Source organism: Myotis nattereri, assembly GCF_964212035.1.
Source record: "Myotis nattereri genome assembly, chromosome: 2".
NCBI lineage: Eukaryota > Metazoa > Chordata > Mammalia > Chiroptera > Vespertilionidae > Myotis > Myotis nattereri.
The window spans coordinates 43,385,837-43,493,165 of record NC_138076.1 but is presented as its reverse complement, the minus strand read 5'-3'; the positions used below and the strand labels follow the sequence as shown (position 1 = coordinate 43,493,165).

At 41.5% G+C, this 107,329-nt stretch overlaps 2 protein-coding genes and 1 pseudogene across 5 annotated transcripts; 1 reads left to right on the top strand and 2 right to left on the bottom strand.

The window, feature by feature from the left end:
- The first annotated feature begins 3,420 nt into the window (after positions 1 to 3,420).
- On the top strand, positions 3,421 to 29,189 carry CLDN10 (claudin 10). The gene is made up of 5 exons (XM_081083216.1): positions 3,421 to 3,673; positions 10,701 to 10,862; positions 10,956 to 11,037; positions 28,026 to 28,133; positions 28,736 to 29,189. The coding sequence occupies exons 1-5, from the start codon at positions 3,454 to 3,456 to the stop codon at positions 28,854 to 28,856; spliced, it is 693 nt and encodes a 230-aa protein (XP_080939342.1). The 5' UTR covers positions 3,421 to 3,453; the 3' UTR covers positions 28,857 to 29,189.
- Positions 22,324 to 23,409, bottom strand: LOC308514439 (small ribosomal subunit protein eS1-like; annotated as a pseudogene). The gene is made up of 2 exons: positions 23,272 to 23,409; positions 22,324 to 22,988 (listed from the first exon to the last, which is right to left on the bottom strand). The product of its transcript is annotated as a small ribosomal subunit protein eS1-like (transcript).
- A 5,544-nt stretch (positions 29,190 to 34,733) lies between the features above and the next one.
- On the bottom strand, positions 34,734 to 91,232 carry DZIP1 (DAZ interacting zinc finger protein 1). Of its 3 annotated transcripts, XM_081083213.1 has the most exons (24): positions 90,918 to 91,055; positions 90,194 to 90,291; positions 89,624 to 89,837; positions 88,619 to 88,879; positions 87,960 to 88,517; positions 80,527 to 80,547; positions 79,496 to 79,580; positions 76,538 to 76,662; positions 73,336 to 73,497; positions 70,078 to 70,215; positions 67,199 to 67,261; positions 59,847 to 59,987; positions 59,362 to 59,410; positions 58,126 to 58,182; positions 56,701 to 56,757; positions 51,960 to 52,019; positions 47,003 to 47,145; positions 45,509 to 45,671; positions 45,085 to 45,214; positions 44,446 to 44,499; positions 42,412 to 42,605; positions 38,617 to 38,747; positions 37,356 to 37,530; positions 34,734 to 35,569 (listed from the first exon to the last, which is right to left on the bottom strand). In XM_081083213.1, the coding sequence occupies exons 4-24, from the start codon at positions 88,619 to 88,621 to the stop codon at positions 35,493 to 35,495; spliced, it is 2,586 nt and encodes an 861-aa protein (XP_080939339.1). In that variant the 5' UTR covers positions 88,622 to 88,879; positions 89,624 to 89,837; positions 90,194 to 90,291; positions 90,918 to 91,055; the 3' UTR covers positions 34,734 to 35,492. The 3 variants fall into 3 exon arrangements, with proteins under 3 accessions (XP_080939339.1, XP_080939340.1, XP_080939341.1); XM_081083214.1 differs by lacking the exon at positions 80,527 to 80,547 and having other exon boundaries at positions 90,918 to 91,232; XM_081083215.1 differs by lacking the exons at positions 51,960 to 52,019; positions 56,701 to 56,757 and having other exon boundaries at positions 90,918 to 91,166.
- Between the last annotated feature and the right edge of the window lie 16,097 nt (positions 91,233 to 107,329).

Genomic DNA, 107,329 nt, shown 5'->3' with positions numbered 1-107,329 from the left:
ACTTTCTAGCTGCATTCACTTTTATATTGAAGTTAAGAATAGTTTGTTATGAATGGTTAAATAAAAAATTAATTGAACTGAATCCTAAAGAAAATAAAGAAGCATTTATCCGATGAAATGTACTCTGTAAATCAGTTTGCAGATTAACTGCAAAGGTTATTTGGAACTCTATAATCTTAAAGTGAAATGGGCCGTTTAGCCATTACTTCTTTTAAAAATCTTTATTTGGTTCATTCATTTCCTGGACATTCTTACATTAAATTATGTGGTAGTCTGTACTATCTTTAGGTTTCTTCTGACTAAACTGGTTTTGAAGAGCTCAAGATATAAGACATTGTAAATTAAATGGCTGATTCATTACATAATATTCTTTAGGTATTAGAGAAAGTTAATGTTTTTTGTCATTTGGTTAGGCACTTGTTGAGTATAAAGTATAACTCTTTAAAATAAATATGCAGTACATGCCAGGGAAGAAAAAGTGTTTAGGGTTGTCCAGCCTCATAGAATGAACAAAGAATAAAGGTAGAAAATTAATCAAGTCCACAGGCATGACGACCCTAGTCTGTTTGAACTGGCAAAGGAACTAATCGTGCTGCCACCCAGGTCTTAAATTGATGGGTCGCTGGTGATATTTTCAACTCCTTTAAAGTTAAAACGGTGTATTACAATCTCTACAGCAAAAGAATATTTCTGTTTTTAAAGTATTCAACTAAGAGATTAATATTCCTTCTCTCTATAAAACACACCATCTGTTTTACTAAGTGATACGTGTATCTCAAACAGTCAGAGCCGTGGTTCCCAACTTGGCTATAAACCAGAAACCTTGGGAAGATCACTACTAGAGCCACTGGTGGAGACTCTGGCTTAAAGGATTTGATCTGTGGGGAGGTCGGGGGAGGGATGTGAACTCAAGTTAGAATTCAGGGTCTGTTTCTTCTGGAAGCTATGTTGCAATGGTGAGCTGGGTTTGTGGATTTTTTAAGTACAACAGATAGAGCTACATTATCTGTTAAATAACTTTTGGGAACTTATCTAAAACACCAAACCACTCTTCATAGTTCCTTCTTTTAACAAATAATGTGCTTTTGGTACTAAACAATGAAATTTATGGAACTCTTGTGTCTTCAAGGTCACAATCTTATACTTTTTTGTGTACCAAAAATAAGCCAGCCGTTTATCTTATAAGAACAACAAGAATCAACGATTTTAGTGAGTAACTATCACGAGGAAGACACAAGCAAACAAAAAGACTGTCACACAAGGCCAGGAAGTAAAGTATAAAACCAACATTTGTAAAATTTTTAATTTTAGAAACTCTACAGGGAATGTCTTTGGTTCGTGACTTTTTGTGTTTTCTGCATAATAAAATAGATCAGAAAAAAAGGTAGCTTGTTTAGAAAGGAATACAGCATAGACATAATTGCGGAAATACGCTGGAGGGCAAGAAACCAGATGATAAAAGCACTTTAAAAAGGCAAATCATACAAAAGAGTAGAGGATACTTTGTAGTCAGTACTCAAAGGTGGCTGCTTTGAATAGCAGGGAAGATGAGAAGAGTGAGGTTAGCAAGGTGCTTCCCAAACTGTAAGTCTGACCCTCCGGTGAACCTAACAGGAGACACTAAGGCAAGCTGGGACCAAGAGCAGTACAGTGGTGTGGCCAGTTCTCTGAAAACCATCTGCATCCTATTCCCACTTATTCAAGGCAAGCACACACGCACCTCCCGGCGGCTGCTGCACAGCCAGAGTCGGATTTGCCCTGTGTTGTCTCCGTGGAGATTACGGCATTTAGGTGGAAATTTAGGAGAGATAGGTTTGGGTTCAATAGGAAAAAAAAACTTTCTAAAAGGCTGTCAAAACCAAAGCAAACCACACGCTTTGCCACACACTGAACCCATGACTCCGAAGGTTAGAGCATGAACTAAGTAAATCTCTAGAAAAGGTAATTGTGTTCAGTGTGAGCTTGTCCTAGCGCCCTCAGTGGTCCTTTCAAGGCTGTTTTGATGGTTCTGTGGTCCAACCTCCTCTCTTCTCCATTAGCATCTAATCACCTCAAATTTCATTCTGTATCCATTTGGTTAAAAAAAAAAAAGTGACAAAAGGGAATTGAGAAATTCTTCACAAAGAGCCAAAGTGTTCCTGCACAAAGATTGTGAAACAGAGGGTTAGCAACTAGCTTTATTATAGTGGACTTATTTATAGGTTTTAGACCTTTGGTTACTTTTGGCAAGAAGTGAATCCAGAGAGCTCATACCAAGAGCTTTAAATAGATAAATAATAACCCCATAGTAAAGCCAGTGTCTTTGTTCTCTCATTTATGCCCAGATTCGTGACTCCGGGAGCCGAAAGTACACCCTGATCTTTATGCATACCTTGAGACAGCAATGAAGGAATAAATTAAACTTTTCAATTAGGCATGAAAGGTGGAGGTGGAAAAAACAAGATATAGAGCAGTTACCATTGTGGCAGAACCATCAATTCATAGAATAGCCTCAGACCTGGGAGCTGGAGGGGTCCCCTAAGGAAAATGTCTTACATACATGTCCTGTGTGTAGTGAGTGCATTAGAATCAACAGGCCAGCATTGTGGCTGGAGCACTGAAGCTCGGGACTGAGGCAATCTTGAATTTAGGTCTGTGCCAAGCACCTCTTTACAATGGCTTTCCATATACACTACAGGGCCAAAAAGAACCGAAGAATTTTAGAGCAAGGCTGATTTCGAGCCCAGATCTGCCATAATAATCCCTTCCTGACAAGCAGAACAGGGTCACCCAACAAGTGTGACACGAAAACCTTTCGCGGCTGCGTTACCAGGCCCAGGGCTTGCAGGACACACAAAAGGCTTTTTCTGCTCTTTTACAAGGTACTCTGGAAGCCAAGCTGTTTGCCATGGGAAGGTCTGGGAAGCGGTGGGGGAAGGTGGGACGCAACAGGTTGTCCACATCCGGCTGCCAGTCTGTGCAACAGGAGAGCCATTCTCCGCGGTCCCTCGGCCCCCGAGGTGCGGGGGCGGCGGGAGGAAGGGGGCGCAGACCTGCGTTACTCCCCAGGGGCGCCAAGCACCTGGCGGGAGACATGCTAGGCAGCCATCGGAAAAGCGCGGGGAGTGCGCTCTGCCTTGGAAGGCGAGTCCTCAGATCGCTGCGCGCCCCCGAGCAGCGGGACTCCGCGGGGCCCGGCGGGGCAGGGCGGGTGTCCGCGGGGCGGGGCGGGGCGGGGCGGGGCGGGGCGGGTGTCCGCGGGGCGGGGCGGGGCGGGGCGGGGCGGGGCGGGGCGGGGCGGGTGTCCGCGGGGCGGGGCGGGGCGGGTCTCGTCGAGGCGAGGCGGGGCGGGCGGGGCGGACTGGGGCGGGAGGGGGCGGGGGGGGGGGGCCGGGGCGGAGCCCGGGTTCCTGCGCTCGGGGTCCAGCGCCAAGTGGGAGCGGAGCGCGAGCGAGCGCGGCTGCAGCGGGCGGCATGGCGAGCACCGCCTTGGAGATCATCGCGTTCACCGTGTCTATCTCGGGCTGGTTGCTGGTGTCTTCCACGGTGCCCACCGACTACTGGAAGGTATCCACCAACGACGGCACGGTCATCACCACCGCCACCTTTTGGGCCAACCTGTGGAAGACATGCGTTACCGACTCCACAGGGGTCTCCAACTGCAAGGACTTCCCCTCCATGCTGGCGCTGGACGGTCTGCATCGCGGGCCCCTGCCCCCGACCCTCCCTCTTGTCAGGCCAGCGGACAGGGCGCCCGCTCGGCTTCGCGACCCCCGCTGGGACCTGGGGTGGGGGCGGGCAGACTCCTCTGAGATCGGTCCCTCTTTTCCCCCTGGGGCCCCAGGGAGCTGGGGCGAGTCCCCCGTTCCGTCGTTCTCCGCCCCTGGAAGTGGGTCCTGCATGGGAGCCTATGGGAGCCCGGGAGCCCGGGAGCCCGGGTTAGGGGTGGGGGTTGGGAGGGGGACGCGCAGACAGGCCTAAATGGGGCGGGTGACTTTCGGGGGTCGCGGGTGGAGGGGAGCAGTTTTGCTGTCCTGAGAGTAAAGGACACGGTTGTGGGACCCCCATCTCTTGCGGACGGGACGGCTAGGACACGGAGTCACGCAGAGGGGGCTTGTCTTCTGCGTCGCTCCCCAGAGGAGCTGGATTCTAAGGGTGTCATGGACTCGTCCAAGCGAAGTGGGCTTGCCTTGAACTCCCTTAGCCGGTTCGTGAATTCTTTTAAAAGTGGGCAGGAGAAAAGGAATCATATTATAGGAGGCGTCCCCCGCAAAAAAAATTCTTCTACAGGCGTGCCAGCCCGGGCTTTAACGCTTCCTCCAAATGTTAGGAAAATAAATAGCCCTTGAGCCTCAGGGGGTAGAGTCCTGGCTTCCAGCTCAGAATCTCGAGCGTGTGGGGGACTGACAGGTTCTGGGAGACTGACAGGTTCTGAGCCGGTGCCTCTCTGGGCCTCCCTCGTGGTGTTCTTCTGTAAATTGTTTTCTACATTGTTTTTTGTTAATTAGGCTTTATATCGCATTGCATTGTAGCAACAGGTAGATCGATGTTAGGGTAGAAAACTGGCTCTGTATTAGTTTCAAGAGAACCGTCGGTATGAAGGTGGTCAGATCCGTGCTCACTCTCTAGGCCAGTGGTTCTCAACCTTGGCTGCACATTAGAATCACCTGGGGATCTTTTTAAAATCCTGATTTCTGGGCCTCATCATTTAAAAAAATTCCCCAGGTGATTCTGATGTGCAGCCAAGGTTGAGAACCACTGCTCTAGGCTCTGCCTCCAGGATTTGAAAGCGCAGGACTGAATGGATGGATCCCCGCCGAAACTTAAGGAGAGTCACTTACATTATTTCTAGATTTGAGGTGTTCTCTTTTTCTTTTATTACTGCCCTGCAAGTTTTTATTTGCATAGCTGAGTAAATAAAAGACAAGATTTAATTCCCCTAAGATGGTGCTTGCCACGGAAAGCAAATGTTTGTTGCTCAACGGTGGTATTTGATGGAACCTGCCTATAAGGGCCGACGTGTCTAGTTGTAGAGTGGTGACACCCTGCTGTGTCAAATTAATAGCTGGCACACTGTGGGTCCCCTAGAATTGCCCTTGAATTTCCTGTGCTCTGCAGAGCACACATCCAGGTAGATGCTTTGAACAGACAGCCTCTTGTTTCTTTGTTTCTGTGGCTTACATTCAGGAATACAGGCTTAACAGTTACGGTTTTAAGCGCATTCTTCTGTTGTAACTGTATTGTTGTTACCTGAGATAGAGTGCCAGATAGGTATGGCTCCTTCTGTAGGACAGTTGGGGGACAAGAGAGAAGAGAGACAAACAAGAGCTCGCTGGATATTATTACGTGCAGAATAATACGTCTGAGGTGAAAGTGGGCATGGTATCAAGATTTGGAGGCAGAAGGAAGGAGGGATAGCCCTCAATTATTAAGCTCTAGAATGGAGCAAATGGAAGAGGGGTGACATTTATATACAACCCAGTTTGCAAAATAGCCTTCCATGTGTCTAGAAAAGAACTTTTAAAAACATAACACCACACTACGCACTATTCTGCAGCATTCTAAAATTAATAACTTATCTTTCCCAGTCTGTACATATAGAAGTAATGATTGCGTAGTATTCATTCGTCTGGACAAACTGGTTTATATAACCATTTGCCCGTTGTAGGACATTGGACCCTTTCCAGCCTTTCATTCTTGTTAGCGCTTCACTGAAAATTGTTATATTTGCCTCTTTGTCTGTATGTGTTTTGTTATAGACTACATATTGAGAAATTGTATTGTCAGGGCAGTGGAATATTCATTTTAATATTCAATTTATACTGCCAAATTACATTCTACCAACAGTGTGTGAGACTACCTATTTCTCTACATTTTTCACCACTAAGTTTTTCATCCAATATTATAGGTGACATTATCATATTATCACTTAACTTGGCATTTCCCTGATCTGATTAGCACTGATTTTGAACATCTTATCATATATTGATCTCCCCCTCCCCCGCCTCTTTTGTGAATTGTTTGTTCATGTCTTATACCTGTGGTTGTGTAGTTTCCTCTTGGTTTAAATGATTTGTTTTCTTAAATTTGGATGTCAATCTTTGATTTGTCATAAATGTTGCACTCTCAGCCTATTGCTTGTCTTTTAAACTTATGAGGACTTTGAAATGTGTGCTATAATCAGATTAATCAGACTTCCTGCTGGCTCTGCCTTTTGTGGCTTAGGGAGGCATTGCCTACTCCAAAGCGACAGATTTACTTTTCTGTATCTCCCAGAATAACACATGGGGATTCAGTGACACTGCGACAGTTTCATAGAGAAAGGAGTCGATTCCCCCATTTACCAGTAGAACTTTTCAAAGTAGCCCCCTTAATTGTCTCCACCAAGTGGCTATTTTCATTCTTGCTAGTTTGAAATGGAAAATAAGGTACACATCATTTGGAAAACTTAACTTTTTTCCTTAATCCTCACCTGAGGATATATGTTTATTTTAAATTGATTTGAGAGAGAGAGAAAAAAAAAATAAAACATCAATGTGGGAAAGAACATCAATCTCTGGCGTGTGTTCCCAGGGCAGCCGTATCTGTTGGGTGCTGGTCCGGAGGCAGGTCCTGCTGACAGCATGCTGCACGTGGACTTCCTAACATTGCCTTTGCAGTGACGGGAGAGAGTTACATTACCATGCGCTATGGGGGCCACAGGCCTGACCAGGCACGAGGTCTGGATTGAGAAAAAAAGCCAAGAAAGGAGAGAGAAAGCTCATGGTTCTCTCATCTAGTCTTAGATCAGCGGTTCTCAACCTGTGGGTCGCGACCCCTTTGGGGGTTGAACGACCCTTTCACAGGGGTCACCTAAGACCATCGGAAAACACATATATAATTACATATTGTTTTTGTGATTAATCACTATGCTTTAATTGTGTTCAATTTGTAACAATGAAATTGGGGGTCACCACAACATGAGGAACTGTATTAAAGGGTCGCGGCATTAGGAAGGTTGAGAACCACTGTCTTTGATGGAGGAACAAACCTCTTGGAAGCAGATGATGGAGTCATTATTCTGAATTTCCTATGTGAGGTCAAAGCTCTGATTCCTCATCATCAGGTGGTATCATATCACCCCCGTTTTCTCTGTAAGGAAAATGAAGCTGAGAAAAAGCTAAATGTCTCGAGTTAGTGTTATGCTATGTTAAGAGCCCAACCCTAATTTCTGCTAAGACTCAATATTAGTTTTATGGATGGGAAGCTTCCATGAGTTTCTTACCCCCTCACCAGACACTTTGTTCATTTTATTCATTCTGTGAAGTAAAAGCTCTTGTCCTATTTTACAGATGAGAAAACAGAGCCTGAGAGATTAGCTAACATAATCAAGGCCACACAGTGGGTAAATAGGAGAACAAAGCTAAAATTCAAAGTTCATGCCTTCTCCCCATACCTATCTTCTTTCAAAGTATTTGCAAAATATGCACAAAGCTACTAGCATAAGAAAAGCTCATTTTTTTTTTTTCTTCTCACTAGGAAATTGTCTCCACCAAGTGGCTATTTTCATTTTTGCTAGTTTGCAATGGAAAATAAGGTACACATCATTTGGAAAACACTTAACTTTTTTTCTTAATCCTCACCTGAGGACATGCATTTATTTCAAATTGACTTGAGAGAGAGAGAAAGAGGAAGGGAGGAGAGGAGAGAGAGAGAGAAAGAGAAAAACACCAGTCGGTTGAGAGAGAGAGAGAAAGAGAGATCAGTCGGTTACCTACAGTACTCCTCCTGGCTGGGAATTGAACCTGCAACTTTTTGGTGTACGGGCCAATGCTCCAACCAACTGAGCCACCTGGCCAGGGTGAAACACAACTTTTAAGGGACACCTTGAAGGTTTCCTTTAACAGAATTCATTAAGGCCACTACATTTTACTAATTAAACATTTCACAGTTGACTAAGCTAGTGATTTCTGTTTATTGCTAACCCATGTTCCTTTCAAAACACCACTTGAACTTTAGCTGAGAATAATTTTCAGCCAGGTTGTTTTTTTAGTATATGCCATCTATTTTTGTTAGTGGGAATGTTTGCCATTTCGTACAAGAGAATTAACTATAAATTATACTTCAGAGAACTTCTAAGTAAATATGTTCATGCTTCAGCACCTTAATGTGTTAATTAGCTATTAACGGTGTCAGTAAATTAGACCTGTCAAAAATAATGGCCTCCTTGACTAGTTTTTACCACCACTTCGCTTGATGGTTTTACTTATAAGTTTTGCCCCGAGGAACTGTTTGAAAGCAAGGTTGTAGAGGTCTGCCTTGCAAAAGATAAACTCTGAGTTGGTTGGCAGTCACCTCGGCCTCAGTCTGTGGGTGTTTTAAGGACTGGTAGCCCCTAATTCACAAAGCTCAGACTTACCAACAACTGGATTGCATTTACAGCTGGCAGGGGAGCTATCCCTAGGAACCCCAATCCCTGCTCTTTGCTCCCCGTTTTAGAAAATCTAGCCAATGATTGTGCTGGTGAAGTGCCTTTTTGGTGCATGCGACAAATTAGCAATTTATTTATTGGTACTGTTTTCCATCCAGAGAGAGGTGCCTTGCCCTCAAATCAGGGTTTTGAGTGGCACCGAGGAAGGACCTGACCGCATCAGAACCTTGCTTTCCCATCTCTACTCCCACACATGTGCCAAGGGCTGAGATGGGAGAACTGAGTGAGGAACTCAGAACAAAAGGGTATGCGTAGTGGTTAAATAAAGTTTAAAGGCTGCTATTATTTTCCCAGTCCTATTGAGAACTGAATTCATCAGCATGGGATTCTAACCACTGTTTACCATCTGGGAAAACGTATTTTGTGGTCTAAAGGGTCGGACTGTAGGACTTAACCTTTTGCCAGGCTCCTGCATTTTCTATTCATAAAGCCTGTAAGGTTATTAAAGTAAATGCACATAAAGGTTCATGGTAAAGTTTTGTAGCATAGTTCTTTTTTTACACATATATTATTGAGGTTACATCATACACACGCTGTTTTGTCCGTTGAGTGATTTCAGTCAAGAGTCAGCTAAAACACCTCAAAACCATAGATTAAAATAAAGCTATGAAGAACCCACACACTGTCCCAGTAGCTCTGGGGATAAGTGATGAGGCAGTTGTGGTTCTGGGAGACTCTCCTTAACCTTGCAAGGAACTAACAGGTTTCTTCTCTCTATCTGGGCTTCTACCTGCTCCCTGGGTTCTGGTAGAGGGACTTGAGGATTGAAGTTTAAAATAGAGCTGGGTCAGTATTGGGCAGCACTCCCCCAGAGAGCCCTGCAGCGTGACCATTGCTACCAAAACTAAATGTTCCTGCTGCTGTTTTTGATGGTCTCACCATCAGCGAAATGATTTTGTTTGCGAGTAGTTCATGCTACAAAATAGAAGATGATTGTCATTGCCGTCTGAATTTATGGGGGCCTAAATTTGTTCAATTAAATAGAACATCTTCTGTGAACTCTTTAAAATAGATCGTAGGAATAGGATTAAAACTTAAAATTTTATTCTTTCCCAAAGAAACATGGAGACTGAAGGCTACCTGCCAGCATTATTTTCTGAGTTTATAATTATCATAGTCTTAGAAATATTATTCATTATAGCTTTTGTCTGAGGACACACAATAAGTAACTTTCAGTCTCTTGGCATTAACAAGGTTTTACAGATTGACAAATTTAATTCCAAATGTAAACCTGAAGTACATGTATGTTCATTTGCTTAACAAATATATACTTACACCTCGTATGGGCCATCACTGTTTCAGATTGAAATATGGCATTTTTTCAGGCTGAAATGAAAATGTCCTTATGTGGACAAAGTTATTAGTTTAAATCCTGTTAATTTAACATTTCTTAATGTCTGGATGAAAGCCAGGCTGAAGTTTATCATAACCATGGCTGTGCAAATAAAAATATGTGACTAAGGAAATACATGTTGTAGGAAGAATGATCCAACAAACCAACAGAACGAGCTTTTAGGGTTGCTTTGAAAGCATCCACTTATATGTAATCAGTTAATTTAATAATTATCAGCTATTCTTGCTATAAATAGCCAATGCTTTTTTAAACCACATTTTATCATATGTGCCCTGGAAATAATACAAAGCCATTAAAATAATTCTTAATTTAGACTCCTTATGGCTCATGATTATATTTTAGTTGCTCTCATTTATAAGCTTTCACTAATATTGGAAGATTTCACCCTTTGGTAGGTCTTGCTGCCCAATGATAAATTTTATAATGTCTGAACCATTAAAACATCTGTTTAAAAGTTCCAATGTACAAAGGAGTAAGAGGCTCGAGATAGTGGCAGGTGATGTTTTGCACAGTGAAAGGCAGCGTCACCTGGATTGTATAGTCATATCGGTATGGAATCCATTCCTGCCTCTTATTAACTTATCTCTGGCGTATCATAGACACTTTGCTTGCCTCGGTTTCCTCACATGTGAATAATAGCACTCAGCAAGCTAATCTGAAGATTATGCATAAACTGAACTTAAAAGTGTGTGACATACAACAGGCACTCCATGTAGGCTAACTTGTTTTCCTTTCTTGCTTGTCTTACCCCGTGTTTTAACAATTACGGTTATTTATTCACTTTTGGTTTTTTTGGAAAACAGAACAATCGTTCGGGAGGACAATGTAGAATGCAGATTTCTCCCTGGACAGCCACCTGTTTTATGTTAACATGTAAATGACCTACTCTAATTGCAGGTTATATCCAGGCATGTAGAGGACTTATGATTGCCGCTGTCAGCCTGGGCTTTTTTGGTTCCATAATTGCCCTGTTTGGAATGAAGTGTACCAAAGTCGGAGGCTCAGAGAAAGCCAAAGCTAAAATTGCTTGTTTGGCTGGGGTTGTATTCATACTGTCAGGTAAATAGTAACTTTCTCCCAAACAAGGTACTTTCACCGTGTTAATGAAATAGCACTCACTAACCACGGTCCTTTCCCTCTGATGCATTTTAGGGTTATGCTCAATGACCGGTTGTTCCTTGTATGCAAACAAAATCACAACGGAATTCTTTGATCCTCTCTTTATTGATCAAAAGTAAGTACTCACCTCAGTCTGTATGTTTCTAGTTCACAGGAAATGTACATAAAATCATATTCTAAATTAAGGTATGGAAATTTTCTCCATAGCTTATGAAAAGAAAGTGAGATATAAGGGGTAAATGGTATTTGATGACATCATTCAAGAGTAAACATTTTAGGTGCTACGTTGGCAAATGATGCATTTAATTACTACATGAGTGTTACATGTTGTCTTGTTTCTAAATAGCTTAAGGTGTCGGATTTAGAAATCTAAACTTCATCCACCAGATATCATAAAATTGAAGCAAAATGGAGGGAAAGTGGAATAGAAGTGTAAGATGGGGGGAAAGAATGATGAAGTGTGAGAACAGAAAATTGAAAGCTTGCCTTGGTTTTGTCCATCCAGAACAGTATTTGCCAGATGCTAAGCTCTAGGCCAATTTACATCTGAAACATTGAGATTAAAACAAAGGAAACTGTGCTTCTGAAGATTAGAAACATTCTAATATTTAAATGAAATATTATTTTTTATTTTTAATTAGCCTTTTAAATTGCTCTGTGAACTATGGCCTTAACATGCTCCACCTAATAAACCTTTATGTGTAAAAAATCATTGTATGTGATGCAAGCATTTTTTTTTAAATGCTCTGGGAGTGGCACAGACACTCAGATGTGACTGGTCTCAGTTGCAGGTGAATGCTTTGGCATTTACAGATCAGTTTGCTTGTTGTTGTTTTAACTATGGGCTGTTGCTTTTTATAGTTTCCTTGGGCTTATTTCTTTGCATTGGGAAAACCCCATGGGCACCAAATTAGAAATAATAACATATCAGATGTTTTGTCTTTCATGAGAGTATACCCACATAACTCTGTGGAGAGCCATGTGGGTATGCTGTCCACCAGGCTGGTGATTCTCTTTCAGTCTTTAGATAAAATGTTATAGAAATTTAAAAAAAAAAATCACTAAAATGGCTGGTCAGGTCTACATTACTTTTTTCCAGTGGATTTAGAAATCTTCAGAAAAATCGATTTTCTGGTTCTCTAGTATAGTTTATGCATAAATAGTGAGTGCTTATATAATGAAATGCTTATATAATGACACGTAATGACAATAACAGCTAACACATTGAGTCCCTTCCAGGTAGCCGGCAGAGCACTGCAGAGATTCTTTATTTTATTCTTACAACAGCTTTATGAAGTAGGTTCTCTTGGTACTCCCTTTTTTAAAATTGAGGAAAGAGTTCAAGTAATGTGTCCACTGGAACTTGGACCAGACTAGAAGGCTGGTAGAACTATGGCTCAAACCAGGTGGCCAAACTGGAATGCTCACTGTAAAATGCGTGATTTATAATGTTGGACTCCTTTATCACTTTTGTTACAGTACGCTGCAGATATTTTTCATTAAGGGAGTTTCTCTTGTACATTTAAAATGGTTTTTATTCTGAAATTTTATTAAATGGGGAACAAAACAACTGTCTTAGTGTAATTTTTACTCTTCTGCCTATGTTAGAAAAATGTATTCAGCTATAAATTTTCGATAATGATATTTGCACAGATGTACATGACATCAAACATTGAGCATTGAGATGAAAACTGAGATGACTCCTGAAGATTGGAAACATTTTAATGATATTTAAATGAAATGCTATTTTTCATTTCAATGATACGTTTTTATTTCTGGGTTAGTATCATAAATATAGAGCAAAACTGTATTTCTCTTGGTTTATTGTATTAAGGACATCGCTGACTTTTCTGGATTATCTTTTCTACATCACTGTTTTAATTCCCTGACAATTATCAAGGATGTCAGAAACTTAAAAATAGTTTAAACCTTTCCTCAAAGGTCATGGCTAATTCATGTATGCACTGTAATGTACACGTATCCTTTGTGTGGTTTTAGTCTGTGCTTCTCTATGCTCAGTCACCTTTTTCAGTTTAGTACAATAGAATTTCTTATCCTCCTTTCAGATTTTAGTGAAACTCAGTTCACTAATTATGGACTCTGAAAGGTTTCCCTCTTTTCCACATTCTTGGTGCTACATTGAACTATCCTGTTCCCACTCAGCCTCCCAGCATTTCTCTTTCCATCTATGCCTACTCACGCCCTCTGTGTCTGCATTCTCATCTGCAAAATTAGGCTAATGCTAGTACCCCTCATGTAGAGTTGCTGTGAGAGTTAAGAGAGGTTGCTTATAGGGTGTCCCAAAAAATGTATTCTCACACTTTGAATAATTATAAAGGCAGTGTTTATTAACGTACATTTCATTTTCAAAATTGAGCTGTCAGCTGTTAAACTGTGTATGCATTTTTTGAGATGCCCTGTATATATGCTCAGAACTGATTAGAAATGAGCAAACCCCCGTGTTAGCTATTACTGTATTGTATTGGCTGTTATTATTAAGACTAGAGGCCCGGTGCATGACATTCATGCACTGGGGTGTGTGTGTGTGGTGGGGGGGGGTGTCCCTCAGCCCGGCCTGTGCTCTCTCACAGCCCGGGACCCCTTGGGGGATGTCCGACTGCCAGCTTAGGGGAGCAGGCCTATGCCAGCAGTTAGACATCCCCCGGGGGATCCTTAGCGCTGCCACAGAGGCAGGAGAGGCTCCCGCCACCGCTGCTGCACTCGCCAGCTGTGAGCCCGGCTTCTGACCACCAGGGGGGCAGCTCCTGCATTGAGTATCTACCGCCTGATGGTCAGTGAGCATCAGTCGTTCCGCTGTTTAGTAGATTTGCATATTAGAGTTTTATTATATAGGATTGCTTTTTGAAATGCATGTTGTATTTAAGATGTGGCTTATCTTTATAGATGTCTTTATTAAACTCTTCTGTGGTGACTTAAAATATAACACCTACAATTTTCCAATTTACCTTAATGTAATTAAAAATCACAAGAGCTAGGGATTATGTAAAACAACACGACTTACAGATTGGTAGTATTTATAAGTCACAGGCCCTCCATACCAAGGCCTTATAGAAAATATAGACTTTTTTTTTTAAATCGTGCTTATTGAAAACATATTAGCTCTTTGAGATAGGGACTATTTTTCTCACTCATCTTGCACAAAGAAAGGCCCTCTATAACTTACATAAAATCCCTCAGATCAAGGAGTTGTCAAGGCCGGAAAGTTGTAAATATGGTCAGATTCTAACCACCTACAATGGTAGACTAGAGACATAAAAATGACATGTGACATCTAAAGAAATTCACAGACTTCCTTTAAAAAACAACAACTCATTTCTGTGCAAACCAACAAGTCGCCTAACTTAACTTCATCTGTTTTCCCTTGACCAACAACTCTCATACAGGAGATGAAAATTGAGAAGATCAATAAGCTGCAAATTGTCTCTCAACATAAAGTAAACAGATTTCACGTGTTAAAATGTAATCTTTAAAGCAAGCTTTTCATTTGGCTTATTGTAGGGAGACACACTTCCTTAGCTGGCCATTTGCTAGAATGTAGTGATCTGTGCCTCTGATTTAGTTTGTACGTGAACTTAGACTATGTCAGGGAATCAAGGTCAAAGGAAGCCTCTGAGAGGATGGAATAGAGGGCACACGCAACTCTCCTCTTCCCATCCTTAGCGCATATTACTCTTCCTAACGCCAGCTACCACCAATTAACATCCATCCTTTCAGGCCTAGAAGGCAGGTGCGTGTCCAGGTGCTTAGGAAGGATAGTGAGAGCTGCTCTGCGCATGTGCTAGTTTAACTTTCTAGTGAGCATATACTTGCTCTCCCATACCTAAACCCTAAAATGCGCTGGAAAATGGTTCAGGCCTCAGAACCTAGCTTTGTTATTGGCTTGCTTCTGCTGCTATTGATTTTTATAAGATTTCTTTATTGAATGAACTGAATCTTCTTTGTAGATTTCCAGCACATACTTATTATATAAGGCCCACCTTGGTTGCCTAAATTAGGAAAACCCAGCTAAGGTCATCAAAAGGTTCCCACTACAATCCTACTATGTGCAAGGAACTCAGTAGGCACTTTGTTGAAAGAAAAAAAAAGAGTGGCTTCTAGGGTATAGTTGGACTAAAGATCATGGCAGTAACATTGCAAACATTATCACACTTATGTTCTATGGTTTTTTATTTCCGAAACCCTTCCCTTCCCACCACTTACCAGGAAGACTTTTCTTCCAGGCTGCAATCATTTGACAGGATTTCGATCTAAAGAGTTTCTTCTGATTCTGGTTGTGTTCTACCATTTCCCCATTCTCCTTTGGTTTTGCTTCCTTGCTTTCATTCAAGTTACGATTATGTTTTGTGATTCCTGGATGGGCTCCTGCACAGCCTTAAAAACTATTTCTCAGTTCTTCCCTTTGGGCTGTTTCAAACTAAATTTCTTCTTTTTATTATAACAAAACCTACATAATCCCTCAAACCGCCCCCACCGCCCCAATCTACTCTCCTGCAAGCCTATGGTAACAGACACCCCTTAGTGGTTCACCTTACTAGGGCATTAAAATTTAATTACATTATTTCCACCTTTGTGTTGTCGTCCAAACCACTAACTCCTGAATGTCTTGCTTTATTTTCTTAAATAAACTGTTCCAAGTAATATGTGATTGACATAAAGGAACTTGTTCTCAAAGCATGCAAAGTTAGAGCACTGAACCAGTTGTCCTAACTGAGCAAACAGGTGATCACAATCTTAGAGTTATTCTCCTTTAGTATATGAGATTTATCTTTTATGTTTTGGCTGTGATATCCTCATGTTTGGGTCTTATCTGCAGGGTTTCCTATTTTCAGAGTTTTTTAAACCATGGAGTTATTTATCTCTAGTACTCTTCATTCCTGGCAAATATTTAGTTTCTACTTTAGGATTTAAGCTTTTACGTAGATAAAATCTCTTCACCATTATGGCTAGTTAGTAGTTAGAAATAAACAGATGCCTACTTCCCAGTAAATTCTCTCATTCTTGTTATCTGTCAAGTTAAGTGAACAATAGACAATTCAAGAAGTACATTTCTAGATTATACACATTTTCCCTGGTGAAGTTGAAATGAATATCGATCTTACTAGGTGACCTTGCCAAGACATTGAACTTCTTTCTTCTGTCCTTGTTATAATTTGATGAATTATGGAGGTTTGTTTATTCAGGCTTACTCCATTCATGAGATTATTTGGAGAATGGGTTAATATTAGTAAACATCTCATATATTCTTGGATAAGGGATTCCGTAGAAATGCCACATGAACAAAACTATGCAACTGTTAAATATTAAGGTGTTGTTCTGTGACTGTGTTTGGTGGTAGCCAGGCCACTTCAGACCAATTGATTTGATGCTTTTGTTATGCCAGCATGACTTGGAAATCAAGTGTTAGGCATCTGTGTTTTGTTCTTGCCGACCAGTAATGAAGTCCCCATTCATGCCGGTATGCCACGCTTTCTGGTCTCTCAGCTTGTTACCACCCCCAGCCCTCCAGCCCTCTCCCCCCCCCCCCCCACGTCCTGGCTAACGCCTGCTTCTCCTGCAGGACTTGCATTCTGGGTGAGGGACCTCCTGGCTGCTGAGGTTGTACCTCGTGCTTCTATCATAATCCTCCTGGGAGATTAGCACTTGCTTAATGGTGCATCTCCCAAACCAGACCAGGAGCATCTCAAAGTAGAGGCCACGCCTTGCTGATTGTTGGAGTCTCTTGCAGCCAATCCATGCTCCATGACATTTACAGCAGGGATGGTCAAGCAGCAGTGCTGTGTGACTGTCTGTCTGTCTGCATCTCTCCTGGAGTAGAAAGACGTGAGCACGCTTGTGGCAATTTTGGTTAAGTGGGTGAGGAGAGGAGGCAGCATAATGTACTGTTTAAGAGTGAGGACCTGCATGTCCCACCATTTAGAAGAGCACCTGACACATAGCAGGCTCTCAAGAAATGTTAGTTGAATTAAAAACTTTTGTTTGAAGCCATGTTTAAAAATTATTGAGGTAGAAAATATGCTGGTGAGGACATAGAGCAACCAGAACTCTCATACATTGCTGGTGGGAGTGCAAATGGTACAGCCAAATTGAAAACCTGTGTGGCAGCATCTACTAAATCTGGACATATGACCCAAGAATTCCATTCCTAGGAATATACACAACAGAAATGCATCCATATTTTTACAAAAATACATGTGCAGTGTTCATAGCAGCACTTTTTGTAATAACCTTAAATGTCAACTACCCACATGCCTATCAGCAGTAGAGTGAGTAAACAAATTGTTATATATTCACACATTGGGACACTACAAAGACAGGAGGATGAACCATCTACAACCATTTGGATAAATCTCAAAATTAGTAATGAATGAAAGAAGCCAGATGCAAAAGAGTACATGTAACATGGTTCCACTTAGTTAACTACAAGGACAGGCAAAACTAACCTGAGCTGTGAGAAGTCAGAGAGGAGCAGCGGCTGGAAGGGGGCACAGTGCGGCTCTAGCGTACTGATTCCTGTGGCACATGCATGTTGAATTTGAGAAACTTGACCTGTGCATACTTGTGTATGTAAATTTATTAAAAGCTTTAAAAATTATTTTTAAGAAAAGGAGTAAGGATCCTGGATCCAGGCTACTTGGGAGTAAACCCTGCTCTGCCACTTATCAGTTGTGTATTTTGAAGAAATTACTTGTCCTTTCTGTGGTCTGTGTTCCTCGTCTATAAAATGGGTCATAGGTACTCTGAGGTCATTGTGAGAATTAGACGAGGTAGCACCTTTCGGCTGTTTGGAAGTGTGCCTAGCACATAATAAGCACTCGGTAAATGTTAGCTATTATTTTAAAGGGTACTGGCCCTTAAGCAGAGCACATTGATGTACCATTTTATTACCTTATACAGTATATTAAGGCTAGCCATTGAGAACTGTATATTGAAATGTTTGAGACCTAGTAGAAAGGATAATTGTTGTAACATACTTGGCTCTCAAGTAGAAGGTAGGCTTGAAAGAGATCTAGCCTGAAACCATTGTAAAGAAACAAGGCTTGTCCAATTTCTTCTCTTTATTTCTCATCACCTCAGTCACAGCATTGAGGTAGAGATATACAACAAGTTGAAATTGTCAAATGGAAAGTCTTGAGACCCTTCTAATATGAACCTACTCTGCATACTTCTTCCCCAACACCTGGTTTGGCTCTGAAATGTTTTTGGGTAGGCTGCTGAGGATTCTGAACAAAATGCAGATATGCTTTTAATTGATCCAATTTTTTTTTTCTCCAAGTCCATCTGTGTGATTTTCTCTCAACACAAACAAATATGTACACCTGTCTCCACACAGATTCTTGACCTGTGCTCACCAGTGCTGGTCTTGTCCTAAAGTGTCTCGGAACAGTGTTGGTTGTCTTCGGAATTTGTAATCATGAAGCACAGCCCCCTCTGCAGTCAGTTTACCCAGACTTCAGCGTTTGTGTGTAAACATGTTATTGTGCTACTTGGAGTATTGTGCCGGCACATCATTTCTCACTGAAAATGCAGGCTCAGTAAACTCCCAATTATCCACATGAATGGAGACCAATGGCATGGATATTGCTAAACAACTGATTTGTTTTTGAACTATGTAATTTTGGGGACATGAAATGTTCTTTGGCTAATATATTGTTATACTGTGGATGGGTTCTTAAGTTCCCATGAATAATTGGCAAAAATCTGAACTCCTGTAAAGATACCTGCTGAGCACTTTACAAGAGAGAAGGAGGCAGAGAGATTAAGAGACAGGTTTTAGGGTCAGACCTCTGCTCAGACCCGGGCTAGCTGACAGAGATAGCACCTCCTGCTTGTGAAGTTAAGGATGAAAGGAAATAACGTATAAAACACCCACCACAGCGGCACATGTTATGTGATCAATAAGTGTTACAGTGTACCTGTATTAATATATAGAATGTGTAGCATTCTGAACTATCCTAATGATAAATCATAATACATGGAAAGATAATACATGAATGTCTGCCATAAATTAGCACTGAAAAGCAATTTATGCCCCTGATTCTATTATATTTACCTGTTTATTCTGTCCATTAGATTATTTATCCACTTGATTTTTAGATTCACTTGTTGATAGATGTGTATTTGTTGTTCATAATTTGTATCTTTACCTTTTTCTTCTTCTTCCTCTACTTAAAGAATACCTTTCAGCATTTCATATAATACTGATTTGGTGGTGATGAACTCCTTTAGCTTTTTCTTATCTGTGAAGCTCTTTATCTGACCTTCAATTCTGAATGATAGCTTTGCTGGGTAAAGTAATCTTGGTTGTAGGTTCTAGGCATTCATCACTTTGAATATTTCTTGCCACTCCCTTCTGGCCTGCATAGTATCTGTTGAGAAAATCAGCTGACAATCCTATGGGTACTCCCTTGTAGGTAACTAACTGTTTTTCTCTTGCTGCTTTTAAGATTCTCTCTTTGTCTTTTGCTCTTGGCATTTTAATTATGATGTGTCTTGGTGTGGTCCTCTTTGGATTCCTTTTGTTTGGGGTTCTCTGTGCTTCCTGGACTTGTAAGTCTGTTTCTTTCACTAGGTAGGGGAAGAAGTTTTCTGTCATTATTTCTTTAAATAGGTTTTCAATATCTTGCTCTCTCTCTCTCTTCTTCTGGCACCTCTATAATTTGGATGTTGGTACGATTGAGGTTGTCCCAGAGGCTCCTTACACTATCTTGATATTTTTGGATTCTTTTTGCTTTTTGCTTTTCTGATTGGGTATTTTTTGCTTCTTCGTATTTCAAATCTTTGACTTGATTCTTGGGATCCTCTGGTCTGCTGTTGGATCTCTGTATTATTCTTTATTTCAGTCAGTGTATGCTTAATTTCTAGTTGGTCCTTTTTCATATCCTCGAGGGTCGCACCAAATTTATCGGCAGTTTCTAGAAAATTCTTGAAAAACATTATAACTGTGGTTTTGAACTCTATATCCAGTAGTTTGCTTTCCTCCATTTCTGTCATTTGTGACCTGTTTCTTTGTCTCCGCATTTTTTGTGCTTCCCTGTGTTGATAGAGTGGCTTTCTGTGCTAGGTGTCCTATAGGGCCCAGTGGCTCAGCCTCCCCAATTACCTGAGGTGGACACTCTTGGTGCACCCCTTTGTGGGCTTTGTGCAGTCTTGTTGTAGTTAAGCCTTGATTGTTGTAGGTATCACTGGGAGGAATTGACCTCCAAGCCAATTGGCTGTGAGAATCAGCTGTGTCTACAATGGGAGAACTTCTGTGCTGAAGACATCCTTATGGGGCAAGACTTGCTTCAGTGGGACTTTGGTGCTCACTGAGTCTGCCCCCTGAGTGTGTCCCTTATGGATCTGAGGAGTTGTAATCTGGATGGTCCCAATCTGACCACTGGGTACACAGGCTCTTGGGTCTCTAAGGAGGTGCTACTATAGCTTCTGCCTGAGGCTACCCAGCAGGAGGTACGGAGAGATCTGCAAATTCCTCTTCCTTGTTTGGGGTTTGGAGATGCCCAGATGAGGCCCAGCTGTGAAGCAATGCAAGCTGCTGTGGGGCCTTGGGCTTTCTTTTGGATGTTCTGGGTCTCTCTGACCCAGCTGCAGTTTGTTAGGTAATTTTAGATCTCAAAGGGCCAGGCCTTTCATATGCAAAAGCCTCTGTGCACAGCTTGGGTGGGGCAGGGTCTCAGGGAATCAACAGGGTGGAGCAAACAGCTATGGCTGATCCTCAGCCCTGCCCTAAGAGGCCCTGCGTCTCAGTGTCCCATTTCAGTGTCCTGCGGTAATCGCTGCAAGCACCTCTGAGAGAAAGCCGCCCTCGAGTTCCGCCCACTGCCAGACAATCCAGTTTCTCCCAGTATGAGTTTGGGTCCCCAGAGACTCGCCCGGAACTGGAGTTCAGAGCAGTTCGGAGCTTGAGACTCCCTCCCGATTGAAAAAGACACCGGCGTCCTCCATCCTCCGTTGCCAGCCCTTTCCGCCTGCGCCTTTGTACGTCTGCACTTTACTTCCGCACCTCCTCTGAGTCTCAGGGTGCTTTTCTCTTTCCTTCTAGTTGTAGAATTTCCACTCAGGATGATGTCTGTGCTGTCTTTTAGTTGTATTTTTGAAGTGGTTGTGCAAGGCAGCAATTTCAGGTGTTTACCTATGCCGCCATCTTGGTTTCTAAAAGCAACCCATTCTACTTTAGTTACCATTGGGGAGGCACCTGCCACTTTTTAGCAGTCTCGTGGGAAATCTTGGGGCATCTTTCAGGCAGCATGAGAGAGCTGTTCAATGACATGAATTGCATAAGTGAGACTATACTGTGACAGTCTCAGGGAGATACACAGGCACTAAACACGCTGCTTCTAGAATGTAGAGTACTTTGGGGAAATGTTTGTTTGTAGATAATGCCGTTAGAGTACTTATTTAATATTAGAGGCCCAGTGCATGAAATTTGTGCACGGGTGGGGTACCTAGGCCTGGCCTGCAATCGGGGCCAATCAGGTTCCCCGCCTCCCCGCCTCCCTGCCTCCTCCTTCCTGCGCTGCCTGCCCACACACCTACCCCTCATTACCCATCCCAGCCCAGGACCTGCCAGCTGCAGGGAAGGGACCAGGAGGTTGGCCACTGGCCCCAAGGAGGGAGCCAGCCCTTGCCTCCCCCACCCCGCCATGCAACGGCCACATCCACCGCCACCCACCCCTGGTTCCCATCACAGCCCAGGGGCCTGCCGGATGGGAGGAGGAACCAGGAGGTTGGCTGGCAGGCCCCATCAGCGATTAGGGCCTGTGGGCTGGGGGAAGCTCCCGCATTGAGCGTCTGCCCCCTGGTGGTCAGTGCGCATCATAGCGACAGGTCGTTCCACCATTGGGTCAATTCGCTTATTAGCTTTTTATTATATAGGATAAAATCCATCCATGCAGTTATATAGATCTTGGATTTTATAAGCCTCTGAGTAAAGGTTATTTTAGATGGTAATCTTTAAAAGAAGGCAAACTGCCCTGGCCTGTGTGGCTCAGTTGGTTGGAGCATTGTCCCTTACAACAAAAGGTTGCAGGTCAGATTCCTGGTCAGGGCACATACCTAAGTTGTGGGTTCGATCCTCATTTGGGGCGCGTACAGGAGGCAACCGATCCATGTTTCTCTTTCCCTCTACCTTCATCTATCTTTAAAATCAATAAAAACATATCCTTAGGTGAGGATTTAAAAAAATAAAAGAAGGCAAACCAATGGAATTTAATTTTAAAATGTTAACATTGATACTATATAAGTGTACTTTCTAAACTTCAAATATTTTTTATACGTACTTAGTTGTTTTAAGGTAATTGGAATATTTATTTTGGCTCTTGCCATTCGTTTATTTATTTTCACAAATAGGGTTTTTTATTTGTCATCATTAAATGTCTGAATTTTAAACAGATTCTTGGACTGGAGGCTCATATCCATCAGCTCATTCAGCTTTAGTACCTGTCCCATTCCCAGTAGCTTTTCCAGAACTGCTACCTTCACCATGAAGCTCCATGAGTTTTCCCAATTCAAACTTGGGCTTCGTTAGCATTTTGATTTTTCTAACAAAGACATCATGGAGCAGATAAATAGATTGGCAAGCCTATCTGTCTTTTCCAATGCTGTCTGGAATCAATTTATTGACCACTTCTTTCAAGTCGTTTGTCTGCACCTCTCAGGTCATGATTTCCATCATCATCTTCCAGATTTGGTGGACCTGCTGATGCTGAGCATAAGAGATCTTCCAAATCCGACTGTTGCTCTTTTTAGTAAAACCCACACAGAATAGACAAAGCAAATAGCCATTGGTAGTCTTGACATTGACAATGGCTTCAGTCATGGTCTGCCACTTCTTGACCATGGAGCACATTTTGTCATGGGTAAGATCCACGTCATGGAAATTAGGCAGTTTTTGCCCTGAACATCCTCAGTAATTAGCTTGAATTTTCTAAACACAACTTCATCGTTCTGTAGATCAGCTAGGCTCACTTCAAAAACACAACCCTTGAGACCATCAGATGCAATTTTGGTTCCTTGAGTTCCCATGACTAGTGTTTTCCCAACATTTCTTATACAGTGGGGCCTTGACTTACAAGTTTAATTCATTCCATGACGGAGCTCGTAACTCAAATTACTCGTATGTCAAATCAAAAAGTGAACGAGTGAGACACAGGATGCTGGGCTGATGTTGTGGCGTTCACTGTGACGTTCGTTGTGCCAACTAGCAGTGGGGTATCTGAAGCTGGTTCGTAAACCGAATTTTAGCTCGCAACTCAAAGCAAAAAATCGGCCGAGAGATGGCTCGTGTCTTGAAAAACTCGTTAGTCGGAACACTCGTAAGTCAAGGCCCCACTGTATTGACTATAGCTGGTGCTTTCACATCATACCAATCTTTCTTAGAAAATGGATCAACCACTTTCTTCTCGGCTCCCTTTTTGCAGCCTTTCGTAAGGCGCTTGTTCTTGCCCGCAGCCATGGTGCTGCTCAGAGAGCCAAAAGACTGGCTCCTGCCACTCTTGATTAAAATGAGGAGTAGGACAATGTGTTTTTTTGGGGGGGAAACCCCACTATCCTGATGGTCAAAGACCTGGCTCCTAGTTCCGTGACTTTCAGCAAGGTCACTTCACTTCTTTGGGATCTTAAAAGGATGTGGTCACTTTCATTCACCAAACAGTTTTTGTTTTGCTTTTAGAGGAGCTGATTTTCTCTTTTTCAAGTCCAGCATGTCCTGATTTAATTACTGCACTCACCTTTTTCTTGTGCTGGGTGAAAAGATAGCCTGAGGGAATTTAGAAAAATTCCATACCCCCGAGCTCTGAGCCACTGAGAACATAATGAGCCAGGAAGAGAGAACACACACAGCTTTTGAAATAACTGAAACCAGTGCACTGATCGCATTTTTTATATTAATGAAGTCTTTTACTTGGTTGAGGTGTGCATATAAGGAAGTAGTGATGGCTAAGAGCTCAGGGTTTGGATCACAGTTATGAGTTTTAAGTCCTGGTTCTACCTGCCATTTACTTAGCTGAGATATGGGTCAAGTAATTTAATCTCCCTGAGTTTCAGTTTCCTCATTTGTAAAACCCATATCTCAGAATTGCAATGAAGGTTGAATATGGAATATGTATAAAAATATCTTGGCACACAAAAAGAGTTCCAGTACCATGAGCTGACAATAATAGTAACTTTTGTCACCTTGGACATTTACTTGAACCACATCCAAATGGATTTGAGAGAACAGGTAATGTTTACTTTGAAAAAAAAAATGCTCTTCTGATTCTAATGTTATGTTTCATCACACTTTACTATAATTGTTTGCTTAATGTCTGACTATTCCCGCTAGACTGTAAGATCCTTGAGAAAGGAGCAATGTCTCTCCCAAAACACATGAATTAGCATGAGGTTTAGCCTGTTGTTTCTGTGGTGGTGACCAGGGTATGCTCCCCAGCTCTCCATGGATGGCAGATCAGGTGGTGGCAGGGGTTTGGATGCAAGGAAGGCAAACATAGGAGGTGAAAATAAATAACAGGTGTTCCTCAGTCCATTCCCTCAGGATTACTGTGAAGGTTACAGGCTGAAATAGTAATTGAAGTATGAAAGGCATCAGAATTAAGGCCATCAGAGGGGTTCTAGTTCTGGTTCTCTCAACGTGGAATGAGAGATGTGAGCACAGCCAGGCGGATGGGAATAACTTCATCCAATAACTTAGAGGCTATTTCAACGCCTTTGATCTTTATGGTTCTTTTTGGGGGAAATTTTAAGTGCCTAATCTGTGTTTTAATGTCTCTGTGTTCAAGTACAATTTCCCCTTTTACTCATTTACTACATTTGCATTCAGTTACGTACATGAATTAAAGTCCTATAGGCAGCTTTGGATTAGTCCTATTAACTGAGCAGAATATCTGGGAGAGGCTCCAAAAACAACATTCTGATCTATCAAACGAGGTTCTGTCTTCAACCCGCTGATCATGGACCCCTCTGCGGTTAAGCAGATTTTTAGCCTTTTAGAATAATGAAGGTACTAGGTCAGTGGTTCTCAACCTTCTGGCCCTTTAAATACAGTTCCTCATGTTGTGACCCAACCATAAAATTATTTTCGTTGCTACTTCATCACTGTAATGTTGCTACTGTTATGAATCGTAATATAAATATCTGATATGCAGGATGGTCTTAGGCGACCCCTGTGAAAGGGTTGTTCGACCACCAAAGGGGGTCGAGACCCACAGGTTGAGAACCACTGTGCTAGGTGATTGTAACAGCTCAATAAAGAGAACACACAATGAGAGGGAAAGCTGGTCTAGGGCCAGAAGGGTATTGTTAACAAAAGAAAGACCTGCAACCGGATCACCTGAAATTTGGATAGTCTTCTAAGGTGTTGAAGTCAGATTCTTAGCCTCACCAAAAGGAAGAAAGAGTCCCAATTAGTGTCAAGGAGGTGTCCTCATGGCAAATCTGAGTGGATAGCAGATTGCCCTCCTCAATCCTGACTTTCAATAATGGAAGTCCATTTTTGCCAGCTCATGCACACTGATAGGTATGAATTCAAGTAACTGTTGAGTAAGTCTGCTAAACATGTCTTTTACAGAATGAAGGAGGAAAAGTCTCTGAAAGAGAAAGCACCAAGTCACAAAAGCCCTCACATCCGAATTGTTAAAAATTATTGGTATAGACATGGAGTCTCTTAAAACTTCTTAAAAACTTCAACTCAAAACTGGTACTACCACTCATTAAGTGTTTGTCTCCAACAAAAATCACAAGGAATTCAAATGAAAATGATATTTTCCTTGTACTGGAGTCTATATTCAGTGACCTTAAGAAAATTAACATATATTTTAAAAAGGAATAAGTGAACCAATTTTTAGTATAAGCCAAACTCTTGATTCTTAAATCCCTTCAGAACGTTTCAAGATGCTTAAATAAATATAAAGACAATTGCTGACATTTGAGCTGCCTGGGTAATGTATTCTCTGATTTGTCACAACACTGCACACATTTACATGTTCTTTTGAATCCATAGCACCGAGCTCTGGTGGTCAATTAGAGATTTATTTTTAATCAACCATGGTACCTGGCACTGTCATCCTATTTTAGAAAGCTAAGTAGTTTAAGAAAAATCTCAGACTGTTTCTTCCAGAGTTATTTACACTAAGTTATAGTAACACATAGTTTCAGGAGAGAAGACAGCGCAAACTCTGGGGGAGGGAGGTGTTGCGTCGGGGCGGGGGGATAGAGAAAAGTGGAAAGTATCATTAAATTGTAATCTTATAACAATGCCCTTCAAATAGAAAATTTCAATATGCCATTCCTTTAGTTGTCTCTGCAGTAAGAGGAAGAGAATGGATGGATATGACGCCAGCTTACTATAGGACTTTTAGATGTTTTAAGGAGGTCAAATGATATGCACCTACAGCTTGGCACTGTGCTTGTTTTATTTGCATAATCTTGTTAAAACATCTTAAAAGCAGGGCTGATATGGGAATTCCAGGACATCTCTTTTAGATGTATAACATATTTAATGAAGGTATCCTATCTAATAAAAGGGTAATATGCAAACTAACGATCACTCCATCACAAAGATGGTGGTACCCATAGCCACAAGGTGGCAGCACCCAGTCCCCTCAGCCTTGCCGAAGTCTCCCAGTCCTGGGGGGGTGGGGGTGGGGCTGCCGCTGAGATCGGGCAGCGTGAGTGGCCTGGTGGAATGCTTGTTTCATCACCGTGGCAACGGAGGGCCTCTGGGCAGAGGAGACTGCGGGCCTGCTTCCCACAGAAGCAGCATGGCTCCCTCCCGCCTCCCGCGGGCGGCTCGCTTCCACCTCGTGAGGAAGCTGCACGGCTCCCGTGGAAGCAGTGCGGCTCCCGGGGGCACACTGCGGTTCTCATGGGCTCCTGCGGAAGCAGCGGGCAGCTTACTGCACGCAATATCGTGCGATGGGCTACTAGTCTTTTATAAAACTGCCAATTCAACACCCTTGATCTGGCCAGCTCGCATATTACCTGTGCACGTCTCTCTCCAGTCCTCTTTTGGACTGTTTATTTCGTGCAGACTGAGATGTTTTTCTCTACTTACCTCCAACCTTCTGTTTCTGCCATTGCCTCTGATGCTACCAGTCGAAGTTTCTAGGTTCCCAGAGCCTAATCAGGGCTCCAGGGCAGGATGAAGTGCTTATAACTATGCCTTGCTTCTACTATTACCTTGGTTTCCAAGGAAAGGCAACACAAGAGTGAGGAAAGGAGGGATCACAGGGCAGAATGAATTGTGTGTTTGTCTCCCTCCCAATTGCAACACAGGCCATGAAATTGCCTCAGTAGTCACATCTGAAAATAGGCAAGTGGACCATTAGTCATTTTGTAAATGTTGCTTCCTACTTGCGCCAGATGTTGGCCAGGGCCATGCTGTTCCACTACCCATCACTGCTGTGACTCAAACCACCCAGAAGACCTGCCCAGCCTGTATGGTGACACAGCTCATAGAAAGAGATGAGACAAATTCAGGACAGGCACCGGCCAGCTGCTATCAACATCATGGTGTGACCTTGATACCACAATCTGGTCCTGGCCCTGCACCTGGTTCGGGGGTTGGGCCGGGGAGGGAGTTAACCTTGGCACGTCTTTCTTACCCTCACTTCTTACTTTCCTTTCTTAGTTCCTCTGTGGATTCTGTATCATCAGACCTTCCTACTGTGACTTCACTATACAATGAAAAGCACCCTTCGGTAGGGAATGGCAACCATCATTTTTTTTCCCCTTGCAATGGCAGACTATGAGCCAAAAAGTTTCAGAACCACTTTGTTATTTAAAAAAAACACTGTTCTTCAAGAATGGGATATAGACAAACATGAGAAACACATAGTCCCTGAGATTTGGGTATACTCTTATTCTTTGTTTATTTCTCGGGGATATATAATCAAGTGATGTCTATAAAAACACTTTGAGAAAAGTTTGAAGCATTATATGGATACAAGGTGTTATTACTTCCTGTACAAGCTCTAATAGCAAAAATTATAATTAGCATTCAGTAAATGCTAGCTAGTAGTGTTACTGTGTAACACCCCTCTCCCCTTAATAAGTAAGCCGTAATACTTATGTAATCCTTCCTCCTCACAGGTATGAATTAGGAGCCGCTCTGTTTATTGGATGGTCAGGAGCCTCACTCTGCATAATTGGTGGCGTCATATTTTGCTTTTCAATATATGACAACAACAAAACACCCAGGTATGAAAAAGAAACAAAATGACCTGTTAAAAAGTACTATCCTATTCCAAATCACTACATGTGAGACAAGTTATAGATAGTTCATGCTTCTTAGAAACTTCAAAAACCCAGAATTGGGAAAGGATAGGAATATATTGTAAATATATTAAACATAGTAAATATTATATTGAATAGAATATAGTTAATTATAGTTCTTTTTTTTAAAGCTCATCATTCTTACATCCCAAAGCTAGTTCTGGAAGTGGAACTATGGGTCTGACTATGGGGGCATTCTTCACTTTAGCTTCATCATAATGTTCACGTAGAAATTGCTGATGAAGGTCACTGTGGTCTCTGAGGTTCACCGGAAGAGAAGTTTTAAATAATGGTTTTAAAGGATAATCACTGAACAAATGAAAAAGCCATGAGCTTCTTCTGCAGAGATTGTCACACCAGCAGTTCAGAACTGACTTTGAAACATTTCTTGGGAAGAAAGCTAACTGAAAGCAATCAGGGAGACGTGGGCTGAGCTATGACAGAAGTAGGGGGAGAGTGGATTCTTCCCATTTTTGTTTGCCCTACCGTGTAAAACAGAATCTACAGAACTGTGTTTTGCCTTTCAGAATGGGCTACGCATACAATGGGGCCACATCTGTCATGTCTTCTCGGGCAAAGTATCACGGTGGAGAAAATGTCAAAACCGCAAGCCCCTCCAAACAGTTTGATAAAAATGCTTACGTCTAAAGAGCACTGCTGCAAGCTGTGTCTTGGGTTTGTTAAAAAGGTGAACCGTTCACACAATGATCCCATCGGGGCTCTCCTATAATTAACACTCAAGCTATTTTTAAAATATGAATTTTTGAAGTTGTTGATTGTATGGATGTAAATGTTCTTACATAGTTAGAGACTAATCATTTTCTGTTATGGCTTTCTATAAAAAAAATAAACAGGTTATTTACAGGATGTGTATATATTTTATCCCTTTGTAGCAGCAAAGGGGGTCTGGAGGTATTTTGTAAAGCAGTCTTAATCAGATGTTGCAGTCTTTGTGATTCTTTCTTCATATATTTAACAGAAAGCGTATAACGAGTGCTGTCTTGTAAACAGTTAAGTCGTCTCGGGGGCAGTCTGAGACTATTCCTCAAAAGACGTTCGGGTTGAGTTGACATATTCTGGCTGCATGTAATGACTTCTAGTTTCTTGCACCTGTCTGCCCACTGTCATTCACAGTGACTGCTCAAGGAAGGGCTAAGGAACCAAGATGTTATGGCCCATTACCTGGCTAGTCCGCCTTAAATAACTGTGTAGGCTCCTCTGATTCAGAAAGCAGACTCTGGGGTGGAGCATCAGCAAGAGCTGAGCTGGAAGCGCTGGCCATGGCTGTCTTTGAAGCCAACAAAGGAAGTCCTGAAGCCTGCGTGGTACCCGCCTCCCACAGAAGCCACGGGCCAAGTTCTGACTTCTCTTAGGTCCTGTGTGTGGAACTAATCGGGTAAGGGGGAGACCATTATTCAAATATGGAAATTGCTCCAGTGATTTTTGAACAAAGACAATGAGTTATTCCCCAAACCAGCCTTTTACCACATGCCCAGCACTGTTCTGAACACTTTACATGCCCTAACTCACCTCAGCCTCACAACTGCCCTCTTAGTAAAGTACTGTTAGGGTCCTGATTTGACAGAGGAGGAAATGAAAGCGTTTAAGTGACTTGCCACAGTCAGTGACAAATCAAGGACTCTGAACTGAGGCAGTCAAGGGTAAAATAGTTTCAAGCTTTGCATAAGAGTTGGTATCTATGTTATCTGTGAGCAAGACACTTTCCGATACTGATCACAGCATGGGTGAAAATAACATTTTTTTTCTGAAGCATGAAAGACTTAAAAGGAAAATCACATTGTTTGGAAGTTCTCAGTGAAAAGAAAAGGAAATGAACATGTTTGTTACCCGCCCCCCCCCCCAAATTGTGTGTGTGTGTGTGTGTGTGTGTGTGTGTGTGTGTATTCAACCATTTCAACCATGATAATACATTTATATCCAGGGATATAAATGAACTGGAAGCAATAAAGGGAAACTAGGTGCCACGGCTGTATAAGGGCAGGGTTTTCTTAAGTGTGTTTAAAACAAATTTTAAAATTTCAGAGTTGTGCTAGTAGAGATAATGTTTAAATTGTACTGAACTGTTATCTATATATATAAAAGCCTAATATGCTAAGTGTCCAACCAAGTGGTCGACCGACCGGTCGCTATGATGTGCACTGACCACCAGGGGGTAGATGCTCCGACCAGTAGGTTAGCTTGCTGCTGGGGTCTGGCCAATCGGGACTGGGCGAGATGGAGCTGGACATGCCTAGAGCCCTCTCATGGCTCCTCCCCGGCCCCGAAGTGCCCCGATCAGCACTGGGCAAGATGGCCCTGATAGGCCTCAATCGCTGGCCAGGAGAAGGGATCCCACCCATGCACAAATTTCGTGTACTGGGCCTCTAGTAGGATAGTAAGAAGCTAGGAAAATTCCAAGGCAGGAGGAATAGGGAAACTGAGACAAAAAAATTAAAATAAGGCCTAACAGTTTGGCCACCTGTAGCCAGATTGTAAATAGCAAACCCTTATCTTCCCCCAACCAAGAATGCTGGAGAGCAGATTCCAAAGACTGCAGGAGAGGAAGGGAAAGAAAAGGGGGAGAGGAGGAGGAATTTTAATGCGACTAGAGAATACATACCTTAAATCACCCTGGAACTACTGGAAGACCGCAAAGAGGATGGAAGAGGGAGAAGGAAAAGTGCAGTCTTATCTCACCCCACTATTTAAACAGAGAAGCCAGCAGCCACGGGACTGAATTGCCAGGTGCTTCTCATAAATTCTGGGAAAGCCATAACAAAGTAGAGGGAGAGAGACCTTCAGAGCTAACCTGTACCAGGATATCTAGCAAAGGAATTTTAAAATCTAGAGATAGAAGGGTATATAACCACTTGAACTCTCACCAGACTCAGATGTAGTTTAGTAGATTTGTTTGCCTTGCTTCTTTAATACATTCACTTACTTTAATTTTTTTTAATAAGTTGGCTTCATCACAATGCAATTATCTGGAGTCACTCGTTTGAATTCGTTCCTACGAGCATGACAAGAATCGAGGCGGGAACAGCCCTCTCCCTCTGACTCAGGGGGCCGTCTGGTAACACCTCTCTGGTGTCTGAGAGAGGTGCCTATCACAGAACTATTCTAGCTCCTGTGGAACTTAGAGAGAAGAGGGAGTACAAGTATGGAAAAGCTCTGCCAATAACCAGAGCTGTGCCTCAGTGAAGGGAAATGTAAGGTGATGGTCCAAAGAAAAATGAACACACCAGATCTAGCAGACAAAATGATAGGCCTAAACAGATAAGTTAAAGCATTGGGTTTTACAACACAGATGTAGCGACTAAATTTAACCCTTTGAGTGCCAACCAATATCCTAGGAACTATGCTAAAATTGCCAAGGCATTTTTGCTGATTTTACAGCAGTTTAGGAAAAAAAATTATGAATCGCCAGTAAATGAAGTTACATATTCAAAAACTTAAGGAAAGCTTTACTACATTGACTGGACGCCATTTGCCATTTCGAAGCTTTGATAGCGCTCCCGGCACTTTTGGCGAAAGACAGGAGGAGCGCGATCTCGCTCCCCGGCACTCTAGGGGTTAAATGTTGGGTGTACTTAGCAGAAGTTCATCAATTTCCCCAACACTTTCTCTGGTAGACACAGAACATCTTTAGGGTGAGGATTATCCCAATAACTATGTCTCAAAGTTTATCTAATTAAGTGAACTAATAATGCATGAAAACAACAACAACACAAGTCCAAGTAGTTTAAGATCTCATGACTGAATGAATGAACAACTGAGTGAATGAATGCAGTGGCTCGTGTGCCTGTGTGCCTTCTTAGGCACGGTGTGTTTTTGTAGGTTGCTTATCTCTGTCCCACTGCATCAAAATTTTATTCAGCTTTTATTAAAAGTTTTAGAAACTTACATATAAAGTGTGTACATTTACATAAAATGTTCCCTGTGGGAAGTTTGTAAAAGGATGATAGTGGATTACAAGTAAATAGACAGGGGGAAGGGGACAGAAATAGGTAAATTGTTCTAACTTTAGATCAGGATGTTATATGGCATAACCAACAAGGCAAGCTTAAATCCCCTAACAAGATTAAGTTTAACTCAGAAATCATCTCTAGTAACTCAGCCACAGTCACAATGATGTAATGGAGGGCTTTACTTAAAAGGATGACAAAATGAAGAGACCCAAAACCCAACAAACCATATGGTTAAAATGTTACTTTTGGGAAAGAGTACAGATAGAATCACAAAGTATGAAAAATGCAAAAACACTTTATATGAACTTTCTGACCATTGACAATGCCATTGTTAAGAACAGAACTAAATTAGTTTTGAGGCATTTTGTAACATGGGTTGGGCATTTTTAAAAAGTGGAACAAAAACTACATACACATGAATTCAGTGATGACAATCTTTTCTATTCATATTTTGATAAATTAATTGACACTTAAAACAGCTTTTTTCTTTTCTTTTTTGGAGTAAGTAAAGGTTTATTGATGGAGAAGTCCTAGCTCTATCTAGAAGATGGGAAAACTAATTATCAGATCCTTCTTAAGAGAGTCTGGAATCCAGGCATCTATTGTTCCTAAGGGAAGGGAGGAGGGGCAAGGCAAGGGGTGGGTGCTGGTATAGACAGGTAAGCCTCAAAAGGGATCCAAGGAAAAGTGGGAAATTTCTCAATCCCTTTGTTCCCAGTTGGTCCACTGATGCCCGCTGGTCTGAGTCCAGTTATGGCGACTCCTGTGAATCTTTGAAAAACAGTCATTACTTTGTGCATGTTTCCCCACCTCTTTGCTGACAAGGGAGTTGGGGAGGGGGCTGCTGCTCAAGACTCAAGCAGGATTCTGCTAGTTAATTAACATATCGGTAGTATATCTCTCTGAAGGCTATCAGAGAGAAGAATTTCATTGTTACAGTTCCCCCATTCTGTTCATTCCTCAATCTTGAGGGAAATAGAGCAACTGGACCCAGGTTCAACACCAAGGGAGGATTAGCTAGTAGTAAGATTTGTCTGCCCATGGGTGCCCCTATTCTGGCCCTTATAATCTCACATGCCCACCTGAGCCTTAGCGTGTACATTTTGGGTGTACAGTTTACAAGCAGAGACCACAGCAATGGTGAAAGAAACAGTAGGCCAGGATACATGTACCCTAAGTAAGGATCAAAGCAAACCATAAGCCAGTCCCTGAGTCTGTAAGGCTGTCAGTCTAGAAGAGACCCCCCCCCCCCCCAAATGAAAGGCTCAGAGCTTCATTTTTGCGGGAATGAAGGCAGGCAGTGAAATTCGACAGATTACACTGATCTGCAGTCCGAACATCAGCTGTCTCTGTGGCTTACACAGCATCCGTCACCTAAACCATCAAATGTGAGCTGTTGTGAAGATTTCTCTGAAGTTTACATTCTATCATCTAACTACAGTCTGCATCTGCAAGGCTCAGAATAAAGTTTTAGTTCTCAATAACTCCAGGGCAAAGGAAGGGAGAAAAGTAAAACACTAGTTAAGAGGACTGCAGCCAAACATTTTTGCTAGAAAAATTCAGGACCCAGTCCTGTCCACAGGTGAAAAAAATAAAATTTTGAGGACAGTTAACCAAGCTATAACCTAATATCCACAATTGTACATTATGGTTGCAATTGAAACAATTTCTCTCTCGAAAATCACCCTCATTTTATCAAAGATAGCCAAGTGAAGACTAATCCATTGCATAAGTCTAGTTTCAGTAAATTTGGTCTGTGATTTGCATAAGTACGACAAGAACAGCAATTGATTATATATCTGCTTTGCTGGAATTTCATAAGGAATCTCCAGATTAGCCTCATGGCTGAGAAGCCAAGCCACATAGTTGCCATCAGCATTTTCCTGTAATACCTATAGATTGGAGTGAATTCCTCAGGTTCTCGAGGTCCCCCAAAATGTCCTCAGGGTCTTCCTTTGCCATCTCCCAGGAAAGCAACCTGGAAAGACTGCCACGAACCATGTAAGAAAGGTACCAGGCTGTTTTTCCAAGGGGCTCTGATCAGCCTCAGAAGTCAACCTCAATTCCTTAGAGCTTTCTGGGGAGATCCACAGTCTGTGCACGTCTCCTTCAAACATGACATTCCAGTCAAAGCCTCATCAAGGGTTTCTAATCTGTGTCCTATTATAGAGAAAACAGATTCCTATAGAATGTTATGCAAACAACCATGTTGCCGTGAAAATAACAATAATCATTCAAAGTCTCCAAACTTCTTGAGGGATTAGGCAGGGAGAAAAATATAAATGTTAAATGCTTCAAAATTGCTTACAAAGGTATCATTTACCAAACTGCTAGGGGCGGGGGGCGAGGGGGAAGGTTGCTTATATCACACAGACAATTGACCAAAGTCCAAAGATGTTTCCTTCCTCCAAATATGACAAGTGCAGGAGGGGGTGAGGTGGGGGGGGGGTGCAGCACAATATAGGCCGTCAGCACAGTGGGGGCCAATCCACTAGGAACTCTAGCTCCTGGCTGCTCGTGTGCCAATGCTTCAAAAGAAAGGCCAGTACTCAATAGATCAGGGTTTGGAGCAAAGAAAGGTTTATTGGTGGAGAAGGCCTAGCTAGAGAAGATGAGAGAACTAATTCTTGAATCCATCTTGAAAATAGTAACATTTTATTCATAAAATATCCAAGCTCAACAGTATGCTGCAGAAATGGTAAAGTTAAAAAATAATTGTTTTTTAACAACATGCTTACAATGGATCAAAGTTGAACGTGGTAAAGGTACTTCTGGGAAATGTATTTAACATGGGCCTAGCTATATTTTTATAGTTCTAAACTTCTATAAGAAAAAATAATCAATCTACCCTTAAGATTTCACTGACTCCACTAATTCAGTTTTAAGGATACGAACAGAATTTTATAATAAAACACTTCCAATGTGATAACATACATAAGAAAGACATAAAGTTTTAAGTCAAACCAAAGCCTGCTGTAATTAAAAAGTTCTCACTTAAAAATTAGTTGGAAAAAAATACACTGAAACGCTATTGTACCGTTCTGAAGAAAAACCTTTTTATGACTTCAACGACACGCCATTTTTAAGCAGAAGTCTTAAACACTTTATATGCTTCAAAATCTGTTGACAATTTGTTTTTCAATACTGTATTAGGTACCATTAAAGAGACCCTTGTTCTCTGAAGCAGCTTCCTATTTATTGTGGAACATGCTCTAAGGCAGGAGCATTAGTATCATGTTGGCAAGTTACTGACATACGGCGATGCCGACACACTGTTGGCACCTGGGTCTTCTGACCTGTGGAGCTACACAGGTAGCTATACATCTGAACAGTCACTCCAGTCAGTCACAGTTACTAAGCTGCTTTTCAGTGTGCTTGATTCATCTTGAAGGCCTGTGGGGGGAGAGAGAAGGAGGAAGAGGAGGCCCCGATGATTAAACAAGCGCATTGTCCAGCCTGGAAAATCCATTCCTTCCTACCGCAGTTTATCACTCAGTATCTAGGTCTGCTCACCAGTCCCCACCCCCAGCTCGCACAGCTGTGCAGGAGCCACAGTCAGTGCAACCGCACCATGGCCCCATCTCCAGGGCATTCCCCGGGACCCTGTGTGGAAGCTCCTTCCCTGCATTCAGCATGTGGCCTGGATGTTGGCAGCACTCACTTCACTTTTGTTGTTTTTGTTATTAACTCTGAGTGAGTAGGTGGTAAAGAAAGAAGAACAAAATAGAAAAGCTCAATAGGGTTTAAGTGGTAAACACGGATTTTCTAGGGTAGATGAGCTTAAATATAAAGTTTATTAAAAACTGTCTTGAGTCATTGAATAGTTAGTGAGTTCCACTTGAGTTTGATTCTAGATGGTTTTCTTTTTGCGGTGCCTGGGGTCATGGCACAGGGAGAAGACAAAGGAAATGGACTAAGAGAGTCCTCTCTGCCCTGGGAACTTGGAGTCACTGTACCGTAAACATGGCCTTTTGTTTTTTCAACTATTAGAATCGATTTTCAGGCGCAGCACAGGGAACTTAATAACGGTTCCAGGTCAGAGGTCGAGGTTATGACTTGACAATGTGAGAGTAAAGGCCCAGCTGACACACTGGTGGAGGGGAAAGGTGAAGTGAAAGGTAGAGGTAGCAATGGTTCATTTTACAAAGCGGGGTGGTTGAGCGATAGTGCTGCAAGTGGCCAGAGCAAATGCTGGTATTAACGTGTTAATTTAAAATTACAAACATGGGTCCAAAAATACCAATGAGAGGTGTGAGTGGAGAAAATGAGCCAAGTCTTCATCTGTTTGATAGGACATTGACAGTTATTATCTCAAGTTGATAAGTCTAGAACAGCGGTTCTCAACCTGTGGGTCACGAGCAATGAAAATACATCCTGCATATCAGATATTTACATTACGATTCATAACAGTAGCAAAATTATAGGTATGAAGTAGCAACGAAAATAATTTTATGGTTGGGGGTCACCACAACATGAGGAACTGTATTAAAGGGTCACGGCATTAGGAAGGTTGAGAACCACTGGTCTAGAAGCAGAGGCACTAATAGCAGATTGATGGGGCACTACAGGTGGGGAAGCGCTCCTGTATGACTTGGCTTTCACCGTGTGCAAGGTTTACTCTGATAAAAAACACAAATTACATTTTCTAATTTTAAAAAATTAATGCATCAAGAGTTAAGTCTCTGGCCTTATGCAGACTCCAGGACTTATCCAGGAGCAGTTTCTACTAATGGTTTCACTGTCATTTATCCCACTGGCTATAGCGCCACAAGAAAAATCTGCCTTCAAAGGCAACAAAAATACTTCATATATACACAGAATAACACAGGAAGACTGCCAGAAGAATGGCCTCATCCAAGTGCATGATCAGAAATTTTAATTTTTATGGGGCACCTGCATGAAGAGTATATTTATATGGGCATTTTCAAAAATAATGTAAAAATTTAAATACTAAAGATTAGTTCTAAAAGTAAATAAAAACAATTAGTAAATATACACAAATCAGTAAGTTGTGCATATTCAGTCCTTATTAAAATAACATAAAGCATCGAGGTCTTTGTTATGCCAATAGTGTTTCTGTCTGAGGATATATTTGCATAGTTTAATTAGATATTTATAAAGATGAAACGCAGTAATTGGAAAATGGACCGAGCTTCTGCAAGACACCAAAGTAGCACACCTTCTCTCTTTGGCCCTCTAGGAGTTGCTGCACCCCAGGCAGTTGGCACTTGAGCCAAATGTGACTCATGCTTCACAGGCGGAGGTTCTCGCTGCTCTTTCCCGGTTATTTTCCCCAGAGACTTTTCTTCTGTTAAGGATGATATGTCCCAGTCGTCATCATCCACATCTGAGCACTAAAAGAAATACATGGAGAGTAATGTTTCCTAAAGAAGTGGCACACGTCACTTTGTTGGCCAGACGAGCTGCTGACACGGAGTGATATGAAGCTGGGAACCTCAGAGGATCCATGCTCTGGTCATTTCTGGGAATGGATTTAGAAATCCGTGTTGGACGAAAAAAAAACCCTTTTTTGTTTCTTGCCATGGAAACGTATGTTTTCTACTCTACCAATCATAAATATGGAAAACTCCAGAAACACTGCCTTTTAGAAATAAAGTTAGGATGCTCCCCAGAGTAGGAGCTAGGGCAGCTCTGGAGCTCTTACCTGCGATCACGACATTTAATCTGCACGCGGGCCCTCAGGCATAGCCCCTGCCCGAAAGGACTTGCCTATCTACCACAGCCTTTCTAAGGGAGGCACGTGCGCTCTGCTTGGAAATACGTACATGGCTTTTTGTCATATTTGGCTGGTGTAAAACAAACAGCACTAACTAATAAAAGTAGTTTGACAGAATGCTGTGGATTCCATAGATGAACAGGAAAAGAATTCATCTAAGTGAAAAATGAAGCAAAGAACGACTACTACTAGAAGGCCCTGTCGACACGTCTGAGCTGTGCCAGAAACACAAAGGGAGATCTTGCTCCACAGAAACACCGGCGTCCTGGGTGTGGGAACTGCTCGGAACGTGGAAGGGCCTCTCCTCTGCTCAGGCTCTGCCCTCCTCTCAGGATTTCTCCACCAACTACTGAGTTGGACTAAACCCTGAAAAGTCCCTATTTTACTTCCAGGTCACACCATGGCAGCAGAATAGTCTCTGGATTCAGATCTAGAGGCCCCAGATTCTAGGCTGAAACAAGTTTCTGAGGACAAACCATCTAATATCTGTAAGCATCAACACACAGGACAGGATTCTGAAAAGCTGTAGTTTGATAAGCATAAGACATGGTTACCAGTTATCATTCCAATATCTTTGATTCTCTATGGAATGGGAAGAAAGGCAATACTGAAAACAAGAAAAGGTAAAAATCTCAACCTCTATACTACAAAAAATAAAATTACGATGAAATTCTCTATAGTTAGCAAGTAAAAATGATTTCACCTTTAGTTCTTCTTTAAATTCTCTTTTGACGAATGCTTCAGCAACATTAATCCCACCAACTGGCTTACTCACATTTCTTTGATTTGAAACCGTCTTTTCAACTTTTTCAGTTAATGTTTTAATGGAGGTTCCTATATGACCAACAGAAAATAGGAAAAGTTTAAAAAACTTGTATCTATCTTCAGTTCCAAAATAACTTAACAAGCAATTTTGAGTTTAAGCTTTGCAAATAAGTATGTACTATTAAACTCAATTGATGTATTTTGGGGTTTAAAATGCTACATTAAATACTTATAATTTCCTTTAAAAATAATGGCTCTCTAGACTAGGAGCAGTAAAATTTTTTATCTTATTTATTTTTTATTTATTAAATTTATTGGGGTGACATTGGTCGACATGAACATATAGGTTTCAGGTGTGTGGGTTTCTATGCTACAAGATCTGTATATGCACTATGCGCCCACCAAAAATTTTCATTTTAAATCAAAGAAGGATGGTCTCATTCAAGTTCTGATCAGAAACATTAATTTCAGTGAGGTAGATAAAAACTAAGATGGCGGCATAGATAAACACCGGGAAATTGCTGCCTCCCACAACAATTGAAAAATACGTCAAAAACACAAAACGGACATCATCCAGAACTACAGGAGGGATGGCTGAGTGTAAATTCTACAACTAGAAGGAAAGAAAAGCACACTGAGAGCCAGAGGAGCTGCGGAAGTAAAGTGCAGAGGTAGGGGGCTTGCGCACGCGCGGAAAAGGGCTGGCACCTGAGGACGCGGCTGTCTTTTTGAATCTGGAGGGAGTCACAAGCTCCCGACGGCTCTGAACTCTGGTTCCGGGAAGTCTCTGGGGACCCAGGACTCATACGGGGAGAAACTGGACTGTTTGGCAGCGGGCGAACTTGAGGGCGGCTTTCCCTCAGAGGTGCTTGCAGCCGTTACCGGGACAGTGAGACTCGCAACTCCTTAGGGCAGGGCTGAGGCTCCGCCATAGCTGCTTGCTCCGCCCTTTGATTCTTTGAGACCCCGCCCCACCCAGGCTGCGGCAGAGGCTTTTGCATATGAATGCCCTGGCCCTTTGTAACCTGTAATTACCTAACTGCAGCCTGGCCAGACAGACCCAGAACTTCCAAGAGAAGGCCCAAGGCCCCACAGCAGCTTGCATTGCTTCACAGCTGAGCCTCATCAGGGCCAAAAAAGGAAGGGGAATCTGCAGTTCTCTTCGTAGCTCCTGCTGTGTAACCTCAGGCAGAGGCTAAATTAGCACCTCCTTAGATCCAAGAGCCACTATACCCAGTGGTCAGAGGGGGACCATCCAGATCACAACTCCTCAGATCCATAAGGGACACACTCAGGGTGCAGTCTCAGTGCGCACCAAAGCCCCACTGAAGCAAGTCTTGCCCCAGAAGGGTGTCTCCAGCACAGAAGTTCTCCCACTGCAGACACATCTGATTTTCACTGCCAATTGGCCTGGAGGTCAATTCCTCCCAGTGATCCTACAACAACCAAGGCATAGCTACCTCAGGTAACTGGGGAGGCTGAGCCACTGGGCCCTACAGGACACCTAGCACACAAAGCCACTCTATCAACACAGGGAAGCAGCCAAAATGTGGAGACAAAGAAACAGGTCACAAATGGCAGAAATGGAGGAAAGCAAACGACTGGATATAGAGTTCAAGGCCACGTTTATAAGGTTTTTCAAGAATTTTATGGAAACCGCCGATAAATTTAATGAGTCCCTCAATAAGTATAGTGAGACCCTGGAGGACATGAAAAAGGACCAACTAGAAATTAAGCATACACTGACTGAAATAAAGAATAATTTACAGAGATCCAACAGCAGACCAGAGGATCCCAAGAATCAAGTCAAAGATTTGAAATACAAAGAAACAAAAAATACCCAACCGAAAAAGAAAAAAGAAAAGAGATTCCAAAAATATGAAGATAGTGTAAGGAGCCTCTGGGACAACTTCAAGCGTACCAACATCAGAATTATAGGGGTACCAGAAGAAGAGAGCGAGCAAGATATTGAAAACCTATTTGAAGAAATAATGACAGAAAACTTCCCCTACCTGGTGAAAGAAATAGACTTCCAAGTCCAGGAAGCGCAGAGAACCCCAAACAAAAGGAATCCAAAGAGGACCACACCAAGACACATCATAATTAAAATGCCAAGAGCAAAAGACAAAGAGAGAATCTTAAAAGCAGCAAGAGAAAGACAGTCAGTTACCTACAAGGGAGTACCCATACGACTGTCAGCTGATTTCTCAACAGAAACCATGCAGGCCAGAAGAGAGTGGCAAGAAATATTCAAAGTGATGAATAGCATGAACCTGCAACCAAGATTACTTTATCCAGCAAAGCTATCATTCAGAATAGAAGGTCAGATAAAGAGCTTCATGGATAAGAAAAAGCTAAAGGAGTTCATCACCACCAAACCAGCATTATATGAAATGCTGAAAGGTATTCTTTAAGAAGAGGAAGAAGAAAAAGGAACTCTTACCATTTGCCACAGCATGGATGGAACTGGAGAGCGGATAAATACCACATGATCTCACTCATTTGTGGAATATAATGAACAACATAAACTGATGAACAAGGACTGATCCAGAGATGGAGAGGCATTGATTGGACTGTCGGGCTTTGGAGGGAGGGTAGGGGAGGGTGGGGGTAAGGGGGAAAGATCAACCAAAGGACTTACATGCAGGCATATAGGCCTAACCAATGGACACGGACAACGGGGGGTGGGGGGGGGTGGGGGGGGTGAGGACATGAGCGGGGGGGCGGGTAGAGGGTTACGTGGGGACAAGAACACATATGTAATATCTTAATCAATAAAAAATATATTAAAAAAAATTTCAGTGTGGTAACCTACATGAATAAAATATTCATATGGGTATTTTCAAAAACAATATTAATTCTTTTAAATGAATTAGTTATATTTTAGACAATTATACAAATATATATATATATATATATATATATATATATATTTATATATATATATATAATACCAAAACTGATTTACATCTGATATGGTTAAAATATATTTTAAAAATTATATTAAACTGAATTTTTTTTTTAAGTGAACCTAGAGTACCATTTCTCTTCAGCAAATTAACAACAGTTACAGATTTGGACCTTATGTTCCTTTAGACTTGCCCCATGTCCGAAAGCAGAATGTATTAGAATAGTCATTCTTATAGTCACCCAATTTTATTAGTTGACTGTGTCTCTCTAAATTCATATGTTGAAGTCCTAACCCCAATACCTCAGAATGTGACCTTATTTAGAGACCGGGCCTTTTAAGAGATAATGAAGCGAAAGTGAGGTCATTTGGGTGAGCCCAAATCCAGGATGACTGGTACCCTTACAAACATGGGGAATCTGGACACAGGCACTCATTGAGGGAGGCCCATGTGATGATAGGGAGACATGAGAGATCCCTGCGGCCCCAGTAGGAACTAACTTGGCCTCCTTGATTTTGGCCCTCCAGCCTCCGGACTGAGACAACACATTCATTTGTTTAAGCCCCCCAGTATCTGGTACGTGGTTATAGCAGCCCAAGGAGACTAATAGACCCAGGCATTCCCGAATCCTTCCTCTCCTTCCATGTGACTATCATTTGTGGTTAAGCCCTGTCCATTTTCCTGAGGCAGCGGTAGCTTTTGGATAAGCCCTGTCCTTTCCTCAAGCACATTTCCAGCTCCGACTGCCTGTGCTGGCTGCCCCGGGGTGAGAACCACTGCCCTAAACAAAATTTCCAAAAGGACTTTTAATGATAAAAGCTCACCCATGGGCTTGGGAGAAATATCAGAGTCATCAATTTCACTGCCTTCGGTCCAGTCAGTGTCACTCTTGACAGTTTTCCTTCCAAAGCTACTCTTGTTGTTTTTAGACGGCGGCACAAGAGGTAACTCTGGGGATGTGTATGCCTGGACGAGGTCGCCAGCATCCAAGTCTTCCTCAGAACTAAAGGGAGGCGACCTAAACAAATCAAACAGAGGGTGCTGTTTTCACAAGTTCCAGGATTTACAAATGATAATGCCTCTTAAAGTGGTGGGAACTTTCTCAGGTAATTCCCAGGAGCTTAACAAACAAAGGGTGTGGCGGAGAAGAGATGGCAGCAAGGCCAGGACTTCTGCAAAAAGCTGGAGAGTCATTTCAAATCCAGACCTGACAACCATTTGGCATAAATACCAAAATGGACTGAAGCTATGACACTCCTCCTCTAAATCCAAACTTGTATATTCTTAACATTCTTGGTTTTTACATACCTCAGAAAAATATTTCTCAGTCGGAAAAAATATTTTTGACAATAAAACTACTTCACCTTTAAAAATAGTGTCATTATTTATAACTTACCTTTACACTGTATCTTACAAAGCGCTTTTACAATCTCGTTTGTATAACCACATGAATTGTCACCCCATTTTAAAGGGAAATGAAAGTTCAGAGCAGTGTTCATTCATTCAAAAAATATTCACTGAACAGTTAGATTTCAGACATTGTTTAGTTATACTATATCCCATGAAATAAAGCTCTTCCCATGAGATTATGCAAATGAAAAGAGCTTTTGAAGGCTAAGGCATTATTTATATTGTCTCTACTATATTATATTTCTACTTTCTCTACTATCTATATATATTTATATATGTACATAAGGCATCAATGTACAGATTTATAGTATCTATATCTCTAGAATAAGGCAATGATAATGAAATTCAATTATAAAATTAGTTTTCCTCATAATTAATAACAGTAATATAATTTATTGAGTACCCACAAGTGCCAAGCACTGAGGCCAAGCCCTTTTCATATATTCTTACTAAGTTATATAACTATGCTGTAGAAAAGGCAGTATCATCCCATATTACAGATAAGAAAACTGAGACTTAACCCTGACCAGTGTAGCTCAGTGAGTTGGGTGTTGTCCCATGTACTCAAAGGTTGCCAGTTTAATTCCTGGTCAGGGCACATGTCCGGATTACGGACTCAATCCCTAGTAGGAGGCGTGCAGGAGGCAGATGATAGATGTCTCACTCTCATGTTGATGTTACCCTCTCCCTCTCCTTTTCCCTTCCTTTCTCTCTTAAAAAAAAAAAAAAAAGAAAAAGAAAAAAAATCTTTTTAAAAAACACTGAATTTAAAACTGGGACTCAATTGAATCAATGGCACACAGTTAATGATTGACTGAGCTAGGATTCTTAGTACCCTAAGAGAGCCTTAGAATGCTAAAATATCATCTGGCCACACCAGCCATGAAAAGTCAACATCATTCCTTCAATTTATCAAGCTTATTGAAAGTTACTAGACACTGCGGGGGGGGGGGGGGGGGGGGTTAATGGAAGTGACTCAGGGTGGTTCCACTTCTTTTTTTTCTTTTTTAAAAATATATTTCATTGATTTTTTACAGAGAGGAAGGGAGAGGGATAGAGAGTTAGAAACATCGATGAGAAAGAAACATCGATCAGCTGCCTCCTGCACACCCTCTACTGGGGATGTGCCCGCAACCAAGGTACATGCCCTTGACTGGAATTGAACCTGGGACCCTTTAGTCTGCAGGCCGATGCTCTATCCACTGAGCCAAACTGGTTAGGGTTGGTTCCACTTCTTAATGGGAGCCACAATGTGATAAGCACTATTATATTGTATAAAAACTAATAAAGAAACAAATAAATGCCAAAAAGGAATAACAAATTAATTATGACATTTAATAATTAAGGCTTTAGTTAACCACAATGAGCATACTAATTTACAATGAAAGGGATGTTCAGTGGAAACAATTTTTTAAATAACCTCTCCCCAACCCAAGTACTCTACTCACGTAATATTTGAAGACTTTCTGGGAAAATGATCTTCTGTGATATTTTTCTTAATTCTAAAAAACAAAACAAAACAAAAGAAAACTATTTCTAAACAGCATGAGTGAATAATGTAATTTAACATACATTTCTATGGAATTGGTGATTTTTGCTTTTAACGTATATTAAAGAGGGTGAGCAACAAGAGTCTCCCAGTACCAATGAGAGATGGGTAGAAATTGCAACTATGATTCTCTGTTGGGTTAAACATTGCTGTGAGCTGAATGTTTGTGTCCCCCTAAAATCATGTTGAAGCCCTAACCCCCAACAAAGTGATGGTAGCTAGAGAAAGGGCCTTTGAGAGGTAATTAGGTCTGAGGCCATAAGGGGTGGGGGTCTCGTGAGGGGATTCGTATCCTTGTAAGAAGAGGAAGAAAGACCAGAGCACGTGAGGATACAGCCAGAAGGCAGCCAACCATCTGCACGTCTAGGAAGAGAACCCTCACTGGCTAGCTGGCATCCTGATCTTGGACATCCAGCCTCCAGAAGTGTCAGAACACAAATCTCCATTGTTTCAGCCGCCTGGTCTATGATATTTTGTTATGGAAGCCCAAGCTAAGACAAGCATTCATGTAAAAATTTTAGGGTTGGAAAATACTCACTTTGGGACAGATGTTCTATCAGTGAAAACAGGTCTTTGTTTAATCAACTGTCTGCTTTTGGGAGGAAGTTGTACTGCTTTGGGTACTTCTCCAGTTGAAAGGGTTTCCCCTTGAGAACCACTGTACCTGTCTGGAATAGTAGTGTTATTCATGAGTCCTCAGTGCATGAAAAGCAGAAGAAAAGACTGTAATACTGTCTATGCTGGCACTGAAATGAACAAGCCCATCTCTAGGGTCTAGAGCCCGCATTAAAGGATTTCTCTTAAATGTAAAAACAAAATACAAAAACCAACACTTAGTGGTTCGGACAACAATAAAGTCGCAAATTAAGTGCCAAAGTTTGTGAACCATTTAAAGTTATGAAAAGGTTGTTCAATTTCACTTCCATCTGCAGAAATGAAATGGCGGTTAGTAACAGCCTTACCTGAAGTCAGTACTATTCTCTCCTCAGTTTTAGAGCTGACCTGATGTTCAAGGGATTCTCGAATTTGCTGAATGTTAGGCATCTGTCTTTCTTGATTGTGTCTTTTTGATTCCATGGTTCTTAGCACTCTATTCAATTGATCGCTTGGAATACCACGTGTATCCTGAAGGAATAAAATATAAAGTTAGTCAATTATCCCAGGATGAGATAAGGAATGGTCAAACCCCACCTGAAAAAAGAGCCTATGGAAATTTAAAAGACTGACAACACTAAGCGTTGGTGAAAGAGCAACTGAAACTCTCATGCACTGACAGGGATAGTGTACATTGGTACAAACACTGAAAAACTATTTGGCTATACCGATTAAAACGAAACTCAGAAATTTCATTCCCAGATAGATATCCAAGAGAAAAGAATGCCTATGTCCATCAAAAGACATGTGTAAGAATGTAGTGGTCAAAAAGAGCCGCAAATTAGAAGTCCACATGTCCATCAATAGGGAGTAAAGTGTAGCATATTCAGGCAGTAAAATGCATATTATACTACAAACCACTGCGAAATGAAACAACAGATATGAATCTTATACACAAAATCATAAGCATAAGAACTCATATATAAAATGCTACATGATGTGTGATTTCATTCACATGAGGTTCAAGAACAAGCAAAATTAAGTCAGAATAACCATTACCTGTTGTTGAAGAAAAAGGGGTGATATTGACTAAGGAACGGGTTTTGAAAATGATCAATGTCTTGATCTGGGTGGTAGGTACAGATCACACACACACACACACACACACACACACACACACATACTCATTCAGAGACATATACACACAAATTCATATACACATATGATTATATGCATACATACAGGAACACATATGTACACACATGCCTATCTATATATACATGCACATGTCTACACATAGATACATATGTGTATATACAGATCTATTTACACAAACACTATACACATCCATATGTAAATACATATATGTAGGTACATAAATTCAAGTTGTTCACTTAAGATTTATATATTTTATGTATATCAATAAAAATGTAAAAAGCAAATAATATATATGACATTTTGTACCAGAATAATTCAATCTGGTAAAAACATGAAATATAATTCATTTACCCATTCATTTAACAAGTATTGCTTAAGTGTTGATTTTGTAACAGGCAACAATTTGAAGTTAATAGCAGAATGTAAGCAGCACGGCAACGGCCGAGATACAAACCCTAGCTCCTTCATTACTAGCTGTGTGACCTGAAGCAAGTTACTTAACCTCTCTTAAGATGGAGATACTATTGTCACTTACCTCAGAGATTTGTTTCTATGTTTAAATGATTTAATATTCATGAAGCTCTTGGAAAGGTGCATTAACCTTTAGTCTCCTAATGTGGCGAGAACTGACATGTCTTCTCATCTCTGATTCTTTCTTATTTAGAAAACAAACCAGCAAATGTTCAAAAAATGAGTAAACTTACTGCATTAATCCCCAAGCTTTCCAATTTCCCCAACAAATTCTGCTCCAAGATTGATCTTATTTTCTTAGTGAGAGAGGGGTTAGTCTTCCAAGCTCTCCTGACATGGTTCTTGCTGTTTTTAAATTTCTGTTCATTTTCCCTTCCTGAAATAAAGTTTCAAAAAATGCTTTAAAAAAAAGCAATTAAACAAATACATTAAATCTCTAAGTAGAAAAGGATAAAATACAACTTTTAAACAGCAAGTAAGCATTTGTAATCTTTTAAGTTTGGGGATATTTTTAGTCATTCAGCACAATGTATAATGCTTAAGTACTGTAGCTTTTAAAACTTTAAGTCAGCTTCAAAACTTCAAATGTCTTTAAAGACTCTTTCTTGATCCCTTAACTGAATTATATCTAGGTAAATAATGCAAGAAGTTTGTCTCTAAAGAAGCACAATGGGGAAAAAAAACACATTTAGAAGTTTAACTAAGTTTTATTCTAAAATTATTTTACTATTTCTTGAATGATTCATTTTTCCTAAATCCAGTTAGAATTTATTTATCAGTTTACAAAGAAAAAGCTCAATTTATTTTAAATAACTAAGTTTTTATATAGTAAACTTAATAGAAATCAAGTTCATATGAAATTTCAAAATGTGAAATTATCCCTCTTAAAATATTTACCAAAATAAAAAAGAGGTTAACAGAAGTCTTGGGGAAAGCATGTTTTGCTTAAAACAACCTATAATTTAAAATAAAGGAAAAATAACAGGCCAGGCTCTTCTAACTTTTCCTTCCCTATTCCTCTTTTATTGCCCCCACTAAAAAATGTATACTTAAAGAGAATTTGGAGAAGGGGCGTGTGACCTTGAAGAACTGAGTCCTTCATAAAAAAAAAAAAAAGGAAAGCTTGATGAAAGAGACCCAATGCTGGGCAGCTCTGACCCTTAGAGAAGGTGCAAAGAAAGATCTGGGAGAATACAACAGTATTATCATTTTGGAGTCTAATCTCCTAGTCTCCAAACAGGGGAGTCTCACCAAATACCACTGCCTGGATCTGGGGCTATAGGAGGGCCCCCACAGACACTCCATTTTCCCTGTTCCATCCATTTCAGTAGATGGGATTTTTAATTGCCCAAGGCACTTAGATGTGTAGACCTTAAACAAAATGCCTTTGGTTGAGACGCTTTCTAAACACTAGCTCAATTCCAGTAGTAAAGAATATTGTCTGTTCATTAATAAATGGGTTTGCTGACAGCAAAATTAGTCAAATTACTATTAGTACATTAAATAGGAGGGGAAACCTTGCATGATGATGCTTTTATATACTTTGCTAGTGCGGCTTTCTAAATCAAATGATAAAACTGGATATGATTAAAAATCAGAAGTAATCTTACATTTTATATTCTCAGCATGTATGCTGCTCTTTTCACTGCTCTTCCCAACCATTGTTTTCCAGTATTCTGAAACCACCCTAAAAAAGGTACTTCTGTCCTAGAAACTGACAATGCATTTTAATCTAGAGGGTTTAGCTGCAGCCATGCTGTGTCACTGATTTTGGCTGCCAGTTGGTCACCAACTCTACAACTACAGGTATAGCTAAAAATAAAAAGAGGTACCAAGAGACAGTCTGCAAGTGCTGGAGCTAACACTGGAATACAAGCAACTCCTGTGCTGATTATGCAGAGATGATGTTTTTGGCTGGCATCTGGGATATAAAAGGAACTGCAGAGAAGCACAGTCTGAAGAAAAGTCTGGGCCCCTGTCTGCCCCGGGGCGCAAGGAGACATGCAAGGGTCAAATGAAGCCAAGAATGGCTGGGTTACAGTTTAGAAGAGTCATAAGGTCTTTGATAGTAGTCGCTGAATTCATTTGGTTGATTGATCCGGGTTCACCCTCACCCATGATGACAAGTTCCTTTTGGTGACTTAGTTTCCCCAATGACCACAGATTAAACATTTCCTCTGTCCTCAGATTCACTTTATATGTTGGCACTGGTTTTGGAAAGCCATTTATGAAAAATCAGAAAACCCCTTGGTTGGAAAGACTCTTAGAAGGTTGGAGCTGGACTTCGGAAGCAAGAGAAAGGATGTAGAGTGGACAGGGAAATGATAATCACATTTTTGGGAAAAGATAGAATTAATCACTTGAAAACCAACAACAGCTGAAGATTTTAATTCAGGCATGTATTGCTCACCAAGATCAACAAAGCAAAACTTTCTACATATCAGCACTTCCTCTAATTACAAATGTGAAAGCTTATGAAAGCAGATGAGCAATGCGCAATAGCCCAGACCTGTGATGGGTCCATCTGACGTACAACATAGCATTTATGGTAAGCAAATAATTGTAGCAAACAGTACAAAACAAAAGCAGAGTTTTTGAGTTGGAAGGGACTTTATCATCTAGTAAAGAGGCTCCTCATTTTTCACAGAAGGACACCAAAACCAGAGAGGTGAAGAGACTTCCCCCAAGGCCACGCAGCATTGTCACTAATCAAACTCAATGACTCGGAGCAAGCTCCTGATCCTGGTTTCAAGTTTCTGAATTTAAAAAATGGCCTCTAACACCACCTCCTGGTCCTCACATTCTAACACCCTATAAACAGCAAGGTCAAGTACGCCTCTACACAACTGTCAATTAGTAAGGAAGAGTCCTCCTGGTGAGTTACTTCTTGGTAACAGCCAGTGTTTTGCAAACCACTGCCTAGGCCCTAGGGCAGGGGTGGGCAAACTTTTTGACTCGAGGGCCACAATGGGTTCTTAAACTGGACCGGAGGGCCGGAACAAAAGCATGGATGGAGTGTTTGTGTGAACTAATATAAATTCAAAGTAAACATCATTACATAAAAGGGTATGGTCTTTTTCTTTTTTAGTTTTATTCATTTAAAAGGGGCCGGATCCGGCCCGCGGGCCGTAGTTTGCCCACGGCTGCCGTAGGGCATTCGTTGCACAGGCATTATCTGCAAAATGTTAGCACAAGCTGAGGAACTTATTGATGGCAATTAATCTGCTGCCAGCGTGCTAGCTCCGTAGAGGCACTAGAAGGATGTGGTCACTGCTTCTGTAACTGACAATGCATTTTGCCGGAATCAAACCTGCAACCTGAGTATGTGCCCTGGCTGGGAATTTAACCCAGGACCTTTTGGTACGAAGGACAATATTCAACTAACTGAGCTACACCGGCTAGGGGTCTGGGGTGTTTTTGATGGTCCTCAGTACACCTCCCACCAGAGCTGTGTATGAACCCAAGGATGGTGGCAAAGATTTTCTTTCCCAATCTGATTCCCCAAATGTGGCAACAATCAATGATGGTGTTTGCCGTCAATGGTCCTAAACTCACGCCTCACGTTTTCTGGGTAGAAGAACTCTAAAAGAAACATGGGCAGAATGATGCAATGGGTAGAAACTAGCACCGAAGTGCTGATGGTGGACAAATCAGGATTCCTCTTGGAACCTAGCTGACTCATTTTTAAAATGAGTGTGAACAATTTGACCTGAGGCTCCAGTTTCAAAACTTTGGGCCTTTTTAATGAACCTCCCGATACATTTCATGGCTTCTTCAGAGAATAAGATATTTTGTGTTCCAGACACCAATAAATGACATGTAAGAAAGAAAAAGCATGCTACTTGAAAGTTAAATGTCAATATACATCATATAGATATTATGGATATGCCTGATTTAGTCATTTCTCAATTTGCAGCCTTGTTAAAAATTTTTGGGAAAAAGTCTAGAGAATACTGAAGCTTTAACAAATATTAAGACTCTGTGTATTAGGATATATAATTTTACTTCTCTTCCTAACAAAAATGACAAAACCAGAGGCCATATAAATATTAACAATTTGTCTTCTCTGAAAGAAGTGATATATGGTAAAATATTATCATTACTAAGGAGAAAATTATGATAAACGAATTCAAATATAATTGTCCTAGAAACTACAAGTCTAGCATTAGAAAATACTCTTAAAAAAAATTTTTTTTTTATTGTTGAGAGTATTACAGATGTCCCCTTGCCTGCCCCCATTGCTCCCCCTCCCATTGGTTTCCCCGCCCCAGGCCTTCACCACCTTACTGTCTGTGTCCTTAAGATCTTTGGTTACTCTCTTCCCGTGCCCCCCACCCCCTTCCCTCTGAGATTCGTCAGTTTGTTCCATGTTTCCATGCCTCTAATTCTATTTTATTCACCAGTTTATTTTGTTCATTAGATTTCTTGCTCATTTATTTTTATTTTTAGATTCAATTATTAATAGATATATATTTATTGTCATTTTATTGTTCGTATTTTTTATCCTTTTATTTTTCTTCTTCTTCCTCTTCTAATGGAATACCCTTCAACATTTCATGTAATACTGGTTTGGTGGAAAATACTCTTAATAATGTAAAATAATTTTCATAAGCTTCAAACATTAATTTCTAGAGAATAGTTTTTAGAACTGCCAAATAAATTGAGTAGGCAGTAATATTTTAATTAGCTCTTTGAACCTGTCATAGCTCTCAAATTCCACCAAAAACATTATTCTGTACATACATATTCCACATTCAGAGCTGAAATGTTATGCTTTCCTTTCTATTGAAAATAATTTTTGAAGTGGGCACTTCACATGTACATTTCATAGATTCAGGGTATGAGAAATAATTACTGTGATACAAATATTTTCATATCAACTGGCGCACAACACGTGTCGACTTGTCATATGATCAGAAAATATCTGCATTGACATAAAGGCTTAATTTTTTCCAAATTAACTTATTCAGATGCTATGAATACAATAAATCAGGGTGGAAATATAACAGCATATTAGGGGAGTAAGATGACAAAATACTATGTACAGATTGAAAATATAATCCAAACATAAACATCTTCCCTAATTTTGACACAGTGTGCTAAAAACCACTGGATCATATTTTCAAGGCTTGGTGTTAGCATCTGAATATAACCTATGCAGGTATAGACCCTGATCAAGACCTTTGTTACCTTTTTCTTCCTCTGAAAGTTCTTCTATTGGTTCCAGTATGTGCGATGAGAATGCCTGCTCTATTAATGAGGAAAAATAAGAATAGTACAAACAGGACAACAGCAAAGTAAAATTAGTTTACTTTCAAACAATATTGAAAGCTATAGTCCCATAGTATTTTAATCTTGTTGAAAAGAGCAAGAATTTACTGGGGAAAAATATTGAGGCAGTCAGCTAAAGCTGCTCACTTTTCCATGGTATCTTCTCTTTCTACATATTTTCCCTTAACTCCATTCTCAGGGTATTACATTTTTAAATAATTAAGTCAACGTTTCACATTCATCAACCTCATGCCTGATATTATTCTTTAAATGCACAAGGATACTACTAGACCAGGTGGCTAAATAGAAAATTATTGAAAATATTTCAATTTCCAAAGATAAAAAATTTCTAGGGCCCTAGGACTCCCACTTCTCACGAGCCTTAAAGTGGTAGGACCAGGATGATAAAAGGTAAGAACAGGTGGCCCTAGAGTCAGCAGCTGGACTAAGACCCATTCTTGAATACCTCCCTGTCCCTAAGCCACATTTCAAGTTCCAGTTCTGCTCCGAGAGGCACCAGGGCGGCAGACAAATGACAGATGAAGATGGGCATTTCCCAGCCCCACCCCAGAACAGTGGTGGGGAAGACAGGGCCTCAGGGCGACTTCCCCAGGAAAGGTTACTGTGCAGACAGATACAAGGAAGCCCGCAGCCAGCATGGATAAAGCTAAGCCCCATTCTAACAACAAAGGCTAAGTTCCTTCATGGGGAAGGTCCGGTTTTGGCCGAAGGTCTAACCATGGCAGTCAGGCAGACAAGGAATGAAATGTAACCAGGGAGTCTTATTTAGTCTAGGAGGAGGATGCATGGTTCACTCATCGTCACCTTGCAGATTGAGACAGGGCCCCTCCCCAGGGAGCTCCCCACCTGTACCGATAGGGCAGAGTTCATTTCATGCTGCCACCAAACCACAGAGTACATGACAGGTGAGAATAATAATGGCCAGCAATTGCTGAGTGCTCACCAGATTGCCAGGCATGGATCTCAGTGTTTTGCATATATTAGCTCAGATTTAATACCTCCTACATTAAAGGCCGGGCTTTTAATTTATTAAAGGGCATTTCTGGTACTCTATTTTAAGCATACACAAATACACACACATGCACACATATATACATAGGTATATACAATTGAGTATATATATGTTATATTTAGGTATATGTAAATAGGCTCTTACAGCTTGGTCGGCAACCACAGTTAACATATCTAACACTGGTAATATGGGAGAAATGCATTTTAAAGTACTTCTTAAAATTAAATTTATTGGGGTGACATTGGTTAATAGGGTTACATAGGTTGCAAATGTACTTTCAAGTGAAATTTTGGAACACAGACTATTAGTAATCGGGAGTCCACTTCAATTTTAAAAAGGAGCACAGCTCTGCCAAGGAGCATTTAAGTCCATCCATGTGTACCACAGCTGCTGAACACCAAAACACGTGATTTCAAATTTCTTATTCAGCATCGAGACTTAAAGATCTACAAATAGACTATTTTACTAGTTTGAACTGCTGAAAACAGAAATTTTAGGAGGACAATCACAGGCTTTTACTATCACATAGTATATATTTTATTATACTTCATGAAAACAACAAAAGTAAGGTTATGAGGAAAGTTCTATAAAATCTCAAAAAATGCATATTTATTATCATTTTATTACAGGGATAATTCTGTGACTTATTTCTCTCGAGTCAGGGTGAACTGTCAAAGTTCTGACTTTTCCTGCTGTGGTATGTAGGGCAAGGTCCTGGGGGAGAAGGAGATCCCTGAACCTGAGCTCCTACTATAGAGGCTGAGGACGTGAGGTCAACCAGACCCCAGCTCCCAAAAGAAGCAGGCTAGTGTCCCGAGGGGGGAGGGTCTAGACTCCCAAGGTCCCAGTTTCTGTCCTGAGCTCCAGGATGAGAGCTGAAACACCCTGAGGATTGAGTCTCCCCTCTGAACTTGCTGGATGCTTCCAGAAAAATACTCCTACCAGTTACCTACCATTACCTCCAGAAGAAAAACTGTACTCAGCCCTTTCTCCCACTGCTGGCTCTGTTGGGTTTCATCATCCCTACACTCAAGCTAACACTGAGCCAGTGCCTGTTCAGTGGCTCCTGCCTCATTTGACCCTTTCCACAGCCCACTGAAGTAGCCATGACTGTTCTCCCCATCTGGCAGGCAAGGAAACCTAAGCCTATTGTTTCCTGAGTCAACTGGCGCTCACTGGGTTTGTCTTCCAGATTCTCTAAACAGCACCACCACGGTATCTGAGCTCATCATGTTTGCTCCTGTCCTCACCCTAGCCCCCCAATCATTTGTCCAGTCTTTCCACCAATTCCACTGCACAGCTGTTATGTCAACTCCCTCTGGTTTCATCACAATACCTAGATTCCTAGATGAGGAATCTCCCACAGACTATTGCCAACATCTCCAACTAGTCTCCCCAACTCTGATTCTATGAATATACTCTGGTCTGGCTAAGCTTCCTGAAGCCCAGCTCTCCAATCCACAGGAACAGTCCTGAACAGGTACAGTCAACTCAGTGGTAACCATGAACAGTCTCAACCAACTTTCTTTCCTTCAAATCTCTTCTGTAAACTCTATGCTCAGCCAGATAACTCATGTGCTGAGTTATTAATTCACATCTAGTGCTTTCCTGCTACCTTTTGCTTCTACTTTTTGCTTCGTCTCAACTGAAGGGAGCAGCCGCCCCCAAACACACACCATTTCCTGGGACAACTCACATCCGATACTGTCACCTCAATCCGGGGAAGTTTGGAAGTGCCATCCCAGCTCTAAAGCTCCTGGTAGGATCTGCCGAGGGCTCCACTGAAGCTGCACCTCTCAGTCCCGCGACTCTCATGGGTGCTGTCTGAGAGCACTGCCTGCTAAACCTCCCACCTGCAAGCCTCCCCCTCAGAGTCTGTTTCTCAAGGAACCCAACCTAAGACGACGAGTAATCATGACATTATTTATGGAGAGGAACCTCACCAAGCTTTGAGATGGAACAAAAGGAAAGACAGAGGTAATTAGGCTAATGAATGTTATGAAATACATGAGTAACCCTCTCCCGCCCGAACCTCTAACACAGGTGGGTTGGGGTAGGTCAGTGAGCCCCAGCCAAGCCTCTGCCTTGCTTCTGTCCATCGAGATGCTCACAAATCAGCTTTGATCCCAATCCAAGGTTTGCAGGCCCTGTGCCAAGCCTGGCTGGCATTTCAAACTGGCATTTCAATCCCAGCAGATGCCAGCAAGAGGGCATGGTTGATTCCTGTGGCCCTGGCCCAATCAGGGCAGGTCCACATGGAACACGTTGCTTTAGAACCAACAGATCTGTCAGGACCCTTGAACTAGCCCCAGGTAGCTTAGCATACAGACTGCATGCGTCCTTTAGCAGGCACCAAAGAGATGACACAAAGAAAATGTGGACCTTATATGATGTTATAACCATAAAAAGGTAGAAAAAAAGAGAGAAGAAAACCAAACACTGTTGAAGTACAAAAGAGAAGTGGCCAGCAATTGCTTTATAAAAATCAACCTTACAAAAGGAGGCAACAGAGAAATTTTAGACCTGATATAAAATAATATGAATGGAGAATAATGACAGAGAAAATTGTATGGAATTTCAATATTTAAGTAAGTTTATATAAATCCAACATACATTTTATGTAGTACTGGTCCAAAGGGGGGAAAAAAACCCCTGCATATTCTAAACACATGAGTAATAACATCTAATGTGTGGAGAATTTGCATTACATATTGTGAACACATGCTCAAGGGAACTGGTCCATCTGAAATAATCTTAGGAAAAAAATAAGGGGCAATAAATACATCACGCGCTACTCAGTGGATGAAAGGGACAATTACGAAGTCCATCAAATGCAGACCACAATATTTACGAAGACAAAAAGTTCAGCTTGATTGATCATGGATTTAAGTCTAATTAAAAGGCTACAAACAAATGTGGAGTGAAGTAATCATTAGTTAAAATAGGAAAAAGATAGTCCCCCTCTTGTCTTATTCATTTCTAATTTACAGCAGACCATAGGAAAATAGCACATTTAAAGACATACTACAAAAAACTCTATGCTCCTAACTATACAAAAGGAAAATATGGCTACAAATATTCACCCTATCTATTGGGTGATGTTAATAGCAATTATCCCCCCCTTGGTCTGGTCCAGCTGAATCCTGGCAGCAATTTCACCCAGTGGGTCCTATTTTTTTCTTTGGTTTCCATCACATGTCCTTTTTAGATTTTTCCCAACCAATCACTGAAACTGTTTATTTAAAAAGTTGACATGCTGCCACACTGAAAGTTATAAAAACAGTCACATATGGCCTGTGGCATGTACTGGTTGGCTGGTCTAGAAAGTCACCCTCTCGCCCAATACCTACTACTTTCCACCCAAAATCATAAATGGTGAAAGTACTACTCAAAAATCTCTACTTGTAGGTCCAGCAATGTACACATTTTATACTTTATGGCTTTGGTGGGTTTGTTCAGTTTGTGATATTAAATAGGAATGTTGAAGTGGTATTAACTGTTTTTGCATTCACTAAAATGTTTTCTGTTTTGCGTAATTACCCCCACAGAAAAGCACTTTCAGTTAATAAGTAATCTAACTCAGGGTGGAAACTGTACATAAAACGCCCAGACTTTGCTGAAACTTACCATGTGCCATTGTTAGACTTGACTTAGCATCCAAAGCCTGTGGGGCTGGGGCACTCACTGAAACAGCATAAAAAAGTCCCTAATTAAAGCATCAGCAACTGAACATGATGGAAACCAAATACTACTCAAATTAGTCAAGACATATACAGATCATAAGGGACAAATGTTTCAAATTAATCTAAACCAATTGTTAATAATAGTTTTATTGAAATAGAATTCACTCTTTTAAAATACACAATTCCATGGATATTCACAGAGTTGTGTGAAGGGGAGTAGAGTCTGCCACCCCAAAATATGCCTCTTTGGGATACTGATCATGTTAGGCTGGTTAATTTTCACCAGTAAAAGTTACTGGGTTTGGAAAACTAAAGTCCCTGGGACATGTCAGCCCGCCACCTGTTTTTATAAAGTTTTATCGGAACACACTACTGTTCCAATATTATGCCAAGTATAATGAAAGTATGGACAATAATAACCAAGTGCCTTTTAACCTTTCATCCTTCTTTGAACTGTATTGTTTTCTTTATTTCATAAAATACATGTTCAGCTTCTGCTCTCCCCTTGGCCCTACTCTTGGCATTTAAACTGCCATCTCCTCTTCAGCACCTCTCAACCTCTTCAGATTCCAAAAGCAACATCAAAAAGTCCTCAAGAAGCATCTCAGAGGAATGAGTGGTTAAACCCACTAGCATTTTCCAGCCAATAGTGCCAAATTCCCAATCACATTCATCAATGTTCTTTCCTTTTTACACAGCGCTGGGCCCGTCTACTAGTAAAAGGCAGCCACTCGGTGCCCCGCCTCAGCGCAGGCCTGCGCTCTATTTACATCCCTGTTCACTCACACATCCTCTCTCGCCCAGGATCACCTGCTCCCATACTTCCTCCACCCTTACCCTTTCCTGAATGAAAACAAAAACATCTCAAATTAAGAAACAGTCTGTTCGATTCTAAACAGTACAGGTTATGTCTTTTTGGATTATAACCAAATCCTGATTGCTCCAGGAGACAGCTGTGCTGAGCTGAACTTGACTGAGTGACAGAGGGAACATCACTTCAAAGCCTGCGGCACCGAGAGTCCCAGGGAGGCCAACATGGGTGGCTGCCACACAGTCACTTCTTCACAGTGTGTCACCTTGGGAAACCCAAAAGTATGAACCGGAGTGATGCTAAAGAATTTGTAGTCATCCCGTTATTAGGTGAACTACAAAATAATAGGAATGGCTAACCAACATAACCACAAAGACATGGGAATATGTACAATCTTGGTTTTAGAACTAGGTGAAAGCCAGGAATTAAAACATATTATCATGTAATCTGCAAGCAGGGATTTTCAAAGAAAAGTCTCTAGAAATAAGTAGAAGTTATGTATTGGTTTAGCACTTTAGAAAATTTCTTTAGAATCCTGAGCTTACGATGGAAACTTACTAGGTACAGCTTGGGCAGGTGGCTTAGATTCAACAGTTTGCCAGATTAAAGAATTGCCTGAAATAACAAAAACATAAATAAATAAATTGATAACAAAAATCACAAGCTATGGTATATAAATATATATATTTGCCAGCATTTACCCTAATCTTTTCCCCCCACAAAACAATAAATGACATTTACCAACATATAGTGACTCACCCAATAGAGATGTTTAACAGAAATCCTTAAAAGCTAACTTTTCCTAAAAATACTTTTCAGAAAAATATGTATGCTACTTAAGTAATTATACAGGTATTCCTCACTCTCTGAACTCTCACTATTCAAAGAGAAGTTATAGGGAACCACGGCCCTTCCCAAACCCCTCTCTCAAAACAAGAAGGAAACCAGTGTGTAGGTCAATGTCTTTCCAGAGGGCCCCCGAAACAGAGAGAAAACCCAGCTCACACGCCCATTTCCAGTCCCAGTTAGTCTCTGGAGTAGACAAGGAGCCTTAACAACCTGAGACGTACAGGAAACAAGACTGGGATCACTTGGAAGGAGACCAGCAGAAGGCAAGCTTTGTGTTCTATCGTGAGACCGTGTGCTTCTGGCTGCCAGTCTCCCATCTAGACGCTCCCTTGAATGACACAGACATGGGCGCTCTCATTGCTACAGTTAGGAGTAGGTTGTACATGCCCTCACTGTGCTTAGGACAAACCTGTAACCCCAAACAACTGCAACGGAGAGTAATGCAGTTAGCCTCTCCAGTACTTAATAAATGATTTTACTATCAATAACAATAGCTAACACTAATGAATGTTTAATAGGCGTACTTTTCACATGTCCTCCCTGTAACAACCCTAAGATATAGTTAGTATTAATAGTCCAACTTTAGAACTGAGGAAACTGAGGCAGAGACTCACAAAGCTACTAAGTGCCAGAGATGGGAGTTGAGCCAGCCTGTCTCCAGACCCTTTTAATCATAACTCCATCGACTGCACATGCGTACAGAGGAAAACGGTTACTGAGCATAACAATATTCTGATGAAAAATATAGGAGACCATTCAATAATCATTTTAGGTCTTCAAAATTCTTCAACTTTCTAGGTCGTGATAAAGGATCTCTCAAATTAAAATAACAGGAGGAATGCCATCTTAGCACCCATAAACCACCCGGCCCCACATTCTACTGATGCCCAGCCAATGGCGAGGGACCCTGCCTTGCCTCCAACACTGGGATCCTGGACCACTTACCTTTGGGTTCAATGACACTGTTTACTGGTTTACTGGTAAATTCTTTTATCTGCAAAGAAAAACAGTCTTCTAGGGATACATGTTTGGAATCAGATAGGGACATACTGGATAATGGACAGATACTGGACTTAGTAAATTAACCTTCTCATGAAATCCTCCAAAGACAAGGGAGGACACGTGGACTTTAAAGACAAGGAGACAAAAGTTGTATGAAAGCAGCATCTGGACTCAGCTGCTTCTCAAAGTAATCACTAAAGGAAATTCTTATCAACCTTCAAATGTTCCTAATCCTAATTGAATAAATCTGCTCTACGGTATTTTTAAATAACTTTTAAAAATTATTTGATTGAATTTACTTTTACAAACAACTACAGGAAAAAATATTCCATCTTTGCCCAACTTATAAATGTTCTAAAATAAAACACATGTTCTTAGATAAACTGCACTGCTTAAAGAAACCAGTGCCCATAGGTAACCAAAAATACCTGTGGTCTCTGAATGGTAATTGGTTCGTTCTGTTCCTGGGGTCTCTGCCCTTGCTCTTCCATCCTTTTCTTATAGAAAACATTGTTTGCATTTAGACTGTCTATCATTAAATTTTGAAGTTTCTCTATATGTGACAGGAGCTGGAAAAAGAATTAAGAAAGGCATCAGTTTGCACATTGCATGTAAACTGCAGTTTATATGTGCACTAGAAGCCCAGTGCAAGAAATTCATCCACGGGTAGGGTCCCTAAGCCTGGCCAGGGATCAGGGCCGATCTGTGGGGTGACCGGTGGGATGACTGGGGGGGAGGGGGCGCTGGCACCCGCCTTGGCTGGCTTGGGGCCTGTGGGCTGGGGGCAGCTCCTGCATTGAGCATCTTCCCCCTGGTGGTCAGTGTGTGTCATAGCAACCGGTCATTCCACTGTTCAGTCGATTTGCATTTTAGGCTTTTATTATATAGGATACCTGGCCTTATGTTATCTGTGCATATTAAGTCATGGAGTAAATCTTTGATCACTGGGTACCAAGGCCCTGCCTGAACAAGGGGCTTCCTTTCTGTTCCCAGGAAGCTGAGAGACATCACTGATAATGTGAACAGCTGAGTGAACTTGAGCACATTACATGAAATAACACAGGGATGATCAATGATAAAGGGTCAAGGCTTCTCCACAGAGCGGCTGCGACCGCAAGCAGTCCTATCCTTCCCACATCCACATGTGCTGTCCTGGCTCGAAAGTGCACTCCTTGGGTGAGAGAGCCCATCTTGATTATGTTTACCTGTCCAGCCACTAGCACAATCTCTGGTTCTGCAGGTTCTCATTAAATACTTATTGAGAAAAGGAAGGTAGAGGGAGGAGGGGAGAGAAAAAAAGAGAAGGAAGAAGAGAGGAAGGAAGGAGTGGCTGAAAGAAAGGGAGAGATGCAAGGGACAGAGAGATCCAAAGATTCATAGATAGATTCATCTTTTTTTAAAATATATTTTATTGATTTTTTTTACAGAGAGGAAGGGAGAGGGATAGAGAGTTAGAAACATCGATCAGCTGCCTCCTGCACACCTTCTACTGGGTATGTGCCCGCAACCAAGGTACATGCCCCTGACCAGAATCGAACCCGGGATCCTTGAGTCCGCAGACCGACGCTCTATCCACTGAGCCAAACCAGTTAGGGCAGATAGATTCATCTTTAGAGTTAGTGTCAGGGGGAATCATATATTGAATGAAAAGAATTCAAGAATAATTTGTTTTGCCCTAACTGGTTTGGCTCAGTGGATAGAGCGTCGGTCTGCGGACTCAAGGGTCCCGGGTTCAATTCCAGTCAGGGGCATGTACCTTGGTTGCGGGCACATACCCAGTAGGGAGTGTGCAGGAGGCAGCTGATCAATATTTCTCTCTCATTGATGTTTCTAACTCTCTATCCCTCTCCCTTCCTCTCTGTAAAAAATTAATAAAATATATTTTTTTAAAAGAATAATTTGTTTTTAGTCATTTAGGGAAAGATTGCTTGTTTGTTTGTTTGTTAATTCTTACCTGAGGATATTTTTTCTATTGATTTTTCAGAGAGTGTGGAAAGGAGGGGAAAAGACAGAAACATCGGGATAGAGCCTGCAACAGAATTGAATGTGCTCTTGATCGGAATTGAACCCGAGACCCTTCAATCCTCAGGCCAACGCTCTATCCACTGAGTCAAACTGGCTAGGGCTAGGAAAAGATTCTTAAAGCTCTTTGAGTAGTTGCTTAAACATAAGGAGGGGTGGGGAGAGAAACTTGGTAACTGGAGCTAAGGACATTCCAAGCCCACAGTGTGGGAATGGAGACAGGGATGTACAGATCAAATAAAGCTGTGGGGGAAAGCGGGGGGGTGGGAGGGTGGGGGGAGGGAGTAACCATGCCTGTGAGGGATACAAAAGGCGTTTTGGGCAGCATTTCTGACTTGCTTGATTTTTTTACCAATCACTGGTCTTGTGCTAGAGTCTATTGAGCACTTGAGAGGTAAAGTAGCTGCTGGTCCAGACTCAGACAGCTAGAGGGGGAAGAGCCCAGACTTGAACTTTCATGCCTGGCTTCAAAGTCAACACTCCCAAGTGCAGTGTCTATGTCATGAAAGATATTAATAAATAATATTTGCACGCAATCAAGCAGCCCCCAGGAACTCGTGCAAAATGATACAGCCACTTTACAAGACAGTTTGGCAGTTTCTTATAAAACTACACATATTCTTACCATACAATCCAGCATTCGTGCCCCTTGGTATTTACCTAAAGGAGCTGAAAACTCATGTCCACACAGAAACCTGCACACAGATGTATGTATATGGCAGCTTTATGCAACATTGCCAAAATTTGGAAGCAACCAAAATGCCCTTCACTAGATGCATGGGTAAATAAACTGTGGTCCACCCACACAGTAGAATATTATTCTGCATTAAAAAGCTATCAAGCCATGAAAAGACTTGGAGGAACTTTAAATGTATATTACTGAGTAGAAGAAACCAATCTGAAAAGGTTATATCCTGTATAGATCCAACTATATGACATTCTGGAAAAGGGAAAAGTGCCGGGAGCCAGTCCATGCTTGCTGTTTCAAGGGACCTGGCATATATGGCATACTGTTCTCAATATGTTTGCTCACCTTCTTGGCACTATGTGTTTTAACCAAGGTCTCTGAGAAAGGTTGTTTCCCCAGGTAGGGATTTTCCCCTGAAGTTAGGGAGGGAATAAAACCTCTTAACTAAGTGCCAGGTGGGTAATTAATCACTTTAACTACGAACAATCATGCTTAAGCTACATAATCTTTACTCCCTGGAATGGAGATAAGAAACGCCCTAACCTTTGTAATAGAGATTGATAGGATTGAATCAACTGGTAATAAATACAGATGTAACAAGACAGCAAGAGACAGAGAGAGAGACAGAACCTAGGCACAGAACCTACACAGAACGTTCTCTAGGGACAGAAGAACTTCGCTGGAGAGAACATGGCAAAAGATCCTGGACAGAAACTGGCCTCAGAACCTAGAGACAGAACCTAGCGAGAGAACATGGCAAAAGATCCTGGACTGAACCTGACTACAGAAATTGGCAAGAGAACCTGGCTACAGAATCTGGTGACCGAACCTGGCTGGAGAACCTAGCAAGAGAACATGAACACAGAACCTGGCTGGAGATCCTAGGCAGAACCTCTCTGGAGATCCAGACCAGAACTTGGCTGGAGATCCTGGCTGGAGATCCTGGCTAGGCTGCTGATCAACTGAACACTGTCTCCATGTCCTTCCTTCTTCGCCGACTCCATCTACGCCTTTGGGGACCCCTGGACCTGCTGGGGTTGGACCCCAGCAGAAAAGTACAGAAATAGTAAAAAGATCAGGGATTAAGGGGAAGGGAGGGATGAATAGGCAGAGCGCAGAGGACTTTTAGGGCAGTAAAAGTATTCTGTATGAAACTGTAATGGTAGATTCATGTCACTTAACCAAACTTACAGAACACAGAATACCAAGAGTGAACCCTAAAGTAAACCTTGGACTTTGGATGATAATGATGTGTCAATGTACATTCGTTGATTGTAACAAATGTACCACTCTGGTATGGAATGTTGACAGTGGGGTGGCTGTGCTTACCAGGTATGGGGGCAGGAGTATTTACAAATTCTTTGTACTTTCTGCTCAGTTTCTTGTGAAGCTAACACTGCTCAATCACATTAAAAAAAACAACAACAACAAAAAGTGAATGCTCTCAATCAATACACTGCAGGGTCCCCCATCTGAGGCACTCTGTGCTTGCATGAGGTTGGACAAACACTGGGTTAAACCAAGTTAAAAAGGTTACCTGAGTGAGGACTGAAAATAACCTTTCATATCCTAGCGGATGCTAAGAATTTCCCCCAAGGAGGACATTGTCAAGAATCTTTTCTACATTCTTACAAATAACTGGAAGAGTGCCCCCAAAAGCAGTTTGGGAAACACTGAGCTGGAAAATAGAAGTAAAAGCCAGTAAAGATGTCTGGGGTTCTGGGTAGGGGTTTAGGATCAATAATATGGGGAGTCGTTCCAGGCCCCAAGAAGAAAGAGGACATAGCAAAACCTAAGGGATGATACCACTTTGATATTAGAATTGGAAAATGACCACAAAATTACATAAAAGTTCACTGAGAGAGGAATGTGATCATCTAAGCAAAGGATAGCCAGATATTACTTCAACAAACCTGTAGCTCTTGAGCCCATCTGTTATGACCTTCTACCACTTCAAGTCTTTGCTTTTTTCCCTATCAGTCCACATCATGCCATCCCCCGTTCCTGACCATTCTACAATTTCCCAATTGGGTCAAAAGGGTATACCATCATTTATCTGTGACTCCCTTTGAACTCCTACCAATGTTATTTAAAAATAAAAATAAAACGACTGCCAACAATCTAGGTAAAGCAATAAAAAGCTGGCAAACGCAACTTCCCTTAAGCAGAGAAATACAATATGTGCATTGTAGGAACAGTAGGCACCAATCATGTGGAATAATTAATAGTTAGGTCGAAGGCAGAGATTACTAAACTGATTGAATTCACCCCTCTGTTAGGGTTTAAGGGAAATGAAGGCAGAAGTCAGCAGCTTCTGGACAAACAAAACCAACAGACGAGGAAGCAGCATAGCCTAGCGGCACAAACACTCCACACTCCCAATCCGTGAAATGAGGCGCCTCACTCAGAACCAACAGTTGGTCCTCTCTATCATGACTTGCAGTGGCAAGTGTAAAACTGTAACGTGCATTCTGTTCTGCCAGAAGGCCACTGACTTCCCCACAGCTGCCTGGAATACAAGGGGCTTTCCATAGAAGACCAAGGATTAAAACTAACCCCTATTAATCAGGAAGACCCGAATCCTGTCCCTAGACACCAGTGCTTTAAGATGCCTTGAACAATAAGAGTAGGAACTTCAAGTAATCTAAGAGCAGTGGTTCAAAACATGGATCCAAGACAGAACTGTCCAGGTTTGGTTTTTTGGTCTCTCCCCTTTCTCCCCAACCAAATATGCCTGTCCCAGACTCACCTACGGAAGGGGAGTCTCATGCTGTATAGTGGCACATGTGTATTTTGGAAAAGAGCCTCGGGTCGCTCTGAAAGGCAACCCTCTTTAGGAACTACCACCTTTGAGCATCTCAAAAGAAAGCTAGAACTTTCTTACAGAAAAGCTGGCTAAGTTGCCCCTGTCTATTCCCCTACCCAGCTGGCTTAGTGCCCAACACCTGAGAAGTAAGCAAGGCAGTGAGGCACACAAGTAGGGCCGGTAAGAGGGCGTGGGTTCAAATACCATGCTCATATGGACAGACAACTCTTTCATCCCTGTTCTTCCGAACCCTACAATTAGCATTTCTCCATCTTCAGAAACATGGTTGAATGATCCCTTTTTGGAGATCTAGCAACCTTCCCTACTCATTCAGCAAATAGTTAATGAGTTTCAATCACTTTTTAGGCACATTATTGAATGTTGGGATTATAATGGAGAACTATAAAATAGAACCTCTTCCTTGCAGGGCTAGGGATCTGGTTGGACAAGCAGAAATTAAACAAGTAAACAAATAAGCAGAAAATCGTTTAAAATAGTGATCAGAGCTACACTCATGAAGTAGTGGTGAGAATAATAAAGGGAGGGGACTCCCTACTTAGATTAAGCGGTTGCTGATGACATGTAAAGCCAGGCCAGAGGAGGGTGTGAGAGGCAGAAACCTAAGTTGGCTCAAGTCTACACCCCCAGACCACAAGTCCTGTTTAATCCCTTTCCCTTGGCCTTATAGACTTGATGTTTTTGTTCCCCAAAATCCATGTTGAAGCTCCAACCCCCAATGTGATGGTATTAGGAGATGGGGCCTTTGGAAGGTCACTAGGTTCAGATGAAGTCTTAACCTTAAGGTAGGGTCCTCATGCTGGGATGGAATTAGTGCCCTTATAATAAAAGACCTGAGCTTTCTCTCCCTCTCTTTCTTCTCTCTCCCCACCCTACCCACACCCTCTCTGCCATGTGAGAGCACAGTGGCCTTCTGCAAGAGGGCTGTCACCAGGAATTGAATTGATTAACACCCAGAATTCCAATCTCTAGAACATGTTTTAGACAAACATAGACACAGAGGATCCAAAAGGCTACAAAATATAATTTAAAGTGAAAAAATAAACAATTTTTGCACTAGTGTAAAATCATTTTGACCATTAAATTTCTATACACTCGGCTGAAAGGGAATCAGTGTTATAATTAAAATTTGCTTTCATAAAAATCATTTTAATGTGAACAATCCTTGCCTTTATTTAAAAATTATTTAGACTGCCACTCTGTATGAAAAAATTAGAAATGTATTCAATAATAAAGAATTTATTAAGTAACAGTAGCAGTGGTTATCTTTGGTATTGAAATTATAAATAATTTTAATTTTTGCTATACATTTCTTCACAAACTATAGGTTAAAAAAATACTATCATAATTATAAAGAAAAGCAAATATTCTTTGCAAAAATGACCCATTTATAGGTCATTGGTTTATTTTTTGTTTTTTGTTTCCAGATACAGTTGACATACAAAATTATATTACTTGCAGGTGTACAACATAGTGATTCGACCTTTATATAACTTAGGAAGTGATCCTCTGATAATTCTAGTACCCATCTGACACCATACATAGTTATTATAATACTAGAAGCCCGATACACGGGATTCGTGCACTGGTGGGGGCGTGGCCTGCCAGCCCACTGTTGGGAGCACTGCTCATCCTGGTCAGTCCAGCAGCACTCCCACTGCGGGAGTGCACTGACCACCAGGCGGCAGCTCCTGCATTGAGCGTCTGCCCCCTGGTGGTCAGTGTGCATCATAGCAACTGGTCAACTGGTCGTTCTGGTCGTTCCACCGTTCGGTCACTGGGCTTTTATTATATAGGATTATTGACTATATTCCCTATGCTGTACTTTACATCCCCACAACTATTTTATAACTGCCAATTTGTGCTTCTTAATCCCTTCACCTTTTTCACTCATCCTCCAACCCCCCTCCCATCTAGCAACTATCAATTCGTTCTCTTTATCTATGCGTTTCTTTGTTTTGCTTGTTTGTTTATTTCATTTTTTAGATTCTACACATGAAATTATATGATATTTACCTTTCTCTGCCTGATTTATTTCACTTAGCATAATACACTCTGGGTCCATCCATGTTGTCACAAATGGCAAGATTTCATTCTTTTTTTTTTATAGCTGGTTAATATTTCATTGTGATACGTACTAAATGTTCTTTATCCACTTGTCTATTGATGGACAGTTAGGTTGCTTGCACATCTTGGCTACTGTAAATAATGCTGCAATGAACTTAGGGGTGGTTTCTTAATCTTACCTGATCCTTCTCTTTTTCATGTTCTTGATGAAGAGCTTGAACTCGAGCTGTCCACTTGTTTTCCTAGGAAACAGTAAGACAAGAGTAATGTATGTGCAACTATAACAATGAAATCTATTCAAAATGGAAGCTTCCTTTTTAGTGGGTACCTGGGAAGCCCAACTATTTGGTAAAATGTTAGCAGGCATTTTTAGAATATATACAGTCAAAATGGTTAAACACATCTGTACCTTTTAAATTTATTTTTTAATTACTGACAGTATTACAGATGTCCCCCATTTGCCTCCCCCCCTTGGCTCCTCTCCACCCAGCCCCTGCCCACCCCCATTTGAAGGCAGGTAACAGCAAACATTTCCTGTGAAGGAATTAATAGTAAATACAGGGGTTGGAAAAGTAGGTTTACAGTGCATTCATTTGAGTTAATAAAGCTATTGTAATAATCATAATCTGCATGTCTTTTTTCATTTGAACAACTGTAGGCCTACTTTTGCCCATCCCTGTATTTTAGGTTCTTGGAGCCAGATGACTGGGTCGTGACTTCTAGTGACAGCAGAACAGCCATAGATAAAAACCTAAATGAATGGGTATGGCTGTGTTCCAATGAAATTTTGTTTTAAAATATATTGGTGCTAACTGGCCAACCTAAGAAACTAAAAGGAGCCCTAACCAGTTTGGCTCAGTGGATAGAGCGTTGGCCTGCGGACTGAAGGGTCCCAGATTCGATTCCGGTCAAGGGCATGTACCTTGGTTGAGGGCACATCCCCAGTAGGGGGTGTGCAAGAGGCAGCTGAATCAATGTTTCTCTCTCATCGATGTTTCTAACTCTCTATCCCTCGCCCTCTCCCTTCCTCTCCGTAAAAAATCAATAAAATATATTTTTTAAAAAGAAAGAAAGAAACTAAAAGGAAACACTAAGTTTTCTAAGTCCATGGGTTCTGAATTGACAACACAGCTCATAGGAAGGAAACATTAGATATTTAGGTGGGACCTTAGGATTTTATAATTGGGTCTTTTAATTCATGACAGACCAGCCTGCTGGGAGCAACTGTCAACAGCTGGTCCCCTACCACGTACCAGACACCTCGGTTGGCAGGATAGAGAGGAAGGCCCTTCCCTGTATAGGAGGGAGGTGGACCTAACGATAGAGTTCCCACATAATGCGCATGTGACCAGGTCCTGCTGGGGGAACTACTCCAGGAGAACTCTCTGAAGAGGTGCTGTCCCAGCTGAATCAGTAAACTGCAGGTCCTAAAACTGGGAGCTGCTTGACAGAGAACACAAGAGCACAAGCAGAAACCCGCATGCCACGGGGACCCATGGCTGTTTGGTGCCGCTGGGAGCGTGACGGGAAAGCCAAGAAAGGTGGCAGATGACGCTGGGTCCAGATCCTCAGGGACTTGGAGTGCTGGCTAAAGGGTTCGAGACTGTGTTCTGTGAAAAATAGGGAGTCATTGAAAAATTCTAGATGGGACAGTGACATGGTCAGCATGGCTGTAACATGGACGGTAGATTTGTGGGAGGGAAGCAAGATGTGAGAGGCAAAGCAAGCTGCAGTGACCGCTGTTCATATTTCAAAAACATGTTTATTTTTTAAATGATGTATTATTACTTTTAAAAAAATTTTTATTGTTGAAAGTATTACAGATGCCCCCTTTGTTTGTTTTTTCCCCCATTGACCCCATCCACCTCGCACCCACCCCTCCCAGGCCTTCACCACTCTATTATCTGTGTCCATGGGCTATGCATATATGCATTAAAGTTCCTTGGTTAGTCACTCCCTCCCACTCCCCTCACCCCCGCTTTCTCTCTGAAATTAGTTAGAAGCTTCTATGGTATTATTGCTTTTTAAAATAATCCTGAAGTTGTAAACTTTAATCTCTATTTGTTTCCTGGTAATACACAATGTCCCCCTAAACCAGTATGACCAAATAACCAGTGTGAACATTGTGCTGATTTTATGGAGGTTCACTCCCAAGTGACTGCAATTATCCTATATAATAAAGAGCTAATATGCTAATTAGACCGAACAGCAGAATGACTGTCCAGATGTTCAGACAAAGCCAGGGCTGCAAGGGCTGGCCGGGGCTGTGAGGGCCGGCCAAGCCTCTTGCATGAATTTCATGCATCAGGCCTCTAGTCTATATAATAAAAGCCTAAGCGACCATTACGGTAGAACTACCAGAACAACCAGTTGCTATGATGTGCACTGACCACCAGGGGGCAGATGCTCAATGCAGGAGCTGCCCCCTGGTGGTCAGTGTGCTCCCACAGGATGAGCGCCGCTCAGCCAGAAGCCGGGCTCATGGCTGTTGAGCGCAGCAGTGGTGGCAAGAGCCTCTCCCACCTCTGTGGCAGCGCTAAGGAGCAGCGAGCAGGCAGCAAGTAAGGAGTGAGGGGTCCCAGACTGCAAGGGGGCACAGGCCAGGCTGAGGGACCCCCCTTCCAATGCACAAATTTCGTGCACCGGGCCTCTAGTGTTTGATAAATGTAAAAGGTCATCAGTTCACCAATGCAGTTTGTGTATTTTAGCTCTAAAAGTAAAGTTAGTGCTTCCATATGCCTTTCCATGCCTTTTGAAACTGAGACCTACATCTGAATAGACACTGAGATAATGTTAACCAATTCAAATTAGATATTATTTTAAGGGAAAATGAAGGAATTTTGCCAACTGTTTTGTATCCACATCTGTTAGTCAATCAATAAGCAGCTAGTGAACACCTATTCCATATTATGCATTTATTAGAAGACAAGAAAATAGAATTTGCTGCCTTCATGGTCACTGAAAGACAAAATACTTTTTCTGTAGAAGATGCTTGCTGTAAATTACTTCACTAAGAAAAGTGAGGCCTCAGCCACAGTTATTGTCCGCTTTTACATACCTGACTATCAAGAAATTGCATCACATTTTGGAAATCCTGGGCATACTGAGGACGCTCTTCCTTGAACTCGTGGGCATCTCTTAACGTGCCTAAGTTGGACTTGATCTGCATATTGGACTTCTGGATTTCTGACAATTGCTATAAAATGAAATACAAAAATCACTGATAGAAATGTTTATATTTTTGTAAGACTGAAACAGAAAATCAAGTTGGGGAGCGTGTGCCCATGCTTTAAATCTGACTATCCTATTGGATGCTCCTTGTAATTCTCTTACTTCTCCTTTCCAGTGGTTTTCTTCTTTTGTTTCTTCCAACAAAGGGACATGCACAGGATTAAAAAGGGAAAGGAAAACCTAACTTTCTAGTCTTAGGCAATGTGTCTTAAAATTTTTGATTTGCATGTAACAGTTGCCAGAAACAGAGGAACTGGACACAGCTAGTTCTCAAGATACTAGTAATTTAGTGACGAGGCCAGCTTCATCCAGGACCCCATCTGTGAATCCATTAGGGACATAACATTTTAATTTTACCCTTTGTTTGTATGTTAGTCCCAAAATTACTAGCAGTAAGCACAGAAGGTACTACTGTATGTTAACTTCAAAAACAAATAGTTCCCTGCTATTTTAGTCTGGGCTGCATATAGAGGCTTCTTTGAAAAGAGTGAACAGTATGAAATAAGGGGAGATTACTTTTCAATGGAGAAGTCTGACAAACACAACCTCAGCCAGGTGGTCAAGGTCAACATCAACACCATAAATCATTTAGATTGTGTATACCCTTGATGTGATATAATGAAAATTGCACTTTAACTCTGAGGTCTTCTTCCCCGGACCCTGTAAGCCCAGCCTGACCATGAGAAGAATATCAAATCAATTCTAATAGAGGCGCATCCTACAATATCCATTGTCCAGGTCATCAGAAACAAACCTGACTGTCACCGACAGGAGGAGCCTTAGCAGACATGACAACTAAATGTACTGTGGTGTCTAGATAAGATCCTCAAGCAGAGAAAGGGCTTTAGGTAAAAGTCAAAGAAATCGGAAAGAAGTATGAACTTTAACTAATACAAGTGCATCAATATTGGTTCATTAATTGTAACAAATCCACCAATTTAAGATGTCAGGATATGGAAAAAATGCACAAGGTAGGAGAGGGGGGCTTATATAGAAATTTCTGATCTGCTCAATTTTTCTGTAAACCTAACTCTGTGCTAAAAAATGCCCTATTTTTAATCATTTAAAATCCGTTGACAGCCAAAAAGGGCAAACATCACAAATTCCATCAACTGATGCATACACAAATAAAATATGGTATATCCATACAATGGAATATCATTCAGCAATAAAATATAAAAATACTGATCAATATTAAAACATGGATGAATTTTGAAAACATTATCCCAGTGAAAGATGCCACTCACAAAAGGTCATATATTGTAATGATTCAATTTATATGAAATGTCCAGAATAGGCAGATCCATGGGGACAGAAAGTAGATCCGTGGTTGCCACGGGTGGGGGTGAGGAGTGGTATGGGAAGAGTGCCAATGGGTTACAAGGTTTCTTCTTAGGGTAATAAAATGTTCTATAATGACCATGACGATGGTTGCATAAGTATGTGAACACTAAAAACCACTGAATTGTACACTTTAAGTGGGTGAACTGTATGGTATGTGAACTATATCTCAATAAAGGGTTTTGTTTTTTAAGCTGTGGGGAAAAGTCCTATTTCACAATTACCTTAGGGGCAGGGAACAGGGGACAGGCCCATGGAGGGAATCTCAGGCAAAATAATGGTAATTTGCAGTGGCTTTCATGAGGAAGACATAAGAAGTCAGTCTTAAACTGGTTAGTATCAAAAGCCACTCCTGTGGGTAATATGGTGCCCTTTTGAGAAGGAGCCACAGATAGGAGTTTTGGAGAGGGCCCTGGGTAGTAGAGGAAATCATGGATAGAGACAGAACTACTGCCTGTAGGTGCTGATGCTTAGGAAGAAGACCAGCAACCAAGGAAAGGTAATATGGGGCTAACTGAACCCACAGGAAGTTTCCTGAAGGAATCCCTACAGAAAGGACACAGAGCGCCATCCGATATTATTTCCCCCCAACTTTTTTTGAGATTACAACTTTGAAAGGTGGAAGAACAGTACCATAAACATCCATTTCACCTCCACCAATTGTTACTCTTCTGCCTATACAGGTATGACAGCGGCTGTCATACTCTTCCTGAAAAGAGTCAGATAGCAAACATTTCTGGTTTTGCTAGACGCATAGGGTCTTGGTCATGACCACTCAACTCTAGGGCCCAGCACAAGAGCACCATAGACAAAGTGTAAAGGAATGAGCGTGGTTGTGTTCTCAAAAAATGTAATTGTGGACACTGAAATGGGAACTTTATGTAATTTCCCTATGTCATGAAATATTCTTCTTTTGACTTTTTCAACCATTTAAAAATGTAAAAACCTTTGTGAGCTCAAGAGCCATACAAAAACAGGGGTGGGTCAGATCTAGTTCACAGGTGGTTTGTCTACCCTTATGTGAGAGTTCAGGGTGCATTTTAGAGAAGGATCTTGGCAGTATCCCCAAAATATCCCTCTGTTTTCGTTTATACAATGTGTTGGCCCCTAGAGGGAGCTCAAAGATCTTCCCTTGTGTCCCTTGTTGCTTTTTCCCTAAGGATCACTTAGCACTGAGCTGTCCAGCAAGCTCAGATAATTCTTAGCTGGATGACAGAGGCCACCATGTGTAGAAGATGCTCACAGGAGATGAAGGTCCCAGCCCAGCGAGGCGTGTCTCTGTCATCTATGCATGTAACCAGGGCAAGGCCACTCCCACAGGGGAGAGGGGCTCATGTAGCCACATTCTGCCCGCTCCAGACCAGCCAGGCCTGGCAAAGGTTCTCCCTCTGTCTTTCATAATTGGCTTCCTTTCCCTCCCACATTGGTGATGTGTGTCAGCCTTTCCTGGGAAGTTCCAAAACTCAGGGAATGGTTTATGGTTTCAGCTTTTGTAAACTTAACTGGCTAACGAAAGAGGGACCCTGTTCTATCATCCAATCAAATGAACAAAGCTCCTACTTTTCTGACTTGCTATGTCTTCTGTATGTTTCGAGCTCCCTCAAGACTCTCAGGGGCGAGGGGTGCCTGGGCCTGGGCACAATTAAGGATCTTTTGGATCGGGTGGTCATAATGCCGCTCTAACACCACCTTTCAAGGCAACAATTCTACCAGTACTATAAGGACTTCTCAGGTTAATACTTACATATTCTAATGCTGAATTCTTGGAAGTTAATTCTTTAAACTCCTTCTTACACATTTCCTTGAATTTTTCCATTTCATCAGCAAATTTCTCCTTTTCTTCTTCTTTCCACCTATGAAATAACTTCAGGAATTCTTCCTCTTTTGTTTTCTGAATTTCATATTCCTGAAATTATTTTAAAACATGGTTTTAAAAGTTCCGATGTAAAGCAAATATGTACAATCTTAAATCAGTTAGCACAGCTTCACCTCAAATGTGTCAGCTAGTATTGCATATTTCAGTAAGGCTTGCAATAACACTTCATATAACGGCAAGTCTGTACACAACAATTTTTACAAACCAAAGGCAACATACATCCTTACATCCTTAAAATACAAATGCCCAAAGAATCAAGAGTTCTGTGATCTGTGAACTTGCAGCATAGACATGCAATAATATATAACGTGTAAATAAATATCTTTAAAAGACCAAGTCTATTTGGGCTTTCTTGATTCCATATAAATTTGGGTATCTCACCCTCCAAAACACAAATTCATATTTACATAAGGTAAATTCAAATCAGCCTTTGATTTCTCAATGATCTTCAGGTTTTTTTTAACCTAAATGGGGACTTGAACAAACTACATACAAACATGACCTAACAAACATATACAGGAAAAACACTGCACCCAACAATAGCAGAATATGCAGTCTTGGTAAATGCACATAGGAGATTCAGCAGAAGAGACCATGTGTTAGGCCACAAAATGAGTCTCAATAAATTGTAAAAGATTGAAATCATGTAAACTATATTCTTCAACCATAATGGAGTAAAGTCAGAAATCAATAATAGAAGAAAAACTGAAAAATAAAAATATGTGAAGATTGAATGATATACTGTTAAACTCACTAAATTAGAAAATATTTTAAGATGAAAGAAAATTAAAGCACAACACACCAAAAAAGGAAAGCAGCCAACCAGTGCCCAGAGGGAAATTTAGAGCTGTAAATGCCTACATTAAAAAGAAATCTCAAGAAACAAAGAAGGTCATTCTATAATGATAAAGGGGTGAATTCATCATGAAGATATAAGAATTATAAATGTGTATACATCCAACATTGGAGCACCTAAATATATAAAGCAAATAGAACAAAAAGGAGAAATAAACAGCAATACAATCATAGAGGATTTTAATACCCTGCTCTCAACAATGGATAGGTCATCCAGATAGAAAATCAATGAAGAAAAACAGGATTTGAACAACACTATAGATCAGCAATTTTCAACCTTTTTCATCTCATGGCACATATAAACTGATTACTAAAATTCTGTGGCACACCAAAAATATATGTTTTTCCCGATCTGACAGAAAAAAAGGTATAATTTTAATTCATTCACACCAGATGGCTATTGTTGTATTGGCTGTTGTCATTTTTTTTTAAATTTGACAATCTAAGGGAAAAGAGGTCAGTGCCCCTGACTAAATAGCTAGGTATTGCATATTGCATGTTTTAAAAATTCTTGCAGCACACTGTTTGAAAATTGCTGCTATAGATCAAATAAACCTAACAGACATATACAGAACATAAAGCAGCAGACACACATTCTTTGTGCACATAGAACATTCTCTAGGATAGATCACAAAACAAGTATTAACAAATTCAAGAAGACTGAAATTATATCAAGCATCTTTTTAAATTTTTTAATTGATTTTAGGGAGAGAGAAGAAGGGAGAAAAAGAGAGAAACATCGATTGGTTGTTCCACTTATTTATGCATTTACTGGTTGATTCTTGTATGTGCCCTGACCAGGGATTGAACCTGCAACCTTGGCATATCATGACGATGCTCTAACGAGCTTAGCTACCCAGCCAGGGCTCAAGCATCTTTTCTGACCACAGTGGTATGACACTAGAAATTAGTAACAGGAGGAAAATTGGAAAATTCACAAATATGTGAAAATTAAACAACACACTTCTGAACAACCAATAAGTCAAAGAATACACAAAAATAGAAAAAAGGAAAATAGAAAATACACAAAAAAGGAAATAAAAATATCTTGAGCCCTCACTGGTTTGGTTCAGTGGACTGAAGGGTCCGGTCCACTCATCAGCCTATGGACTGAAGGGTCCCAGGTTGGATTCTGATCAAGGGCACAAGCCTGGGTGTGGGCTCAATCCACAGTAGGGGGCACGCAGGAGGCAGCCAATCAATGATTCTCATCATAGATGTTTCTATCTCTCTCTCTCCCTTCCTCTCTGAAATCAATAAAAATATCTTTTAAAAAAAATATCTTGAGAGGAAAGAAAATGGAAATAACATACTAAAACTTACGGGATGCAACAAAAGCAGTTCTAAGAAACTTTAATAGCTAAAAACAACTATATTAAAAAAGAAATCACAAATAAACAGCCTAATATTATACCTCAAATAATTAAAAAAACAAAAACAAACTAAGCCCAAAGTTAGCAGAGGGGTGGAAATAATAAAGATTAGAGCAGAAATCAATATAATAGAGAATAGGAAAACAACAGAAAAGATCAACAAAACTAAGAATTGGTTTTTTGAAAAAATAAAAATTGAGAAACTGTTAGCTATACTAACCAAGACAGAGAGAGGACTCAAATAAAATTATAAATGAAAGAGGGGACATTACAACTGATAGCACAGAATTACAAAGGATAATAAGAAACTACCAGGAACAATTATATGCCAAAAAATTGGACAATCTAGAATAAATGGGTAAAATCCTTCAAACATGCATACCTACACCAAGACTGAATCGTGAAGAAATAGGAAATCTGAACAGAGCAATAAGGAGTAAGAAAATTGAATCAGTAACCAAAAACCTCCCAACAGCCTAGTTGGCATGGCTCAGTGTTTGAGCGTCAACCCAGGAACTAGCGGTCAGGGCACATGCCTGGGTCGTGGGCTCAATCCCCCCAGTAGGGGGCATACAGGAGAGAGCCAATTGGTGATTCTCTCTCATCGTTGATGTTTCTGTCTCTCTCTCTCCTCTCCATTCCTCTCTGAACAAAATAAAAATATATTTTTTAAAAAATGTAAAAAAACACTCTAAAACAAACAAACAAACAAACAAACAAAAACTCCCAATAAAGAAAAGCCCAGGACGAGATGGCTTCATTGGTGAATTCTACAAAACATTTAAAAGGAATTACTGCCAATCCTTCCCCACAGACCATTGTTTGGAAAGTTGGTCTCATACCTCAGAGAATCTGACTGCGTGGGCATGCTGGGAAGCCTCTAACTGAGACCTGGTGAGCTGCAGCTGCTCCTTCAACATGTCCACCTCATTCTGGAGCTTATGGGTCAGTTCCTTTTTCTTATACTCTGTTGCAACAGAAACATCTTGTTAAACTACGAAACCTATGTATATGAAACCTATCTGAAAACTATGGGGTAACGTTCTATTGATAAGACAAAGGAAAGTGCTCTTACTTGGGAGACTACTTTTTCTCTGCCACATGAGCCAATTTTTGCTACTTAGCATTTATTTGCAGTCCTTTGGATTATTGGGCACTGAGTTGTTTTTAGCAGATTCTTCCAGCCACCCTGTGGAGGTTGGATTATCCCACAGAGACAGTATGAGCGCCCATTCAGGGAGCATTAATGGTGACAAGGAATAACCCTGGGCCCTTCTTCGAGGTGCCTGTCTCAACCAGAGAAGGGGAGCGATGGCTTTCCCTGCAGGTACCACCACAGTGAAATCTCTGAGGTCGCCATCCTTCTGCTCCCACCGAACTCCCCTGAGGACCCCTGTAGTGCTAAAACAAGAAGAGGCTGGCAAACTCGGGCCATAACCTGTCGACGGGGCAAAAGCGAGGTACTGAAAAGTTGTAAAAGGAAGCAACAAGTGAAAGGAGGAATATTTATGTACATGTACTTACATGCAGATGTACACATGACTGAATGGATATACATGTGTCTGTGAGAGTAGACATGAAAGGTATGGAAACCAAAGTAGAAAGTCAGAATCTCAAAGATGACCTGAAGAAATAATACTCATTTCAGAGTGTGAAGTGCTCTCTGAAACGAGTATGAGATAGAATAAGATACTGAAACAGAAGAGAAAGAAAGTCAGTTTCACACTGAAGAATGGTAGATTAATTAAAATATTTAATCTTTCCAATTTCTCCAATATATTGCTAAATTCTATTAGTAGACCATGGTTTATAAATGGAATGTTATACTGTTCATATTGTTTACATAAAGCTTAGCTAATTCCTAAATAAATCTATTTACCTAAAAAAGGCAGAAATGGAAACAGATTGGCCCAAAAGGGAAAGGAAAGTAGGCACTGAGCAACAAGCTAGAAGTACACATATCTAGATACTAAAAATATGTAAGATTATAATAAGAATTTCTGTGGATTCCGGTAGCAGTTTACAGAATGCTTTGATCTGCTTGGGGACACTTAGATGTTGCATTCCTTACTTTAGAGAACATTTAAGTACCAGGAAATCTGGTTCCTTGATAAACCACAGAACCCTTTCCCTCTCCTGCTTCTTTAGTTTCCCCTTCTACACACTGGTTAACTCACATTTGTATCCAAAAACATCTGAGTATCTCCCACATCAAACAAAACCAACATTTCCCCTCGATCCCACATTTCCCTCCAGGTAATGCCTCATGTTGCTGCTCTCCTTCCCAGAAAACACTATGGACATAAATGTCTGTAATCCACATGACCATGTCCTCGCCTGACGCTCAGCTCAGCTCACTCCATTCAGAATTTTGTCCCCACCCATCCACCCAAGCTACTATGTCAAAGTTCCCCAATAGCCATAGTGATAACAACAATCAATTCTCAGCCTTCATCTTACTCTGTGTCTCAGGAACATTGGCTACAACTGACTAGTGTCTCCTTTTTGAAGCACTTATTTCCCTTGGTTTCCATGATCACACACTCCACGAGTTTCTCTCCTGCCTCCATAACTGCTATTTCTAACTCTCCTCAGCTGTTCCTCCTGAGCTCCCAAAATGCAAACTCGGGCCATAACCTGTTGACAGGGCTATAAACTACTGGGAGAGCCTTGGAGCTGGCCCTTAGCTACCCTCTCTTCTCTGTCTAGGTGACCTCACCCAACCGAGCTCTGCTAACAACTCCCATGTTTCTATCCCCAGCCTGGGCCTCCACCTTGACCTCCAGACCTCCAGCATCTTCACTTGTATGGCAATCGTATGTGTGACTAAAGTTTACCCATGGCCAACATAGACTCTCCATTCTCCTTCCTCCCTCAACCTGCCGCCTGCCCCTAGGTTTCCTCTCTTGGAAAACATCATTGCCATTCACCCAAACATTCAGGCAAAAACCCAGGATCGGCTTCACTTCATCTCTGTGGGCTGTACCTCAAATATACCCTCTCTATCTTTACTTCTTCCATCTTCCCTGGTACCATCGTGGTCCAGTTGCCATCTTCTCTCACCTCGGCTACTCTTGCAGCCTCCTCACTCTTCTACCTGCTTCCACCACTGCCCCTACAGTTTATGCTCCACCAGCAGCTAGAGGGGTCATTCTCGGGTACAAATTAGATTGTGTCTCCCTCATACTTAAAATCCTCCCATGGCTTCCCATTATGCTTATAAAAACACCCACATTCCTGCTCAGGGCATTCAAGGGACTTGGCCTCTTCCTCTCAACATCACCACATATCACTGCCTTGCTCACTCTACTCTACCAACCTTCTGTCTGATCCTCAAACACACTGTCCTACCTCCCCCTCATATCTCTCACCTTCAGAGTTCCCCTGGCCTAGAACATTCATTTGTCAGATCCTCCCAGACTGGGACCTACTCATCATTGTGGTTTCTGATCAAATATTACCTCCTCAGTGAAGCCTTTGCTGATTACCCAAGAGTCATTCTCCATCCCATCCTCATGACTTATTTTCTTCATTGCACTTGCCACCATTTTAAAAGAATCACTCATTCATTTAAGTGTGTTTCCTCTGTCCCTCCCATTAGAATGCAGGAGTGAGTGTGTTTCACTTGGGGCTGTATCCCCAGCCCTAGTACAGTGCCTGGCACATTAGGGGCTCAATATTTACTTCATGAATGGACAAGGACAGCGATACTTTCTTTTAAAAGGATTGAAAAATGCACTGGAAAGAGAAAAAAATTACCAGAAAGAAAACAGCTCATTAAAGTTGAGCTCATTACTTACCAAGGTGAGAATCTTCAGGGTGACGGCGCTGAATATGACTTTGTAGAAAGGCTTGGTTCATAAAGGCCTTGTCACAAAAATGGCACTGAAAAGGAGACAGTAACAAATCAACGTGGCCTTAACGCGTGTCCTTCACCTGATGTCTATTAAAATCCAGGCACCTGGAGCACTACCTCTTGGGGGCTTTCCCCCAAAAGATCCCATCCTGGCAAGGGATACTGAAAGTATGGCTAAAAAGACAAATATAAAACAAGGGCGTCTGGAAACTATCACTGAACAGTTAAAGTAGCCCATCATGGTGCTTTCTGGAACCCCTAGCACTGCTCCCGTTAGACTTGTGGTGCCTAGCCTATCACCACCACCTTGTGGGGACACTCCAGCAATGCCAGTCTTTGTTCGTCTCTCAAGTGGACCAACCTCAGAGCCTTTGCATGGGCTGGTTCCCTGCCTGAACCTTTCCTCGATCTTCCCCTGACTGACCCCTCCTTGACATTCAGGATGTCGTTTATGAAGCATTTTCCACACTGGGGATGAGTGGCACATCCTCAACAAGATCTTCGAGGATGGTCCTTCTGCCAGTCACTGTCCCATCTCATTGTCTTATATTCATCATTGGGCATCTCACTAGTTAACATCTGCACATTTATTCACTTGTTTATTATCTCCTGCCTAATACCTCTGGGTTCCTAAGAGCACTGACTCTTGTCTGTATTATTCACAGCTTTGTCCCCGGAGCCCAGCATTAATAAATAATTAAACAAATGCTGTAGAAATATTTGGCCTCCTAAAATGAATTTACTGGGGGAAAATCAATTCTACCAGATCTCTATTTTCCATTTAAACACTGATTCAAAATTTAAGCAAAAATTCAACTTGTTTTATTTATATCCTCACCCCTGGATTACTTTGAAATAAATCCTGGATATTACATATTTCATTTGTCAATATTTCAGAATTTATCTCTAAAAGGACTTCCTTGTTTTGTTTTGTTTTTTGGGGGGGTTGTTTTTGTTGTTGCTGTTAATCCTCACCTGAGGATATTTTTTCCATTGCTTTTCAGAGAGCGTGGAAGGGAGGGAGGGGAAGAGAGAGAGAGAGAGAAACATTGATGTGAGAGAGACACATCGACTGGTTGCCTCCTGCATTCCCTCCCCCCCCCCCCCCCGCACCTTCCCCCCCTACACACCCCTACACACACACTGGGGCAGGGAGAGAACCTGCGACCCAGGTATGTGCCCTTGACTGGGAATCAAACCTGTGACCCTTTGGTACCCAGGCCTACCCTTAAACCACTTAGCCACACTGGTCATGGCATAAAAGGACTTTCTTTTAATACAATCATAATATCATTATTCTACCTTTTAAAACATGAATATTAATTCCTTTATATTCAACAAATATCCAACCATTTGTTTATTTTCCCCAATATTTCACACATTGTCTTAGAAAAGATTTTTAGTTTCTTTTAAATCAGGACCCAAATAAAGCTATATTTTGCAATTGATTGTTACATCCCTTAATTCTCTTTTAGTCTATAGATTGCTGCTCCGTCTCTTTTTTCCTTGCAATTCTTCTGCTGAAGAAACTGAACATTTGTCCTGCAGATTTTCTCAGTTTGGATTCCGCTGTTTCATCTCCATTGTGCTATTTACATGTTCTTCTATTCCTGTACTGCCTACTCTTAGTATGGCTGCATCACAACGTCGGGTTCTAGTGTTCCAGAAAACTAGTGTTATGGCATGTTTCTCAGCATTTCATTTCAGAGAATCTTCAAAGAATCTTTTCAGCCTTTTCTGCTTATGATGAATGCTCTAGTTGTCTCACAGTATTTTAGAGACTTCCCACATCGACTCAGGTGGAAGTGTGAACTCTGGGGCTATGCGCAGCACTGGCGGCGGGGGTGGGAGGGTGAGGGGGTGGGAGTGAGGGGGTGGGGATGAGAAATCATAGAACAGTGATTCTCAACTTTCTGGCCCTTTAAGTACAGTTCCTCATGTTGTGACCCAACCATAAAATTATTTTCGTGGCTACTTCATAACTGTAATGTTGCTACTGTTATGAATCATAATGTAAACATCTGATATGCAGGATGGTCTTAGGTGACCCCTGTGAAAGGGTCGCTGGACCGCCAAAGGGGTCGCGACCCATAGGTGGAGAACCACTGTCCTAGAAGTAACTTTTAATTTCCAAAAATGAAAATAATATTTTAACTATTTTAATAACACACAACAGTCATGAGCTCAGAAGGGATTCCTATTCCAAACAGAGAAGACTGACATTTTGACTACTGTATGATGAAACTTCTGTATGACAAAAAAAAAAAAAACACACAAGACAAATCTAAGAGGTTTACAGTTTCTGGATGGGCAGGTAGGGAGCTTGAAAATCACCACTCCATCCTAAAAACAAGTAAAAAGCTGAACAGACTGAAAAATCAACTCTTCTGTGATCTGTAAGAGAAGGGAGAACACAGGGCAAACCACTGCCCAAGCTTGGAGATACCTGGAGTCACAGTTTACCAGAGCAGAGACTCAGCAGCAAAAAGCCCCAGAGGAACCAGTGCAGGGTAAGAAAACCTAAATTGCAATTGACAAACTGCTTGAGGATGAGAGTGGATGTTTTGAGAGTTAAAAATTCCAGGGGAGAGAGGAACTTTCAACTTAATAAAGACTATCTACAAAAACCTATAGCTAACATCATACTTAATGGTGAGAAACTCAAAGCTTCCCAACTAAGATCAGGTACAAGGCAAGGATATCCCCTCTCTACTACTTTTCAACACCATACAATGTAATAAGACAAGAAAATGAAATAAAAGATATACAGACTGATAAGGAAGACACAGAAATGTCTTTGTTTGCAGACAACATGTCCATGTAGAAAGTACAAAAGAATTGACCAAAAACTAATAACCAGGTATTTTAAAGTTGCAGAATATAAGGTTAATATACTAAAGTCAACTGTTTTTCTATATTTTAACAATTTTAAGTGAAATTTGAAATTAAAAACACAATGCCATTGGAAAGAAACCAAGATGGCAGCATAGGTAAACACCTGAAATTGCTGCCTCGCACAACCACTTCAAAAATACAACTAAAAGACAAAACAGACATCATCCAGAACCACAGGAAGGCTGGCTGAGTGGAAATTCTACAACTAGAAGGAAAGAGAAAAGCACACTGAGACTCAGAGGAGGTGCGGAAGTAGAGTGCAGAGGTACAGAGGCGCACGTGGAAAGGGCTGGCAACTGAGGACGCGATTGTCTTTTTCAATCAGGAGGGAGTCTCAAGCTCCCTACTGAACTGAACTCCAGTTCCAGGGGGTTCTCTGGGGACCCAGAATCATACGGGGAGAAACTGGACCGTCTGGCATCGGTCGGAACTCGAGGGCGGCTTTCTCTCAGAGGTGCTTGCAGCAATTACCATAGGACACTGAGCTGCAGGGCCTCTTAAGGTAGGACTGAGGATCAGCCATAGCTGTTTGCTCCAACCTAGAGATTCCCTGAGACCCCGCCCCACCCAAGCTGTGCACAGAGGCTTTTGCATATGAAAGGCCTGGCCCTTTGCAATCTGAAAATTACCTAACAAACTGCAGCTGGGTCAGAGAGACCCAGAATATCCAAAAGAAGGCCCGAGGCCCCACAGCAGCTTGCATTGCTTCACAGTTGGGCCTCATCTGGGCACCTCCAAATCCCAAACAAAGAAGAGGAATCTGCAGATCTCCATAACTCCTGCGGGGTAGCCTCAGGCAGAGGCTATATTAGCACCTCCTTAAAGATCCAAGAACCAGTGTACCCAGTGGTCAGAGTGGGACCATCCAGATTACAACTCCTCAGATCCATAAGGGACACACTCAGGGGGCAGACTCAGGGAGCACCAAAGCCCCACTCAAGCAAGTCTTGCCCTGTAGGGGTGTCTCCAGCACAGAAGTTCTCCCACCACAGACATAGACATTCTCACAGACAATTGGCCTGGAGGTCAATTCCTCCCAGTGATACCAACTATAATCAAGGCTTAACTACAACAAGACTGTGCACAAAGCCCACAAGGGGTGCACCAAGAGTGTCCACCTCAGGTAATTGGGGAGGCTGAGCCACTGGGCCCTATAGGACACCTAGCACACAAAGCCACTCTACCAACACAGGGAAGCATAAAAAATGCGGAGACAAAGAAACAGGTCACAAATGACAGAAATGGAGGAAAGCAAACGACTGGAGATAGAGTTCAAAACCACACTTATAAGGTTTTTCAAGAATTTTCTAGAAACTGCCGATAAATTTAGTGAGACCCTCAAGAAATCTAGTGAGACCCTCGAGGATATGAAAAAGGACCAACTAGAAATTAAGCATACACTGACAGAAGTAAAGAATATTATACAGAGTTCCAACAGCAGACTAGAGGATCGCAAGAATCAAGTCAAAGATTTGAAATACGGAGAAGCAAAAAACACCCAACCGGAAAAACAAAGAGAAAAAAAGAATCCAAAAATATGAAGATAGTGTAAGGAGCCTCTGGGAAAACTTCAAGCGCACCAACATCCAAATTATGGGGGTGCCAGAAGAAGAGAGAGAGCAAGATATTGAAAACCTACTTGAAGAAATAATGACAGAAAACTTCCCCTACCTGGTGAAAGAAATAGGCTTACAAGTCCAGGAAGCACAGAGAACCCCCCCAAAAAGGAATCCAAAGAGGACCACACCAAGACACATCATAATTAAAATGCCAAGAGCAAAAGACAAAGAGAGAATCTTAAAAGCAGCAAGAGAAAAAAAAGTCAGTTACCTACAAGGGAGTACCCATACGACTGTCAGCTGATTTCTCAACAGAAACTATGCAGGCCAGAAGGGAGGGGCAAGAAATATTCAACTTGATGAACAGCAAGAACCTACAACCAAGATTACTTTACCCAGAAAAGCTATCATTCAGAATTGAAGGTCAGATAAAGAGCTTCTCAGATAAGGAAAAGCTAAAGAAGTTCATCACCACCAAACCAGTATTATATGAAATGCTGAAGGTATCCTTTAAGAAGAGGAAGAAGAAGAAAAAGGCAAAGATAAAAATTATGAACAACAAATACACATCTATCAACAAATGAATCTAAAAATCAAGTGAATAAATAATCTGATGAACAGAATAAACTGGTAATTATAATAGAATCAGGGGCATAGAAAGGGAGTGGACTGACTATTCTCGGTGGGGTAAGGGGTTTGGGGGGTGTGGGAAGAGACTGGACAAAAATCGTACACCTATGGATGAGGACAATGTGGGGGGTAAGGGCAGAGGGGGGGTAGGAACCGGGTGGAGGGGAGCTATGGGGGGGGAAAAAGAGGAACAACTTATAATTTGAACAATAAAGATTTAATTTAAAAAAATGCCATTTACATCAACACTCCCCAAGAATGAAATATTTAGGTATAAATCTAACAAAATATGTACAAGATCTAAATAAGGAAAGTTTCAAAATTCTGATGAACAAAATCAAAGAACTAATTAAATGAATATCCATGTTAATGGATAAGAAGACTCAAAATGGGAAGGTGCCAGTTCTTCCCAATTTGATCTATAGATTCAGTGCAATCCCAATCAAAATCCCAGCAAGTTATTTTGTGAATATTAATAAACTGATTCTAAACTTTATAGGAAGAAGCAAAAGACCCAGAATAGTCAACACAATATTGACAAAGTTGGAAGACTGATACTACCCAATTTTAAGACTTGCTATATAGAGTTATAGTAATCAAGACACTGTGGTATTGGCTAAAGAATAGACAAATAAATCAATGGAACAGAATAGAGTGCCCAGATATAAACCTATATAAATATAGTCTTCTGCTCTTTGACAAAGAAGCAAAAGCAATACAGGGGAACAAAGATAGTCTCTTCAACAATGGTGCTGGAACAAATGGACATCTATATATAAAGGAAAAAATGGATCTAGACACAGAACTTATATACTGATACCCTATGCAAATCTAACTCAAATCTAACTCAAATCTATCACAGACCTAAATGTAAAATGCAAAACTATAAAATTCCTAGAAAATAACATAGGAGAAAACCTAGATGACCTTAGGTATGGTGATGCCTTCTTAGGTACAACGCCAAATATATATCCATGGAAAAATAATTGATAAGTAGAACTTCATTAAAATTAAAAACTACTACTCTGAAAAAGACAATGTCAAGAGAATGAGAAGGCAAAATACAGACTGGGAGAAAATACTTGCAAAACACACAACTGATAAAGAAGTGTTATACAAACTATACAAAGAACTCTTAAAACTCAACAAGAAGAAAACAAATAACCCAACTAAAAATGGGCCAAAGACCTTAGAAGACACCTCACCAGAGAAAAGATATAGATGGCAAATAAGCATATGAAATGATGTTTCACATAATATGCCATCAAGGAAATGCAAATTTAAGCAATGAGATACCACCACACACCTATTAGAATGGCCATAATATTGACCACTGACAAAATGGTGATGAGAATGTAGAGCAGACAGAACTCTCATTCACTGCTGATGGAAATGCAACATGGTAGAGCCACTTTGACAGTTTCATACAACACTAAACACAGTCTTACCACACAACCCAGCAATCACGTTCCTTGTCATTTACCCAAAGGAGTTAAAAATTTATGGCCACACAAAAACCTTCATAAAGATGTTTATAGAAACTTCCTTAATAATTGCCCAAGCATGGAAGCAATCAGGGTGTTCTTCAGTAGGTGAATGAATACACTACGGTCCATCTAGATAACAGAATATTACTCAACACTAAAAAGAAATGAGCCAGCAAACCTTGAAACAACATGGAAGAATCTGAAATGGCCTGGCTGGTATTGCTCAGTTGGTTGAGCATCGATCATGTACCAAGAGGTCCTGGGTTTGATTCCCGGTCAGAGGACATGCCCCAGATCCTCAGTAGGGGGCATGCAGGAGGTAGCTGATTGATGTTTCTCTCTCATTGATGTTTCTATCTCTCCCACTCCCTTCCTCTCTAAAATCAATACAAACATATTTTTTAAAAAACCTGAAATGCATATTACTAAGTATAAGAAGCCAATGTGAAAATGATATATCCTGTATGAGTCCAACTATAGGGCATTTTGTAATTGCCAGGTTTGGAGGGCAAGGAGGATGAATAGGCAGAGCACAGAGGATTGTTAGGGCAATGAGAATACTCCATATGCTACCAAACGATGAATATAGGTTATTAAACATTTGTCAAAACCCACAGAATATACAACACAAGAGTAAACCATAAGTATACTATAAACTTTGGGTGATAATGATGTGTCAATATAGGCTCATCAATTGCAATAAATTTCCACTATGGTGGAGGATATTGATAATGGAGTAAGCTATGCATGTGTGGGGGCAAGGGAGTATATGGGAACTTTCTGATCCTTCCCCTCAGTTTTGCTGTGAACTTAAATTTCTATAGAAAACACTCACACTCAAGTTCATATAAAAACCTGCACGTGACTGTTCATATCAGAATTATTCATAATAGCCAAACACTGGAACCAGGCAAAACATTATTCGAAGGTTAACAAACTTTGATACATGTACACAATGGAATACTAGCCAGTTAAAAAATAAATTATTGATACACATCAACAACTTGGTCTGTCAGGCCCAAAGCCAACACTATCTGATCTACCATCACTGTGCTTTATAACAGATCTTACAGTAATTAGAAACTTAATAAAAGCCAGATCATGCTTTTCAATGAGAAGTAGCAAGAGGTTTAGGAATCCTATTTCTTGCACAAAGACTCTGCCTTAGAAATAAGATTAACAACAGAAAAGAAACATTTTTTATCTTTAAAATACTCTTGTTATATTAGTGAGTTTTCTTGTTCCTGGGAAATATACTCATTGAAATATGTAGGAGTCTGCAACTTACGGTCAAATGGTTCGATAATATGTATAGAAGCAAAGGAAATAAGCAAATGTTAATAACTGATGAATTTGGTTGAAGGTTATATGGAAGTTCTTTGCACTATTATTGCAACTTTTCTGTAAATGTGAAAAGATTTTGAAAAAAAAATGAGAAAAATCCACAAATGTAATAATTCCAGATCTTGGGGGGCCGATCTCAGTTGCCATTTGTACATGGTTAATTTTTCATTACTCGGATTAGGAAAAGGAAACAGCTTCTTAAATAGCCAGCATGTACCTGGCTTAAATAAAGCACGGCAGACCACGTTACTTGTTTAATCATTAATCCTATGGTACTCTAGAAGAAAATAATGAACCATGTCATCTGTTAGTTAACATTACTGTTTTGGTTCATTTAAATATGCTGTTTTTCTAATGTACAGTACAAATGTTTAAAAAAACACACACACACACAAACAAAGCAAACAACAAAAAGGTGATATAAAGGGCTATCCATATCTCAGCTAGTGGGAACTGAGGTTTTGGGGGGTTATGACTTATAATCACAACACACCTGGTAATAGCTGGCTTTGGCCTCCATCATCATCTGCTGGGTGGCGATCATCTTCTTCCTGCGCTTGCACTCTTCCTTGAGGAACTTGATCTCGCCGGCCTGCTTGCTGAGGAGCTCCTTGCTCTGCTCGCAGTTGGCCAGGCTCAGGTGCAGCCGCTCCTCCACGGCGTGCAGCTGCGAGGTGAGGAACTCCTGCGAGTGCATCAGGTACTCGATGGACAGCTGCGCCAGGCGGATGAGCTTCAGCAGCACCGGGTCCACCCCCGACTGGCAGTGCGGGCACTTCTCGTCCTCCAGCTTGCAGAAGGTGATGTTCATGATGTTCTCCTGCAGCGTGAGCACGTCCACAGCCCCCGCCACCTTGTCCACGTCGATGGCGCTCAGCCGCCGCCAGTCCACACTCTCCAGCCGCGGCCGGAACTGGAAGAAGGGCAGGGAACCCGTCGCCGCGCTGGGAGGGAAACAGGCCATGGCGGCCGCGCCCGCCGCGGCCCCTCCGGAGGCTTCAGAACCCTCGAGACCGTTGGTGAGTGGGTAGTAGACCTGCTTGTGGAAGGGCTGTGGGAGGGAGACACAGCGGGAGTGGCAGGGGAGCTGAGCCCCGCGGCCCCGCCTCCCGCGGCCGCCCCTAGCCCGGCGTCCAGGCCTCCAGCTCTTACCATGCTTGCAGCAAATTGGCCACCTCTGCTGGCATCGGAGGACGGGGTGCACACGGCTACTGGGCCCGGGCCGCCCCCCGGACCGCCGCCGCCCCGCTCCTCACGATCAGGAGAAAGCCAGCTCTCTGGAGGCGGCGGCGGTGGAGGCAGCGGCCTAAGCTCTGAGCGTCTCCGCCGTTGCTATGGCAGCGTCCCGGGCCCCGGGGACTGGGAGCAAAGGGCGCGCCGGCCCCCCCTCGTGGTCAGCGAGCGCCCAGGGACCTGTGGGGCCAGAGAAGAACTCCTGGACGAGCCTGAGTGGATACACGCGTCCACCCAGAGAGGGCACCTCCTGAGCGTCCGCTCCCCGGGGTACCACCCTCCCTGACCTTTGGGCAGGACGTGCCATGTCCCTAAAGCCCAGGGATGCATATCGCAGTGCCCTGTGGGTCCCAGTTGCCATACTCAGGTTATTCACTGCTATTTTCGCTTTAGGTTTTGCGATCAGAAATAGCTACTCATCCTTATTTTTTACACATCATTTAGAAAACATTAAGCAACGAAACTGTAAAATTAACTGGGATATAGGGGGACTGCCTGCCAAAGGGCACAAAGACACTTTGGAGTATAATAAACAATATTCTATATTTTGATTGTTTTGTTGATTCCCCAGGCATGTACATTTGACAAAATTCATCCAATGTATTCACCGAAAATAAGGGTGCATTTTGTATAGGATACCTCAATAAATCTGTGGTGTAGTTAATTGTATTTGATGATACATTTTCTACATTTCTTACATTGAAGATACTTTTTAAAATGGACTCTTTCTTCTTCTATGGGTTGGCCACCTAAGTTAACATTCTGATAGAAGTACAAACCAAAAAACTTCCCCAAATATTTAATACTTTGTGTTTCCAAAAGGATGTATTTTTCAAAATGTGAAGGTAAAAAAAAAAAAATTACATGGAGGGGAACTTTAACCATCAGCTTTACCATCAAGTTTTACAGGGCTCTGGTATCTACCTTACAAACTCGTGTGGCAGCTGCATTCTGTTTTTTGGAGAGGCTAAAAAATTTCTAGCAGCAACTTGTAGACCTCGGGCCTCTCATTCTTGGGGTCTTCTGAGGGCTGCCTGTGGCTACCACAGAGATCAATGAGCTGAGGAAAAGCCAGACATTCCTCAATCCACCAGGGAGCCCTGGCTTGGACCAACCATCAGGAAAACTTTTGTCTTTCCTAACAGCCAAAGAACAGAGGAAAGAAAAATACAATTCAGAGTAACCAGAAGCATAGCTGTAATATCCAATTTTTTACCACTTTCCAGATATTGTCACTACAAATAAGCCGACATAAAAGCATCCAGGAAACAAGCATACACTTCCTATGACTTCATAGAAACCATACATCCAAATAACATTTAATGGAACTGGAGGGCGGGGGAGGGGGGGTAGCTATTACGGATTGACTGCACCCAGCATAAAAGTCTTAAAGATCTAGGTTCAGTTTGAGTCTTCCATTTACTTGCTGCCTGGCCTAGAACAAGTTATGTCAGCACTACTAGGCCTCAGTTCAAAGGGGATCAGGATACCGACCTGGCAGGTCTGTAGGCTGTGGACTCCATCCACTGGGCTGCAGGATCAGCGGGGACAAGGGCCGAGGTCTCTCTTGCTCACCGTGATATTCCCAGCACCTAGCAGAGGACAGACAGGCAGGCAGAGGCGTTAAGAATTCGCCGAAGGAACGCGTGGATAAAGAAGGATCACATGAATTAGGCACTTAAAGTGAATGCCAGCTTCCACCCCTTATCCCTGTATTTTCTGCCACGCTCTAGGACCAAGCCCTTGGAGCTGAACGTGGGAGACTGTCCACAGGCCCCCACTGCAGTCTAGGGAGGAGGCACGCGGGCCAGAGACACCCATTTCTTTTCGCTGCCGGCACTCTGGTCCCACTCTGGCGCCACGGGGCTGGCCATCCTAGCTCCTTGATTGAATCTGGTCCGCAAGATGGCCGGACCAGGAATGAAGGGGGCATGCTTTCCCGTTCCCTCTGTCCCCATCCCCCAGCAGGGCCGCCAGCGGGGCAGGCTCCCGAACCCGCAAAGACAAAGGTCGGGAGACGCTGGCTCCCCTGGGGCCTTGGTGTCGCCCCTTTGAAGGCAAATGGGAACGGGGGCTGCGGCAGCCATGCTAGCGGGGTCTGCAGCGCCTCTGCTCACAGCCTGGGGAGCGGGAAGAGGACCCGGCTGCACTGACACCCAGATGCCCCATCTGCCGCGGACTCCCCGGAACGCCTGGCGCATCGCAGGCCTCGGCTCACCCCAGCTGTGCGCTCCTGGGCGGGCGCCGGGCGCTGCCAGCGGACGGGGCCGATGCTGGGGACCCAGACCCCAGGTGCGCTGCTAGCGCGGGCAGGTCCACAGTGGCCCGGGAGCAGCTAAGCCGGCTCCTTGCAAGATGTAGGTTGAAGCCTGTCTGGTCTGGGCAAGTTGTGGCAAGGCAGCCGCCAGGCTCTGCTCCGGGCCCTCCCAGATTCCAGGCCGCTGACGCCTCTGGATCCCCCACCCCCCTCCCGCCCCCCTCCCCTCCGCGATCTTTCTCTGGCCTCTTCTCTCCGCTTCCCAGCTCTTCTGGCAGCTGGGCGGGACCTTGCATGTCTAGACTGCAGCGATAAAACCCGCTCGGCCAATCCGGCTGTTGGTGCAGACACGTGGTGCCGGGCCCACTCGGATGCGGGTGTGGGATGCTCTCTCCAAAGAGGTTTTTCAAACAAAAACCAGATTCACTCTAACCCTGCAGTTGGCCTGGCCTTCAGCTAGCTAATGTCATCTAGGGGCTTTACGTGAATTCACTCCCAAGAAGAGACTCTTTTTAATCGCAGAAATGTGCAAATGCAAGGGAGCTTGAAGAGGCAACATAATGCAGCCCTGCATTTGAGTGACGTGTGACGTGGAAAACGGATTAGGCAACTTTGCAAGTGAAGCACACTAGGTCTCGGCGTTTCTCACTCATGCCCACTTTAGGAGGAGAGGCACAGGTCTCTGTTTGTTGAAAGATCCAGGGTGTGGGGAGAAGGGAGTTGTGGGTTAAGAGTAGTGTGACCATTTATTTAACCTACTCATAAAGTTGGAATATATGGTCCGACAATGGGGCAAAATTCAGTATTTTAAAATAACGAGTAATCCAGAAAGTATGCATTTTTAACAATCCTTTTATCAACCATGAGGTTGACTCAGATTGAGAAATTTGATGCATCTTTTGCAAAATCTTAGTGTCTGCTGTAGCAAAAAAATTATTCTTCAATTAAAAAAAAGAGTAACTACCGATTTTTTTCTGTACAACAAGTTACTTGTGCTTTGTCCTGACTGAGTCAACTTTGTACCATACTTTATTTAGCAAAATTCTTCCAATGTGGTAATACAGCACTAAGTATTTATGTTGAATTCCATGCTTTCGTTCTTACTGGAAATCTTAAGGCCTAGGACAGCTTTGGTGGGATTTTAAAATTTGTCTAATTTTAAAGTGCTTAAATTTGAAAGAGAATACAAGATCCGTCTAAAAATCATCCATAGTGGTATGGCAAATATTTCTAGATAGAAATTTCAGGTACTATAAGGTAAATAAAGCCAATATCCTTTGAGGTAGGTGTGTGTGTGTGTGTGTGTGTGTGTGTGTGTGTGTGTGTGTGTAAGATGATTGCTTAATTAGCATTGTTTGATGATACACCATTTGAGTTCCTTGCATTCCCCATTCCCCATTGTCAGTATATTATCCCACATATGCAGAGTTGGAAGAAAGAAGATAGACCATGGCAGAGTAGCAACCATACATTCTTCATCCTTTTAAACCCTTTATACCAGTTATCACAGCTGATTGGGGAGTGACTGTGATAATTAATTAAAATTTTTAATCATTTGGGTATCTTTCTTCTCCACCAGACTGAGATCCTCAAGTGTTTAGCACATTGAACACACTTAGTATGTGCTCAAATAAATATTTGGTTTTGTGGACAGACATGATCCTTAAAAAGGGGAAATATTGATGAATATTGATTATACTTATGGGAAGCAAATAAAAATGTAGCTGAATTTATTTCAATTTTTTGTTCCTATTTCTCTTGTTTGAAAATAGCAAGTATGAGAAAATTCCTAGACACAACTTTCAATGTGTAAAGTGGCTGTTGAGATAGCAGTGGCTACACTGGCTTTTTTATCAGAGGATCAAAGTCCTGAACTTCACAGTTCCAATGCTACACTCACCACCCCACACTCCTTTAACTCCTTCAATGATTTGCAAGCATCTAAGTGGGTGCAATTACCTTTTTGCTTGAACTACCTTTAATGGCGTTGGCATCTACACTAAAGGCACACTGTTAGCCCATACCAGTCTATATTTTTTATTACTAAAATAAAAGTTCATATTAAATATGTGAGGAGGTGCCTGGACTAGATGAGCATAATCTATCCAAACCTTTATTCCCCATTTCCTGAAATTTTTTTAATTCCTTCTTTTATACTTGTTAAGGGATTTCTGCCTTTTGTTATATAATTTGTTGGGGGACAAAGTTCAGCACACGTTTACATTGAACAATCTTTCCCTAACTTGTTACACACTGAATACACAATCACTGGTAAGTGCTCACAATTATACTTTTCTTTAAAAAAAAATAAAAAAGATATTTTTATTGATTTCAGAGAGGGAGGAAGAGGGAGAGAGAGGTAGAAACAACCTGGACATGTGCCCTGACCAGAAATCAGACCATGACCTCCTAGTTCATAAATCGACACTTTTTTTTTTTTTTTTTTAGAGAGAGAGAGGAAAGGAGAGGGAGAGAGAGATAGATACATCAGTGATAAGGGAGAGTCATTGATCAGCTGCCTCCTGCACTCCCCACACTGGGGTTTGAGCCCACAACCCGGGCATGTGCCCTGACCAGGTTCATTGGTCAGACATGTGATCTCCTGGTTCATAGGTCGACACTCAACCACTGAGCCACACCAGCCAGGCCACAACTATACATTTTACCTTATCCAAAATAAGGACCATGCTCCTTGACTGAGCAACCTCAAAATCTATTCCCACAAACATTCTTCCAATTTTGCAGGTGATGTAAATTAAGAAATTTCTACAACTTCTAGATTTCTTTTTTTTAAAAAATATATATATTTCTTTATTGATTTCAGAGAGGAAGGGAGGAGAGAGAGATAGAAACATCAATGATGAGAGAGAATCATTGATCGGCTGCCTCCTGCACACCCCTTACTGGGGATCGAGCCTGCAACCCAGGCATGTGCCCTTGGCCGGAATCGAACCTGGGACCCATCAGTCCTCAGGCTGACGCTCAATCCACTGAGCCAAGCCAGCTAGGGCAACTTCTAGATTTCTAACTATTCTGTACCAATATCCAAGATTGCCTCACCTCCACACTCTTACCCCCAAGGCCATGCTAAATTTGTACTCTGGTTCCCATAGCAACAATGTGGCTTGGCTCCCGCTAGGAAAATTGTTAGTTCTCAAGTGCAAAAGTGACAAAACGTTCTCAGCTAAGGACGCAGAGTAAGGAATTAATTCAGGATGCTTTGAGGACTTCAAATCCTTTACCTCAACTGCTCTCAAACTTTCTTCAGGGTTCCCTTGAAGACTTGTTAAAACACAGATAGCTGTGCTCACCCCTAACATTTTTGGTTTAGCAAGTCTGGGCTGGGGCCAGAAAATTTGCATTTCTAGCAAGTTTCCAGGTGATGCCACTGTCTGGGGGTCCCACTTTGAGAACCACTGCATTCAGTATTACAGATCCCCTTAAATGTTGCCATTTGCATGGATTCACTATCTTCTGATCAATTCTCTCATCCTATCTAATAAAAGATAGGCTCAGCAGGGAGATATGCAAATTAACTGCCAGCCAAGATGTCAGCCGGCAGCCAGGCAGCTTGAAACTAACATGAGGCTTGCTGGCTTCAGTGACGGAGGACTCCAACATTCCCCGCCTGCCTTGCCGGCCTCTGAGCTTTCAGTTTAAGAAACATTGTAACAAATATAGAAGCTAAACAAAACCCCAGAAACCTGCTTTCAGTGAGCCAGATTTCAGAGCTGGAGTTATACATTGTTTCAATTATAGAACCCAAACAAACCAGATACCTGCTTTCAGGAGTGGAGGCCTAAGAGCTGGAGCGTCAGAGCAAATGCTGGCCCAGAATAAAAAAGAAAAAGAAAAAAAGAAGCAGTTGGGAGTTTCAGTCACCCGCCAGCCTGAAAACAGCCCTCAACCCCTCACGCAGGCTGGCCAGGCACCCCAGTGGGGACCCCCACCCTGAAGGGTGTGTGACCAGTTGCAAACAGCCATCATCCCCTCACCCAGGCTGGCCAGGCACCCCAGTGGGGACCCCCACCCTGATCCAGGACAACCCTCAGGGCAAACGAGCCGGCCCCCACACGTGCACCAGCCCTCTATCCTATATAGTAAAAGGGTAATATGCCTCCCAGCACCGGGATCAGCAGAGCCGAGAGGCCTCCCAGCACCGGGATCAGCAGAGCCGAGAGGCCTCCCGGCACCGGGATCAGCGTGACAGGGGGCAGCGCCCAAACCCCCTGATCGCCCTGTGGCTCTGTGTGTGACAGGGGGTGGGGACACAACCTCCCTATCCTCCCTGCTCTGTTCGTGACAGGGGAAGGCGCCCCAACCCCCTGAGCAGCCCTGCTCTGTGCCTGATGGGGGGAGCTCCCCAAGCCCCTGATCGCTCTGCGGCTCTGTGTGTGACAGGGTGTGGTGCCCCAACCCCCCCACCCCACGGGCCCTGCTCTGTGTGTGACGGGGTCGAGCTATAACCTCCCCATCGGCCCTGCCCTGAGTGTGAGAGTGGCGGCGCCCCAACCCCCTGATCGGCCCTGCTCTGTGGGTGATAGAGGGCGACGCCCCAACCGCCCCCCACGGGCCCTGCTCTGTGTGTGCCTGCCTGATCATCCCTAACCACTCCCCTGCCAGCCTGATCACCCCTAACTGCCCTCCCCTGCTGGCCTGGTTCCCCCACAACTGCCCTCCCCTGCAGGCCATCTTGTGGTGGCCATCTTTGACCACATGGTGGTGGCCATCTTGTGTGTTGGAGTGATGGTCAGTTTGCATATCACCTCTTTATTAGATAGGATGCCATTGCTCAGTTTTTCCTTCCCTCTTGTTCCCCTGCCTTCTAATTTTATCCTCACTTAGAATTATAAGGGGAGGCAGGGTTCAAGAATCGGTCCTAATCCCCCCCCCCCTTTCTCTTTCTCTCTCTCTCTCATCAAGTCTTTATTCCAACGGGGCAATATGGATTTCAGGAACTCATATACAGTGGCTGATAAGCAGAAATGGTATTACTTGGTTTATAGTAGATCATGCTGAGGTAACAAACAGTTCCCCACATTTTTGTATTTATGATAGAAAGGTCTATTGCTTATGCTATACAGCAGTTGTTATGTGTTTGTTGTGACTTCACTCCATGTGGTCTCCTTACAGAACCCGGATAAAAGTAACAGCCTCTATCTGGGACATGTTTTTCTTTTGGCAGAATGGTTACATCATAACGTCGTCTCTTGATATCTCTGCTGGGAAGTACATTACTTCTAATTGCATTCAATTAGCCAAAGCAAATCACGTGATAAAATCCAAAAGTGAATAGAGAAAGGAAGTTTACTCTCAAGTCACTGAAACCCACGGGGTTACAGCCGGGAATATAAATCCTTTTATAAGAAAGGAAATAATGTGGAACAATAATAAAATCTACTACAGAACTATAAGATAGATCAGAGATGGTAAGAACTACTTGGGATCTACAAAGGAGAATAAGATTTAACTTGAAACTACCTCAGACTAAAAATTTGAACAGCTTAATGTGGCAGTTCACCCAGATAGCACTAAGGCAAAGAGAGGAGACTGCAGTTGTTTTATGAGTAACTTCCAACATCCAAACCAATCTATGGCTAGATTTTAGTTTAGCAAGAATAAGGAAACTGCTCAAAATAGTTCAGCATGTCTAGGTTTATGTATTTTATTTATTTGGGGTATAAATGTTTTGCTCTGCCCCCATTTTCCAGGAAAGAACCTTTATAACAAATTCAGTATTTTTTTAAGCTGAGTGGACCAAGGCATATAGGCATATTAGGTTGCCCTTTGGGATTAATCATAGAGGTGACAACAATAGAGCTAATAAAACAACAGGAGAAGATCTGGTAACAACAAAACACCCTGGAAAATGCCAAAGATAGCTTGGGACAAGACAATATCACCTGAACTGCTAGTAGGACATGGAATGAGTCCCCTAAGAAGGCATTCTGTGCTTGCTGAACTGAAAGACACTAGGAACTAAATGTACCCCAAGGTGTTAAAATATCCTTTTAAATTCATTGAGAAAATGAAAATATTCACTTTTTAATGGAAGATTAAATACCACCCCCCCCCCCAAAAAAAATTGCAATGTGATTTTCAAACCCAAATTCACAGACATTTTCTGCTGGGGTCCAACCCCAGCAGGTCCAGGGGTCCCCAAAGGTGTGGACGGAGTCGACGAAGAAGGAATGACACAGAGGCAGCATTCAGTTGATCAGCATGGTTAGGTTCTCTTACCTGGTTCTATTGCCAGGTTCTGTAGGTTCTCCAGGTTCTAGTCAGGTTCTGTAGCCATGTTCCCTCGCTAGGTTCTGTCCAGGTTCTCCAGCCAGGTTCTGTAGCCATGTTCCCTCGCTAGGTTCTGTCCAGGTTCTCCAGCCAGGTTCGGTCACCAGGTTCTAGTCAGGTTCTCTTGCCATGTTCTATCCAGGTTCTGTAGCCAGGTTCTGTCTCTAGGTTCTGTCTCCAGTTACTGTCCAGGATCTTTTGCCATGTTCTCTCCAGCGAAGTTCTTCTGTATCTAGGTTCTGTGTAGGTTCTGTGTCTAGGTTCTGTGTAGGTTCTGTGTCTAGGTTCTGTGTGTCCTGTTGTCTTGTTACATCTGTATTTATACCAGTTGATTCCTATCAATCTCTATTCCAAAGGTTAGGGCGTTTCTTATCTCCATTCCAGGGAGTAAAGATTATGTAGCTTAAGCATGATTGTTCGTAGTTAAAGTGATTAATTACCCGCCTGGCACTTAGTTAAGGGGTTTTATTCCCTCCCTAACTTCAGGGGAAAATCCCTACCTGGGGAAACAACCTTTCTCAGAGAGGTGACCTTGGTTAAAACACATAGTGCCAAGAAGGTGAGCAAACATATTAAGAACAGTATGCCATATATGCCAGGTCCCTTGAAACAGCAAGGATGGACCGGCTCCTGGCAATTTTCAATATAACTGGCCTAGACTCATCAAAATGTCAAGGTCATGAAAGACAAGGTAAGACTGAGCTATTGTTCCAAATGAAGGGAATTTAAGAAACATGACACCTGAATACAACTCAGGCAGATGGCAAAATTTTAATAAAATCTGATGCCAAGAGTATTGAGTATTGTATCAATATTATTTTCCCAATTTTGATAGTTGTATTGTGGTATTGTAAAAGAATATTTGTTTTTAGGAAATACACACTGAAGTATTTAGGAATACAGGGCAACTTCCAAATAAATGAGAAAAGAGCGAATGATAAAGCAAACATAACAATATAGCAAGTTGGGGACTGGATGAAGGGTCTCAGAAGATATTTTGTACTAGCTTTGTAACTTTTTATTTTACAAGGGCATATAAATATGTCCCATTTAAAGGCAGGCCAGCCCTATCCGGTGGTTAGAGCTCCAGGCCTCGAACTGAAGTTTGATTCGGGCCAAGGGCACAGACCTCAGTTGCACGCAGATCCGTGTGAGAGGGAACCAATGCTATTCTCTGTCTCTATCTCTCCCTTTAACTCTCTCTAAAAATCAGTTGAAAAGTCCGGTGAAGGTGAACAAAACAAACAAAAACAACAAAAATAAATAAATAAAGGAAGGCCAGAAGGAGGCAGTGTGGGTCTGTAAGGCAGCTTCATGTTATTAGGCACCCGGGTGTCTTCCCGCCCTGTGTAATAACCTTAGATGAGTCCTGCCTCCTCATGGTAGAAAACCAGTGCTGCAGTTTCTACAATATCCTCAATGTAGGTAACTGCCTGGAGAATATTCTTGTGACATTTAAGTGTAAAATTATGTTAAAACGAAAAGGTAGGAAAAACAAGTGATATATGTAAAGATATCAGCTAAATATTATAATTGTGGCTCTGACCGTAATGAATCCAACCCGATCTGGTGGAAGACTGGAAATTTAGGATTGTGATAAAGAGGGTGGGAAAGAATCTACTCTTAAATGAAACACCATGAGATTATTTCTCTTAGAGGCAAGTATAATATATGAATACAAAAAAAATTATTTAGGAATGACTCATAGGAACAATATCCAGGTGTTCTCTCATATACAAAATTGCTGATCTGAGGCCTTTATTTTGTTTTTCTTTTTGTGATGTGGATTTTATTTTACTTATTTTTTATTCCTCACCCGAAGATATTTTTCCATTGATTTTAGAGAGACTAGAAGGGAGAGGAAAATATAGATGTGAGAGAAACACATCGATTGGTTGCCTCCTGCATGTGCCCTGACAAGGGCTCAGGCCTGGGAGGAGCCTGCAACTGAGGTACTTGCCCTTGACCAGAATTGAACCTGGGATCCTTTGGTCCACAGGCTGACACTATCCACTGAGCCAAACCAGGTACTGCTGGCCTTTATTCTTAAATAAGTTTTGCTTAATTGTCTTATAGCATTGAATGTTTAGAAATGACTGACCCAGCCTAAATTTATTTCCTCTTATAAATGATTTGAACTTTTTGTCTGGCTGTACATAGTGTTATTTCTTTTTCTTTAGAATTTAGAAAAAATTAATTTTACCTGGATGTGTCTCAAGATTTGACAATTTTAGAACTTTTCCTGGTATAAAAAGTGTTCTTTTAATGTACAGATTCAAGTCCTCCTTTTTTTCTTGGACATTTTTCTTACACTATATTTTGATACATTTATTCATTTGTTTCCATTTTCTCCTTTGGAAACTCTGAAATGTATAATTGGAAATTGTTTACCTATCTTTCACATCAACTCTTTTTTTGTCAATCCTTATTTTAATAAACATTTTTATTTAAAGTATGTTAGACATATAGAAAACTACATAAATAGTAAATGTATAGCTTCAGTTGAATTCTCACAAGTTAACACACCCAGGTAACACACTCAAATTTAAATCTTTTTAACATTTTGCTTAATTTCATTTTGCTTACTTTTCTTATTCCTATATCCTATTTCTCTTACTAGGTTTTAGTAGGATTTTCATTTCCAACTTGACCTTCATTGTTATAACTTTTGTTTCTTCCACATCTTTCCTGAGTTTTGTCAGTTTTCAATTAATCCTATTTTTATTTCTCCTTTTCTAGGCTCTTTATCTCCACTTTGTTCTTTTGATATATTATACATATATAGGAAAGTGCTAAATATTAGGTGTACACCATATATATGTGTGTGTGTATATATACACACACACATATATATATATGTTTCACAGTATATGTACCACTGAAATATATAATGATCTGTGATCCATCACCTAGATTGAAATATAGAATAATTTCAATATGAAAGCTGCCTTATTTGCTTTACAGATAATACTCCCAATTCATAACTAATTTCTATTCTGACTTCTGTCACTATAGATTAGTGTTAGCTCTTCTTGAAATTCTTTATGTAAATAAGTTATACAATACATAATTTTATTATTTTTTAAAGTTGTGGTAAAATATACATAAAATGTCACCATTTTAGCCACTCTTAAGTGTACAGTTCAGTATTGTTAACTATATTCGCGTTATTGTTACATTACATAGTGTGCTTGCATTTTTAAAAAGGCAAAAGATTTATGCGATTTGAAGAGAATCCAGAGTATGTGTTTGCATTTTAAAAATTATTGTATGAGTGAATTTATCAAAGTTTGTAGAGAATGAAGCATTTTCAATTTGTGACTATTACACAGAAAGTTGCTCTGTAAACTATTGTACAGGCCTTTTGTGAACATGTGTTTTCATTTCTTTAAGATCAATACCTCAGAGTGGAATTTCTAGGTCATTGAGTAAATAAAGATTTAACTTTGAGCACATTATCAAACAGTTTCCCAAAGTGGTTGTACCATATCACACTCCCATCAATGTTTGAGAGTTACAGTTGTTCCAAATGCTTGCAATACTTGATATTGTCAATCATTTTTCATTGTAAGCCATCCTAGAGGGTGTGTACTGGTTTCTCATTATTATTTCAATTTTCATTTTCCTGGTGAAAAATCAGGTTGAGTAATTTTTCATGTGCTATTGGCCATTCAATTTTGTCATTTTAAATTACTTATCTTTGAATAAGGAAAATTTTTCCTAAAACTACATTTGTAGGAAGTTTGTATAGAGGAAGAAATCGGGCTGTGTTCCACACCAGCTATAATTTCCCTTTTGATCTAAGTTTTTGTATGAATTAGTCTAGCTTCTTATTTCTCCAGAAAAGGGAGACAGGCTGTTCATCACATATTTCTCTTCTCTTCTTTTGCTTCTTGGAACCAATTGAAGAAGCTTCTGTTACCAACCAGTGCATGCCATTCTCCTTGTTGCAAACAAGGAATTTAGGTTTTTCACTACAGGATATGCCTCTAACCCTGGAGAAGTATCTTTTTATTTTTTTAAAATAGATTTTTATTGATTTCAGAGAGGAAGGGAGAGGGAGATAGAAACGTCAAGGATGAGAGAGAATCATTGATCGGCTGCCTTCTGCACGCCCCTCACTAGGGATTGAGCCCACAACCTGGGCATGTGTTCTTGACTGGAATCAAACCCAGGACCCTTCAGTCCACAGGCCGACACCCTATCCACTGAGCCAAACCGGCTAGGGCCCTGGAGAAGTATCTTGTTGAATTTTTCTGAAATGTGCACTAGCAAGCATCCTTTTTTTGATTCCTGTATTGATTGGCATCCCTCCTACTTTGGGGATTGTAGTTTTAACAGTTCCTGCATCTTGCTGAGTTTGTGCTTTGCTTTTCTCTTAGTTATCATTTTGGCTTTGGGTGATTTCCAAGAAGGAGAGAAGGAGATACTGATTTGACACTACCATCCTCAAAATAGAAATTCTGATAAATACCAATAATTACTGACTTAAAGCAGTTTGTTTTCATTTTTCTCTGAGATTTTTTCTTTTAAACACTAATGAGCACTGTATTTTATCTAAAGTGTGAATCCGTTGAAATGATTTTTCATCTGTGTGTTAATTTTATGTATTTCATTAAAAGATGTTTTGAGCCCTGGCTGGTGTGGCTCAATTGGTTGAACATCGTCCCATGCATTGAGAGCCATTGGTTCTATTTTCAGTCATAGCACTTAAGGCTATGAATTTCCCTCTAAATACTTGCTTTAGCAGCATTCCACAAATTATAATATAGCATATTCGTTATCATATAGTTTTGCATAATTTGGAAATTTTGTGATGATTTTGCCCTTACTGTGACTAATTAAGAGACATACTCCCCTCCCCCCCTGCCAAGCACATGAAAATCTGTGCTTTGTTCACTTTCAATTTAATTGCACTGTGTTCAGAGAACATGAAATGTGTAATAACAATTCTTAGGAATTGGTAAAATTTCCTCTATGAACTATTATTTGGTAGATTTTGTAAATGTTCCATGCATTTGAAAAAATTTCCTATTGGTAGGCAGATCATCATCTCTCTCTTTATATAGAGCTGTTAGATAAAGTGCTAGATGAAAACTTGTTAAAATTTTGCTCATATTTTCTAAGGGTTTCTAATCATAACTAAGATTTTTGTGTGTGCTTAGTCTAAGAGTTTTTTTATAATAATGTTTTAAAATGTCTTTTAATTCTTTCACTTCGTGCTCTAGATCTTATTCTACCCATTAGGGGGTGTGTGTGTGTGTGTGTGTGTGTGTGTGTGTGTGTGTGTGGTGTAGTAGGGTGTGTTTTTAATTTTTAATTTCAGGGGATAGTTGTGTTTTTTTAATTTTTAAGATTACTTATTCATTATTGTGGTGGGTTAATGCTCCCTACTTCAAATTTCATGTCCACTCAGAGTCTCAGAATATGAGACTTTATTTGGAAATAGTCTTTGCAGATGTAATTAGGTAAGAAGCAACGGAGAGAACATACTAAAGAATAATGCAAAGGTAAAGGCAGAGGCTAGAATAATGCAGCTATAAGCTAAGCAATACCAAAGATTGCTGGGAGCCACCAGAAATGAGGTAAAAGCACCAAGAATAGGGGACTGTCTTTGCATTACTTTTGATCTAGATCTTTCTAGATCTAGAAAGGGACCTTGACTTCTGCTTACACATGACTTTGTTGTGGTTTTCCCGACGCCCCACCTCCCATTTCTAGCCCATGGAAATATTTATTTTGGCTTAGGCTCCAGCTAGGTCTTTTTGCTTGCTTATTTTTTTTTTTTTTCATTTTAGTTTCCACACCTTGCTATGAATTTGTAATAGAAGTCCAATAAGTGAATCTTTCATATTTTATGTACTCTTGCCAGTTGGTTTTTACAGAACCTAATTAGTATAAAAATACTTTAGGCTACACTTTTGTATTGCAATTAAAGTGTAATTAACTGAATAAAGGTAACCTGATAAGTCACTTGGTCCTACTCCCATCAATCCCATTTATTAGCACCAAAATACATGCCACATTTGTTTGCTTCTCTGCATCTCCATCTCTGCAGTTACCACATAGTTCAAGCTTCCATCATCTTTCACCTGACCTACTGCAATAGCCTCCTAACTGGGCACACTGCTGGTCCCTCTACAACAAACATGTCAAACTCGTGGCCTGTGGGCCACATGTGGCCCATAGTGAATATTTTTTGCTGCCCAGACAATATAATGGCATGTAAAAAACGTTTAATAAAAATTTCATAACTTAATTTTACAATATCCTATTATACATAATCTATGTATATAAAAGCCTAAGCAACCGAACGACCGAACAACTGGTTGACTGGTCGCTATGATGCGCACTGACCACCAGGGGCCAGACATTCAACACAGGAGTTGCCCTCTGGTGGTCAGTGTGCTTCCACAGAGGGAGCTGCAGTGAAACGAGCCTCTCCCGCCTCTGCGGCAGTACTACCGAGGGACTGTGGCAGGTGCAGTGGGGCCGGGATGAGTGGGAGTGGGGTGATGCCCATCCTGGGCTCAGGCTCCTCCCTGGCCACCTGCTGCTTCGTGCACTACTACATCCCCCGAGTGGTCCCGGATTGTGAGAGAGCACAGGCCAGGCTGAGGGACCCCACTGGTGCATGAATCTGTGCACCAGGCCTCTAGTTATTAATAACGAACTACAATGTTCGCTAATGACTACTATAATCGTGTTGCATTCATTTCCCTTATGCACCTTATGCACAGGCACCATTTCTCTCCACTAATACCAGCAGCGAATATTTTAGCAGCAAATTGCCATGTCATTAGTCTTAGACTGACTTGTTTGATGTGCGCAACAGGAAATATTCCACTTTTGGAGAACAAAAAAAATAGGTTTATTTGCATTACGCTTATTAATTTGTGCAGTTATTCAGTGTCTGGTAAGTTAATGTTCAAGAAAAAATATTAATTTTTATTAAAATGTTCTATTATTTTATGTTAACAATTATTTATTTCAGCCCTTTGTATTCAGCATGTCTCTGTTGAAATAAACCTACATTTATTTGAAGCTTTTGTTTTTTTTGCGGCCCACGTAAACTTAAACCTTGTTTATTTGGCCATGTTAGCCTTTGAGCTTGACATGCTTGCTCTACAATCTGTTTTAAATTTAAATTCAATAATGACAGATTTCTGTATAAAAACCTCTGGCAACTTCCTGGTTTTTAAAGAATAAGTTTAGGGGGAAATATCTATAATACTATCAATAATAAAAAATATATTTTAAAATAAAAAAATAATAAGTTTAAAACTCCCTTTCAATAGCCTAATTTCATTCTTAGAACTTTTCTTTTTTTTAAATTGATTTCAGAGAGAGGAAGGAAGAGGGAGAGAGAAACATCAGTGATGAGAGAGAATCATTGATTGGCTGCATGCCCCTTACTGGGGATCAAGCTGGCAACCCAGGCATGTGCCCTTGATCAGAATCAAACCTGGGACCTTTCAGTGTGCAGGCCGTCACTCTATCCATTAAGAAAACCAGCTAGGGCCATTCTTAGAACTTCTTTAGCTCTGCTTTTATTATTCTTCATTGTTTTTGTTAATCCTCACCAGGGGATATTTTTCCATTGATTTTTGTGCCATGCCAGCACAGCCAAGGGTTCATTGAGCCTGGGGCGGGGAGGGGGGGGTAAGGGTGGGGGGTGAGGGTGGGGGGGAGGGTGGGTGGCGAAGGACTAAAGAAAAGACAGACAAAGAGAATATAGCTGGGGCTCGGTGGATCTCCTGTGCTTGGATGAGGCCACAGAGAAGGATCCAGCCAGCAAGCTGAGGCTTTATTTTATAGTCAGAGAAAAACAAGGTAGTGGTCAACATAGTTACAATGTTCTTGTGAGTTTCATTTGTTTTGGCAGCACTTGCTGCACCTCCCATAGCCCATTAATTACCCAGGAAGGATCTAGTGGGAGGCCATAAAGTCAAGCTTAATTGTGCTAAAAGGGCTCTGCCCTTTAAGCTGGGACTTGTTTGTGGCTCTGCCACAGGTCAATCTGAGGCTTAACTCTAGAGCTGTTCCCTACAGATTTTTAGACAGTGGAAGGGATGGGGAAGAGACAGAGAGAAACAATGATGTGAGAGACACATGGATTGGTTGCCTCTCACACCCACCTCAACCAGGACCTGGGATCCAGCCTGCAACTGAGGTACATGCCCTTGATGGGAATCAAACCCTGAACCCTTCAGTCCATGGCTATCCACTGAGCCAAACCAGCTAGGGCTATTTCTGTTTTTATTCTTAAGACCAGAATCACAGACAGTATTCTGGTGATGATTCATGGTCTAAAGTCAGCATTTTGTTGGCCGTCTTGACCACAGTACATAATTTAGATGTTGTATTCACTAATTTGTAGACATTAAAATCATCTGCCATTTTTGTCACTAACACTACCTTGTGATGTCAGAAGGAAAAGGGCAAACCAAATATACATATATTATAGTCCAAGGAAATTCCATAGAGGAATTTCTTCATTATTCTGTCAGAAAGATGAGTAACATTTGTCTAATGCTTTATAATTTACAAGAACCTTTACACTTCATGAGACCTCAAAACAAACCTTTTTTTTTAAAAAGAATATTTTTATTGATTTCAGAGAGGAGGGAAGAGGAAGAGAGAGATAGAAATATCAATGATGAGACAGAATCATTGATCAGCTGCCTCTTGCACAACCCCTACTAGGGGTGGAGCCCACACACAACTCATGCATGTGCCCTGGCTGGAAATCGAATGGTGACCTCCTGGTTCATTGGTCAGTGCTCAACAACTGAGCCATGCCGGTTGGGCTCAAAACAAATCTTTGAAGTAATCAGGATCATACCCACTTTACAGATGAAGCTAAGTTAGATAATAGCCATGGTTTGAGGTTACATTTTTTGGATCTGAATCCTATGCACTTCACATCTATCTATATATATAAAAGGCTAATATGCAAAGTGTCCCCCGGGAGTTCGATTGCTTGCTATGATGTGTGCTGACCACCAGGGGGTGGTGTGGAATGAAGGAAGGCCCTGGCTGGTAGCCGGAAGGCCCCGATCGGGCCTGATTGCTGGCCGGCCTAGGGATCCTACCCATGCACGAATTTTGTGCACAGGGCCTGTAGTCTATAATAATAAAAGTGCAATATGCTAATTAGACCAGATGTCCTTCCATCCTTCCAGACAAAGCCAGGCTGCGAGGGAAGCCCGGGTCCCAGGTGCCTGTCAGTGGCCGGAGGGAAGCCGGGCCCCGGGTGCTGGAGGGAAGCCCGGGTCCCAGGTGCCAGAGGGAAGCTGGTGCTGGCAGCCAGGGGAAGGAAGGCCTACTCCTGCATGAATTTTGTGCATCAGGCCCCTAGTATATATATATATATATATATATATATATATATATAGAGAGAGAGAGAGAGAGAGAGAGAGAGAGAGGGAGTTAATATGCTAAGTATCCGTCTGGGTAATGATGTCACATAGCAACATCCGGCTTCCTCTCCCTAGGGACTAGTCTCCTTGTTGTTTCTTCAGCCCAGGAACACAACTTGCTTTATAGCCAGGTGGAAACATTTTACACTGTAACCAAATGTCTGTGAAGTGTTTCCCCATGCCTCATCTCATTTGATCCTCACAGAAGTCCTGGAGTAGGTAGATGGGAGACTTGGTAGAATCCTATTTTCTTTTCATTAGCTGGAAAACAAAGATTTAGAAAGCTTAGAAATTTGACCTGACTGTAAAGAAGAAATGGTGGGCCTTGAAAATGACTTCAGGTTTTCTCACTGCACAGAATATAGTCAAACACTGCTGCAGTTAAATATTTTACCGTTTGTTCTCCCTGCGTGATCTAAAATAATAATAATCTGCTTCATGTTGATATTTACTGCTGTGTTGCTGACAATTACTGAAAGAGAAGTTGAGGTGCTTCACTGAGGCTGGAAAAAGTTTAGCTAAATCAGAAAGCAGTTCTAATTAAGAAAGTTTATTCTATATCTATAAAATGCTAAGTTGACTCATGCATGCGTGATACACATGAAGCTCTTGCTGGTGCCAATCACATGCGTGTGTTTCCATCTGTCATTGTTGATCGTG

Excerpts from the sequence above, each read along its gene's own strand:
- DZIP1 (XM_081083213.1), bottom strand. Across the intron at positions 59,411-59,846 it reads TTACCATTCAGAGACCACAG|ATAAAAGAATTTACCAGTAA; the intron begins GTATTTTTGGTT and ends TTTTCTTTGCAG. Across the intron at positions 47,146-51,959 it reads ACTTTCAGAGGAAGAAAAAG|GAAGGGAAAATGAACAGAAA; the intron begins GTAACAAAGGTC and ends ACTTTATTTCAG.
- CLDN10 (XM_081083216.1), top strand. The coding sequence starts at position 3,454 with ATGGCGAGCACCGCCTTGGAGATCATCGCGTTCACCGTGTCTATCTCG. Across the intron at positions 10,863-10,955 it reads GGTTGTATTCATACTGTCAG|GGTTATGCTCAATGACCGGT; the intron begins GTAAATAGTAAC and ends GATGCATTTTAG. Across the intron at positions 28,134-28,735 it reads GACAACAACAAAACACCCAG|AATGGGCTACGCATACAATG; the intron begins GTATGAAAAAGA and ends TTTGCCTTTCAG.